At 42.8% G+C, this 144,179-nt stretch overlaps 2 protein-coding genes across 4 annotated transcripts; both read right to left on the bottom strand.

The window, feature by feature from the left end:
- Positions 1 to 32,269: 32,269 nt before the first annotated feature.
- On the bottom strand, positions 32,270 to 66,451 carry CHAF1B (chromatin assembly factor 1 subunit B). Of its 2 annotated transcripts, none has more exons than XM_075911669.1 (14): positions 66,310 to 66,451; positions 63,873 to 63,999; positions 63,384 to 63,516; positions 62,524 to 62,641; positions 60,761 to 60,864; positions 56,145 to 56,241; positions 45,523 to 45,601; positions 43,379 to 43,472; positions 42,574 to 42,643; positions 42,373 to 42,464; positions 39,955 to 40,117; positions 38,857 to 39,285; positions 35,491 to 35,585; positions 32,270 to 34,543 (listed from the first exon to the last, which is right to left on the bottom strand). In XM_075911669.1, the coding sequence occupies exons 2-14, from the start codon at positions 63,996 to 63,998 to the stop codon at positions 34,422 to 34,424; spliced, it is 1,722 nt and encodes a 573-aa protein (XP_075767784.1). In that variant the 5' UTR covers position 63,999; positions 66,310 to 66,451; the 3' UTR covers positions 32,270 to 34,421. The 2 variants fall into 2 exon arrangements, with proteins under 2 accessions (XP_075767784.1, XP_075767794.1); XM_075911679.1 differs by lacking the exon at positions 66,310 to 66,451 and adding an exon at positions 66,177 to 66,269.
- Positions 66,452 to 70,434: 3,983 nt separating this feature from the next.
- Positions 70,435 to 139,680, bottom strand: MORC3 (MORC family CW-type zinc finger 3). 2 transcript variants are annotated; one of them, XM_075911648.1, is made up of 17 exons: positions 139,522 to 139,680; positions 127,131 to 127,203; positions 122,336 to 122,468; positions 119,956 to 120,168; positions 119,547 to 119,696; positions 117,688 to 117,838; positions 116,079 to 116,210; positions 115,729 to 115,848; positions 104,357 to 104,454; positions 98,415 to 98,519; positions 98,133 to 98,255; positions 97,967 to 98,041; positions 97,021 to 97,063; positions 89,637 to 89,800; positions 87,615 to 88,446; positions 80,879 to 81,042; positions 70,435 to 72,634 (listed from the first exon to the last, which is right to left on the bottom strand). In XM_075911648.1, exons 1-17 carry the CDS (start codon positions 139,558 to 139,560, stop codon positions 72,481 to 72,483), a joined length of 2,769 nt encoding a protein of 922 aa, XP_075767763.1. In that variant the 5' UTR covers positions 139,561 to 139,680; the 3' UTR covers positions 70,435 to 72,480. The 2 variants fall into 2 exon arrangements, with proteins under 2 accessions (XP_075767763.1, XP_075767773.1); XM_075911658.1 differs by lacking the exon at positions 122,336 to 122,468 and having other exon boundaries at positions 139,522 to 139,591.
- Between the last annotated feature and the right edge of the window lie 4,499 nt (positions 139,681 to 144,179).

Here is a 144,179-nt window from a genome sequence, read left to right as displayed (position 1 = left end):
TCTTAATTCTCACTTACATCACTTATATCTCATTCCACTACCTGACATATTTCTCTCTACGAAGAAAACTACTTAGTCTGCAACATAGCAATTCCCATTGACAAACATCTGAATGGGGCATAAAGACTGCTAGAAAGAAAATATGCAAGACATAGTGACTGCCCTTATTTTTCCTTGAAAAAGTATTCCTCAAGAAGACCCGCTGGCAGTGGGGGTTGAGTTGTTGCTAACTTTATGTTCTTCTTTCAACTCATTTAAATATATCCCATGAAATCTCATGGGAGAGGAAATTGCTGGGACATATGGTCATTAAAACATAAAAAGAATTTTTGTGTACCCAGGTGTGCTGATTTGATCTGTTCAATATCTACATAGAGACATCATGACTCTATTGACCTTAGTGCCGACCACCCGCCTCAGTAGGTGGGAAACTTGAGGATGCCATCAGCAGCTGGGGCAGGCCCATCTGAATGAGAGAGGTGAACACACACTGAGGGGAATGTAAGGGTCCCCTTCCCTACAGATTCTCTAGCTATGCATTGGCTGACTTAGGCATGAAGGGAGCTGATTGGTCCCTTCCCCTCCCCTTTCATTAACTTAAACCCTTACCTGGCAAACATGGAGCCTCTTTTGGCTCCTTTCTAGTAGCCTCACCCTCCTCACTCAGTACTGGAGGCCTTAGAACTGTGTTTTGCCAATGCTGCTGTTTTGGGATCAGGAAGAAATTTATTCTTCTTACACCAGCCAAACTGGCAGAGGCCTGAAGAGTTTTTCACTTTTCTTGCAACCCTGGAAGTGCAGTTAAGTACAATAGGGATAGGATTAAATAATTATGGCAGCACTTGGTAAGGATGTTAGCGTGTTACAACTTGCAGCAAGTTTCAAATGTAGCTAAAAGGAATCATTCCCAGAATTAATAGACCTGGGTTTTTACTGATTGGTCTTGTGCTTGCGGGTCAGACCACCACTTTTGGCCTTTGTGGGCCAAGGTCCCCCTTGTAAGGGGATGCGTGAGTGACAGAACTTAGAAGAGCAATTTGAGTCCTAGAAGGTAGGCCAAGGAGAACCTACCCTGAGTATGTTTTATAAGGTAAGAGCCCAGTAACCCCCATCCTAGAACCACAGAAAATACTGCTAGGTGGGAGTCTGGGTGACTAACACGGTGATAGCATCCTCTTCCCTGTGTTAACATGTAATAAAGTTGCAGCCTATTGCCTAAAATCCATCCATGTGTGTCCTCATTTGCCACCATGACTACATTAATGGGGTCAGGATTTCACCCATAAGCTTGTTATCATCATCAATACTTCCAAGTCTACTGTACAGCATTTAATTAAAAGACTTCCACAGCATCAGTAAAATTAAGTCATGGTTGTTTTGTTTCTGTGGGGAAGACTGGAAGCTAAGGCTCAGTGTGAGCATTTAACTAACTATTTCATAGGGAGATGGACAGTCATTCCTCATGACATGGGAGTTCTCCTTTCCACTTCAGTCAAGGACAATCAATTTTATTTTAAAAGTGCCATAATCCTTGCTATTGATCAACAGTTGTTAATGGCAGTGCTTCGGCATCCATGTCTGGCTTGGGTTTGTGTTAGTATTACTTTGCTAGCATTTCATGCTCAATTAGGCTGGCTTGCTAATGCACGTCAGTTTCATTCAGTCTCTCTCATGCCCGCAGTGTGAGAAATGGGCAAGCTGACCAAATAATTCCACACTTTACCTACACTTTGCAGTAAACTGCCCATTTTTTTTCATCCATTCAAATTGTGAATGGCAAAGAGTTAGTCATATATAGGATACACAAGGACAAAAGTCAAGGTGGATTAATAAGCCTTGAAAAACAGAGCTATGAGGCAATTGCTAGTGCTTTAGAGCAATGGCTTTCAAAACTTTTTTCTTTAAGACAGACACACAGTTGTGGACTTGTATAAGTTGCCACTGGAACTGATAGGTAATGATGCCCCAGGTCACGTGAATGGAACCAGTAGGTGAAGGTCTCTTCCTGTTGTGGTGCCTGGAGGGAACCGCCAGCTGTTTTAAAACAGCTGGAGATTCTCTCTAGGTGCCAGGGGCAGGGAGATTTCACGTGCTTCCCCATGCCCAGGCCAATCAGGGTCTACGGGGGGAGGGAGGAGAGCGTGAGAAGTCTCCTGCCCCCCCCTTCTGGGGCAGCCCAGGGTCACTTCAGAAATTTAGGAAGTGGCCCCCCTTTTAAAAATTATTGCCCAACCCTGAGCTAACCACTTCTGGCCCGCATATTGGAGGTTCCTCACTGCTGTTACAAGACAACTCATTCTATAGTCCTGATCTCATACCTTCTATATGTCAACTAAATGATTTTTTAAATCCTATTAAAAGAGAAGCACTAAAAAGACAAGATGAAAATAAACTTGCCTAAACACAGTAAGAATGGTAGCTTAGCTACACACCTCTTCATTTTGTATCTGTGCTGTTTGTTTCCTCTAGCATTTTTCATTGCCAGGATGAAGTTTTTTAAGGACAAATGCAAAGTACTCCACTTACGAAGGAACAATCCATTTCACACATACAGAATGGGAAGTGACTGTCTAGGAAGGTGTACTGCTGAAAGGGATCTAGGGGTCATAGCGGACGACAAATTAAACATGAGTCAATAGTATGACACTGTTGCAAAAAAAGCAAACATGATTCTGGGATGCATTAATAGGAGTGTTGTGAGCAAGACACGAGAAGTCATTCTTCTACTCTACTCTGTGCTGATTAGGCTTCAGTTGGAGTTTGTGTCCAGTTCCAGGCACCACATCTCAAGAAAGATGTAGAGAAATTGGAGAAGGTCCAGAGAAGAGCAACAAAAATGATTAAATGTTTAGAAGACATGACCTATGAAGGAAGACTGAAAGATTGGGCTTGTTTAGTTTAGAAAAGAGAAGACTGAGAGGGGACATGATGGCGGTTTTCAAGTATCTAAAAGGGCGTGACAAGGAGGAGGGGGGAAAATTGTTCTTGGCCTCTGAGGATAGGACAAGAAGCAATGGGCATCAGTTGCAGCAAGAAAGGTTTAGGCTGGACATTAGGAAAAACTTCCTGCTTTTCAGGGTGGTTAAACACTGGAATACATTGCCTAGGGGATTGTGGAATCTCCATCATTGGTGATATTTGAAAGCAGGTTAGGTAGACACCTGTCCGGGATGATCTAGACAGTGCTTGGTCCTGCTGTGAGGGCAGGGGAGTGGACTCAATGTCCCCTCGAGGTCCCTTCCAGTTCTAGTGTTCTATGATTTTATGTATCAGAAGGGTAGCCGTGTTAGTCTGAATCCGCAAAAGCGGCGAGGAGTCCTGTGGCACCTTATAGACTAACTGAAGTGTTGGAGCATAAGCTTTCGTGGGCAAAGACCCATTTCAGATGCATGTAGTGGAAAATCATATGATTTTATGATTTCCTAGCACCAAAATGTGCCCCCTCCAGCTTTGATCTCTTCAGATTGGTTTACAGATTCATTGTGTCCTCCTTCACATTTGTTACTTTATACATTTGGACGTTGTCCAGAAATTTACATAAAATTGACTTTAAAGCAAAGAAACACCTGTCAAATAAGACCTGGAGCTACCAAAGTCATGCAAAAGAAAGAGAAAAGTTTGGGCTTTTAGCTGAGTTGGTCAGAAAAACATCTGAAGCAGCTACAACAATTGCAAGCCTCAGTTTGAAGACTGACAGATGGTAGAAACAACAGACTGCCTGGGAATGCCCTTTTTACCAGCAGTCTGAAACCTATATTCTGAGAACTGCTGGAGTGGAAGAAGTTGAATTTAGAAGATAGATGTCTGGGTTTTCATTGAAAACGGGGGAGAAAAAAAATTAAAAAAACATTTGGAAAATTTCCAAAAGCTATTTTTCATTAAAAAAAAAGTTGAAAGAAAATCTTCAACCAGCTGAACTTTTGATTTCAGTAGGATCAGGCCTACAGACATGCTGTACATTTTGCAGAGTAACTTTAATTTGAGCCTTATATGTATTCATAAACCAATTTGTGGATTGCATGTGCCATAACATTGTTACTCTCTGTGAATGGTTTGTATGTTATGGTTTTGAAAGTAACTAAAGCCTACAGCTGTAGAAAATGCAAATCCAGATGTTGTGTCTTTCCCCCTGGTTTGCTTCACCGGCATCACTGCTTTTTAGTATATTTCACCTTTAAAAGTTACATTACACAGCTATTTCACTATTTAAAAAATGAAAAGAAAATTCATAACTCAAGCAACACAATTGCCAATGCTGGGGTATATGCCAGAAAGTCTGAGGCTAATAACATACTTTAAACTTCACTGCAAGTGGTTATTAGCATAATAACTACACATATACATGTACCTGATGAAATACTTTACATTTAGGAATGTCACTGTAAATGTGGTCCACTTGTAAAAACATTCTTTTTTACAGTGAGTGTCAGCATTCTACAGTGGGGACAGAAGTCTCAGGTAATCCATTATAGATTAACTGAAAAGCTTTTAGAAAAAATTAGCAAACTATGGAAGAATCCAAATCAATAGGGCATTAAAATTCACCCCTCTTTAGACATCCAGCATTTCAGCCCACATTCTTACACTGGCTGCTCAAGTGTATGGAAAGTTTCTTATGTCCTACCCCAAAGGCACATCCACAGAATGGCCAGACACAATCAATCTTTTCTCAGAGGAACTGTGACTGAAATCATTGGGAGTTTCCCTGCATAACCACCTCAGAGTTTGGCCCAGTTTGAAAAGCTAAAGGGACACAAGCGTGGTCAGTGACTTCTAGTATTACAGGGAATTTCAGTAAGGACAGTAATAGCTTTCTTTCCAGAATCTACAAGAAGGGATTTTCAAAAGCACTCAGTTTCAGCCTGACTCTTGTCCTCACTGAAGTCAATGGTGTAACTCTCATGGATTTCAACAGGAGCAGAGTTAGGCCAGTATGCTGCACACATTTGAAAATCCCACCCGAAATGCACACTATCTTCAGCATGACTTCTATACATTGTGTAATGTTCTTGATAGACCTCATCAACACAAGGAAAGCTATCTGCTGCTCACTGCAAAGGAATAGTTCCCACAAAAACTACTGTAATCACCCAGCTCCTTTCCACAGTAAAGAAACCATATGACAATGTGTCTGTCGTGTATGCTTGCCAAGGACTAAAAATGAATGTACAGGACAAATAAAAGCTCAATGTGTACGTGGCAATGTATGGAATATTGCACACTTCTTTAAAGTAATTGTCAATGAGTGCATATTATGTAATGCATTTGGCTATGGTAATGTACACTCCTGGTTACTTAAAAGTCAAATATTTTTCTATGGGCATTACAAATTGAAATGTGGAGCTGCTTCTAGGCACTGTAAGTTGGGTATTATCTTTTCTGATACATTTTCATATGTATACTTCTTTGTGCAAGCTGGAATAATATACCATCTTTTAACAGCGTTGTGAAATCCCCCCCCCCTTTTTTTTTCAGAACTCCCTCTCCCTTACTAATCCCATAGAGTTTTTTGGGAGAGTTATCTGGTTTCACTGGAGTTTTCTGGAGGAGGGCAGGGATTTCATGCTTTTTCAGCTTTTGAACATCTACATCACTCTGGATTATTTATGTAATCATAACATATTTGAAAGTGTTTTGATACTGGAAACATCAGATTTGAATTTCAATCTGAGAATATATCTTTACACTAAAATGTTTAAAGAACAAACATTCTTCTTCATCTAGCCTGTCTTTTCATGCCCTGGCTGTGAGGCTGCAACAGAGCATGCATTTTTGAGAGATGTGCACCTCACCCAAGCATCAGATACAGGACCTGTGGCCTTCCAAAACGGGCATTGGGTCATGACACTTGTTGCATTTCTTAAATCCAGGTGAAATGGGCATTGTTTCAGTGGCTCTTCCTTTCTTTTTTTAAATGGGATTTGAGCCAGTGTTACCTTAGTGTTGTAAGGTCTCTTGATGAGGAGGCCATTTGAGGCCCAGTTCTGTTGCAGCATTTCCCAATGGGTTGAAGGGAAACTATTTACATTAAGAAACAAGTCTGCTTCTTTTTTACTTTTTTAAACTAAACCTAGAAACTATCTGTAACAGAAGGGATTTATAACTAACGAACTAATTAAATCTGATCTCGTTCACAGGAAAGGAAGCAGAGGAGATGGGTTGAGCTCTGTCTGAGACCAAGGGTGGTACAAAAGAACTGAGAAGAGCGGGCCATGCGTGCGATCTCCAAAGGCATGGAATGGCATGTGCCCCTGCCATGCGTGCACGGCCTGACCAGATACTGCTGGAAAAATCTCTGATCTGCGGCACTGGGATGAGCCAATCAACAACAGTGGAGCACCCATGGGGCCATCACTTGAAAACTGAGCAGGCTCCCAGAGTAAGTAAAAAGCGAAATAAGGAGGGAGTATGTGACGAGGAGGAGAAGCCAGAGGAGGAGGGAGAGAAGGGAGGGAGTAATTGGCTGAGGGGGAGTTGAGGGGAGGGGGGAGAGAGTTTGGAGAGTCTCATCTGCACAAGGCAAGAGAGGCAGAAACTCAGCACTTTCAAGCCTCCTGGAAGGGGAAGATAAGGATCTGACTGCATGGGGCTGGTGGGGGAAAGAGGGTGGGTGGATGCTGGTACTGTGGTAAGGTAAAGGCAGGGGGAGGAGGGGAGGGAAAGGAGAGTTTGTGCTGTGAGGTTGAGGGAGGTGTGGATAATTTGTTTGCGCTTTAACTGGGAGTTAGGACAGGATAGACTGCTGGTGCCTGCTAGTTTGAGAAGCAGGATTTTATCCCAGACTTCACATGGGCTGGTGGGAGCAGATTGCACAGGAGAAGGTGGGGATAAAGAGGTAGGAGGGTGCTGGCATCTGTGCAGTGTGGTGGAGGGGAGGAGTTTGTACTAGGAGTGATGCTAGTTGCTTTGTAGGATGAAACTTTACTTGCAAGCTCTTTGAAACATATGTTTATAAATCCTAAAGCCATGTGTTAATTTGTTCTGGGGCTTCCACTCTTTGGCTATGTCTACACTGATGGGTTGTTGCACCAGAGATATGCAAATGAGGCTAGGCATGGAATGAGCCACCATTTTTGTAGAAGAGGCTCTTGCGCTAGAAGGAGCTGTCTACACTGCCCCTTCTTGAGCAAGAAAAACCCTCTTGCACAATGCCGTTATTCCTGAAAATAATCAGTTTAGCAGCATTGAGCAGCTCCTTCTAGCACAAGAGCCTCTTCCGCAAAAATGGCGGTTCATTAGGTATGCAAATGAAGCTAGGCAATATTCCACGCTTAGCCTAATTTGCATATCTCTGGCACAACAACCCGCCAGTGAAGACATAGCCTGAGTTTTGTTAGTCTCTAACATGCTGCAGGACCATTCATTGTTTTTTCAGTTATAGACTAACATTGCTACCTCTCTGAGTCTTTGAGTTGGTGACATACATAAGGTGAAAGTTTCAAACCAGGAAAATCATGTTTTTACAACATGGATCCTAAACATTCCCCAGAGAAACTGTATAAGCTTTAGTGAATACCTTTTAGTTTCCTTTCCAATGTCAGTAAATATTGTATTAGTCGTGCTCTCCTTGCAAAAACAATTTCTAATTGACTCAGACTTGTTAAGCATCTTAAAGCTGAGCTATGTGTGAATAATATGCATTTAGGTGTGTTTACTAGCTTAGATTGTTAAAAAAGATAGTGATACATGTACCCCAAGGATAGTATTAAATTTCTTTTTTATTTTATTTCATATTAAATATTGTAAGCATTGCTCTTTGTTAACTATCCCTTGTATTAATATATTTTCTTCCACAAATATAGCCTGCTTAAAATATATATGTTTTTGTTTGTATTGGTGGTGCACATACATACGCTATCTCAGGGTTTCCCAACCAATGAGTTGGGACCCAAATATGGGTCGCTATGATATTTCAAAAGGGTCACCAAGTGTCTCCCCAGGTGGCTGTACTCCTCTTTCTCCCCCCATTTTTGAATTGCCTTGGGTCACCAAGTCTTCCTGAATTGTTAAAATGGATCCCCATCTGGAAAAGGCTGGGAACAGCTGCACTAACTCACTATTGGTGTTGCTCATAAGAAATTTCAACCCATTCAAGGATAGAAAATGTTAGAGGGAACACTGTCACCTAACCCTGGTAATATTTCACAGATGCATCTTCAGTCTGATGGGTACATTAATCTACTTTCAGTATCTCTAATAGTTTATGAAACCACTACTTATTTCCTATACATTGAGGAACCTATTCCCACTCTGCTGCAATAGTTAGGGAGCTGGTTGCCAGAAGCTGAAAAGGTTTGGCAATCTTTTGGCAAAGGTTTGGGGTCATTCCTTTCTCCATTTCCTCCAAGGAGTTCATTTGTTATATTGAGGATATAGTCCTATGTCAGTATAGGACATTTAAAAGTGATTTCAATGGCTTTTCAGAGATCCAGGCTTAAATTCATGACTCTGAGTATCTCTTCAGTTTTCATTAATTCATAAAAAAGCATACAGGAAACTGTATTACTGATGCTGTTCAGTCAGCTAATGCAGGGGAAACCTGACCACAGTTCTCAGAAGGTAAAGAGGAAAAATTGATTTTAAAATAGTTTTAGAATTTACTTTTGATTTTTAAAAATCTATCACATTTTATTTATATAGAATCTTAGGCAAATTTAATTAATTATATTTAAAAAAGGTATTTCTGCTTAGCTTTCCATACAAACTTCCTCAGGTTTATGGGAGACCCTTCCACACATTTACTCCTTTCTAACCTAATTACAGCATCCATACATTGTACATGGTTCAGCTGTAAGACTTGTAAATTCACCCCTAACATTCTAATCTATGGGAACAAACAGAAAATGTTTATAAAAATTAGGAAGGAAGAACATCTCTCTCTCCAGGAATTCCCAGTAAAGGCTTTCAAATGGAAAGAGATGAATGAATTTTCAGAGTGTGCTGGTAAATTTCGAATGAAATTTAATAGTAACATAGATGATGTGTAAAACAAGCCATGCTTCAAAGGACAGATATTCAAAGTGGCCTGCTGTTACTCCCAGTATTTGTTGCTTTATTTATGGATGATATTTGGATATCAAAGTATGAATGTGGAAAATATTCCACTTACAAGAAATTATGCAACACAACTCAGTTTATGCTTGTGTATTTTAAAACATTACCAAATATCAAACAATAAATTAATTAAAAAATAAAAGTGGATACAAAATAGGAATCAAAATGCAGCGGTTGCAACTGACACCTGCATGTCAGTCACCTTCCCTTTATAAGGTTTTCATTTTAAAGTTGAAGAATTGTCCTGTGTTGTAACATTTTGGGGCTGCCAATGTGCTGTTATCTGCATTTCCTTCATACCCTGACATCATTGGCCGACTGGAAATTTGTTGTCTTTGTTTCAAAGATGTACATTTCCATATTCAGAATAAAAAGTTGCTTTCTCTTCATGGGTCTAAGGACAGGACAAGTCATCACAGAGGCAGGCTGAAGATGGAACAGGTATCTATAATGTTTTAGAATAATACCATGATATAACACCTTGCTTATAAGCTATTGCATAGCAAAAATAAAAATCCCAGTAAAGTAGGTCAATGTGATGATAATGTATTACGATTTACTTATGATGTCATGGGCCTCTTAGTCTGGTCTTGAGTTCAATGTAATAAAAAGTTTCCATCAAAAGTTCTCCTATGTTAAATACATAGAAGCAAAGGCACAGGTTCGTGACACGTCACAATCCACCGTATTTGTTCTTTCTGTCCATCTAAACATTAATAGAATACTCATCACACCATGGTATAAGTGTCTCCAGCCCATCTAATATTGTAATTCAATGAATATAGGACACCTGTTCATTTCAGGGTCAAAAAAAAGGAAGCTTTTAGCAGGAGGTACTTACCATTTTTCTTTATCTCCTTTCCCTAGGGAGTTAGTTTGTCTCTCCCAGTGTCCTGTTGCTCTCCCTTGTTGTATCACTTGTGTAATTAGATGATAAGTTCTTTTGTGGAAGGGAATGCATTCCCCCCCCCCCCCCCCCGATCACTAGTAATACTACTATCTTTAAAAGCGACGAGGAGTCCTGTGGCACCTTATAGACTAACTGAAGTGTAGAAGCATAAGCTTTCGTGGGCAAAGACCCACTTCGTCAGATGCATGTAGTGGAAATTTCCAGAGGCAGGTATAAATATGCAGGCCAGGATCAGGCTGGAGATGACGAGGTGGATCCAATCAAGGAGGATGAAGACCACTTCTAGCAGCTGATCTGGAGCTGTGAATTCCAAGAGAGCAGAAGCTGCTTTCGTAGTTAGCGAGCCATTCACAGTCTTTGTTTAATCCAGAGTTGATTGTGTCAAACTTAAAGATGAACTGTAGCTCAGCAGTTTCTCTTTGAAGTCTGGCCCTGAAGTTATTTTGCTGCAGGATGGCTACTTTTAGATCTGCAATTGTGTGTCCAGGAAGATTGAAGTGTTCCCCTACAGGTTTTTGTATGTTGCCATTCCTAATATCAGATTTGTGTCCATTGATTCTTTTACGTAGGGACTGTCCAGTTTGGCCGATGTATATAGCAGTGGGGCATTGTTGGTACATGATGGCATATATTACGTTGTAGATGTGCAGGAGAATGTACCAGTGACAGTATGGCTGATCTGGTTAGGTCCTGTGATGGTGTTGCTGGTGTAGATACGTGGGCAGAGTTGGCACCGAGGTTTGTTGCAAGGATTGGACTCCTCCTGAGGGCCGAAATGACAGTCTGGACGTCTACATAGAATGCTTCCGCCGACGTGCACAGGCAGAAATTGTGGAAAAACAGCATCGCTTGCCTGGTAACCTCAGTCGTGCAGAACGCAATGCCATCCACAGCCTCCGGAACAACTCTGACATTATAATCAAAGAGGCTGACAAAGGAGGTGCTGTTGTCATCATGAACAGGTCTGACTACCTAAAGGAGGCTGCCAGCAACTCTCCAATACCAAATTCTACAGGCCTCTTTCCTCAGATCCCACTAAGGAATACACTAAGAAACTGCACCATCTGCTCAGGACACTCCCTAAACAAACACAGGAACAAATCGACACACCCTTAGAGCCCCGACCAGGGTTGTTCTATCTATTACCCAAGATCCACAAACCTGGAAATCCCGGACGCCTCATCATCTCGGGCATTGGCACTCTCACTGAAGGACTGTCTGGCTATGTGGACTCTCTGCTCAGACCCTACGCCACCAGCCCTCCCAGTTACCTTCGTGATACTACAGATTTCCTGAGAAAACTACAATGCATTGGTGATCTTCCAGAAAACACCATCCTAGCCACCATGGATGTAGAGGCTCTCTACACAAACATCCCACATGCAGATGGAGTACAAGCTGTCAGGAACAGTATTCCTGATGATTCCACAGCACAACTGGTGGCTGAACTCCGTGAATTTATCCTCACACACAACTATTTCAGATTTGGTGACAACATATACCTCCAGACCAGCGGCACTGCTATGGGCACCCGCATGGCCCCACAATACGCCAACATTTTTATGGCTGACCTGGAACAACGCTTCCTCAGCTCTCGTCCACTTATACCCCTTCTCTACCTACGCTATATCGATGACCTCTTCATCATCTGGACCCATGGGAAGGAGACTCTGGAAGAATTTCACCATGATTTCAACAGCTTCCACCCCACCATCAACCTCAGCATGGACCAATCTACACGGGAGGTCCATTTCCTGGACACCATGATACAAAGAAGTGACGGTCATATCAATACCACCCTATACCGAAAACCTACCGACCGCTATACTTACCTGCATGCCTCCAGTTTCCATCCCAGACACACCACACGATCCATTGTTTACAGCCAAGCACTGAGGTACAACCGCATATGCTCCAACCCCTCAGACAGAGACCTACACCTACAAGATCTTCAACAAGCATTCTGTAAACTGCGATACCCACATGAGGAAGTGAGGAGACAGATGGACAGAGCCAGATGTGTACCCAGAAGCCTCCTGCTACGGGACAAGCCCAAGAAAGAAACCAACAGAACACCACTGGCCATCACCTACAGTCCCCAGCTAAAACCTCTCCAACACATCATTAGTGATCTACAACCCATCCTGGACAATGATCCCTTGCTTTCACAGGCCTTGGGAGGTAGGCCGGTCCTTGCCCACAGACAACCCGCCAACCTGAAGCATATTCTCACCAGCAACTACACACCGCACCATAATAACTCGAACTCAGGAACCAATCCTTGCAACAAACCTCGGTGCCAACTCTGCCCACATATATACACCAGCAACACCATCACAGGACCTAACCAGATCAGCCATACTGTCACTGGTACATTCTCCTGCACATCTACCAACGTAATATATGCCATCATGTGCCAATAATGCCCCCCTGCTATATACATCGGCCAAACTGGATAGTTCCTACGTAAAAGAATCAATGGACACAAATCAGATATTAGGAATGGCAACATACAAAAACCTGTAGGGGAACACTTCAATCTTCCTGGACACACAATTGCAGATCTAAAAGTAGCCATCCTGCAGCAAAATAACTTCAGGACCAGACTTCAAAGAGAAACTGCTGAGCTACAGTTCATCTTTAAGTTTGACACAATCAACTCTGGATTAAACAAAGACTGTGAATGGCTCGCTAACTACAAAAGCAGCTTCTGCTCTCTTGGAATTCACACCTCCAGATCAGTTGCTAGAAGTGGGCCTCATCCTCCTTGATTGGATCCACCTCGTCATCTCCAGCCTGATCCTGGCCTGCATATTTATACCTGCCTCTGAAAATTTCCACTACATGCATCTGACGAAGTGGGTCTTTGCCCACGAAAGCTTATGCTCCTACGCTTCAGTTAGTCTATAAGGTGCCACAGGACTCCTCGTCGCTTTTGCAGATTCAGACTAACACGGCTACCCCTCTGATACTTGACTACTATCTTTGACATCTTAGCGTCCCATCACCTGCTTCCAATGCATCTTAATAGTGTAGGTATCATGTAAATGGACACCTTGGAAGAACAAATATCGTAAGTCTCCATAAGCATTTTAGTTTCTATGATTTTTAGAGACCTTTGCCAAAAATTACAGCATCAATAAACATATGGGGTGTGTCTAGACTACATGCCTCCTTCGACGGAGGCATGTAGATTAGCCAGATCGGAAGAGGGAAATGAAGCCGCGATTAAAATAAACGCGGCTTCATTTAAATTTAAATGGCTGCCCCGATCTGCCGATCAGCTGTTTGTCGGCAGATCGGGGCAGTCTGGACGCGATGCGCCGACAAAGAAGCCTTTCTTCATCGACACAGGTAAGCCTCGTGAAACCAGGTTTACCTGTGCCGATGAAGAAAGGCTTCTTTGTCGGCGCATCGCGTCCAGACTGCCCCGATCTGCCGACAAACAGCTGATCGGCAGATCGGGGCAGCCATTTAAATTTAAATGAAGCCGCGATTATTTTAATCGCGGCTTCATTTCCCTCTTCCGATCTGGCTAATCTACATGCCTCCGTCGAAGGAGGCATGTAGTCTAGACACACCCATGTTGACAGAATTATAGATTTGTGCCTTGATATTCTGTATAATGCATCCTTCCTGGCAGGAGACCTTCAGTCTCCTGTCTCCTCATCTTTTAATGAAGCATACTGTGGGAGGAGAGAAGGAAGAATTGTTCTCTATAGTTAGACTACTAAAATGGACTGCATGGCCAAATGTTAACAATGTCTGTCTTCAAATGTGCTGATTAGAATGATTAAGGTGTCTGATGGTCACTGATGTGAGAAGCATTTTAAATTGCAGCAAGGGATTTAAAAAAATGATGCAAATTTGGAGATTGAATGCATTAGTTGAAGAAAATTATTTTAGTCCTGATTTACAAGTAAATCTTAGGGCAGTCTTATCTGTGGAATCACTAGAGAAATCATGTGCACGTTTGTGAACTATATACAAACTTTTAAAATACACTTCTTTGGCAGATGAACACAGATTTTATGTAACAAGGTAGCTTAATATAACAATTTAAACTTATTTTTGCTCACATCCATAAAATAAAACTATTTTTTTCCTGAAAACTCAAAAAACTCCCGAGGCCTGTGTCCAAAGTCCACCATTACCGCACTCTTGCATCTGGATTTCTCTTTGAGCTTCTAAACACTCCTATTTACCATGAGACCTAAACTTTTCTAAACTGGTTCATCCCATCTTTCCTACAGTCATAAGCACAAATCTTGAAAGTCTGAGACCAAGACAAATCTGGCTTCCCAGTTTTGGTTGAGAACAAAATATGAATGCCCGTGATAAGAAATAAAGGGTGATTTTTAAAAACTAGATTAGCCCATTAATTCAACTATTTAACACATTTTTAAAATGAGTGAATGTATTCCCTGCCCAAGAACAGGTTCTAATATCCAATCTTGAGTGTGTATTATAATGCATTAATACCTACCCATATACTGGCTCCATTTGCATACAAACTCTGCACTAACAATATTTTAACATATAACTTTGTTAAATAATGAGATACCTGCAGTATGAAAGTTATAGTGTTCTGTGCTATCTACTAAAGTACATAAATGTACTGCATGCAATATCTGAGTGTCTCACAAATACGAATGTATTCAGCTTTGCAGCACTTTTGTGAGGTAGGGAAGCATTGCTATCCCTACTTTTTAAAGATGGGAAACGAATGAGATGCAGAGAGTAAATGAATTTCTGAGAGTTATGCAAGGCTGCTGGATCAATTGTCAGCAACAGGGATGGTGCACTGGATCACTGGTTTTAAAAGCATGAGCTTTAGATAAAAGACACAGGCCTGTTAACTCAAAGACAGTAGCATACTCAAACCTCTGTGTATGTCCCAGCCACTAGAAGGTAACAGAGTACCAACTGTGTAAGTATGGGTTACACCATGATCACCCAGCATACCTGTGGGTCAGGGATCTCCATAGTTATAAAAGTATACCTGCTCACTGCCAAACGCATAACAGTGTGCTTCAGCTCCTGCTAAGAAGGGAGATATTTAAATAAAAGATGAGTTAAATCATCTGATTTGCCTTAGTTAGGACTGAAGATTTTTAATGCAACATAAAATATGTCACATGTACATTCATATGGAGAAAGCACTAACATTTCCCTGTAGATTAATCTCAGAATCCCAAAGGATGTAGCCAGTAGTGCTTTTCCTATTTGAACGTAGCAGTTTCAGTCTGAATTGGATATTAACTACCTGCTGTGTTTGGCAGATTTCTTTTTGCTAAAATAAATAATTGTATGAGAAGCCATAAACTGCATATGGGCTTTTTCATTAAAAAAATCAAAGCAACGTCAGGATTGTAGCAGTCTTACTTATTGCAGAAAATCTGGCGTCTACAGCTGCTCATGTTGTACTGAACACTTCAGCCAACTGTAACTGCTGTCCAACATTTCCTTCTTAAAGTATCCTTTACCAAGGAGCAAAGCCAAGTGAATTCTGGACCGGATTAGTGTGTTAAAAATTATGAATGTGCTCTTATTAGAGTGGGTTGCATGTTTTACATTAAATATTCATTCAAATAATAATCTGGCAAAAAGTTTGTCAAGATGATAGTTACTTTGGCACAAGGGACACATTCTTTCCCAGCCTCCACCAAAAACTGCCTGTATTTATCACCTATATTATTTGTGGACATTAATGAGGATCTTACTTGAAATCAACTGTACTCTCATTGGTGCCAGGGCCTGTTCCATGTTATAGCTGAACTATTTCAGAAATTACTTAGTTCTCACTAGGGACAGCCCTTTGACAGGTTACACTCTAGCTTATAAAATGATAACTATTGCTTTTTCTCATCTGGCATGCTTAAATCCAGCTCAAGCACACAGGCTCTCTCCACTTTTTCTGATCACCAGGTAACATTATTTATTTTGGATCCAACTTCCCTTCCATTTTACACAAACCTAGTGTTCTCTCATTGTTTGTTACTGTCAATATTATTTTCGTTTCTGCCTCTGTCACTACCATCCCTCTGTTAACTGCTCTCTGCATTATTGCCTCTCACACTCTCAATGCTGAACCTTCTTACCAGCATACTTCTGCACCTGGGATGAGTTTCCCCCTTTCTGCACAGAAATGTCTTCTCTTGCTTCTTTTGGATTCCTTACCGAAGCCTGGATCTGTCATGAACTCTCCTTAACATTTCCATCACTGGTGGTGCCTCCTGCTATCTCTTATTTTTGAAAGATTATCTAAGTATTTTTGTCTAAATTTGTTCCTGCTCCTGAAACAAGCTCCAAGCAGGTGTAGAGGATCCCTCCATGCAGAGCAGGTTGCAGGACAAGTGCTTTAGGCTGCAAACTCTTTGGGGCAGGGAACATACGTAAAGCATTATGTGAAGGCATAGAATTTGATGATAACCCATCAGAAATAATGAACTATGAAATTTAGTTTCCAACAATCTTTAAAAACAATTCCTTCCTTTTATGCCTCTTTTATTAGTTTTGTTGTTACCCCTTTTGTGTCTGATAAATTATGCTATGCAATGTCACAAACTGAGGCATATAGCTCAAAGTCTTTCCCTTGAATTATGCATGTAAGGCTTGGTCACATACAAAATGTGCATCAAATACTGTATGTGAAATATAAACAACATAGATAGCCATGAAACAGATTTTCTGAAAACTACAGAGAGCTTAAGTATTAACATAGAATTTACATGTCATTTTCTTGAAACCAAAGCATACTGAGCAAACAAATTATTCGACTAATAAAAGTTAAAGATTAGCAATATTGCCATCATGTGGCTAGTAATAGTAATTGCTAAAGCATGAGTCTGCATTCATTAAGTATCAGGAAGCTAATTATTTCCTCAGAATGCTCCTATTAACACATAAAAGCAATATTTAAAGTTGTTTGATTTTAAAAAAAATAGTTTCTACAATTATGATATCATTAGTATCCCAACTCCCCCTTCATTACTGTAATTTATAGAGTAAAGGTGGATAAAATAGCTAAGAATGCAGGTCTTTCCTTTGCAAACCCTATTTTGTTGATTTATAGATCATATGTAAAAATTTAGTTCAGATTGAATCTTGACCATTTTGTTCAAAAGGATTTAATTTTACAAACTTGAAAATAGTACTTTTTGCTATTTTCAGTAAAGTTTCAGCAGCTTTTTTGTGATCCAAATGTTTTAAAGTGAAGTCCTGTGTTGCTTCAGGATGTGGACTAATAGCTTTGAATTATTATGAAAAATTAACAAACACAACTGAATTACTTTAATTTGTGAGGAGTTGGGTATGGGTTATTTTCAGCAAAAGTTTGTTATGATCTTTAAAATGGGATTTTGAGGACAATCTCAACAAATTCCTTTTTAAGGAGGACTTAGCTTAGATACTCTAATGCCACAATAATTATTCTTCTAGTTAGTCAATCATGTCAAAAATCTCTTTCCATTAATGTCACAAAAAGCAAGCCAAATAAAAAAGGTACTCACTTTATGCAGTAACAATGGTTCTTCGAGATGTGTGTCCCTGTGAGTGCTCCATTGAAGGTGTTGGGTGGTCCTGGTGCCAGAGATCAGATTTTTTTTCAGCAGTAGTTGGCTGGGCCGCGTTCGCAACTTAGCGTATCGCATGCATGGGCTGACACTCCTCTGTTTCTTTTCTCTCTGTGTTTAAGATGTATACTCCGAAGAAGAGGGGAGAACAGTGAGCTGTAGAGCACCCACAGGAACACACATCTCAAAGAACAATTGCTACTTCACAAGGTAACTACTACTTCGAGTGATGTCCTTGTGAGTGCTCCACTGTAGGACTAGGTCTAGACTAAGGGGCTTTATCGGAAAAAGCTACGCAAATTGTGCTCTGCAATTTGTGTAGCTTTTTCCAATCTTGTTTGCGGAAGAGGCTTTTCTGTCATTTGGCCGAGTCTAGACGGGGCCAAATGGTGGAAAAGCCTCCTCTTTCAATGGAGCCCGTAGGCCTCATAAAACAAGGTATACAGGACTCCCCAAAAGAGTGTGTTCACTTTTCCGTGGAAAAAAAAATGGAAGAGAAAATGTGTTCCTTGGACATGGCGGGGGTTTTGCAGGATACCTCTGGTATCCTGCAAAAACCCTGTAGTCTGGACATAGCCTGGGTGACTACCAAGCAGTACTTATCATGGAAGGTGGGATTCAGAGTCATAAGTTGAGAGTGGAGGATAAGACTTCTAGGCCAACTGCTGTGTCAGGAATTGCATAGTGTTTCATAAAAGTGTGTTCTGATATCCATATAGTTGCCCGACAGTCTTATAATGGAACATTGCATAAAAAGGCAATCAAGGTCACCCTGGCTCAGATGGAACGAGTTCTTAAGTTTGTGGGAAGTGGCTTGTTCCGGACAGTGTAGCATGTGTGTATGCATGTAAAGATCCACTTGGTCAACTGTTCTGTGGAAATCACTGTTCCCTTGGAGTATTCAGCTATGGAGACAAATAGACTGTTGTTATTTACAGAAGGACCTTGTTCTGTTTACATTGAATGCTACCATGTGTTGTGTGTCTAGGGTATACATGATCACTTCTTGTTGGTCCTTGTGAGGTTTAGGATAGAAAGTTGGTAAAGTAATCGTTTGGTTAATGAGGAAGGCAGTAGCCACTTTTCATAAAAAGGCTGGGTGTGAACGCATGATGATTCTTTCATGAATGTGATGTAAGATGTTTCAGTCATGATTGCCCTATTCTCTCTTATTCTCCTGGCTGAAGTGATAGCTTCATGGACAGGTTTATTAACGAACAAGTGGCTAGAGGCTTAAAGGGTGGATGGGCAAGGGTTTTTAGGACATGGATGAGATCCCATGTTGGCATGGATTGTTTGATTGGAGGATATACATTCTGAATGCCCTTTAGAAAGCATCTGATGGTTGGATGTGCAAAGATCATCCTGAACTTGGAATGTTGTAATGGCTGTCAGGTGGGCTCTCAGAAGGGTATGGCTAAGCCTGACTGTTCAACCCAAGTAAGCAATCCAAGATAAGAGGTAGTGGTGCCTCATGGGGATTAAGTTGTTTGCATATGCACCAGATAGAGAACTTTTTCCATTTCTGGAGAAATGGAAAAGCTCTTGTTGTAGATTGTCTACTGTTTAGAAGAATATGTTTTACTACTTCAGAATGGGTTCTCGCTGCATTTTGGAATCATCGAGGAACCATGCCTGGAGGCAAAATTTCTGTGGATGGGGATGCAGGATTCTGCCATTGTTCTGTGACAGGAGATTGGGACCTTGTGGAAGTGGTGGGGAAGAGACAGTGTGAGAGAACCATGTCTGCCAGGGTCACGTCAGGGAATAATGCATGTGTTGTCTGTGCAAATTTTTTGGATCACTTGGGGAATTGTTGGCACTAATGGGAACGCATAGAGTAGTGCTATACTCCATGGGATTAGGAAGGCATCCCCAAGAGATCTCGCAGCTAGTCCCACCCGAGAACAGAAAAGAAGGCATTTGTGGTTCTTGTGAGATGCAAACAGGTGTATGTGCATTTGACCCCATTTGTGGAAGATGATGGTGGAAAACTCAGAAGAAATGTTAATACCCTGTGCTACTGATTTGGACTCAGAAAGGATTGTGTCCCATGATCACAAATCTTTTGAATATCTTTAAGAAGTCGTTTAATGTTATCCCTCTCAACATCTAATGTAGCATTGTGTGCTTCAATTACAAAGTTTTGTGGATCATTTTTAGCAGCTTCATTCACATGGACGATATTAAAATGCATTCAGATTTGGATGCATACTTCTGAATTGACTTAAGCTCAGTTTGACCCTGTGCTGAGAGAGTAAGAGATGCAAGCTCATTTAAAGCTTCTCTCACAGAATCCAAATGCTGTGCAACTTGTTTAATGCCATCAATTTACGCTGACCATCTTGTTGACATGCCATGAAGGGAAATAGGCAGATGCTGCTTCAGAATTTCCTGCATTCAAGGACTGCTATTGAAGAGGTTGTATAATTGCTGAATTGTTCCAAAGTATGTGACTGTTTCTTTGCATGATTCAGCACAATCAGCGCAGACAAGATTTAGTTTGTGGTTGCCACAACTGGAGAAAATACAGTTTGGTTTTGCTCATGAAGGACTGCTTTTTCTCTGTTGTACTTCCCAGCCATATTGAATCCATTGTCATAAGCTTGGCCAATGCAGAGTTGAAAATTTAATTCCGTTGAAATTCTTCCAAGATTTCTAATACATGAGCGGCGATTTCTTTTCCAGTTTTTTTCATGAAATTATCAAACAAAATGAATCATTCTTCAATTGAAACCTTTGAACTTCCTGCAATTTTAGCATATTGAACAACCAAGGTCATCTGTTCTTTATGAGAACAGTCTGGAGTTGCATCAATAATAATTGAAAAATACTTTGCATGTCGTATCTCTTCAAGAATTGTTGTTTGCACAAATGTCCCACACAGCTCAATAAACTCATTTTGTATTCTGGTAGACATATAATGGACTTGAATGTGCTTTCCGCTCTCTTGTGATTCATGAACATGCTTAACATGTTCTGATAAAAGTGGGTCATACTTGCTAAGAAGTTCAAGTATACCAAGATAGTTTTCGTTTGTAGGGTCATGATAAGCAATGAATATTATGTAACAACTAGTCAATAGCCCATCATAAGACGGGATTTTGCAAGGAACCTGGAAATCATAAGACGGGCGTATCTTGGTGGGGATCGAGTGTCTCCCTGCCCCACCTCTTTGCCCTGTCCTGGGTCTCTCCTCCATGTCCTATTCCCTTTCTATCTCGGTCTTCTCTCTGGAGCCTCTGGTCTCTCGCTCCGTCTCTCTCCTCTTCCTCCTGCCTCCCCCCACACCAGCTCTCCCCTCCACCTGCTACCTCTCTCTTCGTCACTTTCTTTCTCTTCTCCCCCTCCTTCCTCTCACTCTCTTTCTTTTTCTCCTCCTCCTGCCTCTCACTTTCTCTCTCTGCTCTCCTTTCTGTCTCCCCCGCTCTCCTCTCTGTCTCCTCCACTTCCTTTCCTCCGCTCTTCTGTCTCCTCCAATCCTCTCTGTCTCCTCTGCTCTCCTCCGCCTCCTGTCTCCTCCGCTTTCCTCCTTCTGAATCTGGCACCCTTTCCTGATGTCAGAGAGGCATGCTCGTCCAGGCCCCACCCCCCTTCGCCTCCCGCCATGGCGCTCAGCTGACTTCTGCCCTGCTCAGCCGGGCTGCCGCGCGGAAGCAAGCAGTGCAAACGGCCGTTTGGGCTCCGCGGTCCCCATGCAGCACGGAGGTCGGCGCCACTTGAGTGCAGGGTGGATTGCCCTCGCCACCACGGGGCGATCCTGCCCCATCACACGGCGCTCAGTGCTCTGCTCCATCTACTGATCAATGCTGCATGCCGCTCAGAGGCAACAGAAAATGTTACAGCAGCATAGGTGCTGCTCAGAGGCAACAGAGAACATTACAGCGTTACAGAGGCATTACAGCACGACAGAGGCACAGACATTGGGCTTTTATATATATATATATATATATATATAATGGTTTAGGGATGTTATTTACTATGGCCTTTATAGCCTTATTTCAAAGTCTTGAAATTTCATCTGCTAAAATGTTCCCATTATTAAATTCCCCTAATAACTGGTGCATTATTATGAATATGAACACGGGGTGATTGCCAGATTAGATATAAAGTTATTAAACAACTAGATTTAAAAGTGTATCATCACAAAAAAGCCTTTAGAGACGAATCTAAAACTGGACAAAGAGGTAGCTTACAGCTGAGCCTGATATCGTTTTGTATACAAAGACACATAAGAAATACCAGAAATACGAAAATCTCCTATGCAGAAATAAATATCTAATTTAAAGGTGAAACTCACTCTCTGACCAAGCAAAGTTACTTTACAGTAACAGAATTAATTACAACGTTCAAAACCTCTAAACTATGCAAAGACTGTAAACAGCATTTCATAATGTAGAATCATGAATCACGAAAGCTACTCCAGTAACACAGGTGAAAACTCAGATGTGACCGAAAAATTGGCAAAGGCTCAAGATCCCACAAAGATTTAAATCAATTTTTCGCAGGTATATATAGCTTCTTTGGTTGTCCCTGTTATAACTGTAAGGTGTATAATAAATGGAAATGACTTGTTGGAAAAATGTCAAAATGTGAGGCCCCTTTGTCTCCTGAGGTCTGAGCCAAATGGCGCTCCTGGTCCCCCTCTGACAGGGCCTGGTGCTGAGACAGACAATCTGGCTCTTGCTGCTTGCAGTCTAGATGGGAGCAAGTTAAGACACCCCAAACAAACTCCCTTCTGTCCCCACCTCACCTACTTACTCCCTCCCTTCTCCTTATGTCCCCTTCCCTACCAGAATGCTAGTTGTCTGGAGCAGGGATTCTTCTGCTGCTGAGGGAGTGCCCCTCCCCAGCCAAAAAGTTCTCTGAGTGGCAGCCCTAAACCTCTGGGGAGGGCTCAATTAGCAGCTGTGAGACCGCCCTGCTGTGCAGCTGACAGGGACCTTAGTGCCTCAGCAATGTTGTCCCAGCATGTGTGTGTGCACGCATGCTATGAAGAGAGTCCCGTATTTTTGAAAGACAATGTTGGTAAACATACCTCACTATGCACTTTTCTAACTGCACTTCTTTATGAAGCCTGACTCTCTGATCGCTACCCTCCATGCTGAAACTATGCCCTGCCCCTTTCCTACAGTTCTCAAACTTCATTACATTGCAATCCTCTTCTGACAACAAAAATTACTACACTACTCCAAGGCGGGGGGAGGGAGGAAAGGGAGAGGACCAAAGCCTGAGCTCACTCAAGCCCTGCCACCCTGGATGGGGGGGGGGGGGGGCAAAGTCCAAGGGCTTTAGGTAGGGGTTTGTAATCTGAGCCCTGCCACCCTGAGCAGAGGGGCTCAAACTTCAGCCCTGGCACTCTATTAAAAGTGCCACTTTGGAGTCTCAACCCAGAATTTTGAGAACCACCACGGGAAGATCCAGTCTGCTATGTTCACATCTCCTGTTGTTGGGCAGGTGGACTCAGCCATGCCTGCCTGGTAGAATTCTTTGTTCTGTACTCAGAGCCAGAAGGGGCCATAGGGTGGGAGCTGCTCTTACGAGAATCTTTCTACTTGTCAGTGCAGCTGCCACCTCTCTGATCAGTGAAGAATGAGCGGAAAGGAGTGCTGAGTATGATGCTAACAAAGCTCAAATTCGCAAGATTACCTCCCTTCCTTCCACAGTGGGGTGAAAGTTGGAAGGGAGAAGCTGCATTGTTCTCCCTTTCATACACTGGAAAATAGTACAATACAGTCTATGAATGCATGTGAGTTAGTCAAACCCATGATTGGTAAGGTGCAATAGTAAGGAATGCTACATTTATGACAAATCTCAGAGGGATAGCTGTGTTAGTCTGTAACTAAAATAACGTAAACAATGAATGGTCCTGTAGTACCTTAGGCTACGCCTACACTGCAGAGCTATTTCGGGATACTGTAAGTATCCCAAAATAGCTATTCTGCGTCTTTAGAGCAAGCCCGTTATTTTTAAATGTAATAGGCTTGCTATTCTAACATTCTTGTAAACCTCGGTCCACAAGTAGTAAGGGACATTTGGGAATAGTGCTATTTTGAAATTAACTAGAAATAAGCTATGAAATTTTCAAGATGCCTTTTTATTCATTCTCTTAAATAATACAATTACATGAAATAAAATTCCTGAGCTACATATGACTTTTGTAAATACTTTCTCTTTACTGTGGGCCAAATTTTCAGCAGTGCTCAGCACTTTCATTTGGACCCAATTAAATTCTAAGCACTTTAAAAAATCTGGCCCTTTTGCATTAAATTTTGGAATGTCATATTTCTAACTTGATAACTAACTATAGTATTAATGTAGTTATGTAAGTTATGACAACCAATCCTATCACAAGTTTGCTATTGCCATATAACAACATTCCAGGGCATCTGAATAGTGACAGAAAAGTTCTTTATACATGGACTGTAATAAATGAGAGGAAAAGTGAATGGTGTGAAAAGCAGGAGTGGCTTAATACAGTAGAGTGTATTCTGTATGGTATAACTTAAAAAATACCCCCAAACTGCCTCTTATTAAATAGGACTATCCAACAAGCTGGGAACTCATAATGCCAATAAATCAAGTACAGCCATAGCATATAGTTACCATAAACCATTTTTTAAAGTGTGTGTCAGTAGATATTTTTGTTTAGGAGTATATACCTCTGGCGTTCAAGTGAAACATTCTAACGAGAAACCAAAGTCACTGGCAAATCAGGAATCCTTTATGTGCTGTCAGCCACAATCTGGAACTGTGAGGTTATATATTAATAAAACTGTTCAAAACATTAGAAATTTAATTTCTCCAAACAGAAAGGTATTGTCTTTTAAAGAGAGGGCTCATGTAGGCCACTGGCATTGCACACACCAGAGCTTCTAGCATTCCTCCATCAGTCTTGCCTCCCCAAAACTGTCTGTGTCATTTCCCCTCTATTTCAAGTATTCCCACTGTATACGCCATCTCAGGGTCTCTCTGTATCCACATTCCCTTATAATCCTTGCATGCTCCCTCCATTCTTATGTCCTTTCTGTCTGGAAGATAAATCATTTAGAGTGTCAATTTTTTAAAATGTATTGGAATGAATGGTACAGCTGAGATTGATGATAGCTATTTTTATGCTGGAAGGTGTTAACAGCTGCCCACAATCAATATTCTGAACTAGGAATCATTATGTGTTCCTTGCAGAGAACAAATTATGGTACATTAGTCTGATCAATAGCTCCAGTGCAGTGTGGGAAGCCCATTCTTTCAAAGCCAGCAATTATTTCAGAACTGTTTATGCCCACTCCCTTTTTGTAAACCACAGTTGTGATCACTTCACAAACTACCACTACCTCTGTCCCCACTACCAAGTAACTTGATAACACCAAACTGGTTAGTAACTAGCTTCCAGACAGCTGTAGCAAGCTGCTTCTGGATCAGCCTGGTATCCCCTCAGGCAAGCTGCTCACACTACTCTAGGACCTTCTGATTCCTCATAAGAAAGTTCTGGAACAATTGCAAGTCATCCCAGGTCTGCATGACAATGTGCTCCCCGCTAGTCTGTACTGGTGGCCCTGCTCCAGAAGTACAGTCTATATATAGTCAATTTGCAGCAATGGCAACTGACATGAACTGCATCAGGTGGTTTGCAGATGCCATGGCTATAGCCCCTTCTCAGAAGGGCCTTCAATAGGACAGATACCTCAGCTGAAATGTCCACTAGCCCTCCCACATCCGGGCCCAAGGTGCTTCAGCACCAGGAATATTCTGGACCCAGAGATGGGCTCCAGCAAAACTTGCCACCTGCCATGCCTTTTGTGCTTCCTAGTCCCTCTGCTGCCCTGTGCACTCTCTGCCCCCCTCCCCAGCAGCACAGCAGAGTTAGAGTAAGTTTCTGATACTCGTTTCCCACTGTTGGGAGCAGCACATTGAAATCCTGCCGCGGGGACACATATACTCGCAGTCACGGGGAGTGAGCAACAGGAAGTTGCTCTAACTCGGCTTCACTGCCAGTAGTGGCAATGGGGTCCCCAAGAGGTTTTAAGTTACTTGGGGGCAGCAGGCAGGGCTGGGGGATGCACTTACGGGGGAGTGTGGAATGGCTGCAGGCAGGTAGCAGTGCCCAGAGACTCCCATTCCCTAAGGAGCCAATGCCAGAGGGGGTGCACCCAGGTAAGTGTGGCACCTCCCACCCACTCTCCTCACACTCCCTTGTCCACCCCACTTCCTCAAGAGCCTGCATCCTCTCTCCCCGTCCAAGCTCCCTCCCAAAGCCTGCACCTAAGACCCCCACAGCCTCAGACCAGAGCCAGCGCCCATAGTGCATCCCAGAGCCTGCACCCCAGATCCCCACCTGCACCCACATTCCCTCCTAGTGCCTGTGCCCCTGACTCCCACCTACACCCAGTCCCAGCCAAACCTCACCTCTCTCCCCTCCTGCACACAAACTCCCTCCCAGAGCCTGCATCTCTCCTGCCTGCCAATCCCCTGCTGAAGCCCAGAGCCTGCATTCCTCCCCACCCAAACTCCCTCTCAGAGCCTTAGGCATGTGGTGGGGGAGCGGTGCAGGCTCTGGGCTGGGCACCACCATAATTTCTGCAAACCTGCTGCCCATGCACTTCACAGATGCTCTGCCTGATTTCTGAAACAGGAGTGAAAATGCAAACAAGAGGTGTTTCGTCAGTGCTGGATACATGCTATTGGCTCCAGTGGCAATGATGCACACCCAAAAATGGCTTGACTGCAGATTTGACAGGCCACAAACACTTCTGGTCAAGTGTTCTGGGTTGGACAAATTCTCCAAAAAAATGCCCTATAAACCAAGCCCTAGGGCAGCTACAGCTAACAAGGGCACTAAAAACTTAGGATATGCCCCTAGAAAAAAAGCATCTAGAAAGTGAAAGCTTGGAAAGAATGGGTTTGTGAGCACAAGTCACGTGGACCCAATGTAGAAATAACATCCCTACTAAACACACACCCTTATAGACCTGGTTGAAGCTTAAAATGCATTTACTTTTGTAACCACTGAAAACAGAGGAAGCAGAGCAAAGGTGCGGGGCATGTGGGGAGCTGCTGCCCTCCCCCACCCCCAGGCTGCTGCCTCTGTTTTAGAGGCAGCAGCATGGGGAGGGAGGCAGCTCCACAGGAACAGGCCTGCTTAGGGAACTGACTTAAAAACCAGCTCCCCAGGTGCACTAGCTCCCGCCTGCCCCCCATCCCTGCACTGTTGTCTCTGATTCAGAGGCAGCAGTGTGTGTAGGAGGATGCAGGTGCATGTAACCAGGAGGGTTAACCGATGAGCCTCAGCTCATCGGTTAACTGTATACATGAGTACATGTTCACACCCCTAGTTTTAACCAGATGCAAAGGGCTCCGTGTATCCATCATTTCTAACTCCCAGTTTTCAGCAAAATCACTGAAGAGATAAGTGTGAAGGCCACTGCATGCTCAAATGGTCAGAGAAGAGGCCAGAGACTCAGAAGCACCAAAAAATTATCAACTAAGTGAAAACACACTGAAGATGCAGACTACCATGGACATCAAATGACTGAGAACAACTTCTTCCCAATAAGCACGTCATAGGACGATTGATTGAAATGCTGAATGATTGATTAAGGCCTGAAAAGGCAAAATGCATAGATTTGCATGGAAGGAAAATCCTTTAAAGGATGGGGTGTCTTGTATGGTTCTTCGGGTTCTCATCCTGCTAAGACTATGGAGCATCAGTCCAGACTGACAAGAACCCGTCTCCTTCCTCACACCTGACCTATATGGCCAATAGGTTGGGCCGAGCAACAGAGTAGTAACTATTCCATCAGCAGGGCATGTGTGTGTGTGTAAATGCATACGCTACTTTGTTATAGTATCAATTAAATGCGGTGTGTTGCCTTATCTTCCTAAAAAAGACCCCCGTGTATTTCTTTTAGGCATAACACACTAGGGTTCCGACTACCAAGAACACTCCCTGACATTTTAGAATTAGTCAGCTATTTCATTTCAAAGTTATACAAAGAAATGCCATTGAGTTGAGAACAAGACCTCATTTCACTTGGCCCCTATAAAATCTTCATTAACACTATCAGGAATAGATTTTTTGTTCTAAAATGGAACAAAATCTATTGCCATGTTTTTTTGTTACTAGTTATACCCCCTCAGGACCTGACCAGTGCTGAACCAGAGAAATTGCCAAACCACGGGAGGTCAATATTGTCTAGCACCATTACCAACATTTAAACTTCTTACTGGGCTCCTATAAGGGGTAAATTAGAGATAAGTGGACATCTGGATAACTAAAATCATGCCAGACTATGGATGTCACTGAACCTGAGAGTGCTGGACCACAGAGGTTAAACTGTAGCAAGTTACACTTGGCTGGAAAAAGTCAAACCTTGAAAACTTGGTTTAGCAAAATGTGTGTACTTTCAGCCATAAAAGAGAAAAAAATATTAATTATGCTTATTTATTTCTGATAACATAAATGGATCTTGGTAGCCATCTATAATGTCAAGCTTTTCTTAGTACAGTTTTGTTCCATTTCTTATTTTACTTATTTATATTGATATAATGTATTGAGTTTGTCCCATATAACCTTACTTATGTCTTGGTATATAGAGTACTTAAGTGAAAGCCCTTTACATGATTCACTTGTTTCTCTAATAAAATTATTCTATTTTTTAAAACTATGTGTTAGTAGAGAGAGAATCCTTGTTCTGTGAGCTACATGAAAAGTTATTAATCAGAAAATAATCCTACCTCAAAACCCCCTCCCATATTTAACTGTAAGGAAGAAGCTCTTGTTGATAACATAATCAGTATTTTTGGAAGCAATTTAACCTGATATATATGTTTACTGTCCTACAAAAAAAATTAATCTTTTTTTGTTCTATTATTTTACACTACAAGTATCAATATATTTTCCACACAGCTCCCAACAGGTAGAAGAAGTATGTTAACACTCACTTTTTCTTTAGAAGTCTCATGCCTCATTTCTGGACACAGTTATTTGTTCATACTGTTATTAAATTATCTACAACTGAATGGTATTAAATAACCTAATGAAAAATATCCATCATCTTGTCAACAAAAAGCCAGTAGGCTTAATTGACGACTTGGACATAAGGAAGACCTCGTAAAAGGTCTATCACACACTGCAGACAAGGTAATACTTAAATATGAAACACATAAATCAGCCAGTCCAGTGGATATACATAATGAGGAATTGAAAGAATAGGCAAATGATCCTAACAACAATTTACTTTTGTAAAACAGATGTGGGAGGTATCTAAATATGAAAAGAAGTCATAGCAACATGGTACTGTGTTGAAAAATAAAAAGGAATGGCACTGATAATTATTTGCATGTATTTGTATTATTGCTGTTCAGATATGAGCAATAAAAATGATGTGACAACTGAATTTATGAAAAAAGATTAAGAGCTAAATATGTGTGGTTTTATTAAGCAAAGGGGAAGGAGACAGGAATCTATCGGTAACAAAAGCTTTGTCTACTCCTAAAAGTTTAAAGCGCAGCCACAACAGCCCTTTAAACTGAAAGTGTGGCCAGGGCACAAGCACTGGGAGAGAGATCACCCACTGCTCTAAGTAAACCAGGGACCACAAACTTCCGGCCCACAGGCCAGTCCCAGCCAAAGCAATAAGCATTCCAGCCTGGGACTCCCAGCAGGTTGGAAGGGGACTGTCCATTACCAGTCCCCAAGTCCCACCCCTTTCTGCCATGGCCCCGCCTTCTCCCCCCTTGGCACTCCATCCCGAGCACAAGGCTTTGGGGCTCACTAGGGATGGGAAGAGGTCTGGTATTGCACAGTGGAAGGGAAGTGCAATGGGCATGCACACTTGCTCTGCTTCCCCCATGCCACTTCAAGGGGGTACAATTACTACTGCCCCCTCCGCCCTTGATCCCCAAAGGGCGATGGCAGTAAGGATGTTAAGGACTAGTCAACTATCAGATAGCAAGGGGGGCGGGGCGGGAGGGGAAAGGTACTTCAAAGTGGTGTACCCCAGGCTCTATGCTTCACTGCCACTTTGAATTGCTGTGGCCAGAATTATACAAACAGAAAACACAAGGAAAAGTTTCCAGTCAGGATGTGGAACAGTTTTCAAAGAGAAGTGGTGGAACCCCTATTTCTTGGAACACTTACTATTAGCCTGGATAAAGCATTAACAATGAGCTGGCTGGCTAATCTATAATCAGTAACTCTTTTCCATATCTGGCTTCTATGGTTTTAAGTGTAATGGTTTTTGAGCATATATCTATTTCAAACTACAGCAAAAATGAGGATTAAGTGAGTAGTATTACTCATGACCTCTTACCAATCTTAAGCATTGAGGGTAGCCTACTTTATTTAAAATCACGTTTTATAAAACTCCAGAAAAAAATTTCTAACAACATTTAAAGATTTGAATTTAAACTGTTCCTTTACACAAACCAAATATTGCAGCACGATATTAGTCACCATATGCAGAAAACAGAAAGTGGAGATGACTAGTATTTTTGTGGCTGAAACTGAGCAAAAAATAAAATAGCATAAATGGCAAAGAGGACTTTAGAAGTAAATGTTTATCAGTCACCATCAGTAAACATCTTCAGAAACATTTTTACTCAATAGTGTAAACATTTGACCTAGTTTGGTAGCATCTTTTTCCATTTCTTTTAGGATGTTCAAAATGTGGATAAATCTAATAGAGCTTAGCCCCATCCTCTTCTCAAAAGCTTTGAGCAGAAATGCGATTAAGATGTTCTCTCCCCCCATACTCCATTTGTATTAGGGATGTAAAAAGTTAACTAATAGGGGCTGGAGCAGCTCCCTACCTGCCATGGGGCAGGAGGCTGCTCTAGCCCCACGGGGGCCCACCGCAGGAAGGGGCTGCTCCGGCCTGCTGACAGAGCCTCTCCCTCCCCTGGGAATGGAGCAAGCAGCCCCTGCTGGCCCCACTTCAGGGGAGGTAGCTTTGCTGCCACAGCAAAGCCTCCCCCCAGGAGCAGGGCTGGCGGCCCCACTTCCAGGGTGTCTTCGCTGCGAGCTCTGCAGTATAAAGCTTAGCCACAGCACGTGTAACTACTAAGATTTTTAGCAGTTACAGAGTTACCTTTTTTAAATGACTTTTTATATCCCTGATTTGTATACAGGCAGTCCCCGGGTTACGTACAAGATAGGGACTGTAGGTTTGTTCTCAAGTTGAATCTGTATGTAAGTCGGAACTGGCGTCCAGATTCAGCCGTTGCTGAAACTGACCGCCAGTTCTGACTTACATACAGAATCAACTTAAGAACCCCAGGCGTCCCCAAGTCAGCTGCTGCTGAAACTGATCAGCAGCTGATTCCAGGAAGCCCGGGGCAGAGCAACTCTGCCTCGGGCTTCCTGTAGTCAGCGCTGGTCATTTTCAGCAGAAGCTGACTTGGGGACGCCTGGGGCAGAGCAGCTGGGGTGCTGCTGGGTTGCTCCAGTAGTGCCGCTCCTCGGTGCTACTGGACCAACCCGGCAGCACCCCAGCTGCTCTGCCCCAGGCGTCCTGATTCAGCCGCTGCTGAAACTGACCAGCAGCGGCTGAATCAGGACCTGGGGCAGAGCAGCTGGGGTGCTGCCGGGTTGGTCCAGTAGTGCCCAGAGCGGTGCTGCAGGACCAATCGGCAGCGCCCCAGCTGCTCTGCCCCAGGGTCCAAAACAAAAACCTGGTCTGCTGGGGGGGGGGGGGGCACACTAGCTGCGCCCCCACCTCCCAGCAGACCAGGGACACGGGGAGCAGAGCCGCAGCGGCAGCGGGGTGCCGCGCCTCTGAGGCTTTGCTCTGGCAAAGTCTCAGAGGCGCGAGACACCGCCGTGGCTGCAGCTTCAGTCCCGGTGCCTGTGGTCTGCTGGGGACCGTCCCCAGCAGACCACAGGCACCCGGACTGAAGCGGCAGCAGCGGCGGGTTCCCGCGCTTCTGAGGCTGTGCTCTGGCAAAGCCTCAGAAGCGCGGGAACCCGCCTGGTGCCCCTGGTCTGCTGGAGACAGTCTCCAGCAGACCAGGGGCACCGGAGCAGCTTACGAACGGGGCTCTCTCGCCCCGGAGCTCGCAGGTAACAATCCACCACCTCGACCTCCGGGGCGAGAAAGCCCTGTTCGTAAATGCGGATCCGACGTAAGTCGGGAACTGCCTGTATATCAAATTTCAACAGAAATATTCAATAGACCCTGTAACAACAAAGAACTTTATCATCTGCCTAACACGGTCTCACTGACAAGCATTTATTAAGTAACATTTTTCTGTATGAATATTACTTTATTCAACTCATTTCTAATTGAGAAGTTTCATTTTACTTTGCTTCTTTTTGAATTACAGTAAACTTCTGATAATCTGGCACCTTTAGGACCCAGGGGGTGCTGGATTATCAAATATGTTGGACTATAGGAAGGGGGGGCTATGAGAGGTCTGGGGCTGGAGTGGGGGGGGGATGCGCCCCTCAGCGCTGTGGGACCAACCCGGCAGCACCCCAGCTGCTCTGCCCCAGACTTCCCCAAGTCAGCCGCTGCTGAAACTGACCAGCGGCTGAATCGGGGAAGCTGGGGGCAGAGCAGCTCCAATTGTCCGACTGCCCGGAGCACTTCCTGGTTCCAGATGGTGCCAGACCATCAGGAGTGCCGGACCACTGGAGTTTTACTGTAGTTGTTTCTCAGGCAGTCACAAGACAGGCAATAAGTAAATAACATTTAAAAAATATTAGTGAAACAACCAAAATGAGGGACCAGTATAAGTAGAAAAAAGTTTTAATATGAATTTGGAATTTTTGTAACTATGTACATTAACACTTCAAATGTTGAAAGTACAGACTTAATCATAAGAGATAAACTACCACTTAAACTCCTTTTTCAGATAAAGTCAATTGAAGGGCTCTTCACATATTTAATCACTTTCTTATAGCCTTACTATACTTTAAAATAGTTTTTCCTGTGGGACGACAGAGTGATGTCATCACATCTCTCTATGTCCCATGGGAACATGCCCCACCCACCCCCAGGGCGCACGTGGAAGGCTGGGGCTGCCTATGGCCTCAGTCCTCCTCTTCCTAGCAGTGGAGGGAAAGCTGGGTTTGGGATGGCATGGCTCAGCTTGGGCCTAGGCCCTGCGCACGCCGCCGCCAAGCCACTGGAGTTAGTTAGGCCGTGGTAGGGAGAAGGGGGAGGGACAAGGGGGCCCAGGCGGGAGAAATGGGCCCTAGTGTGTGAAGGGGAGGGGGAAAGGAGAAGGGGCCTAGACTGGTACGGTCACAGCCTGGCCCTTCCTGGTGGCTGGGGGCAGAGCTGGGGTTGACTTTATGGAGGCTTGGGTGGGGGGAAGTGGGAGCGTGTGGAAGCCGCATGACCTCTCTGGGACTTGGGTGAGGGATGTGGGAGCCACAGTGCCTTGGGTGGGAGGAGGGGGGCGTGCAGGACCCGTGCAGAATCCCTGAAGAGAAGGGGGGCACATGGGAACTGCATGGCCTTGCCCCTTGCCAGAGGCGGGGGAACAGAGCTACACCCCTTTCCCCCTCCCTGCCATAGGGAGAGGGCCAGGAGCTGTGCCCCACCCACCCACCAACAGAGGGAGAAAGCCTGGCCCACCTCAGTCCCGCCCAACATAACCTCCCCTCCCCCTGCAGCCGGAGGGAGCTGGGCCAGCTTCAGTTCGGTCCACCTCCAGAGGTCAGAGGGGGAAGAGCCAGACCAGCCTCTGTCTTGCCCAACCAAACAGCATCTGGAGGGAGGGAGCCAGAACAGCTTCGGCCCCTTCCTGGTGGCTGGACAGGGAAAGATGGACCAACCCGCGACCCCCGGTGTCTGGAGTGGGGAAAGCCAGGACAGGGCTGCTATACCTTGACCTGGCCCTCCCCAGTGGCCAGAGAGAGAGCTGGGGCTGCCTACCCCGAGAAGGGAGCTGGCGAGCGCAGTGAGCACTGCCCCCTAGTTATCTTTTAAACAGTGAAGCTGTGTTACACAAAGTACTCCCTGTCCCCACCCCTCTCTAGCCTCTACCACCAGGGCTAGGCATTCAAAGGGAGCTACACAAAGATGATTAAGTGCTAAAACAACCAATTAAAACAAACTTTTTTTTGTTAAGGGAGAAGGTATTGGACCAGGCTAGGAAAAAAACAGGAAAAGCTAGTAATTTCAATATATGTATTGCAATTCCTTGCTGTCCCCAGAAAATCTCATGCCTTCAATATTTTTTATACTGAGAATTAATTGATGAATCTGTTTCTATTGTTGAATGCCCATAACACATCTTTAAACAAAAATATTTTCACATCCTTGTACTTGAGTGTGTGACTTCTGTTTCAACTATATCAGTGATATCGCACTGCATTTTTAAATGTGGACCACAAACACTAAATATTCAATGAATGAAAGTTAAGAGTGTATATTTTGCAAATTGCTAAGCATAATTGTGCAATGTAGAAGTCAATTGCCTCAGAATCAGCTATTAGCCACATTAATACACTATGAAAACAGTCAAATCCTTAAAAATTGCACTCTTTGTAAGACACAGACTTGCTGGAAGAATTAGTACTTTAAAAAAATAATAAGATCATTATGAAGGAGACTCTTAGGTTGTCCTAACATTTCTATACCAATATTGCCTGAAAACACTATGCTTTATCATGTGGCTGACACTTTTTTGTTTAGAAAGTAGTCTTCAAAGGCTAATACAGCCATAATGAAAATAGTCAGAATTTAACTTTCCCACAGCTGCAATTTTTCAGAAACTGTCTTTTCTCTCCAGATACCTTTGTTCCACAGCACCTTATGTCAGGACACCTTAATACTCTATTTAGCTGCTGAAAATCTATCACTTGCAGACAGGAAATTTACATTCTGGTCTATTTGCATTGCCCCCAAACAGTGAGTTTTTTGAAATTTTGGACTTTAGTTGTTTGAATTACAGCTGGTTTGGTCTTCAGGCGATGCAGAGAAAGGAGTTTCATCAGTTCTGGGACGTTTCGATGCTGGGGGATTGTGCACAGGATCATCAGAGGGAGAAGGGATCTCTGAAAAATTGGGAAATAATGAAATCCACTTAGTTTCATTCCATGTTTATAATTTTTAATTGAAAAAAATGAAGACAGTCCTGGATACCAAAGTCCTTTATCCACTATACAGGTATCGTGCAGGAGCATCAGTGAAAGCTGGTCTATGCAACCCATCAGGATGATGTGGAGATTAATACCTCTATGCCAACTCATACTGGGATGTTGAGACTGACTGCCAGGATTCTAATTAACATCAACTGGGTTGCTGACAACTAATATGGACATCTATCCATTAGCAACTGGATTGAGAACAATAACTCAATTTACATTGTCCAAAGTATCAGGTAACAGTAGCTTCCAATCCTGTGAGTTGGAGATGCAGGATTCTGAATTTGTCATTAATCCCTCTATATTCATGTTTAAACTAAGACTTACCCATTTACCAAACTATGGATGTTTAAAAAAAACCTGATTAAAAATGTAACTGTAACCATTAAAAATCCTAACCGTTACATATGCTACAGGCTCTGCAGTATAAAGCTTTTATATAAAAAGTTTTATACTGCAGAGCCTGAAGTGCAGCAGGATCCTTGGGAGTGGAGCCGGCAGCTGGTGCACGCTGAGAGCGGGCTTATAAGCCAGCTCTCAGCTTGTATTAGCTCCTGGCTCTGCTTTCGGGGAGCCAGCTTTGCTGCAGATTCTGCGGTACAACTTTATACTGCAAAGCCCACAACGCAGGGTGACAGCCAGCTCCCCAGGAGTGAGAGCCGGAGTGTCACCATAATTGAAACCGATAAGCTTGTGCTTTTCAGTTAACTATTTAAATAGTTACACTTTTATATCCCTATACAAAACTAGACAAAGATCCATAGTGATGTGACAACAATCCATAATAATGTAATTTGGAACAGAATGGCTGGGCAGCAACGAATCTTATTATATGTTATGACCAGAAAATTGCTTACCATGTTGAATTGCTTCTGAGGAAGAATGTGTGGAGACTAGATTTGTATGTGTTGAGTTCGGAGTTTCTGTCTTCAGAGGAATCAAGTTTATTCTCCTTAAAAATAAACCAGAGATACAATTCAAGTGCCTTTGACGCCTCACTACCACAAATTATTCTTTAAAAGGTTCTGTATAATATAATTTAATTACTGATTTAATTAACTTCAGTTAACTAAAATCACATATACATTTTCCCTGGCTATCTATGATACAAGACTCTCAACAGAGTATTTTATTCTTAAAGACTGAAATATTTTAACAATGACTGGATTTACTTTCCTTGAATTAGAATGTGGATATAGAGCAACACAATGCTGGATTCTTGACTTCAAATCAAATTATATATATATGAAAGATAGAGAAATTTTTAAAATTAAAATTGGTGCTAAAACAAGGTTTCTACTCTGCCTCAAGAAAGTCTGAAGAATCTCTTATCTATACCTCTGCTGGACAGTTCTAACTTTGCCCAGTAATAGCACATGTCCTTCCAGAATCTGAGTTCAATAAAACTCAAACTTCAGAAAACCAGGAAATACAGAGTAAAGGTAAACACTTGTGTAACCTTAACTTTGCCCTGCTGGAACAACTTATAGCTACTGGTAATAATCCACATGCACTGCAGTTGCATTCATTGTGCAAGTACTGAATGGTGGAATGAGAAATGAGAGATGTCACTGGGTTTACCAATGGGTAAGGGAAAAGTGCAGATGGTATCCTTTAGTGGACTATCAGGCCTGGCCCTATACCCTTCTCACCCACCAACTAACTCTGTCCCTTCCTGTTTGGCTGTCCTCCCAGATAAGCCAAAGCACAATATTTTGTCCAGGTCCCTCTCCCCATCAACACCGTATGGGGGGGTGGAGACAATGTTTCAGATACAATCATGTGCCAGTGTACCCAGGTTTGCAACTGGACCTAGTCTCAGAATCCAAACTTTTTCCTAGGGTTGACCAGAGGATCCCTAGTTCTTCTGAGTCTCACCATAACTTTCAGAAAAGGAGCTGTATTCTGTGTACTGCGTGGGCTGTACACAGTACCTTCATGGTTCCAACCCACATAATCTCAGCAGATGCAGCACACAGCTCTATACATCAACCTGCAGCACAGCAAGCTCAAAGTAGGGATGTGAATGTGTAGCTATTGACACGATTAACTGATGAGCCTGGGCTCATTGGTCAAATCTAATGGTTACACGTAGCCCCCCTTGCTGGTCCTGTATCAGAGGCAGCAAGGGGTGGAGCAGGCGGAAACTGGTACACATGGGAAGCCAGCTTTAAAACTGCCCTCCCTCTCCCTGGCTGTTGCCTCCCGCAGAGGCAGCAGCAGTGGGGGGAGGAGGGGAGGAAGCAGACGGGAGTTGGTGTACGTGAGAAGCTGGGTTTTAAGACAGCTCTCTGCATGTACCAGCTCCTGCGACACCACCTGCCCCCCGCATCTGATACAGAGGGCCTTAAAAGCTGGTTCCCCAAGAGCACCGGCTGTCTCCTGCTCCCCTGTGTGTAAATGTGTAATAGCTGAAATTTACAGTGGTTACATATTTACAAAATTAAACATGTTTTAATATCCCTAGCTCAAAGTAGTATGAAGTGGCCCATTTAGCCCAGCACAATGATCTCACATGAATAAGTTACCCCAAGAATATGAATATCACTTGAACTGACAGCTCTGAGACGTGTGAACTGGTTTATTCATGTCAGTGGGTGTTTCCATCCTCCCTTCCCAGTGCTGCAGAGTTTCTAATGTGTGTCATCCCCAGCTCTTCAACCCAGTGTCAGCAGTGTGTTTAGTATTCTTGGTGCATGCCTGTTCAGAGTTCCCCACATTTTGGTTCGCAGAAAATGGGTAAGGAGAGGGCTCTGGCCACACCAGTAAAGCAAGCCTGCTCCAGACCATGGCTCCTATCAGGGGATCCCCAGAGATGGGAAGAGGTCCTGAGATAATGATACACACATGTGGAGCAGGGACCCTCAGATCCCAAATCACCTGACAAGGGGGACAGGGAGAATGGCTTAGAGTCCTTCGCCAGAAAGGCAATGCCCCCAGAATCTGATTCAACATGAGGGACATATGGAGAGGGTCAACCCCCCAAAACACAGGTAGGGGTTCCTCTGATTCTGCAGCACACACAGAAGACAGGAAGCAGGGCTCAGACACCCCACACCTACCCCCCCTCACATGAGGGTTAACAGAGAAAAGGGATTCCATACCCCTAAGGATCAGGGCTCCTCAGATCTTGATGCACTCAATGGGGTTCAGACACCATGGGAGGAAGGCCCCCTAGAAACCAGTTTCATAGGGGAGGATAAGGATCCTCCCAAGATCCTAGTACACATAATGATGTGGAGAATGTGGGGCTAACAGGCATCTCTGTCCGTTCTCACACTAGGCCCCTTACCATTCACTCCACGTATCCCTCATCAGCTACCCCAAATCTTTCACCTCCTCACCTTCCACTCCCATTTACCTCCCCCCTTCGTTGATGCAAACCTAAACTCTTCTCACCATTCTCCTCCATGCACTCTCCCCAGCAAGCATTTTCCACCCCAAAATAAAAAAACTCTCCAAAATGGGTTTTAGCAATATGCCACCCAATCTCTTCTAAATCTGTCCAAAGTAGGGATTCAAACTGAAATTGTGTGGGTGGGTCAAGTCCATACAACTACTGCTTTTTCCCTGGAGCTATCCAGATCGGATGAAACTTTGCAAGCTAATAACCTGTTTCCTCTGTTCATGTATGTTTGGCACAATCTATTAGTCAGACAGGTAGACTTGTGAGTTTTCGTGTGTCTAATTGAAGAAGTAAAATCTTTTACAACTTTTAAATTTCATTTTCCCCAATTGTCTGGTAGGCGCCATGTATTCTGTTGGGGTAACACTCGAACCGTTGGGATACAGAGCAATAATCCAAACCTTAGTTGCTAGAATCTGTCAATTTTAAGAATAGCTGGGGTGAGGGACTAGGAAAAGTAGCTGTATCTCAGAAACCCCTTAGCTAAATGGCCCCAAATTTGGATCACTAGCAGAATCCCACATCCCCATGAGGTACACCAAATTTCAAGCCAATCTGAGTAACTGTAGATGTTAGAACACTTTACAATCACGCTTTAAATAAAAATGTGTCTTAACTGTAATCACAGCACAGATTTGCTGTAATTAAGGTATAAAATTTAGGAACCAGAAGTCATTTTGACCTTTTACTTAAAACACAAACATAACGACAAATAGCTGTAGAATTTATTTTTAAACCTCCATACATCTAAAGTGGCACAAGAACAGTTTGTTTTGGCTTTCACATTTATCACAGGAAATGGCAATATATATCTTACCTTGGCGTCTTACTCCAACCTTGTAAAGCATTTAAAGTAATCCTCCTTGGTTGGTTTACTTTAGCACTCTGGCTGGCTGGCTGCATGGGTTTCTTCTCATCTGAGGATGAAACTGGAATATTTTTTATGCTAACAGGTGTTGAAGAAGAATCCTTGTTGGTTACTATTGCTGCTGGTGTTTTAGTCTGAAGAGTGAGATTACTCGGATCCATGGTCCTGTTCGGAGGGGTTCCATCAACTGACCTAGGCACTGGGGTGACAACCTTGTGTGACTGACTCTTCTTCATTTTCTTCTCTGCTGTAGTAGGGGTTGTGACACACAGCACAGGTTTCTCTTTCAATGGTACTCCAAGTTCATCTTCCTCAAATGTCACAAAAGAGCAGTATCCATCCGTGGAAGAAATAGCAAGAAATGATCCATCACTGGACCTGTTTGGGATTTTTTTTTTTTTAAGAGGGGGGGAAAAAAAATCTGAAAAACTGAGCTAGTCTTGACCATTCTTCCCAGAAAATATCCTAACCACACAACTTGTTCCACCACCAACTAAATGTGTAAATGTAAATAACCTGGAATGACCTAAAAGACACCTTCTAACTGAAACAATACTTCATGAAGTCCAGCCTTGACAACTGATTTAGATCCTCTAGCTTTGTTTGTATTACGGAATTACCTATTTACCAACATAAAACAGAAAATTGCATATGAAGCCCACAATAGTAAATTGATTGAGAACCTCTAGTACAGAACCTAGAGATGAAGAATAGTACAGTGTTTAGGGCCCAAGCCATGAGAGACCTAGGTCCAATTTCCAGATCAGCCCAGAGACTGTGAGAGATCTGAGGTAAGTCAGTCTTTTGGTGCCTCAGTTCCCTACTTGTAAAATTTGGATTATACCACTGCCCTATCTCACAGGGGTGTTGTGAGGAAAAATACACAATAAGAATGCAAGGTGCTCAGGCACCTACGGTAACAATACAAGTACAATTGACTGAACAATGTGTAAAGCAAGAAATAGGAGTATCCTCAGGCCTTCAGAAAAGATAAGAATGACAACCTACCCTACCATGACAAATTTAAAGGATTTGTCAGTTACCTACCATGAAATATCACTCAGAGTATGATAATGTATGTTGGATACATAACCAAAGGGAAAGGACTGCTGTGTATCATAGAAAAGTACAGAATCTTCTGAAGCAACAGCAAACACCAACCGATAGGGCAGATTTATTAAAGCAGGGACTGACTTCTGTGAAGCTGCATCTAAGAATATAAAGAACATAGCACTGAGAAAAAGCACACAGACCACCACTCCATTATAATGGTATTGCTTGTACTAAATTAAGAGTCTGAAGAAAGATTTTATCATTGAAGTGTATTATTCTGGCTGAGAAGATGGCAAATTAATTATATTAAGTGAGGTACTCAGTGTTGCTCGGGTCCTTAACTTTAATTTTTGTTTTTTGAAAAATGTACATGCATCATTTGAATCATTGCTCTGGGGTGGGGCTGTGGATGAGAGAGCGCTTCAGTATGGCAGGCTGCCCTGGGGAGAGGACTACCCCAGCCCTCTCTCACTACAGCAGCTTAGGTCAAGATGAGAAGCATCTCTCCCTGGGCGTTGCAGCTCCAGCAACAATAGCTGAGAGAAAGGTGTCCCCCTGCTGGGGCAGGTCCGGACTCATCTGCCTCCCTGCATTCCCCAGCCAGAGTGAAGAATGCAGCAAACTACACTTTCCCCTCACCCCCTGACAAAGGGGAACAATCAGAAATGTTCCCATATGAATTTGGAGAAGGGGGGAAAGTGTTAGCCCATCCACCCTCCATAAAAGGTGCCTGAAGGATGGAAAGCTTGGATAGGGGCAGTCCCAGACTGGGGAGGGGGAAAGAGAGGAAGGATGCCCCCAGCAAACTTCTTTCAGCTGCCTACTGATTCTGTCTCTTTTCTGTATGGTTTTATGAGAAGCAATCCCATTTTCTGGCACTTCCCATTTTCCTTGCACAACCAACCCCCTTACCTTGCTTTAAGTTATGATAAGAGGAAACTGTGTACCCAATTTGGTGGACCTAGCTCTTACCACTTAGGAGGAGTTCTTGCATGGACAGACAGATGGGCATGCTCTCAAATATATAGTATATAATCCTATTTTCAAGTACATACCATTTTCTGGACAAGCTACTTCTGGCACTTAAAGTTGTCCTACTTTGTCTCTGCCTAGAAGGGGAATGGTTGGGGGAAAAATTGGTCTTTTGAACCTTTTTTGAATTATTCAAATAGGACCTGAAATCTTCCAGTTATACTATTCAGAACCTTTTTTGGTACTTTAACTCAAGGTCTGAATAAGCAAAGAAAAATTCACTTTAAATCACAGTTTTACCAGGTTTATATAAAAAGTAACTTGCTATGCATTCTGTTTTCTTCCTAAATTTCATTGCTTTTTTGGAATTTTTAAGTTCAACTGTTGGCTACTATTCTGATTTAGGAGTTAGTTCTTTGTATATAGTTAGAGGACAGAGATACCTAAGTAAAATTTTCTAACTGGTGCTAAAAGGAAAGCACTCAATGGTCTTTATTTTCAGAGGTGCTGATCATATAGGGGTCCCACTGACTTCCACCTTTGAAAATCAGGCCACTTATTTAATTTTAGGCATCCAAGTTTGTACATTTTGGCCTTAGTCTGGATCTTTTGCTTTCATGAGTGTGTGTGAAAGCAGCAGCAGTAACATTTTTGCTTAATAAAGGGATGAGAGATGTAGTTCTTTTCCAACAGCAGCTTTGAAAGTTATGGTGGAAAATTTAGTACTAGGTAATAAGTTCCTGTAAGGGATACTATAAATTGTGAGTTATACATGTCAAAGGAGAGGGCCTTATTGTGCTCCAGTTAGAATTGAGGAAATCTGTGCCTTTTAGCAAGAATGTGAATAGTCTTGTTTAAAAACTCTAGGATAAAATCCTGGCCCCACTGACTTCAACAGGGTCAGGTTTTCACTCCCTGCCAGCCAGTGATTATGCAGTTTGTGTACAAATTTGCCCATCACAGCTCTTCCAGTGCACACCAGTCCTGACCAGCAACACTAGTGCTATTTCAGTCAGCTTCTCCTGAACAAGAATCTCATATTGTTGCAAACTATGGCAAATTTTGTAGTGGTTCTATAGTATGGGCAATCAGGACTAACAGAAAATATTTTACTAGGTGATTCCTTAATGATGAGCCAAGTTATTTATGATTATTCAGAACAGGCAGTTAAAACGTTGGAAGAACACACTAAGTAGTTCGTCTGCAGCATAAGAAGCCAACTGAGAACATTTATCCACTGTACCAAAAAAATCACTCAAAAGGCACTTAGTACATTTAAGGCCTTAGAATCAGCAAATAGTTTCTTAGATGTGGTACAGAAGTATCCTGAAAGAACGTTAAAAGGCTGCGACATAAAATAGTACAACCTGCAGCTACATAGTCAGATTTGCCTTCCAATAGATTTGCTGTAACACAACCTCCTCAAAGGATTTACGGTACCTTTATTATGTGCTTGTCTCAACTCAAAGTAGACCGGACAACAACGAACAGCTAGAGTTGCCTTTCCGGGACAGGGCAGGTGAGCTATGGGCCTATTAGGAAAAAGTAATGTTTTAGAAAATGGCATGTGAAATAGAGGTATATATTACACACACCTCTTTATATTTTTAATAAAGAAAATTTAGGTACATTAAACCCTACCTTTTAAGATTTTTTCTTGAAAAAACATACGTAGTGTTTGTTACATTCTCTCCTGATTCAACACAGCCAGCTGAGAAAATAAAAAAAAGCTTCAAAGCATTACTCAAATTCAAAGGTTCTAAGCACACAAACTTACATTTATGAACATTTTATTTCCCAAGGATTTGCCTTATGACAGAAGGCCAGGTTTTTGCGACATGAACCCAACTTGAACATTTATCCTAAATACTACTTTAAATTTATTTTAGTTTTCCTTATATACTGCTCCAAAATAAGCTTCTCTTTGCTTTCACAAATGACTGCAACATCAATGCCTCTGCAGATAAATAGACCCCACTTTGGAATGTTATTCTTATTAACAGAGCAGAATTCTTTTATGAACAAGGAAACAAATGAGTACAGTCAGAAGAAGTTCAAAAAGAAAATACTCTTTTTTTTCTGTTAGTTGATATCTCATGAATTTAATAAAGAATGTCTCATGCAAGTGTTTACACTGAATTGAAGGTCTGAGTTTCCTGCTGTTCATTTACAAAACATCAGATTGATCGCAAATTTATACACAGGGATATGCTGAATTTAGCTTACTTTGCAAAATAGGGAACCACAGAGGCTGCTAACACCACCATGACCACCACCAGAATGTAAATAGAACAAATTATTGTTGACCCCATTTGCTGCTATAGCACATGCCCATACTGTGCAACATGCCTATGTTTCTGACATTTCAAAAGTGATGTACCTGACATAAGGGCAAATGCCCCTCCAGGGCTACCCCACGCACCTAATACATCTTTCTTTCACATACCTGGAGTGAGAAGTAAAGAGCCATCAGGAGTAAAACTAAGCCTACGGAAGAATGATTTCATGCTGTCATCATGAAACATCCGATAGCTTCTTACCTGTAACATTTTGAAAGAATAAAAAAAATCTTTAAAATATCATTATCAAGCCACCATTAATTACAGTTAACACATTGTCGTAAAGTGAGACAATCAGATAGTTACGTGATCCAGTTTAATATGTCTTCAGTGGGTCTTAAAATACTTTTACGGTTTTGCTACCTCTAAATTGCTATTATAAACTGTTATTGTGTGGTTTAAATTCTCTAGGACTAATGGTAGTCTCCCTTATACCTTTTCAAATGCTGATTTGCATAATTCAAAGGCATAGACTCCACTATTCCTCTTGTTTCCCTCTTATGTTGTTATAGCTAGCTATTTACATTTAAGTAGTAACCAGTGAAGGAAACAGATGAAGATACATGTTATTTACAGAATAAAACTATTGCTTGCATAGAACACTTAAAACATAGAAAAATGCAACTCGACAGATCCAAGAATATCATATATAGGGAGAACCAAAAATAAAATAAAGACAATAGAATAAAGAGACATTTTAATAGTTGAGTTACAAAGAGCCTACCTCTTAGTTAATTCTACTTTAACTCTAATCCTAGAAATTTAAAGATAACTCCTCAGAACCATTTCAGACTTTCCCCCCGCCCCCCCAGGAAAACCAAACCATGCTTAAGGATACTTCTTACAGAAAAGAGATATGCATTCCTTTATGGACAATAATACCTCTATACAGACAACTCTAAAAAATTATTTTACTATCTATCATTCAGAGTTAATCTGGGATGAAAACTCTTTTGCTTTTCTCTCAGGATTTGAAATTTTTCACCGATATAAACACTTTGAGTGAAAATATAACACCTGCTGGGTGACTGCAAGCTACTGCATTAGTAATATATATATATATATATATATATATATATATATATATATATATATATATATATATATATATATATATATATATATATATAAAAAAATAAAAGTTTTTCCTGATGGATGACAGAATGTGCCTGCCAGGTGACAGAATGACATAATCACGTCATCAATGTCAACAGGCTCTCTCAGTGAAGCGAAAGCAGCTGGGAGGGAAGGGGGGTTAGCAAACGTAGTGATCAGGAAGCACAGCCCCCTAGTCACTATAAATAACTTTAAGAGCTGATGCCTAACAGATATCTTTGTAATTATTCTATGTAAAATAAATTCTCTGTGTACAGACTATTTTTTGCTGCTCTCCCCTGGAACTTTACACAAGGGCATTAGCACTGTCAATTTGCTAAGTTGTAGGAGCAGATGAACTTGCAGGAGGCAAGTTATTTGTGATAGTTACTTCCACAGTAGGAATGTTAGATAGCGGGTAATAGAATTGTTGACCAACTGCATGAATTCTTAGTGGTTAGTTGACTATTCTGACACTACGCGGGGGTGTCAGGTGGTAGCCAGTCTGCGAGGGGAGCCAGTTTAAAAACCAGTTCCCATCGCAGACTGGCTGCCTGCCTCCCTGTACTGTTGCCTCTGATACAGAGACAGCAGCACAGGGTGGCAGCAGCCCATGTCTGTGGGGAGGGGGGCTGAGCTCTCCACAGATAGAGGCTGCTGGGGTGTGAAGGGGATGGGGGAGCCTGCAGCAAAGCAGCCTCTGACCACGGTGGCCTGGGCTGGCTGTGGACAGGGACTGCTGCTGGGAACCAGCCTCTGTCTGCAGTGGGCCCAAGCTCAGAGCAGCCTCTGTCCATGGGGAGCTCAGACTCCAGCGGACAGGGCTATTGCAGAGGGAGGAATTAGGAGGCAATACGAGTAGTCGACTAGATTAACCAATAAATCTAGGCTTATTTGTTAATTGTGTAGTCAACTACTCATTGACATCCCTATTCCACAGCAAAGTCAGAGGAAAACAATAAGAAAAAATCCACACATTCATACAATAAATAAATGAAGAGACAAATGCAAAGATATCTGATGTAGAATTAAATTATTTCTAAAACTGAACAGTTCTTCCCAAATTTCACTTTCAGAGAAAGTAGCCCAGGTAAAAAAACCAACAACAACATATAAAGCATTAATCAACAACACTGTTAGTATTAGAACAGTTTACCTCCCCTTCAGCTCCTGATGGCATCTTGGTAACATTGAATGCTACACGTTTAGTCTGTGTACTGTACACTCGCATCACCCTATGTAATGGAGAATACTGTTAGCCACAAACAGGTATCTTACACACTGCAGGTGTGTCTATACTAAACCTTTAGCTCAAAATAAGCTACACAATTTGAGCTATGGAAATTGTGTAGCTTATTTTGAGTGTATTTCGAAATAGCTTATTTTGTAATTTGGCACTGTCTACACAGTGCTAAATTTCAAAATAAACCTCTATTCCGAAATGTCCCTTAAGCCTCATGGGATGAGATTTACAGGGACATTGGAATAGAGAGCCTGTTATTTCGAAAGATATTTCAAAATAATGGGCAAGCTGTAAAGACACGGAATAACTATTTTGGGATACCAGAAGTATTCTGAAATAGTGCCGCAATGTAGACGTACCCTGAGCAATATCCTTACCTATTTCAGAGTTATAACACCTTCATTTTCAATCAGAAATTTCTGGAGCCAGTTGACAGTTTTTTACAAAAGGACTTCCCACTAAAAGCAGTAGATTACTACTTAATACTATAGGACATTAACAAATAACTATCCTATACATTTTAGCTGCCACAAGCTATGTCAGTATAAAGCCACCACAATTATCACATTGCTTGTGAGTATGCATGCTTGGCTCCTTGCATCAGTGCTGCGCACGTTCACCAGAAATGCCTGTTTCAATGCAATGAGGAGCATCATGATGTACAACTTGTTACTGTCCAGTGCACTATCTTTTGGGAAGTTTTTGCAATGCGTGGTGAGCAGAAACAAGTTGTGCAGGAGTTGCTGGTACTGCAGGGTCAAGTTCCCATCATACAGCCTTCTTCAACCCTAAGCTCTTTCTAACCCATAATTTTCATTTCTTTTTTAAATATCTCTTTACCTACATGACCTTCTTTGTGGTCCACCATCTCTGACAGAAGCATGGAGTCTGCACAGCTCTGCACTAGCGCCATGAACGTTGGAAGCACACAATAAACAATCCTTCAGAATTTGCAGAGCCACAAGGCAGATGGACTTTTGTTGATTTATTCATAAAATTTTTTTGTGACATATGTATGTGCCCTTGAGGGAAAATCAAGGCTCAAAATGAAATGGAGAAGGCCTGAATAACTTCCTGAAACTTCCCTGGGGATTCCATGAGTTTCTACAGAACATAAACTGTCACTGAAAAAGTAAATTATATGTTTAGCTATTATTGTTGCAGTTTCCTTACTAAAGTGAATTGAAAGCAGAGCTGTGCAAGATTATTTTCCTAAATCTGCACAGAAGACTTAATTCATGTCTTTCAGGGTGTGATCTCTAAAGTATAAAAATAATTTAAATTAGGGATGTAAACCATGTACACATTTACAAATTAATCGATGAGCCTGGGTTGTAGGCAGCCCTCCCTCCTGCCCCAGTTGGAGAGGCGGCAGCAGGGGCGGAGGTGGGAGATGCTACACGCGGAGAGCTGGCTTTTAAGCCAGTTCCCCACATGTACCTGCAACCCCACTGCTACCTCTCATACAGAGGCAGCAGTGTGGCAGCGGGGGAAAGAGGCAGGAAAAGCCACCTGCTGGGAGTCTGCCCCCAACATGTGAATGTGTGAAATTTTCAGGAGTGACACGTTTACATGAATAAACACATTTTAACATCCCTAATTTAAGTGTTACTTTACTATTTCACAGCTCTTTTACAGAAACATTCAAATGTCATGTCTATCCCATGGAGATTAAAAAGGAATATTAGGTCTTTTTACTCATCCTCTCTGAGAGCCACTTGCAGGATTTTCTCCAAGTGGGATCAGTACTCTCTGTAATAGAACCCTCATCATTATGAAGACTTTTCAGGTATAAACAGACAGTTTTCTGTTTCTTAATTTCATTTTTTTATTCCTTGTTACACCTTATAAAAAAACAGTTACTTATCTCTGTAACTGTTACTCTTCGAGATGTGCTGCTCATATCCATTCCAATTAGGTGTACACGCACAAACTCTGGAGCTTTTTTTTTCCTTAGCAGTACCTGTTGGGCAAGCTCGGGAGCTCCCTGGAGTTGTACCGCTATATTGGCACATATGTATCCCTGCTGGCCCTTCACTGCTTCAGTTCCTTCTTGCCAGAATCCTCCAACGAAGGGGAGTGAGTAGGATTTGGAATGGACATGAGCAATACCTCTCGAAGAACAACAGTTACAGAGACAAGGAACCGTTTTTTCTTTGAGTGCTTGCTCATGTCCATTCCAATTAGGTGACTCCCTAGCAGTACCTAGGAGGTTGGCTCAGAGTCTATCAACACCTAATTTGCAATGGACTGCAGCACAGCCCTCCCAAAAGTCATATCTTCCTTGGTCTGCTGAGCAATTGCATAGTGACTGGAAAACGTGTACACAGAGGACCATGTAGCTACTCTACTAATGTCAAGAATGGGCACCTGTGCAACAAAAGCTGTGGATGACACCTGTGCCCTCGTGGAACGAGCCGTAGGAGGGGGTGCTGGCCTACCAGCAAGGTCGTAGCAAGCTCTAATGCAGGAAGTGATCCAGGTGGATAAGCACTGGGGCAATATCGGTGAGCCCTTCATCCTCTCTGTTATGGAAATAAAGAATTGTGGGGATCTACGGAACTCTCTTGTCCTTTCGATATAAAATGCTAGTGCTCGTCTAATGTCTGGAGAATGTAGCACCTGCTCCCTAGGCACAGAGTGGGGTTTCAGGAAGAAAACAGGTAGGTAAATGTCTTGGGACATACGGAAATGTGAAACTACCTTAGGGATGAAAGCTGGGTGGTGACATAGCCTAACCTCGTCCTTAAAGAAAACTGTGTAGGGGGTCACCAATATGAAGGCCCTCAACTCAGATACTCTCTTGGCTGAGGTAATCACAATCAAGAAACCCACCTTCCACGATAGTGGTGCTTCAGTGAGCAGGCTACCAAGGGTTCAAAGGAGGCCCTCATGAGACCCATCAGGACTAGATTCAGATCCAATAGGGTACAGGTAAGTTCATATAGGAGAACAACCTGTCCACCCCCTTCAGGAAGCACTTCACCATTACATTTGCGAACACTGTCCTACCTCCCTCCCCCAGATGAAAAGCCGCAATTGTGGCTAGGTGAACCCTTGGAAGACCCTGGTGTCTGATGTATAGGAAGTAATCCAAAATGAGAGGGAACAAGGCATCCATTAAGTCCGCCCCTGCTTGCTCCCCCCACGAGGCGAAGCATTTCTACGTGGCCTCATAAACCACCCTGGTTCTACTCCCCAGGAGGATCTTCTACACCTCCTCCAAGAGAGTCACTCTGCCCCCACTAACAACAAAGGTTCCATGCCGTGAGATGGTGGATGACAGGTTCTGGTGGCATAGCTTCTCCTCCCCTAGGTCCTAAGTAATCAGGTCTGGAACCAACTGCAATATCACTGGGTCTTCCACTGCCAGGTCTAGTAGAGAGGTAAACCAATGTTGCTGGAGCCATGCCAGCACCACCATAATGACCGTGGTCCCGAGCCTCATGATGAGTAGGACCATGTGTATCAGTGGGAACGGGGAGAAAACATACAATAGCTCCTGAGGCCCTTGACCCATGTACAAGCAATAGCTCTGGCACTGGGCATTCTCCCGTGTTGCAAACAGGTCCAGATGGGGATAGTCCCACCTCCAGAAGACCTCTGATATGATATCTGGTCTGAAGGACCTGCTGAGCTCATCCACCAGAACACTGCTGGTTCCTAGAAGGTAGGTTGCCTTGAGATGGATATTCTGGGCAATACACAGCTCCCACAGATGTAGGACTTCCTTGTAAAAGGGGAGAGGACCAAGGTCCACCCTGTTTGTTGATATAATAAATGGTCATAATGTTGTCCATCAATACTGAGACCACCCTGTTTCTCAGTTGAGGAAGGAAAGCCTGGCACGCAAATCTGACTGCCCCAAGCTCTTTGACGTTTATGTGCAGGGAACTCGGGAACTCTCCACAGGGAACCATATACCTTGAGTCCTGAGATTCCCCAGGTGGGCCCCCCAGTCCATATCAGACACATCTGCGAACAGTTGCACTGATGAGCTCTGTCTGACAAATGGGACTCCTGTGCAGACCATCCTCTCCTGCAGTCACCAGTCCAGCGAGCGGAGCACAGCTGCTGGCAGTGTGACCACCACGTCTAGTGGTGCTCATGTCGGATTGTGTACACTTAACAGCCACCCTTGTAGGGGTTAGAGCTTCAGTCTGTGGTACCTTACCACATATGTACATGCCACCATGTGACCCAGAGGCTTCATACATGTTCTCGCTGTTGTCATGGGAGACCTTTGGAGGTCCTTGATCATAGAACTCATAGTCAAGGCTCTGGCCCCAGGAAGAGACGCCCTTGCCACAGTGGAGTCTAGGTGAGCCCCCACGAATTCTCTTATCTGCATGGGGTTGAGTGTGGATTTCTCCTCGTTCATGAGGCCTTGGCTGAAGAACAATCTCTTGGTCAGGGCTATCTAGTCTAATACGTGTCTTGGTATGACCCCTTTATCAGCCAATTGTCCAGGTATGGAAAAACCTGGGTCCTGTGCCTCCTCAGGAAGGCCACTAAAACAGCCATGCATTTAGTGAAGACCTTTGGGGTTGTGGAGAGGCCGAACAGTAGAACCGCAAACTGGAAGCGTAAACCTCTGTAAACCTCAGAAATCTCCCAGGGGCAGGGATCACTGAAATGTGAAAGTATGCGTCCTTCAGATCAAGGGCAGTGTACCAGTCTCCTTTCTGGAGGGAAGGGATGATAGATGCTAAGGTGACCATCCGGAATTTTGCTTTCTTTACAAACAAGTTTATTTCTAGAATGGGATATGGTCCCCATTTGGACTTGGGGAAAAGGAAATAGCAGAAGTAAAATCCCTTCCCTCTGAACTCCTCTGGGCTTGACTGTCCCCAGCTGCAGAATCAAGGACACTTCCTGCTTCAACAGTTGCTCGTGAGAGGGGTCCCTGAAGAGAGACAAGCAAGGAGGGTGGGAGGGAAAGAAAAGGAATGACGTAACCTCTTCCCAGGCCTGGTAGAAAAGGTAAAGTTGGCAACCAAAAGGGAATAATGAGGCGGAGACTCTAATATTGTCCTTGAGCATACTCTCAAAATGAGCACTCAAGCCTTCTGGGCTCCTTAAAGTTGGACGTGGGCCCCAGATGTCGTTGGCACTCCTGCCCTGCAGCCTGCATCACCAATGAACCCGGAGGAGTGTGATTGAAGAGGTGCTCATGCCCCACTTGGGGGATGAAGTAGCGCCTCTCAACCCCCTTTTAGTGGGAGGAATAGAGGAAGGGGTCTGCAAAAAGGTTTTGAATATCTTATCCACCATTTTATTAAGTGGTAGCGCCACTTTAACTGGGGTGTTTGCCATGAGGATATCCAGCATTAGATCGGACTCTTCCTGGTCCTCATCTGCCTGCATCTACAAGTTGGCTGCTAGCCTTCTAAGCAGGTCTTGATGGTCCCTGGCATCCACAGATGGAAGCTGGAAGGCAGGATCTGCCAAGGCCTCGTCAGGAGACCAGGACAATGACACCCTGACCTCCAGCTGTTCCTCTGCCAGCTCTTCATGAGGTATGGCAGAAGGGGCATCTTGGCCTACCACGGACGTTGCTGTTGAAGGCATGGGGCCCTCCCCTTCCACTGGAGGTCTTGCCATGTCCTTACTGCAGGACTAGGTTGACTCCAAAGTGGGGGCTCTCAGGAGAGGAGTCTGAGGAGGCAGTATGTCGTCAAAGTGGAGTGCCCCTCCTTAGGGCGCACTTTGTGACTGCACCTCTCTAGAGATCCTCCCTGTGATCTCTCTCTCTCCTTGGAGCCGGGGACTGTGAGTGGTGCCTCAAGGACTTTGAAGAGGTGGCAGCCTGTCTGGTCGGTGCTGTCAAGCTCTCCCACACCGAGGCTGGTACACTTTGCACTGACTATGCTCACTCTGGTGCTGGTGGTTGCAAAGTGGACTCCATGAGAATGAGATTGAGCCTAGAGTCTCTTTCTCGCTTTGTGCTCAGCTTGAAGACCTTGCAAAAGTGACAACTGTCTGTTCGATGGCTCTCGCCCAGACACTTTAGGCAAGAGTCATGCAGGTCACTGCAGGGCCTGGCTTCAAGCACTTCACACACAAATTGAACCCCTGAGGGCCGGGCATTCCCTCCCCAGCAGGGAGTAAAACTCTCTTCTCTCATCTAAACTAATGACACTAACAACTAAATGACTTGAAAGACAAAAGAACAACTATGTACATGCACTAAGGGCTGGGACTAACGATGTAATCAGTGCTCCAGCTACCGTCACCGGCAGTAATAAAGAACTGAGGGAGGTGGAGGGCCAGCAGAGGTATTTATGCGCTGATATAGCAGCACCACTCCAGGGTGCTCCCTGGCTGGCCCAATGGGTACTAAGGGAAAAAAGTTCCGGAATCTATGCATGCGGTGCACACAACTAATTGGAATGGACATGAGCAAGTACTTGAAGAAGAATTGAAGCTAATAATCCAAAGGAGAGGAAGAGAGAGAGGAAACATAAACGGAAAGAGCCAATAAAGGGGAGGAGATTTATGAAAAGGGCAGGGCTCGACAAATAATGTAATCTACTCGCCCGTGGTGAGCAGATTACAACCCAGACGAGCTGGCGCAGAGCAATCTGCACATGCGCAGGGCTGGCGAGCCCTGGAAAAGGGCATCACTTTACACCACCAGCCCCTGGAGAGAACCAAACCAATAAAAGATGTAGGTTAACACACACCCATCTTTTTGTCTTCAGTACACAACAAAGACAAAGAGATAAACATAACTAATGGGGTAAGACATTGGTAATGGACAGGTACCTACAATCAATTAAACTAAAGCATTACCTAAACACCTATGTAGTTTCTGTAGTAGTTTATGAAGAGAGCCCATTGATATGCTACTTTTCTACACTTCTACATTACAGAGACTCAGAATGCTTTGGTATAAAAGAAATCTCAAATCTAGAATTACTCTCCCAGAGGTTTATTAGACAGTTTTGAAACCTATCAAAATAAGATGTATACCCCAAACAATTTATGGTGAACTGAAAGCTAATACAAAAAAAGATTTGTTTGCCAAATGACCATACTAACCAGACTGAAGAGGGTGGGGATATAGGGTGGTATGAAAAAGGTGACATTCAGCATAAAAAAAAAATAAACTTCTGATATCTTCAGCAAATTAAAAATGCCCAATGGAATATAATTTGTTTAAAAGTTAAATTAAATTTACTTCTTTGTTGAATGTTGCTTCTAAGGCTTTGGATGGCATACCAATTCCCATTCCACCTTTGCAGTTCCCTTAGAACAGGGGTGTCCAAACTTTTTTCAAAGAGGGCCAGATTTGATGAAGTAAACATGCGTGAGGGCCGACCATTTTGCCTGACATTCTTTGAACCATTAAAATTAAATGCAAATTAACTATTTTATGCAAAGTTTATTGCAAACGGCAAACGACATAACACCAACTATACATGTTGTGTCCAAATATATTTATAACTGATTTAGACCAACTGACATTAACTGAGATTTTACAATGTATTCATCTCAATTGAAAAAAAAACTTGCCTACACTAATGTGAAGGGTGAAACTGAGATCTGGACTGCAGTACATAGGCTAGGTCTGGTTCAAAGGCAGTGGTTTTGATGCGCAAAATGTCACGCAGGTGAGAGTCACTTAGTCTTGTCCTCACGCGGTTCTTGTTACAGTTCATAGCAGAGAATGTCTTCTCACACATATATGTTGAGCCAAACAAGCTCAGCATTTTCTTAGCCAATGTTCGAATCTCTTGAAACCGGCTCTTATCCAGTTGGCGGTAAAAGTTCACAAGAGAGAGCTGTTGGTGACGACTGCGTAACTCGCTGTCACAATGCAGCTCAATGAGCTCGAGCTGCAGCTGATCTGGAGCATCATCGGGGTCAACAGAGAATGGAGAGGAGAAAAGGCTGATCTCCTTTTCAATAGCTGCAAAGTCCTGAAAGCGCCGTTTAAACTCCCCAGCCAGAGATGCAATGTCTGCTGCATACCTGCTCGTTTGCGCACTGATATTGTCCTGTGGAAAACTGTTCATTATTTCCTGCAACGCTGAAAAATGTATGGTATTGGGCTGTGTTTGTGACAACTGCCTTATGAAAAGTTGCAGCTTTGTCCCAAAGGCTTTGAGGTGTGAATAAAGCTGGTTCACCGCTGCATCTTTCCCCTGAAGACTCGTGTTCAGTACATTCAGATGCTTTGTTATGTCAACTAGAAACCCCAAATCAGCCAGCCAAATAGGATCAGATAGTTCTCGCATTGGTTGTCCCTTTGTTTCCAAGAATTCTCCGATTTCCTTTCTGAGAGAGTAGAAACGCTGCAGTGCAGACCCCCGACTGAGCCATCTTACATCGTTGTGATATAAAACATCTTCGTATTCAGCCTGGATGTCCAGTAGAAACTGTTTAAACTGGCGGTGGCACAGGGCTTTAGAGCGAATAAAATTAATAGTCTTTAGCACCGGTTTCATAACATGATCATATTTGAGATGTTTAGCACAGAGAACTTGCTGATGAATGATACAATGGAGTTTAATAGCTTTGCCTCCTTCTTCGATCACCTTGTTACAGATTAGGGTTGATAATCCACTTCGTTCACCAACCATGGCAGGTGCCCCATCAGTAATAATCCCAGTAACTTTGTTCCAAGGCAGTTTCATGTCATCTATGGCGGAACTAACAGAAACAAATAAATCTTTTCCTCTTGTTTGGTCCGTAAGGCTCTGGAGGTCAAGTAGCTCTTCAGTCACATTCATTTCATCGTCCACCCCTCTCATAAAAATCAGCAACTGAGCTGTGTCAGATAGGTCCGTGCTTTCATCACAGGCTATTGAAAAGAAGTCAAAATCCACTCCTTTGGATGTCAACTGTCTCTTAATATCTGATGAAATCTCCTCAATTCTCCGTGCTACAGTGTTACGAGCCAGGCAAATGTTGGCAAACTCTTGCTTCTTCTCGGGACAGATATTCTCAACCATTTTCATAACGCATTCTTTGATAAAGTCACCCTCAGCAAAAGATTTGCAATTTTTAGCAATTAACGTTGCCACCTCATAGCTCGCCCTTGTGGCATTTTCATTTGACTCACGGGCTCTTATGAAAAATTTCTGTTGTGACATTAAAACAGCTTCAAGTTGCTTCAACTTTTCACTGCGGTCGTGCCCTGTAAGCTTATCGTATGTGCTATGTCTCGACTGGTAGTGTCTCTTGACATTAAATTCCTTATAAACAGCCACAGTCTCTTGGCATATCAGACAAACACAGTGATTCTCTATTTCAGTGAAGAAATATTCCACTTTCCACCTGTCCTGGAAGCGGCGGCCCTCACTGTCAACTTTCCTTCTCTTATTTACAGTCGCCATTTTTTAAAATTGACCAGAAGGGGAAGGGATCATGTGAGCGCAGTGCCAGAGGTTTAATACACTGCCCAAGTAATACACTGCACTAATACACTGCCCAACAAGAATTATCTTGCCTTTGTGGCTGTTTGTGGCGAAGTCTCTAATGATGAGCTCCACGTGCCTGAGCCCGCCAGGAAGCTGACAGTGCGCAGGGCCAATCGCAGATACTGAGCTTGAGCAGCTGCGGAGTCCGTCCCTGATCTCAGCAGCTGCGGAGTCCGTCCCTGCACTCTCAGCCCCAAGGTAGAGGGCTTGCAGGGTCAGAGGTGGGTGGAGAGCGCAGGGCACGCTGGCCTCACGGCGGCCCGGGGGCAGGGCGAACCCGTAGCCAAGCGGGGGAGCAGGGCTGTGGACGTGCCCTACATGGTGGACTTTAGGACCGCAGCGGCCGCCATGGACGGCGGCAGAGCGGCCGGAAGCGGCGTCAGTCAGAGGAGTGCCGGGGAGCCAGGAGAGGGGGAGGAAGCGGGGGCTGTCCCTGCACTCTCAGCCCCAAAGCGGAGTGCAGGGGCAGGGTTTGGGACCGTGGCAGCGGCGGCGGCGGCCCGAAGCGGCGCGCTGAGCGCGCCAGTTAGAAAAAGCACCGGGGAGCCAGGAGAAGCGGGGGGCCGTATTAAATCCGACCGCGGGCCGCATTTGGCCCGCGGGCCGGACTTTGGACATGCCTGCCTTAGAAGGATCTATGTGAACTAGGGATGAGATAGTATACACGGTTAACCGATGAGCCGGGGTTTATCAGTTAACCTCCATGGTTGCACAAAGCACCTCCATCGCTGCTGCCTCTGTATCAGAGGCAGCAGCACAGAGAGTGGGGGAATGGGGTAAGGAGGAACAGGTGGGAGCCAGTGCTCGGAGAGAGTCTGCTTAAAAGCTAGCTGCCCATGAACACTGGCTCCTGTCTGCAGTCCTGCAGAGAGGAACACTGTAAGAGTGAGGCAGGTGGCTGCACGGGAGCTACCATTCTCCCACTTGTAATTTTCAGTGGTTACACATTTACCTGGTAAATAAAATGCTTTTTAACATTCCTAATGTGAACAGCAATTAAACTTCATCTTTCTAAATATTGATAATTATGAAATGAAAAGCATTCTATTATTTTCTTAAATAGCATGCAACAAGCAACAGTAATAGGAAACACTTAAAATAACTCACCTATCACAGCTAAGAGTTGCAATGTACTGGCCTATAGGATCCCATGTTATTCCTTGTACATAACTCTTGTGTTCATTAAAAATTGAAACTTTTTGTCCTAAAAATAAAAATAGTTTCAATTTCTATTTCATAAATCACTTTTAATTTCAGAAATAAAACAAGGCCAAGTATTTCAGAATGTAAAGTATTATATATTTTTAATCTTAAATTTATAACTATCTTGTAAAGAGTCTTACAATGATGATAGGAATATTTGCTTTATTCACTAAGTTCACAAAGTCACAACTGAACCACGACCACTGAATTTAGGCATGTACATCTGAGCTTTATTCCTAGTCTGTCAGTTTCTGAGTACAAAAGTTACCTAAAACAGTAGAATTCAGGCTTCTCAATATACCTGCTTGATCTATAGAACTATGCAAAAAATTGTTGCTTGGGAAAGTAATGTTCCTACAGTAATACAAAAACCTTTTCTGTTGACATGAAATGTGTCTAAAGCAGGGGTTAGCAACCTATGGCATGTGAGCCGTAAGTGGCACGCAAACTGATTTTCACTGTTACACGAGCCTCTCCATCGGATCCATACGCCAACCATATGGGACTGTCTTGATTTTAGTTGCCATTGTTCCTCTCATGGTGCAGCAGCAGCCTCCTCCCCCTCACTACCATAGAGCGCACTCTAAACAGGCTTCCGGTGGTACGCATTTTTCTGGCCACTCCTCCACCCACTGCCCCATCACCATGTGCCGCACGGCCCTCTCCTTCCCCTCGTAGGACTGCATGTGGCACATGAGGTCCCCGGTCTGGACACGCCACCTCCTCCTCCAGGCCTCTTGTTGGTACCACAGCTATCGCCGTTGCTGCGGGGGAGAGGTGTGGGGGGTTCCAAGATAAAACCTGGCGGAACTGTCCCTGGACCTTTTCGCGTTGGAGTTGCCACCTCAGCCCCAGCAGGGGCGCTGCGGTGCGCGCTCAGCAGTTACGTTTCCACTCTCTGTCCTCCTGCCCCTCCCCGCCATGCTGGGGGAGCGGCAGTGAGCCAGGTCTGGCAGGGAAGGTCAGGGTTTCTCTTCCTCCCCCCACATGGAGAAGCTGAGCTCCTTCCCCCTACCCACCCTGCTGGGGGAATGGCAGTGCAGTGACATGCTGTCCAGAGGCTTTCCCCCCTGCAAGGGGGTGCAAAGCCAAGTAAGCGCCCCTCCTCATGGCCAGACCCTCCACATTCCAATTCCACTCATTCACTCCCCTCCCCCTGCCAAGACCCCACATACACAGCTTGCTCTGACACCATTCTTTGCTCCTGCATCCGCCCTCCTGGCCAGACACTCTCCCTTCTGGCCAGACACCCTATTGTGCTCCTGTACCCACCCTCCAGCCAGACATCTACCCCCATTCTGTTCCTGCATCCATCATTACTCCTGCACCCTTCCTCCTGGCCACACACTGTACCCACCCTTGTTCTTGCTGCCTCCTCCTGGAAAGACACCCTACTCTCAAGCTTGCTTCTGCACCCAACCTCCAACCCAGACCTCACAACTTCTCCCCATTCTGCACCACACCTCTCTCACAGATTCTGCAGCCCCATCCCTATCCCACTCACTGACAGCCCTGTCCTGCACACTGAACCCCTAATTTTTGTCCTCACCCCAGAGACTAAGGGGGTCCACAAAATTAATTAACTCTGGAACCCCCCAAAAATTAATCTGGCCTATAGGAAGCCCTGAATCTCAATCCTCCCTGTCCCTTTCCCTCACCCCATTGAGCTGGAGTGCCAGAGGAGTGAGGTGTCTCAGTTAGGGGTCACATCAGTGAGGGTTGAGTTCTTTTGCTTCTCGCTTGTGTGGTCCGCAACTGATTTTTCTGTGGATCATAGATGAATATTTTACTTTATTTAAAATGAAGTTCGATAAACTAACAAGAGAAAGTTAAAATGCTTAATCGTTTTAATAATTTAAATTAAACCATTCTCCCTAACTGCAGCTGGTTCAGCAAATATGATCACCATACCCAGCCTGCCTCAACCCTTCTCCCCAGGCACACAGATCCATAAATAGAAGTGAATACATTAAATCTCAGCATGTCACTTCTGAAAGGTTGCCAACCCCTGGTCTAGAGTATGGGATTATGTCAGCACAGCTATAGTCCCCATACAGTAGGCTTGGCGTGAATCTGAGCTATGTGGGACTATAACAGACTCAGCCTCTGTGAATACAGCACAGAGGACAACGCAATGCACACTAACTAGTGGGTTATAGATGTGCTGTGTTTAGTGGAACCATCTAATTCTGAAACTAGGAGCTCCAATGCTTCTCCCATGGCTTATCCCATCAAGGAAGTCATGGGCATGAACACTTCAATGCTACAGATGTCCCAAGGTACATGAATAAATCCCACAAATCTCAAAGAATCATGACTGGGAAATGAGATGGGAATGGGCTGATGCTTAATAGCTGGTACTGTTTTGGATATCAGTGTTAGTATAAATAAAAAGTTTATATTTTAATATTTCGTGGAATATAAACCTATGTAATTGTTCAAAATTTCTCACGTTTTTTACCACTATTTATGTAAGAAAGGGCATCCAAGAGATACCCAAATCAACCCATATCTGGCAACACCAAGATGGATAAAAATAATTTTAATTAAAAATTGGAATTTTTATGTAATTTGGATTTTTATAATCAATAAAATACGAAATTTCTCATTTAAAAACAACAGTTACAATTAAATCTTATCACAAACATGCTACTCCTACACTTAGTCTCATAAAAATGAATTAATATCTCTAGTCTGTCCAGCATAACAACCAGCTCTTGCTTCTTGAAAGTTCTGGGTTTTCAGTGTCTGCTTCTCACAAATGTGTGCAAAGACAGACACAGGCTGGATAGGATTATTTTTGTTTTGTGCTTATGTAGTGATAGACCTGTGCCAAGCACATCAGAGTTAGTTAAGATTTGCCTAGACAAACAGACAATATATAGGAACAAACAAAGGCAGTACAGAAATGAACAGAAAGTGAACTGGAAAGACAAAGGGAAGACATTCAGTACACGCACAACTTCCTATATTCCCCCATGCTTCTGCCACAGAAAACTATCATGGGTTCTGGGTAAGACACACTCTATCTGGGAATATTTTGAAGAAATGTATTCCCTGGGTAAAAAAGGAAAACGTGTCGAGCATAAGCAGTGCAAGAAGATGATGCAGGGCCTAGCTGCAAGAATGAAACATCATAATGAAAACTGCTTATTGGGAAAAAAATAACGTGGATGAAAATGTGGATATATCTAAGAACAATGTAGATCAACTTTGCATTATTCATCAAGACTCTCTATGCCCTTTAGTATAAATGTGATTTAACAAGTAAATTCCCAAGCTCTTTACTATTAGATGTTGCTAAAAAAAAGTTTAGCTTAGCTAATCCTTACGTTTAGAATCTATCATCCAAGTATACAGTACGGAAAACTGCAGTAAGTGAAATCTAGAGTTACTAGATGCCACTAAATGTCATTTTCTCTCTTAATATTACATAATACATGCCTCTTATTTTGGAACATCATGGTCACAGACCATAATGGTGATGCCATAAGTCTATTCCCTGTTTTACTTTGGTATAACTCAGCTTTCCCAAAGGAATCCTATCCTGTACTTGTTTTCAGTGAGGCTTATTCCAAAATTAAGTGCACCCTGAGCACAGTCCATCTTAGCTTTTATGGTAACATGGAATCAGATCCGTATCAAAATGACAGTGGGAGTGGGGGAAGATGAGAGCGAGTTGTAGAAGTTTTAAGGACACCGTACATTTATTGTTCTGAGAACTTGTTTGTTAGAGTTAATAAAATTTGAAAATTTAAATTAAAAAAAAAAGAGTGTAGCTAACTGCTGTCCTTAACTCAGGAGACTGCTGCAACTGCAAATGTGAAATATTTATGTAACATTTAAGATTTAATTTAATAAAATGTAAGTGTTGTGTTTGTGTGTAAGATTTAGTTCTTAGCATTCCTAATGTACTGCTGCTGCATCTGCAGCTTGATACAGGCAATGAATATTGCATACTATTTCCTAAATTAATAAAAGTCAAGTTATCTAAAAAAATTAGACAAACTACACCCTCTTAGATGTTGTAAAATGTTGTACTGAGCTGTAAACATGTTTTAGTGAACAGATTTGCACTGTTGTAAAGTTGTATCAGTGGGAAAATTAATTTAAATCAGTAGGGTTTTTTGTGATTTAAATCGCCTTGATTAAAATTAACACACCCTTAACAACACTGTTATCAAAATTTCCACCCACTAAACGACTTGGAGCTGGGAGGGCACAAGTACCCTCTGTCATGCTGCAAAAAGTAGCACCATGGAAATGATGATTCTGTACATTTCTATGAAACAAATAACTCCTTCCTGACTTTTGTGTCTCTAACTGGTCCACAAAATGAGATTTCACTACATCATTCTCCCAGATGAAGAGGTATTTTCACCCCACCTTCACAAATTCAGGAAATACTTTGACCATATTGCCATTAAAAAAAAAAAAGATGCTTTCAGTTATTTTCTTAAACATTAAGCAATTCTACTGATCTTAGGCTAGATACCACAAATTAGAAACTTTGCAATTACCTTTGTTGACATCCCACATTATAGCTGTGTTATCTACTGAGGCAGAGGCCATACAGTTTCCATCAGGGGTCCAACAAATATCATACACATCTTCTAAGTGGCCTCTGAAATCCAGATTAGTAGATCGTGATCATTAGTTATAGCAAGAACAAGAATTATAAACAAAGTCAGATTTCAAAAAAAACAAAACACGTTGAAAACCTATATAACCAAAGAGGTTACTACAATGAGAGCCAGCCACTGGTTTTTTTTAAAATATATACTCTTACTAGAAGTAAAACACGTATATCCCTGCTAACCTCTGTATAACACTGCATCTTTCAAAGAAATAAAAATCTTGAATTCACAAATGACACGAAATAATATATAAGGTATGAAAAATTAACATTCCCAGAACCGTGTGTAATGAGCACACTACTGTTCATGTAGCAATAAAATATATGAATACAAGAAAGGTCACGTTTTTAGAAAACTTTCCTATACAGATAATTTTTTTCCACAAGAAATGTTCAGTGAAAAAGATGCATATCAAAAGAAGTCATATCAAATCTAGGAATCTAAATTAGTTCATATTACATTTGAACCAATGTTTTCTGATATCAGGTTCACTTTAGCAAAATATCCACAAAAAATAAGTTTAAAAACGGTAAGAATCATTAGCATTATTTTGTAGCTTTCTGCATCAAAGTGACTATTTGAATGACAAAATATGCCACATTCCCATTTTTTAAAGAGATATTAATTTTAATTAATTTACTTTGGAAGCTGTTTCAGTCTTGTATGGAAATTATACAAGCACTTTTAAAGGCATATTTTGTACTTACATACTTTGTACCTACTCAGATTTATCATGTAGAAATACTAGGTTTATTTTTTTAAAGGAGTGTGAATTACTAATGAATATAATAATCACACAGAAAAACCAAAGTGCTCATTTTATCCACAGATGCTGCTCAAACAGAGGATAGCATTCCACATATTGTCCCATGAAGGAACAAAAGGTTAATTAGGTTTCCATAGCCTTTCATTTCTTTGCTTCTCCACAGAGAGTGACAACAGGATGCCATTCAGTTCTCACTGTGATAGTGGTGATCTGATGTCTTGCCTACTAGGAACTGGACTGAAACAACCACTCGTTTCAATTAAATTAACTATTTTAACTGTGAGTACACATACATTTTAATGAGTATCATGTACAATGTGAAATAAAGGCTATTTTGTATTACATATAATATAATTGTCGCTTTTCATAGTTTTTTTTAATTATTGTAATTTGAAAGTAATATTGCCAGTCAGCTGGAATAAAACTTTTCAACAACTCTCTAAACACTAGTTTAAAAAATGTGGCAAGGACTGATTGCTCTCGTTTTACTTAGCAAACAGACGTGATTTGTTTTATCTTTTGGCCCTTTGTTTAATATTCATGATTAAATTATATTAATTATAAATTCAGTAATAAAAATGTCTGTTTACTTAACATTTCCTCGTGTACAAAAACAGAGCTTTTGAAGTAAATAAGTAGGTGCAGAGAACTTTGCTAGAGAAAACTGGAGAAACAGACTGGTACAGAACACTGCTAGTGACAGATACTAAATGAGAACAGTAATTAGAATGAATAACAGGAATACACTTTGAAGCAAGTGAGTTTTCGGGGGGGGGGGGAGGGCCCCCGGTAAGAGATTTGCATAAGTTGAGTGGAAAGCCATTCCAGACAAAGAGCATCATGGAATGAAGAAAACTCTCCAAAAACCCAATTAAATTACCTTAATGTTTTAAATACTGTCCAATTTTCTTTGTTCAGCTGAGCTTCATCTTCATCTTGAAATGCTATTGGCTCTGGTTCTTTGTTATCATTCAATTTCCACAATAAAATCACAGCGTCTGTGGAATAATATGACTTGTTGATAAGAAATGTTTGGGCTTTGTTTATAATGAATTATTATATTGGTCTTATTGTGCTATTATGTTACATGTAATCTGAAAATCAACCAGCAAAAATATTTAGACTAGTCTTGGAGATTTGTTTTAGGGGACTGACCTAGAAATGTTTTTATCCCCGTTACCTTTATTATGTAGAAACAGGAGACAAATGTATAAGTTAGTTTTGCTTTATGTTGCTCTCCTGGACTTTTTAACTGTTGATTAAGAAGGAAATTTCCAAAGGTCCAAGTGAAAGTCAGGTTCCCAACTTCCAAAAGACTTTCAGAGGGTATATAATTGCCCTTTGTGCCTTTGGAAATCTTTCCCCAAAATGTTACACATTCCTGTCAAACACAAGAGAGCTAACCAGTCCCTTTGTCCTTAGAATAAACACTGGTCTGTGACTCTGGAGATGTATGTAATTTCCAAACTCTGCCAGAGTCCCTTTATGTTTATGATATTGGGAGAGCTGCTCAATACGCCAATTGTAAAATAGGAACAATTCTTTCATATCTGTAAAACAGAGAAAATATTTTGTATCTCAAAGGAGGCTCAACCAATAAATTCACCAGGGTATGTGAAACACTCATATATCACCATGATTGGGAAGTTAATGGATCATACAAACCCCAAATCGGAAATGTTCTGTGCTCTTTTTACATGACTTTCATCTATCTTTTTTATATTGTTTTTTGTTACTCACCGTCTCCTCCTGATGCTAAAACCTCACCATTGGGAGAGAAACGCACAACATTCACTGCTTTCGTATGGCGAGCTAGATTTGATAAGAATTCCACAATTGCTTTCCCATCTGGTCCTTTTTCCACTTTCCATATCTAGTTATAAAAGAATTACATATAGTAAATTGCCTGCTATATACCTGAAAATTGATTAATTTTTAATCTTGTGCACCATTTTCTTCAGTTCCGTTATTTATATATTTTGCAAGGAGGCAGAAGGAATGCAGATATTTCAAAAATCTTACCCAAACTTGATGAAATTAAGAAGCATTATTATTCAGAAAATTAAACTCAAGTTGACAAAACTCATGGCCCACTTTCTCATAACCTTTTATCTGAGTCACTCACTTGTGGGGCAGTAGGAAACTGGAAGAATGTGAGATTTTTAAGTAAAATTAAATGTCTTGTTAGATATTCTGCTCACACTAAAATCAGCGAAATTTGGAACTCACACGAACAGCAGTGTCTACTCCTGCTGAGGCCAGTCGATTGATTTTCCCTTCAGTTCCATGTTGGAAGTCTAAGCTATACACCGGCTCTTTGTTGTGCCATGCTATTTCACAAGTGATGACCTTCATTCTTTTTAAAGGAAAACATGGCAGATATCAGATATTTTGCATTTATTTTTACAAGAATTATAGTCAAAGTTAATAACAAACAGAGAAATTTTAAGAAAAACATTACAGTAAATTACAAAAGATTACTAAAAGTCTCGGAGGGGTAGCAGTATTAGTCTGTAACTAAAAAAAAGGGAAAAAAACAACAACATTGGTCCTGTAGCACCTTAGAGACTAACAAAATATATAAATATCATGAGCTTTCGTGGGCACAACCCACTTGGACAGATGTGAAAGCAAGGGGCCCAGTGTCTCAGTCTGCCCTGTGGCATGTCCCACTCGATCCACAGGCAGGGAGCAGCCCCAGAGCTCAGAGGGCTAGCTGTTCCATCTCTCTCTGGCTATGTCTAGACTGCAAGTTTCTTTCAAAAAAGAGCATCTAGACTACAATCAGTCTGGATGCTCTCTTTCGAAAAAGCACAGTTTGCATTACACAGCGCCTTTTTTTGCAAGAGCACTTTTGAAAAAAGGCGTTATTCCTCGTGAAATGAGGAGTGCCACCATTGAAAGAAAAGCCGTGTTCTTTCAATGTAATTTTGAAAGAACGAGGCTGTAGTCTAGATGCAGGTGAAGTTTTTTTCGAAAAAAGGCTACTTTTTTTCGAAAAAACCCTGCAGTTTAGACACAGCCTCTCTGTGGTCAGGAGGAAGGGGGAAGCTCTGTGCACTGTGAACCCTGTCCTTCACCCAAACACCCCCTAATAACCTCTCCTGCACCCAAATTCTCTACCTCAAGCTCCATTCTGCACCCATCCTCCATCTCAGACCTCCCATCCCCTCCATAGAAAAGTGTGGCCCTTGACCACTTACCAACATTTTGGAGTGGCCCCACCACATCAAAAATTATTGCTCACCCCTAGTTTATGATAACTGACATTTTCTGCAAGAGCAATAACCTTTTCAGAGAATAAGCCATAGCTCTCAACTCCATGACTGGAAATCTTATTATGATGACAGAGTTGTGCTGGAGCAGTGTTTAGGTACATTTCTTTGGACATAAATGTTTTCCGATCCCCAGATCTCAAAGTGGTTGCATTCTTCATGTTGCTCTGATCCCTCCACTGCCTGCTTTGACTGCAGCAAAAATAATTGCATAGGCTGGTTTTTGAGTCAGCAAGTGCAGCAAGAATAATGCTAGAAACACAGCAAGCAGGGAGAGATGGGTAAAAGAGGAATTCACTGTTCAGTGCAGCAGACCTCATGGACCATGAAAGTTAAGGTAAAATGAAGAGAAAAGATTTAGCATGCTGGAGAGGGAAGAGAGATGAACCTAGGAAAAGTGGGACTTGAGATGGATCAGAACAGAAATTCTTCCTCCTAAGAAAAGAGAAGAGCTGCTTACTAGTCACACAAAAGATGCTAAAAAAATAGTCTGGTAGCACTTTATAGACTAACAAAACATGTAGATGGTATCATGAGCTTTCGTGGGCACAGCCCACTTCTTCAGATGAGCGGAGTACAGCCGCTCCCCGAGTTATGAACAAGTTACGCACCAACACTTGGTCCGTAACTCGAAGTGTTCACAACTTGGATCCCATAGTGTTACATGGCGACGGCGCTGTTCGTAAGCATGGATCGCCGTTCGGAACTCGGATCCGCATTTCCGACTGCTTTGGTCCTAAGTGCGGATGGTCGTAAAAGTGGAGGTGGGCGTAACTCAGAGAGCGACTGTCGTGGATGGCCAGCATTGTGGCCATCTGAAGAAGTGGGCTGTGCCCACGAAAGCTCACGATCCCATCTCCATGTTTTGTTAGTCTATAAAGTGCTACCAGCCTATCTGTTGCTTTTTCAGTTGTTGCTGTTCCAGCCTGGCTACCCCTCGGAAGCGTTTGAACAAGAGAGGCCTCAGCAACAAGGGAGCAATGTTCGCTGACCCAGCGGCTCTCTTCCGGCTCTGCACATCGCCACCGCGCTGCCGACAGGGCGCAGGAGCGTCACACGCACAAACCCGCGGTTAAAAGGGCGAATCCCCCCGGAGCGACACAGGCAGAGGGGGGCGGAGCGGATACACCCGCAAACCAACCCCCCCCCCTTTCAAAATGCTCCAGCGCCCCCGCCCCCCAGAAAACACCGGCCCGGCAGCAGCGCGCCCCTGGGGCAGGGGGGAGGAAGCCGCAGCGACCCTGTAGCTGCTTCTCACCAAAGCCCAGCGCCGCGTCCCCAGCGTCACCCCCCCATCACCCTCCAATACTGGGGGGCGCACCGCGGTTACAGCGGGGTCACCGCCCCCGGCGCTCCCCCCTCCCCGCCCCGAGCCTTCGGTTGCCGGTTACCTGAGGCAGGCGCGCGCGGGGCAAAGGAGGCGGGTGCCGCCGGCCGGGTTCCTCTTTCCCGCGCACCACGGCTCGCCCGCACGAACCACGCATGCGCGCGCTGACACTTCCCGGGGGGGGGGGGGACTTGCAAGGATGCAGCGCCACCTGCTGGGCAGCGCCCGCGGAGCCCACAGCCAGGGCTGGGTAGGGCTGTAGGGTTGCCATGGCAACTCTCTAATAGCACGCTCTGTTCCCTTTGCCCCGCCCCCCATTCCACCCCCCTCCCAGCCTAGTGGGGCTGCGATGCTGGTGGGTTGCAGGGGGCACTTATCTAAGGTTGCTGCCTGGAACTCCCATAGTGGTGATTCCCAGCCAATGGCAGCTGCAGAGCCAGTACTCAGGGAGACGGGGCACACAGCTTCCTTGCCTCCCAGCCCCACATATGCCAGGGGAAAGCTGAAACATACCAGTAGCTTCAGCCCACCTTAGCCCCATCTTGCTACTGACTAGTCTTTTAACAGCATAGTCAACAGTCCTGACCAGAGCCCAGCATCCACTTTGTGTTAGGGAAGGGGAAGGCAGGGAGAGCTCCAACTGGTGGTGACAAGAACAGAAGGGGGGTATAAATAGGCAGAGCAGCAGCCATTCCCTCTTCTGAGTCACTATTTGAATCCAAGGACGTGGGCAGGCACAAGCCCAGTTCACTTCTAAAAGCCCCTCTCCGAGCCTTGCAGGAAGGTCCACTGGACCCAGGATTCCATTGATTATGGGGGACAAACAATGAATAAAGGGATCAGGAGTGCAGGTCATAGGTTCAAAACAACGGAGCCAGATGGAGACACCAAGCAGAGAACCTTAGACAGCACCCACTGCTCCTTGAAGCTATCCAGGGAGCAACTGGACACTGCCCAGAAGAACTCTGCCCCGATGTGAGTGTAGGAAGAAGCAGAAATAGGCCCCACAGTCACAGAACACCCCTTTGTTCAGCATCCTTCTCCTGGTGTGGTACATGTCAGCTTTCACTAGGGCCAGGAGGAGGTCGACAAGGTGTCTCAACTTTGTGGGGCCACAGATGCCTGGCTACCCCAGGATTTTATAGTGTGTCTTGGCAAAGGGGCAGATTGTTTTATGTAAGAATGCGGAGAAGAAAATCTATTGCACTGGATGGGGTGTGTATCAGATAAAGCCACATATTGTGTGGTAATTAATTAGCTACATGCTGTGATAAGGGAGCTTAACAAAATTTTGGAAACTGAACTGGCATTCCAGAAATAAAGTTGAGATTTGGTGCTGTACCCCTCTACCTCTTTGTAAAATAGGGACAATACTATTTTATATTAAGCAATTTTTCAGCAATAGTATGCTATGACACTTTTAAATTATGACTGATTTTGTAAGAAGTTTTTAAGTGATGTGTAACTTGGGAGTAAGCAAGACAGATCAGACTCCTCAAAGGGTTACAGTAGTCTGGAGAGGTTGAGAGGCACAGCTTTATAGCTCAAATAGTAATGCTCTGAGATACCCAACCTGATAGAGGCAAAGTTACACCTTGAAAAATGACAATTGTTTTCTACAAAAGCAAGTTAAATAAACTTAACATTCTGTCTTTTTTGGCACTTGAACAGCAAGAAATCTTCTGTTTGGGTAAAGAGGGAAAGTCTTCTATGCATTTTGCTAAACTAAACATTTGTAAAAATATAGCAAAGTTTATTAGCACAGTGTTTCTCAACCAGTGGTATGAGTACCCTTAGGGGTACTTGAGAGACGTCTGGGGGTACTTCAACAATAACATCTAGAGAACTGAATTTTTGTTTTAAGTTTTACAGTGCTGTTATTTTTGTAATTTTTACAGCCAAAAATTTCATTGCTCACCCAGCTACAATTAAGTTGTTTAAAAAAGTCACTTTTTTCTACCATTGCGTCTGAAAACTGTCGGTACGGGGGGTACTTCTAATTTTTTTTTTTTTAAAGGGGGTACTTTATAAAAAGAAGGTTGAGAAACACTGTATTAGCACATCCAAACAATGATTTCACATTGCAAAATAGTGTAACAAGTGCTTCAGGGCTCTTAAACTAGAATTATATGCAGGGCTCGACAATCTATGTGATCTACTTGCCCGTGGCAAGATGATTACAACCTGGAAGAGCTGGGTCTGGGTGATCTGCACATGCACAGAATGCCGGACAGCGTGGCTGGCGAGCAGGGCTCACCGCAGCTTGGCAAGCCCTGGTTCTATGTATATTTTCCCACCCCATGACAGTTATATTTCAGTGCACAGCAGAGACCTATTCCACTTCAGCACTCGTGGTGATACTGGTATTTGTGGGCAGGGAGATGAAGCATACTGGTATCCTTCATGTAGACCACCCCTTTCACCACGGCTATTCAACATGTGGCCCACAGCCCATTCATTTGCGGCCCATGGTGGGGTTTGGGTTTATGCACAGCATACAGCCCGCAGGTGGGATCCTTTGAACATGGCCTACACTGGGAACGACTTCCACAAGGGCAAGGTATCTCCCAGGAGGTGTGAGCATTGAAAGATGCAGATGGATGGGCTGGCTGAAACAGATGGGTACAGGGCATCAGCATTTCTAGCTCCCTTCCTCCTCACTCCCCCCCACCCCCGAAGGTGGTGTGGGAGTGCCAGGGCATTGTGGGAAGGGTTAGCCGCTCAGCCTTGTGGGCAGAGCCTGAGAGGTGCAGACTGGCTCAAACTGGCCACGTTTGTGTCCGGCGCTACGGCTTAAAACAATCTTTGTATTCATGCCCATCAGTGTGAAAAGCTATTTGCATGTATATGCAACCACACTTAAGTTGCAGCCCTCAGCATGCACTGTATCATTGTGGCTTCAGGGCTTCCAAAGTTGAGTAGCCCTGCCTTATAGGGAGGCATAGCACATTGCCCTTAGGTTACACAAGCTTTTGGGGGACAGCAGTGGAATGCTGGACATTGGGATCTTACATTTTCATTCCTGGGTTGGATCAGGTCTGTTTGCGGTATAGTAGTTATAGACAGGATAACCAAATGTACCTATAATAGATTGGGGAGTTTCCTGTGATACTCTGGATAAACATTAATTTTATGCATCAGTGGTAGCCTAAGGAACATATGCAATTCAATGTAGGATGGGAGATCACTGTCCTCCAGGAATTAAGAGGTGTTGAAGGGTGGAGTGGGGTTGGGCTAGGCAAATTCATTTCTGTTGTAACACTGTCAGTGCTAGCTCTCTGGAAGAGTCTTGCCTTTACTTGTGCAAACTGGACTCTCCAGGACACCTTCCTCCCCCAAAATGCGAGAACGTAAGTAGTTTGAGTTAAATTAATATGGGACCATCGTTCTGATCCAGCTAACAGGACATTCTATCCAAAATTAATATGGGACCATCGTTCTGATCCAGCTAACAGGACATTCTATCCAACCAGAGGGCCTCATTTCTCAGGAAAGTGTTGAAAGGACTTAAGACCAGAGACCTTTTGGGAGATGGGGTGTGATCTCTAGTAAGTTTAGTGTACATAAAACAATAAAAACCCTATGGTTTTTTCCTGTAATTCTTTTACCTTAAGAATAAACATGTTTGCTTAGAAAGAGCTGTGTGGTAACTTAATTGTGGTACATACACTGTTTACAGTTCTAGATGAGAAAAGCAAAAAAACAGGATTGTTTAGGCAGTCTGACTTGCTGGATAATTCACAGTACAGGCAATGAACTGTGCAGCCTGGAAATAACCTGGTCAGGAGGAAGAAAGCCCTGATAAGCTGAGGAGCTAGCTGGGATCTTAGAACAGGTACCCTTTGCTAGATTCATAGAGGGGGAAAATCAGATGCAGTTGCCTTGAACTGTGAAAGCACCAACACCACCCTTGTTTAGGGAATCGGATATTGAACCTGGGACTACTGGAGGCTTGATTTCATATTCAAAGACTGGAACTTAAAATAAATACAATTTAAAAAATCAGGTCTCATCATGGAAGTAGAGTCAAGCCATCTATATGTGGTCCCACCGCTAAAGAGTGACAACTACACTTTTAGCATGGATTACAGAAAAATCAATTTGACATTCTTCTGAAAGACTACATGGTAAAGTAGATGACATTTCTATAATGGTGAATGTTAAAATAAAGCCAGAGAGCACTATTAAGTATGTTATTTAAAACAAAATTATTTTTTATTGACCAGTTAAAAGTTTTGATCTGACAAAACCAGAACGTGCTTTTTACAAAAAATACATCTATTTACTTTAACAAGTAAACTTACTCTCATTTACCCGCTGTTCCTCAAAATTTAAATGTACAGTATAAATTTTTACTTTTCAATATAGACATTATATTTTACCAGTCATGTATAATAAATTCAACTACAGAAGTAACTGGACAAAACACTTAGAAAATAAATAATGATAGACAAAATGAAAAATTGCACACCAGTTTATCAAAAATGACTTAGGTATATGAACATTTTCATATTTCAGTTACGTATTCAAAATTAAACATTAAATGTATCCATTAGAAACACAATAATATTTCATTATCTCTAGTAGCATAATACTAGATCAGGTACTCAAGATACTCTTAGGCTAAAAAGACTAGCAACGAAGGGAATGCAACTTAATTTAAACAAGACAGTAAGGTTGCTTAAGCCAAAAAAAATATGTTGGTATTTTGATGTTTCACATTAATATGTTTCTAATATTAAAGGGGTGTATTCATGATTGTTTTAAAGATTTTAATTAAAACAGTTTTTGTTTTGATTAGTTGAATGAGAGAACACCTCTGCTGGCTGGGGAAAAAATATGGTTGGAAGGAACTTACCATCCCCATATTTCTCCTCAACACTTTAATTTACTATTTGTGGTTTTCAATTTTGCATATTTTTATGAGCAAAAAAACCAGGCTAGTCCTTTTATTTCTAGTCTTTTTCTGATTCTCATGCACAATTCTATTGTATCTGCAAAACAGGAGTATGTTTAAATTTGAGTTAAGTTTTCAGTTTTAATAAATTCATCGGTCATTAACACCATCAGGAAGGTTATTTGCTTTTGAAAGCATCTTTAGCTTAAATACCCTTTTAATTGCGTAATTCCTCCAACACCGAGTACACCCTATTGTACTCACAGCATGCTGCATTATTGGTATTTTCATGGGAAATGAAAGTAGGAGACAGATTACAGTAGTGTTATTTCAAAAAGTCTAGAACTGGGGTTTGTGTCCGCTGCAGTGGCCCCCTATGCGCCCCCGTATAAGTGGTTAACCAGTTGAACAATGTTTAACCAGTTAACTAATTAAACGTGATTTTTCATCCCTAATCAATATTGCACTACTTCAATTTCTGAGGATCGGTTGTTTGTTTTGAGGACATATCTGAAGTCCCTATTACATATTTGCCCACAGCATACAACCACTATACAATTTAGCACTATCAGTCTTTACTCAAAGGGGTAGTATTTCTGGTCAGCACTGAAGTGCATTGGCAGTCCTATGAATAAATTCACACAGCACATAACAAAACTATCTCGTAGTTAGTACTACAGCAGTATGAGCATCTGCCATTCTCACTAGATTAGCTGAGAATTACTGGTATTAGCACTTGTGAAGAACAGACCCTTATGGTACAAAAAACCCCATATTGCTACCAGGAACAATAGCACAGAAGTTTCACGTATCGTCTATATTTTATCATAAGTCAAGACAAACTCACAAAAAAATTCCTGTTTTACTGTTTGCAAGCAGAATACTGATTTTAAAATATTGCGATTTGTTCAAGGAGTGTGGGGGAAGAAGGGGATCAGAGAGGGTAAGTTTAGTTGCCTTTGTTTTGGGCAAACTATACATTTATGGATCACTGAGAATACAAAAATTAAAAGCAAAGTGAAAAGCTCTGTAAAAATTAAGAATCCAAAATAGAAAATATTTGCAAGTTTAATTACAAACATTTATATTTTAAAACAAATTTGTAATAAATTAGGTACATCCACAGCCTGTCAATGTTGACTGTTCCTTTAAGGAGGAAGTACGTGATAAAGTACCCACAGCATGTGTGACACCTGAATGCACCGTAGTATGTATTTCACACTGAATTTAAGATACTTTTTATATCCAAGTTACTCTAACATAAAAACAAAACCAGTCTTTACAATTTATAAACCATACAATACAGTGGAAGATTCTTAATGTCTTAAATAAAGGGTATTAAGTACTGGTGATTTCATGCATTTGTTCCACAACTTGTCCTAAAATTTCATCAACTACATCAACATCATAATTTACTTGCTGTAAATCTAGATCAGGCATAATTATACCCAGTAGCTGTCCAACGTTAACTCGGAGGGATCGCAGTTTCAGGCTGTAGGAAGATAACATTGATCACATTAGGAAAGATTTTAGATACAGTGCAGATAACTCTTGAGATAAAGGGGATTTTACATCCCTCGAGTCAGTTAACCAATTAAACATTAGGTTTAACCCTAAGCAGGCTCCTAGTCACTGTCTCCGCAGAGCTCTTGGCCAATCAGTTACACATTCACATCCCTAATACAGTCCATAACATTTTGTATTGAATTTTATGAACAATCTGACTAACACTCAGATGTGCAGAAACTTTAAGGCAAAGAAGAATATCAGCCAATATAAGATGAAATTTAAAGTTACCTATCAAGTAGCTCAAGACAAGGCCACAGCCAGACCAGTTTTTCCCCCAAAGTTTCAGCTCAAGAACTGTTGCTCAAGGATTACCTGCTCATTCCATTAAAAAAAATAACCACAACACTAAGGGCAGAACTTGGTTCCAGTTACATCACCACAAAAGAGGCTCTTTTGAAACAAGGTGAAAGACTGTTTATTTAGGCAGTACAAATCCAAGTACTGACCCAGATACCTCAGATATCCATTTTGGTTTCTCATGACAATTCCAAAGCATTAAAAATTGGAAGTACATGCCGAAACATGATAGGGCTAGGCACATGTGGCCCCTATGTGAGGTGCACACCAAAAGCCACCTCTACAGAAGGACAGAGGGGAAAATATACCAGCTAGAAAGAGGAATTTGTCCAAGAGTTACTTTAAAAATAAATTAGTGTGTAAAAATACACTTTAGCCATCTTTTACGCTACAGTTTCTTCCCTGCTTCTGCCTCTTTCTTACTTTCCTTCTGTTTATTTCCCCTTCATTCCTTCTCTTAGTTTTGCTTTCTTTTCTCTGTTCGTTTTTTCCACCCATTCCAACTTGCTGGTCAAAGTTAGTTCCAGCTCATTCTTTTTAGATCTCTCCTTTCTGCCTGCATTTTTTTTCAGATAGGAGCACGGACATCAGCTACTGCCGGTGTCCCAGATTAATGCAACAAATTAAAGTATTTGTAAATCCTTCCAGGGAGTAACAAGTATATTAAAGATGGATGTTAGGATCAAAGGAAATGCTGGTGGATGGAGGAGTGATCACAAATGATGCAGCAAGACAGAGCTACAGCTCAAACCTAACACTAGGGCCATATCTATACTTATCATGCCAGAGATTCATCACTATATCAAGCTTTGAGGGCACCAGTACCTCACGAGGAGTAAGGGAAGTCGACAGGAGCATTTGCTCCTGTCGACCTCCTGCTGTGGGGACGCACCTTCAGTGTCCCTGAAGACAGTAGGGGCTTCGGATGAGGCTAGAAGGCTGCACACAAAACAGCTCTGCCCAATCTAGTGTCAACTGCAGTGTCCTGTAAGAGGACATAGTGTCGTGCAGACGTGAGATTTTATGCTCATGTAGCTGCCTTGCATATGTCGACAAGGGTGAAAGCTGCACAGGAAGGCTGTAAACGTGGAAACTGAACATGTAGAATGCGCTCTGATAGAGACAGGAGGCTAGACTTGTTTGAGCTGGTAGCACAAGCGTATGCAGTTAGCTATCCATTTAGATCAGGGGTGGCCAACCCACGGCTCGCGAGCTGCACGCAGCTCTTCCCTCCTTAAAGTGCAGCTTGTGAAGCTGCCCCTGCACTCCTAGAAATGGTCCCCAGCTACCTGTGCTCACTGGGGTAGGGGAGCCGTCCAGTGCGGCAATTCAAAATGGTGTCACCAAGATGGCGGCAGCCAACAGGAGCCCGATGTGGCCAAAAAGTCTTGTCTTTTAAAGGGGCAGCATCCTTTTTTCCCCCCTCAACAACTCTGTGGGGCTGGTAGGGAGCTCTTCCTTTTTTTCCCCCTCAATAAAAATTGCTCAAAACAAAATTCTAATGCAGCTCTTCACATTTTTTCCACTGCTGTTTACGCTCTCTTCATTTAATGGATTGGCCACCACTGATATAGATCTCTGCTTGGAGATGGCATTTTCATGAGATCATGGGGACAAAAACCTTAGGAGTCCTTCTGAATGGTTTAATTCCATTTAAATAGAATTATAGTGCCCTGGCACGTCTGGTGTGTGCATGTCAGACTCAAAAGTATTGGCGTGTAGTTTCGGGAAGAATGTCGGTAAGTGAAGGGGTTCGTGTAGATGGAAGAAAGAATGTACTTGGGGTAGAAATTTAGGGAGCACGTGAAGCATGACTATCTTGAAAGAAGGTGGTATATGCCATGAGAGCTCCAAGTTCTCCCACCCTACTGGCAGAGATGACTGCAACCAGGAAAGCTGTTTTCACGGAGAGGTATAAGGAGAAAGCACGTGGTCAAAGGCTCAAAAAGTTTGTGCATGAGTGCATTAAAGAGAAGATGTAGATCCCAGGGACATGTTGGTGGTCTGGTATATGGGTATAATGCCTGGATGCCCTTCATAAGTCTTTTGGTGATTGGATGTGCAAAAACAGTGGCATTATTTACCTGTGTGTGCAATGTGGTGATGGCAGCGAGATGGACCTTAAAAGTGTTAGTAGAGGGGCCTGTGGATTTAAGTTCCAGTAAATAATCAAGGACTGAGTGGAGAGGTACGGAGGTTGGGGAGGTATGTTTTTGCATATACCAAGCAGCATACCTCCTTCCATTTTTGGAGGTAGGTAGTGCATGTGGTTAGTGTCCTGCTGTGCAGAAGGACTCCCTGTACTGGTTCATTAGCACACTTCATGAGAAAACCATTGAGTATCCAGACTCTGAGGTGGAGACAGTATGTTGGGGTAAAGAATCTGGCCGTTGCATTTGAGATAGGAGATTGGACTGAACTGGGAGGGGGATTGGTCGACATTCGTGTCAGGAAGAAATACCATAGTTGCCTGGGCAATGTCAGTGCTATTAAGATGACATGTGAATTGTCTGTTCTGATCTTCTGTATTACCCTGTTGAGTATGGGTACAGGTGGGAAGGCATAAAAAAACGTGTTGGTTCATGGTAGCGAAAAGGCATCCCTCCTGAAGTGGGATCCCAGATCTGCTCTGGAATAGAACTCTGAGCACTTTTTGTTCTGGGCTGTTGTGAATAGGTCAAGTTGGGGAAACCCCCAGCTTTGAAAAACGGCATGTAGAACGTAATTGTCCAACTCCCACTAGTGTTGTATGGGGAAGCAACAACTGAGTTTGTCCACAATGGTGTTTTGGATACCGGGTAGGTATGTGGCAGATATGGTGATGTGTTTGAAGCATCAAATTCCAGAGTTTGATGGCCTCTATGCGAATGGTGTGTATACGAGACTGCAGACTGCTCTGAATCTTTCCTCTGGCAGTGAGGCTTGACTAGTAATGGAGTTCAGAAAGGACTATTAAGTGGATTTTTTGCGCAGGTGACTTGTCTGTTTATTTGTAGGCCCAACTTTTGGAAGCACTGCATCATCACTGATGTTGCATGAAGAGCATGAGAATGGGTTGGAGACTTCAACAGGCAACCGTCAAGACATAAGATTATCAGGTTCTGATTCCTTAAATATGCTGTTACCACTGCCAGGAGCTTTGAAAGCACTCGTGGCACTTTGGTTTTCAGCTCTCAACTTCCAAGAGTTTTTTTTGTTACTATCCACCTGGCACAGACGCTTCCTCAGATTTACACTTGAGAATGACCACTATCAATACACTGTCCTTTACTTTGGAAAGACCAATCTCCCTGTGCCAGTGCTGGGATTACTGTGGAAAAAAGTGTCCATCCTGAATTTTTGTTTTTGTACATATTTGTTCAAACCCCAGAAGTCTAGAATAGGTCTCCATCTCACATTTTTCTTTTCTGTCAAGAAATAACGTGAATAAAACTTTCCCCCTGTGGTGAGTAGGCACTGGCTCCATGGCTCCAAGGTGGATAAGGCATTGCACCTCTGAATAGAGTAATAGCATGTGAGGGGTCCCTGAAGAGAGACGGGAGGAGGTGGTGGTTGAGGGGTGGGGTGGAGATATGAATGGGATGGTTCATCCCGACAATGATCTCCACAACCTAGCCATCTGAAGTGATAGCTTCCCAGTTATGGAAGAATGGTTGTAGATGGAAGGTGAAGGATGGGTTGGTCACTAGCAGCACTGGAGAGAGTAGATTGTTTTCAATGCTCTTGACTGATGCTTCAAAATTTGCTTATTGGAGGTGGTGGGTTGGGTCACCCCAGAAGGTGGCGGGTAATGAGTATCATATTGTCCATGCTGTGCTTGGTGTGAGTAATAAGGGTATTGTCATTGGAATGTCTGATACTTGTATTGTGTTTTCTTTGGCATAGGTGTTTGTATGCCTAAGGATCTCAGGGTTGCTCAAGAGTCCTTCACGGAGTGGAGGACCTCACTGGTGTTAGCAGCAAAGAGCTTGTGCCCATCAAATAGAAGATCCTCTATTGCAGTGTGGATTTTCCTTGGGAAGGAGGAAGATGAGAGCCAGGACGCATGACGCATGACGCCTGCTGTGGCTATGGACCTGGCAGCTGTGTCTGCAATATCTAGTGTGGCTTGAAGTGCTGTGCAGGATATTAGTTGGCCTTCAGAGACCAGTGCCTGCAATTGTTGTTTCCTGTCTTTAGGCATGTCATCAATACAAGTTTGTATTTTGGAGTAGTTTCGGTGGTCATATTTTGCTAATAGCGCCACATAATTGGCAACCCTGAATTGCAAGGTGGAGGAGGAGTATACTTTCTGCCCAAATGCCACCATCCTTCTATTATCTTTGATGGATGAAGTGGTCTCGAACTGTTGGTGTTGCTTGTTCTTCTGGTTAGCTGCTTCAACTATTACTGAGTTGGGAACAGGATGTGTGTAGAGGAATTCAGTGTCCTTAGAGTGAACAAAGTACTTCTGGTCCATGCGCTTGCTTGTGGGTGTGAAGGAGGCAGGAATCTGCCATATAGTTTGTGCAGGCTGCAGCATGGCTGCAATAATGGGGAGTGCTATTTTGGAGGTAGCAGTGACTTGCAATATATCTGTGAGCTCATGTTGGTTATCCAAGATTTCCTACAAAGCAGCCATTTCCAACCTTTTCCAGATGGGGACTCATTTTTACAATTCAGGAAGACTTGGTGACCCCAAGGCAATTAAAAAATGGGGGGGGAGGGAGAAGAGTGGGCAGAGCCACCCATGGAGACACTTGGTGACCCTTTTGAAATGTAATGGCGACCCAGAGGTTGGGAAACCCTGCTCCAAAGCAATACTGAGGTCCATCTACCACTCTTTTTAAGAGGTCCTGAAAGTGGAAAGAGTTCATCCATAGATGTGGTGGGCAGTTTGGCTTGTTGGGGTGAAGGGGGTGCCATAGGTGAATTATCCCCCGCAATGTCTGTTTGCATGTCCAGTAGGGATTCAACATTAGAGTCCACCTGTACTTGAAGGGTTGGTGGGGGAGGGTTGTGGACTTGCCTCCGTGTAGCAGGATGATTACTATGCCATGCTCTGTGGTGTTCCCAGTTACCCCAGTACAGCAGTAGCCAGGGAATGGTATTGGTGTCATCATCCAGGGGTGAACATATCACAGGTACTGTGTGGGAGGTGTATTTTGTCTGCGTGGGTCCCTATACTCAAGTGGGTAATAGAGTGGAGAAAGATCTATTTTCCAAATCTTCCTCCCCACTGGAAAGTTGGGGAGGGGTCGCAGGAGACTGGCAGCATTGTGCTTGTGGCTTTGGTGAAAAATCCCCCCTCCAGAAGAGGAGAGGACCACGTTATCAACTGCACTGTGAAACTGGTGCTAAACAGAGCCAAACTGCAGCGTGTTCTGGTGCAGAGAGACTGTGGTGCCGTGCTGAGGAGAGCAGATGATTGGACTGTGGAAGTTGTTGGTGCCGTTTGAGTCAGAGCAGTTTGTGCTGCACTGCTGAGCAGGCAGGCAGCCTCCCTAACTTAAAGCTCAAGCAGAGTGGCAGGATCAAAGGGAAGTGCCACTTCTGCTGTTTAAATAGGCTGCTGCACACTTAAGGTCAGCTCCAAGGTCACTGAGGAAACTGAGGGTGCATTCAGAGAGGCAGGCAACTGAAAGCCCTTTGCCTCAGCACCTTGTACAGTGGCTGGGGAACCAGAGGTGCCCGCAAAGACAAAAGTGCTCAGCGGCGGAGTGGCTAACACTGAAGAGACTGAAAGTCTGTGCTTCTTCCCTCTGCTTCGAGAAGCGCAGGAAGCAGGTCTTTTGCTGAGACTCTGCAGTGTTTTATCCAGGGTCCAATGCACAGCCTTTGAGCAAGTCCTGGAGCAGTGACAGCTTCAGACGCAGCTCTCTGTCCTTCTGAGTCTGCACTTTCAATTTGACAGTGAGTGCTTCCAGTGACATGGGACTTCCCCAAACATCTGACACACAGAGTGGCCAGACACAGGGATGGCTTCTTTACAAGAGGAACACCTCTTGAAACCAGGGGAGCCCGGCATGTTGAAATGGAGGGTTTTTTTTAAAAGCAGAAAGAAAGATAACTAACTGTATGTTAAATGAAACTAAGTAGCTATATAAGTATGTATAACAAACTATGTCTGAGGTGGGCAGTTTGACTGCTGTAAACTCCATCTCTGGCCAGGGACGGTAGAGAAAGAACTGAGGAGCCCGGACCGTGCACGTATTACTTATCTGACAGCTCATCAGGCAGACAAAGCGTGCAGACGGCCGGGGGGAGGGAGGGAGAGAGAAGAGACACTGCTGAGAAAATCTCCAATCAAAGGTGCAGGGAAGCACCTTGACCCTGAGTGGAGCACCCACAGGGACAGCTCTGGAAGGAGAACAGGTGATTCATGGCACTCCGAAGATGATGGGGAGGAGGAGAAGGAGCAGGGAAGGGCAGGGCTGGGCTCTGGTTCCCTAGTGCATGTGAGATGCATGGGGGAGGAGGCAGATAGAGTGCCTATGGGCTGCAGGTGGAACCTCACTGAGTGCTGCTGCAGCCCACTGAGGTGAAGGAGGGCCAATCATGTGGCCCACCCTCTGTTTATGTCTGCCTATCCCCAAGATCACTACCTGTGATCAGACAATGCTCTCAGCCCCAGCCATGCTGCCCTATGCAGGGACAGCCAGCAAAAGCCATCAGCCCCAGCCTGGGGCATGCTATTCACTAATTTCCAGCCCCGTCACCCCCATGCAGGGTGAATCACTGGCTGGCCATCATCAGCCCCAGCCCTGCCCTTCACCTATGGAGAGCCAGTGCCATCAGCCCCAAACCCACTGGCTGGCAAACAACCATGCGCCCTGCCCTCATGCTGGCTAGGCTAGTGTCATGGGGATCAAACCATCATCAGACCCAGCCCTGCCTCGACTAGCTGATTCCCATCAGCCCCAGAGCAGTTGGGCTCCCAGTCAGACCTGCAGAAGGGCTCATTGCTTGGGCTGTCAGCCCTGCACCAGTGATCCGCGTGGCTGGCAAGGCTCTGGCTGTCAGCTCCCTGAAAGACCCTCATTTAAAAATCAATGCAAGTGCACCTGGTGTAAAGATGTTGTTAATCATTTTAAATGTGAATTCTAGGATTAACTGGCCAACCTTGGAGCAGTCCCTCCCTTCCACCCCACACACTCCCAGCGTGGCACTGGGCCTGCTGTGCTGTAGGCTGCTATGGCCAGGCCAGGCTGAGCCCACAATGCCATGGGTGGGGGCTACGTAGGCCAGAGTGGAAAAGATCCCTGTGCACAGTGCACTTGGCCTCACCAGGCTGGAGCAACCTGTGGCACGACACGGATGGGGGACTGCTCCAGTCCAGCTAGGCCCACTGGTTAACCATTTACCCATAAGCATTACCCAATAAAGGTGATGCTTAGTAGGTAACTGGTTGACCTTTCACATCCCTAGACTGGTAAGGATGCATATCACTGGCACAAGGAGGGTTATTTAAACATGAACAGTCTATTTACTACAGTGGCTATAGGTCAACCTAACTCATGTTGATTTAATTTTGTAGTGCAAACATGTGCTAATATGCATATGAAGTAGCTCCTCAAAAAAGGACAATGCCAGTGTGCTGTGTAAATGGTAAGCAAGCTGTCAGCTGTAATAAAAAGCCATTGTTCTACTTGGATGAAGAGGAATATTGTTTACAGGTTTTCAGAGAAACCAGACATTTGGATTTAGCACTTGCAATCTGGACATATACATAAACTAATCTGAAATATTTCTGGAAGATAAAGGGTGAATATTAATGGGGAATGAAAGGGACAGTGAAGATTCAAAGACCCACAAAAGATTACACAATCTTATACAAACCCCATAGATTATTCCAGGAAAGTTTCTGGTCTAAAAGAAAGAAAAGCGATACCTTTCTTCATCAGAATAACTGACAGGATCTTCAATGTTACTTGTTGTAGAATTATTTGAACATGCAACAACTTGAGGAATTGTAGCTTTTAACTGCGCAACTTCTCTTTTAAGCTCTTCGCACTGAAAACCAATTTGAGCTTTTTCCATTTCCAGCAGTTCAATCTGAGATAGGTAAAAATCAAAGTAAGTTAATTGTATACTTCTGAAATCAAGGTGGAGTAATTTGGAAACAAGATGAGTTAAATCATTGTCTTCTATATAAATCAAGTGATTAGATTAAAAAGTACACTGAACCTTTAAAAAACTCATCTGACATTATAATTGTAATCTACTGCAGCAGAACTAAATTGTTTTTTAAAATGTTATTACTGGTTGGGTATCCTCTGTATTTTACAAAAATACTACAGGAAAATATTAAAAGTTAAAGCTCTGATCCTGCAAAAACTTAAGCAGGCACATAATTCTTCATATGAATATCAGATTTACATTAATGTGACTACTCATCTGCTTGAAACCAACATGACTGTACACAAATGTTTGCAGTCTCAGGGGTTAAAATTACAGTTAAAAGTTTTGTAAAAAATCTTTCAGTTCAAAACAAAACTACTTCAGTATTAACAATCACAAGTTAGATTTACGTATCAGTGAACATACTAAACATTTTGGCATCTGTAAAAGCCTGAAGTTAAGCACTTAAACCTAACTTAGACAAACAGTTGGATTTTCAAAACTTATTTAGGAGCACAAGTCCCTTTGACTTTACGCTGCAAACCCTGAAGATTGAGTGTTCACTGGCTAAATCATTTCAGCGTTTTTACTTGTGAAAGATCAAGATGTAAGAAAGTGGTATTGAATGGAAACATAGCATAGGAAATTTACTAATAATTCTGTATTTGAGCGTGTGTTCTCAGAGTAAGGCTGTTTATGAGGCTTGACCACTTTGTGTAGATGAGCATAAACATGCAAGGGAGCAATCTACAAAAAATCTGAAATTCTAGAACAATTAAGAGCTAAAGAAAAAATCCAATCACCACCCCCCACATTTATAGTATTAAACTGCTAGACAGAAAGTTAGTAACATTTAAAGAACTGATCTTTCATAAACTAATTTTTTATCCATCCCGTGAGAATTTTTAAAACATCAAATTTTTTAAGTTAGCAGTCACTTCCTTGGTTTTAGTTAATTCTTGCTGAGCAAAAAAAAAAAAAAAGTTGGCCAAGTATAGATACTCTCCTGTGAAAGCATTCTGAAGATGGAGACAAATTGCCAAATTCTATAGCACCTACAACATTAAATTCCATAACACCTAAAAAAACATTGAACTAGAGCAAGTTTGTGTACAATTTTTAAATTGTTCCTCTCCAAAACCAAATATTATTCCTCATATAAAATGCCAGATGGGGTGGATGAGGCTCAGAAGCTTTGGATGGCAGTTGATCAAGGCGGCAAAATTAATTAAAACCAAGTAGAGTGAGCATACTGGGGCAGCCATCATCAGTGGACAACTTAGCTCCTAGTTTCTTGGTGTGTTCTTTGAATGCAAATATTTAAAAACCATGTAAACTTGACACTTTTCTGGGGAACAGAGACAAATTGACAAAGTCCTGGGACTAGCAATCTGGAACATACATTCACGTAGGTGTAGGTCAAGAGAGGTGGTTGAGGCAATGGCTTGAAAGAAAAAAAATGCAATGTATCTGCAGGAAACTACAGAAGTATAATCTTAAAGTGTTTTGGTTTGCTGAGAAAAGACGATGAATGGGGTAGCTATTAGCAGCTCAGGTCACTGATGCTACAAGGAAAGTCAGAAGAGGAAAACAGCATGGTTGACAGCAGGATTATTTGATGTCCAACTGTGCTCCACAATCCAGATGACTTAGAGAAGAGCAGCTTTACAAATTAACTGGCATAGTTAGTGATTACGAATGAGCACAATGTCTTGTTAGTGACCGGCATTATATTTCTGAAGGGAACCCAATTGAAAGAGTGGGGGTTAAATTTGGATTTGGTAAAAGAAATAAGAGAACTGGGTTGAGTAGTGTTTAATGGGATTTCAGTGGTGAATAATATTTAGAAAAAAAATTCACTATATATATTATACTGGAAAAGCAAAGCCCAGGTAGACTATAATTTTACAAGAGAAGTATGAAAATGCTAAAGGAAAAGTTTGTTCTGCTACATATTCACTCCATATCACAAGTATTAATAGCTAAAAAATATACAGCCTAAGCAATAAGAAAAAAATAAAGATGAGAAAGAAATTTCACTGGGAGTTATGTAAAAGGGAGAAGAAAGAGTTTGCCCAACAGTAATGGAAGGCTTTCATGCTTTACCAAAGACAGTTAAGTGAGTGGAGAAAATATTAAACTTGCTTAAAGAGTATTTCATAAAGTGAAGGTAATATGGAAAATGGGGTGATTTTGGATAACTAGCCGGTGATGGAAGTCTGATGTACAAGAATAATTAAACAATTTAGCGAAAGCAGGTCATGATGAAAAGTAAATGCACACATAATAGGCAAAAAGGCAATTGCTAACATCAGAACGGAGACTGAAGAGGAATTACAGAAAACTCGAAGATGCTAAGAAACTGGTTTTTAGCTTGGCAAAAAGAGGAACAATGAAATGAGATCTTTCTGCATGAAGGATAGGAATTGTGTGATGTTTAGCTGTAAAGACGGAGTAGAGAGATGGAAAAAAAAATCAGCCTAGGCTTATCAGTTAATCATGTAGTCAACTACACATTGACATCTCTACAGTGATCAGTACCCTTTGAGGCTTATCCATAATTACTGAACATGCTTGAAGTTGCAATTCTCTTGTTTGATAGCATTTGGGTAGTCGAGTACATGATTAACTGATAAGCCTAGACTGGTTTTCAAACTGGCTCCCCTTGTGGACTGGCTCTCCCTGCCACTCCTTGCTGCTGCCTCTGATACACAGGCAGCAGCGCACAAGCACAGGGGCCTCGCTGGGAGCCGACTGTCTGCCAGCCCTTCCCCTGGGACTCTTCAATAGTCATGTAACCGCTAAGAGTTCATGCCGTTACACAACTATTCAATTATATAATACCTAGCATGCCTATTATACAGTAGGTAAAAAGCACTGAATAAGATGAAGAATGGTAAGAAGCTAATGAAGAGGAGATAACTGTTGCAAGTATCAACACAAATGAAGATACTGGCTTCTTAAATTACTGTGTGTTTGCTGGGATCCTCCTTAAAAGAATGGGGGATTTAGGGTTGCCAGGTGTCCGGTTTTGAACCAGACAGTCCAGTATTTGAGCTCTCTGTTCGGGAAACAAATTGAAAAAAATATAAATGAGAAAATATAAATGTCTTTCTAAATAAGATATAATGTAGATTGTGATGTCATGTTTAGTGTGTTCGGTATTTTTGCTGAAACCATCTGGCAACCGTAGGGGAAGTGCACACTGCTCAGGAAGGATAAGGGTGATGCAAACGGTCCAAACACCATTTGTCAAAGATGGAGGAAAATATTGGAGAGGAAGACAGGAACTTTAGGAATGGAAGAAATACTAGACATAAGTTTGAAAGATAAATGGAGGGTTAAGTGCTATGTAGCATTTATTCATCTTTATTCATCTTCTTATGACTTAATTCTGCATTAATTGCTTGACATTGAAATTGAAGTGCGAGACTTCAGAAATCAATGAGAGAAGCTGTATTGAGAGTCAAGAACTAAGATGCTAACAATAAATGGAATTTTGGAGAGTTCTGAAGAGACAGTGGGAGTCAGACAAAGTAACATACTGAGTCCACTTTTCTTCATCTTAGTTGTGAAGGAGTTAATAGGAGAACTGAACGCATAGACAGAGAAAAGTAATCTATGCTGATAAGCTGGCTCTTCTGGCTAACAGCAAAAACGAATGGTAAATACAGCATCAGAGTAGGCAGATGTGTTTGAAGATCATGATTTGAAGGTTAACAAAAAATACTGCAATTATGCAAGTAAGGAAGAGTGGCAGAAGAGCTGTTGACTGGAGTGTCTGGAGAGAAGCTGAATAGGAAAGAATCTGTATACTTGGGAAGCGTATTTCATGCCATTAGACCAAGATCTGGAGAACTCAAAAGAACTCCCCGGTGTGCATATATGGCAATGGAAAAAAAAAACAGTAGAAGTACTGGGGAAGTTGTAATTAAATTAAACCGAAAGGGAAAAAAACGTTCTCTGCATGACTCTCCTAGTCAGCTCTGATTTAAATGCTTATTGGATAGCGAGTCAACCAGTCACTTCCCCCCACCCCTTGCTGTCTCTATCAGAAAGAGTCAGCCTGAGGGGCGAGGGGAAGAGGAGAAGGAGTACTTCAAAGCAGCAGTGCCACATAGAGCTTGGGGCCAGTGGAAACACCGTGTGCAGCCCAGAGCCAACTGGTGTTTCCCCAGGCTGCACATGGCATTTCAAAGCAGCAGTGCCACATGGAGCCCAGGATCAGTGGGGACTGATCCTAGGCTCCCTGCAGCATTTCAAAGTGGCAATGCTACATGGATCCCAGTGTCAACAGGGGAGCCTCCACCTGACCCCAGGCTCCACACAGCTCTGCCGCTTTAAAACACCACGGGGAGCATGGGACTGATTTGCTGGCCCTGTGTTCCCACAGGGCTCTCTCCTTTCAAGTCTAGCAACAGTCCTAGGGTGCCCTATCGACTAATCGAACAGTCGATGCAAATTGCATCGACTATTCGATTAGTCAAAATTTAACATCCCTAATTTAAACAATGCATATGGACTGAACTAGGGGAAGATTAATCTAGGACTGTCAGTGACAGCAAGAAAGCATAGGTCAAAGAACAGCGAGAAAGGACATGGAAAGACTGTCGTCAAAAGACATTTGAATGAAAAAAGACTGAACTACATACAATCTTAACAAACCTATGCCATGGACTGGAAATAATGAATATTACAGGGTAACTTCTAACCACATGTATATGTGAAAAAAGTAGTAAAGAAGCCAAAGACACCATTATTTATTCACAAAAACAAATAACGAATTAACCAAAAGCAAATGAAGCCCTGTATAGGGATGTTAAATTTAGTGTAATCAACTAATTGACTAGTAGATGGATTTCCCATCAACTAGTCGATTAGTTAATAACCAGGAGAGCCACAGCAGGATTAGCTCCCAGCCCCGGGAACGAACTCTGCTGCAGTTCTGCCTTTTAAATATATTAAGGGCCATTAGGCTCTTAATATATTGAAAAGGCTGAGGTGCTGCGGAGGAAGGGTAGAGGGGAACACACTGCAAGTCAGGACAGCTGATTCCCAGCTTGTACTGTCTCTCCTCGGGGCACTTCAGCCTTTTTACACGTAAAGTGTGTGGGTGGGACCTAGAACAAGTTGGGACACCTGATCCCTAGATTACACCAGGGCATGCCCTTGCCCGCACTTCTGATTTTTAAATGTATTAAAAGCCAATAGTCTCTTACATTTAAAAAGCAGAGGTGCAGCATCTGGGACTGGACATGAGCCAGGAATTGGCTTCTTACAACCTGTATTAATTTACCTAATCACCCCACCTATTACTAGCTTCTGGAAGGCTGTTGTCTCCTGCCCCCATGAAATTATACCAATCTCTAGCTCACAATAACCTCTAAACTTAATACAGCAAGCCTAAACTTATTCCAATAATGTTTGTCCAGGTGACTTCAGGAAATTGCTGTATTTGTAAAGCTGGGAGCCTTTTCTCACTTTTGGGGCTGCACTGACTCCCTCCTTTTTCTTCTTCCTTCAGTTATGAACAACAGGCTATACATTCTACTACATTGTATATGCTTTGAAAGGACAGAACTAAAATCCAAAATGATTGGGACAAACTGGAGAAATGGTCTGAAAAACAGAATGAAATTGGACAAATGCAAAGTACTCCTCTTAGGAAGGAATAATTAGTTACACACATTCAAAATGTGCGTGAAATAAATGATTAGGAAAGCATACTGTAGTGGATCACAAGCTAAATGTTGTAGGGGAGCCTGGATGGTCCTGACCACAGTGCGGATCTCTAAAATGCAAAACCCAGACCTTTCTCAAGTCTAGTGCACATAAGCATGCATGCAAGCAAGAAAGACAGGACGGAGGGGGAGCAAATAGTTGCAGGACTAGTCGACTATCCAATAAGCTTTTGTTTTTCGAATAGTCAACTAGTGGCTTACATCCCTATTTCCGTACATTTGTCTATCGGGCTGCCTCAAACTTATTCCGGGGGCATCATTTCTAAAAAAAAGAAATTAAATCTATGCCAGTTCAATTCTTGGTACCTTTTCTGGCCGTTATTAGTTGTGCTACTTGAACACAATGCAGGATAAATTTACTTACTAGAATTGCTATGCTAATTTAACAATTTGACAAAATATTCATATTGGAATTTCTGGAATAGCAGTAACAGTATTCTAAAAATTAATGAAAAGGTATTCACAGACTTAGCAATTTACAGCAATCAAGATTTAGCTTGTGCACAGGAGATATCCATTAGTGAGATAATCCTAAATTGTTTACAACTAACTAATTTGCATCTGGATAATTATAATTTGTATTCGCAATCACATCCACAAATTTTGACCCTTAGTCTCTAGTGTATTCAATGGGCTACTTCCTTAGCTCATATGGAGCCCTACAGATGCCATAGGAAGCTGTCCAGATGAATTTTGTGATAGCTTTTTAAAAGAGTCCCCTGTATATTTGCTTCACATTGCAATAAGCCAAATTACTAAACATACCTCACTTTTATATTGGTCTCTCTCAGTTTTGCATTTGTCCAGTTGTCTGAAGACATCATCAAGTTGCACAGCAATTTCATCTACCTCATTTTTATTTTCATTGTTAGCACATCTGTTACATTCAGTTTTTAAGTTCTGCAGAATACTACACTGTTCCTTTAGCTTTTCTATTTCTTTTAAGGCTTGCTCATATAAAATAGCTACTTCTTCTGGACTTTTCTCTAGAACATTTTCAAGTCTGTCATCTGGGAACGTAATACTAGTCTCAGTTGACTGATGACACATTTCCTTTTTCACATATTTATCATTCATTTCTAGTATCTTCTGCTCTAGTATTTTCATCTGTTTGGCTAAGGTTTCACACTGTTTTTGGTAGTTTTCTTTTTCTGTGTTTGCTACTTGTAGTCGATTTCTTAGTTCATTTAATCTGATGCCAGAATCCACAGAAGACATCTCAGAGGCATTACTGATTTCTTGTTGACTTGTTTCCAAAGTTGACGTGGGTAACTGCATATCTATATGATCATCTTCTTCCTTTTTAACAACTAAACTTGGGATTTCAGTTTGGGTTGATGCAGTCCACTGCTCATATTTAGCTTCTGAACTAGCTGCACTACAAGGTTCTTTCTGCATGCTACCCTGTTCCACGTTAATATGTTCAGTTTTCACTATTGCAACATCACAGTCTGCTGCAGGCTTTGGAGTACTACTCTCCTCTAAGATGATGACATCCTCATCATCATCATCTGTGTGATTGTCAAATGAGTGGTTATTTAATCGTGGTGTTTTTAAAGTAATAGGTGTTGAACAACCAGAAGTCTTCCGTTTAAGGCTGTGGGTTGGGAGAGAAGAGAAAAAAAAATCAGCTATTGTAAACCACTTACATTATTCAAAATAATTTCTTTTTTCCCTAACTGTGAGAACAGTGGTTATGAAAATAAAAGTACACTTGCTAAACTGCACTGGTGATTCTAAATACCTGCACTTTTTAAATTTCTAAATTTTTAGGTCAACTATAGGAGTTTTAAATACTACATTTGAGTGCTCCTGAAAACTGGACATTGAGTGAATGGACACTACACACAGTGAATAAAAGAGTTAACATTAGGAGAGAATAGGTATCATGGCTGAACCAACTCAGAAGGATTCATCCAAGACTATTTGGGAAAATGGAAGTAACATCTTTAGTTATCTAATTCAGTATCAGAGTTTAGGAGAGACAGGCCAAGTCAAAAGAAAGGCGATACTGACATCTGTTCCATTCAGATACAAGGCATCTTCTGACTAGAAAAAATGTTAATGAAAAGCTACGCTAGTCAGGGTGCATATAAAATAAATGAATGTATAAGTCAACCATTTTTATAGTAACCTAGCAACTGACTTGTTTTCACACAATATTCTGAAACTTACTAAGCAGCTTTGGTCAAGGGTAACAACATTATAAAAAGTTGCCTGCAATGGATGCTTCTGGAGAAAATCATACTGGAAAGACAGGCTAACTCAAAGCAGTCTTTCCTCAATAAGGCTATGTCTAGACTACAACTTTTTTTTGGAAAAAGTTATGCAAAATGTGTTCTGCAATTTGCGTACCTTTTTCTTTTTGGGAAGAGGTTTTTCCAAGTCTGGCCCATCTACACTGGACCAAAATTTCAGAAAAAAAAAATCTCTGAAGATCCCACGGAATGAGGAAGACAGGGCTTCTGAAAGACCGCATTTGCTCTTCTGCTTTTTTTTTCCCCGGAAGAGCAGATGTGTTCTCTAGAAGCAGGGACTTACCCCTAGTCTAGACTTACCCTAAGAGAAATGGGTAATCAATCTTCCTTCTTGTTAGTGAAATGCTTCCTACATTTGCTTTCATTCTGCAAAATGCATAGTCTGAGAGCTATCGTAATACCACAGATAACAATCACTGTTAAGGCTGTGACAGCCTGCCAACTGACATACTACAAACACCATAATTTCTATTTGTAAATTATTTATTACTGAGATTAAAGGAAATCCACTTTGCACATATTCACAAACCTGTTTTCAGGATCCAAATGAGATGAAGATACTAATCTATTTGAAATGTTTACAGAAGTGTTTGAGGCATCTGTTAACTGTGCACCCTCCTTTCTGGTCACAGATGACAATGCATTTTTGATTGAAGAAACAGAAGGCGTTTTTAAATACATTTCATTATAAACCTGTAAAAAAGGAGTATTTTATTAGGCTAAGGACAGAAGTAATAGATGCCTTGAAGATAGGAAGGAATACTTGAAATGCAATTTTGACAACTCTGTACCTGTTACTGAAGATTATACTGTGTCCCATACCAGGACCATCCTCACATTTGAAACCTGCCTCATTTGGCAGGATGGTCATACTGAGCAGATTGAAACCCTGTGTCCCATTAGACCAGACAACTCCAAGGAGACTGTTGTAGCCCAATGACCAAAAAACTTATTCAAAGTGCCATCATATTCTGCTCTCAACATATATTATATTTATGGGTACTTGAGCTCTTTTGAATAGTGCAATGCCCATTCAAAGACACTATAAAACATCACACCATTGAAATCCTATCCAAAAGTTCTGTTTAACTGCTGTAAAATATATATATTAAGGGATTAAAACTATATGGTGACATTTCAGAAATGAAAAAGAGATTAAGATGGTCTAGACTGGTAAAGGTTCAAATGGTTTATGGTTAAGACAAGTTAAGGAAATATAAACAACTGAACATCTTTGCATGTGTCTTAAGTTTTACCAGTCTGCAATTACTGTAAAGAACTATGCTTATTAAAAGGTAAAATATTCTTAAATACTTAAAAGGACTTACTAGACAAAATATATGTATTAAAATACGTAAGACTGTTAAGAAGGAACAACGACAGAAAAACTTAATAGGATGGGCATGGAAACTAGACTATTTGAAATCCCTACATTGCTAACAAGATGCTGAGGAAACATGATCAAGCTCTTAAGCAATAGATATCAGAAAAGTAGTACAGTAAAACTCCAATGGTCCGGCACTCCTGATGGTCCGGCAGCATCTGGAACCCGAAAGTGCTCTGGGCAGCCAGACAACTGGAGCTGCTCTGCTCCTGGCTTCCCCGAGTCAGCCGCTGGTCAGTTTCAGGAGCAGCTGACTTGGGGTTGCCCGGGGCAGAGCAGCTGGAGTGCTGCCAGGTTGATCCCATAGCGCCAAGGGGCGCATGCCCCCACTCCACCCCAGATCCCTCATGGCCCCCCCTTCCGATAGTCCAGCATATCTGATAATCCGGCACCCCCTGGGTCCTAAAGGTGCCAGATCACTGGAAGTTTACTGTACAGGCAGTCCCCGAGTTACGCGGATCCGACTTATGTCGGATCCGCACTTACGAATGGGGCTCTCTCGCCCCGGAGCTCGCAGGCAGCAGGACCGCCCAGAGCGCAGCAGTCCCACCACCTCAACCTCCGGGGCGAGAAAAGCTGCTCCGAGTGCCCCTGGTCTGCTAGGGACTGTCTCCAGCAGACCAGGGACACCTGGAGCATAGCCGGAGAGACGGAGGGGTCCCGTGCCTCTGAGGCTTTGCCAGAGCAAAGCCTCAGAGGCGCGGGACTTGGCCGCCGCTGCCGCTTTGCTCCCGGTGCCTCTGGTCTGCTGGGGACCGTCTCCAGCAGACCAGGGACACCTAGAGCAAAGCCGGGAGGCGGAGGGGTCCCGTGCCTCTGAGGCACCCCGCCACCGCTGCGGCTTTGCTCCCCGTGTCTCTGGTCTGCTGGGGGGGGGGGCGCAGCTAGTGGCCCCCCCTTCCCCCCCAGCAGACCAGGGAGACGTGGAGCAAAGCCCCGGGCCTGTGGTAGAGCAGGTGGGGCGCTGCCGGTTGGTCCTGCATCACCGCTCCTTGGCGCTGCTGGACCAACTTGGCAGCACCCCAGCTGCTCTGCCCCAGGCGTCCCCAAGTCAGCCGCTGCTGAAACTGACCAGTGGCTGACTACAGGAAGCCCCTGCCCCAGGCTTCCTGGAATCAGCCGCTGATCAGTTTCAGCAGCAGCTGACTTGGGGATGCCTGGGGTTCTTAAGTTGAATCTGTATGTAAGTCAGAACTGGCGTCCAGATTCAGCCGCTGTTGAAACTAATCAGTTTCAGCAGCGGCTGAATCTGGATGCCAGTTCCGACTTACATACAGATTCAACTTAAGAACAAACCTACAGTCCCTATCTTGTACGTAACCCGGGGACTGCCTGTATAAGCGAAGCAAGTAACGCATTAATATACACAACCTTCTAATTGCTTTTAAGCAAATATGAAATTAAGTCAACGTGCGCTAAGAGCGTGTATTGGGGGGAATGTGCACTATACAAGTAAAAGCGGCCCTAAGTCATAAGGAGCAAGAAAACCTGCCCTCTTACCACAGACAAGCCAATGTTTGGTACAAGATACATAACAGTTGGTGTAATGTTTTTTAAAAAATTAAGGAACAATTCCCTGGATATAAATGTTAAACCACAAACTCGTATGGGGTGTGTGGTGGTGGTATTGGGGTGGGGGAGAGGAGAAGAGAGAGAATGTTTTCCTTCTACTGCAAGAGGAAATGCAATATCTGGAAAGCCCCCAACTTGTACTATTTTTTGCACCTGGGACACAATTATGTGCTGCTGCAATGTTAGAGTTGCCAGCATGTGAATTCATTTTGGGGTAATAGTCTCCAAATTGCATGGTATGGTTGAAACTTTGGTGCTAGTAAAGAAAAAAAGCTGTTCAATAACTACTGTGTAGTAGCTAAAAAACCATTTCTAGTATAAATGCAGGAAAAGTTACTGTAATTGGTTTATGTTCTGTTTCACCGTCTCAAGTCCAGGCAAGGTTGGGGAAGCTTTGAGAGGCAGGAACGTTTTGCAGAATAATGTAGATTAAGCACGGTATGGGAGACCACATCAAGAACACACAACAAGCAACCTTGTACTGGCATTTCTATTTCTGATAAGCAAAAATTACAGATGCAGTCATACAACTGTTAACTATGCACATAGTTTTTGCAACATCCTGAGTAGCAGGATGTCTACCAAAAAGGGTATTGGGCATTTTAGGTATCATATATAATACATAATAACTGGTAAATATTATCAGAATGACCTCTTTTCACTTCGGTATAAAATGGGCTTAGTAAGAAGAATCTTTGGGAGTGATGAGCAAGATTGACTCTCAGGTCCTGCTCCATGTAACTATAAGTAAATAGACCCTTCATACCGGCTACAGCAGTACATGGCATTCCGATGGGTAGGAATCAAAGGGACCACAACCTTCTGCCTGGTACTGTAGGTAGCATACCAGTGAAGTGTAAGTGAACTAGGCTTAATTATTGTATTATATCCTTCTATTAATTGCTTTTGCATTGCTTTGCACTGTATTAATTGCTTTAGAATTTATAGTATTTAATGTTTAAATTGTATAGTAATTGTTTAAGGCTTGTGAAATTTAAACCCCTATATTAACTGCTCAAAGCTTGCAATAAATAAGTGGTTAAGTCTTCCTGGAGTGTCCTGGTTTCCCTTCAATTTATTTTAGATCCAACCACACGACAAATAATCCTCAATGTTGTAAAAAAAGCAAGCATTTTGGGATGTATTAGCAGGAAGGTTCTAAGAGAAAGTATTTTTTCCATTCTATTCTGTGCCAATAAGACCTCAACTGAAGCATGATGTCCAGTTCCGGGCACCACATTTCTGGAAAAACTGGAGAATGCCCAAAGAAGAGAAAAGGTTATAAACTGGCTATCAATTTCAGGCTTGAAATTAAACAAAGGTCTCTACTCACAGCAGTGAAGTTCTTAACCTTCCGGGGGGGGGGGGGGGGGGAGTGGGGAATGAAGGGAGGGTCAGGAATGAGGGCAGAGGGAGAAATCCTTGACTGATTGATTTCAAAACTGAGTTTGATAAGTTTACAGAAGGGATGGTATGAGGAGACTGCCCACAATGGGCATGTAGCTATATGTAGTAAGAGAAGGGCCAGAAACATAAGCCCATGAATCACAGGCCTGGTGTGAGGCATAGGCCACAATGGTCAAGAGTTGCTAATATAAAGCTAAGCCAAGCTGTGAGCAAGAGGCATGTGCCCTGCTCACAGAATTTGGCATGAACAGGGATAATAGTGTAAAACACTAATTGGAAATAGGCACAGGTGTTAAACAGTACAGGCAGTCCCCGACTTACGCGGATCCGCACTTACGAATGGGGCTTTTCTCGCCCCGGAACTCACGGGCAGCTAGTCGCCACTTCTTCCCGTCTCCCTGGTCTGCTGGGGGTGGGGGGGTCCAGCAAAGCCGCTGGACCCCCCCAGCAGACCAGGGACACCCGAGCAGACCAGGGACATCTTGTATGTAACCCGGGGACTGCCTGTAATTCGTACTAGGTACCAGCTACAAAACAGTAATTGGTACTGGACACAGGTTGAAAGCACATCCAAGAATGAAGTTAACAGCTTGTTAAAAAGGACCTTAATAACCACTCTCTACAGAGAACAGGGACATACTGACCCAGGTTCAGGAAAGGGTCTAAAATGATAGCATGATGAATTGAGATGTTCTAATTGAACCACCAGATGCACGTTGATAGGTGGTATCTAGGTATTGTCAGACGGTAACAACCAGATACATCAGGAGTGATGTGTAACTTGTTTGTACCTATATATAAAGTCGTGACTTGGAAAGGCTGTCTTTTTCTGACCAAGGGGGCAATGGAATCTCCCACTGACTGAGCTAGTCCATTTTCAGGGGATACATACACAGAGTGGTTCAGTAGAGCCTGACAATTATCACTGTCTTATCACTGACAATAAGCCTGGCTGGGCACCTCTAATCCTTATCTGATTTTGTGGTCTTTGGAGACCCTCTGCATCTGCTGTGTTGACTACTTGTCAGAAATCAACACAACACAAGAGGAACAAACAGGCACGCGGCCAAACGGTTATCACTGTATATGGAGCAGGACACCACAGTGACTTATGACAGCAGCTGAAATTTGCTGCAAGCAGTCAGGTAACTTCAATGGCCGGTAATGGGACACTAGATGAAAAAGGCTCAGTTACTACAGAAAATTTTTTCCTAGGTGGGGGAGGGGAAGGAGGTCAGATTTGAGGCCTGTAATGTTCTGGTCAGACTGGAACAGAGTTTCTCAACCTTTTTTTACATAAAGTATCCCTTAAAAAAAATTACCCCCAGTATCTACAGTTCTCACACATTTTTCTATCTTTGCAATACATTTGTTTAAACAACTTAATCGTAGCAAAGCGGGTGGTGAAATTTTTGGGGTGTAAAAAGTACAAAAATAATAAAGCGCTGTAAAACTTAAAGATTCAGTTATCTACAAATTTCGGTTGTGTTGCCGTACCCTCCCCCCCCCTCCCCCCCAGAATTCGCTGAGTACCCCCTAAGGTTTCTCGTACCACTGGCTGAGAAACACTGGACTAGAAGATTGGTCATTCTGACCTTACAGTCAATGAGAACAACAAAAATGGATTACAGTCTAGAAAACATGACCTATGTGGGAAGATTGAAAAAGTTGGGTGTGTTTAGTCTGGAAAAGAGAAATGACTGTGAGAGTACATAATTTGCAAGTACTCAAAAGACTGTTACAAAGAGGGAGAAAAAATATTTTCCTTAACCCTGGAGGAAGGACAAGAAACAACAGGCTTAAATTGCAGTAAGACCATTTAGGTTAGACATTAGGAAAAGATTCCTGTCAGATTAGTTGAACGCTGAAATAAATTGCCTAGGGCACCTGTGGAATCTCCATCACTGGAAAGTTAGACAAACATCTGTCAGGGATAGTCTAGATCAGTGGTTCTCAAACTTTTGGGGCTCTGGAGCCCTTTACACGTGTAAAAACTTATGCAGAGCCCCAGCGGTCCACTGATTGTATGTGTTGTACCTATCTAAGTTTCCAGTTTGTCAACCTCACGGAGCCCCTGGAGATGTCTCACGGAGCCCACTTTGAGAAACACTAATCTAGATCAGTGTTTCTCAACCAGTGGTATGAGTACTCTTAGAGATACTGAAGAGAAGTCTGGGGGGTACATCAACTGAAATTTTTGTTTTAAGTTTTACAGCACTTTATTATTTTTCTACTTTTTACACCCAAAAATGTCACTACCTGCTTGGCAACGGTTGAGTTGTTTAAACAAATGTGTTGCAAAGGAATAAAAAGAAATGTTGTGTGTCTGAAAACTAAAAAAAAAAAACAAGCCCTCCAGTACCTAATTATTAAAGGGGGTACTTTTTTTTTATATAAAGGTTGAGAAACACTGGTCTAGATCGGGGCCATATATGCAGCTGTGTGTGTGGGCCGCAGCAATATACTTATTCTTTCCTCACACACCCCTATATGGCAGCAAGGATATCATCGGTCACATCTGTGCACTGAGACAGGCCATGAGATGAGAACCCCTGCTCTAGATAATATTTAATTCTACCTTGAGTGCAGAAGATTAGACCAGTACATCAAGAGGTCTTCATTTCAGTCCTATGCTTTTATGATCTGCCTATTAAGCATATTGTTATTTTAAGAAAGCTATGTTTGTTTTAATATATTCTCCAGTAACTTCAATATTTAAAACAGTTCTATTTACATTGGTAAAATTACTTTAGAAAGTATATTTTACTACTTTGCTACTTTACCACTGAACTTTGAATTCTGCTCCCAAAAGATGACTATGAAACTGGTATGTTTTTACTGAATGTATCTGCTCCTCATGTACCAGACTTTCAAAGAGTGACATGCATGCTATTTTAAGAACATGTCATAATATATGTACACCAACAGTGTTCTTGCACAAAAATGCATACCAAAATTTGTCACTAAAATAAAAAGATTATCTGGTATATATTACACACACACACACACACACACACACACACACACACACGTTTTCATATGTTTTTAGTTCTCATTGATTAAGGTTGTAGTTTACCATAGTTATGCCAAAGAGCCTTCATTTTTTCCACCTGTTAATATTTCAAGTTGATTAAGACTGAAATATAGGACAAATTCTGCAAATAGTTGTTATAGGTTAAAACTCCACTGAAAATAAGGTTGTCTATGCATAAAGACAGAATTTGGCCTACAGAGCCTTTATTGCTGATACATATCTAAGATTGAATTTTCAGGACTGACAATTTTTAAAAATTCTTACTTCTAACATATTAAATATAGCCTTTCACAAAACAAAAACTGTCTGGTGGAAAAAGTATCCTCTGAAGTGTCATACAGAGTTCTGAAATTACAGCTTTTCTTAATGTACATTAGAAGCTGCAGCGCAATATATTGTATACATATTCATGAATTGTAGAATTATACCCAGGGGGAAAAAAAAATATCATTCAGGTACATTTACAGTTGAAACTACCAAATTCAAGAGCAAATCAAGATAGAGAGAGACAGTTACCTGTTGGTTGTACTCCAGTCGCCTCCTTAGTTTTTCCCTGTCTCTTTATATATTAGGGGAAGAAAAAGTTTAAATCAAAATATAAATCACTGTAAAAAAAATAATCAACTTATTTCTACCTTAAAAAACAAATACAAAACTCCTCACCTTTCAAAGATGAAAAGAATGGACAATGGTTTTCACTAACATGCTGAATTATTGACTATAATGTAACCATGAAAACTATTGAGTTAAAATTAGTATAATCTCAATTACTTCTCAGATTTGACCTCTGAAAATAATCCTTTTTAAGATAACCCTTTCATCAGTACTCAAAACAGACTTCCTGAACTATCAATTAAGGTCCTGTTCATGCTCAAATTACTTGTGTAGGAGAGATGATTACAAAAAACTGCATTTACATAGCCTGCATCACATTGTAGTGTCTCATCTTCCCATTAATTGGGTAGCTCACCCTTCCCCCAACCCCCACTACAATTTTAATACCCGAGCCAATGCCAGTAATTGGTCCAATAATGTTACTCCGAGAACATTTACATGGAAAGCTAAATATGTATTAATTTAGCAAGAAGAAAGAGCATTATGTGATCAGCAGTCAAAACTAAAAATGACACCAGTAGTCCACACAGCAATTTGAGAATGTTATAAATGTCCACTATCTAGAATCTCTACTTTTGGCAAGGACTGACGCAGACAATGTAGTACCATTCCCTTACACTGGTTTTCAACTTGGTAATATCCCCAAAACATTAGGTAAATTAACACTTGTGTCTGTTTTACTTCTCATATTTCTATTCCCAGGGCTCGACAAATAATGCAATCTACTCGCCCGTGGCGAGTAGACTACAACCTGGAAGAGCCAGGTTCGGGCGATCTTGCCGCGGTTCGGCAAGCCCTGTCTATTCCATAATAGGTACATCTTTTTACACAAAAATGTGGTACTCACTTTTTCTTATATGTTTTCTCATACGTTGGATGTATTAGGTCATCATCTTCAGGCTCTTCTGGTACACTGCAATTCCTGATTAACAGTAGTGAGATAAATGGCACTCAATCCACTGAGATCAGTAAAACATGTAATAGCATCTATTTATCTCCAGATCCCACTTTACCTGAATTGTGGATCAGGATTCAGCGAACAGTACCACTTATCTGGCAAGCGATCTATCCCATCTGGAAGCTTCCGCCATTTCAAACAAGAATCACATTGAACCCATGTCTGATCAGGTCGTTTTCTGTAAAGAAACATCAAAACTTTCATATGAAAATGTCTCCCACCCCCCCATGCATGCTCCTCTGCAATATCAGGTAGGAGTAGAGAAACTGGGATATGCATGTTCTAATAGTAAGACCTTTAGACCTTTACATTATAGCTTCAGAGACATTTTACTTACTGTAGATCCTCTACTGGCAAATCTAGAGGATATTCTTCATTTTTCTTTGCCTTCATTTCATTCCAGTAATCATTAAGTTTTTCTCCCAATGCCGCTATTGTAAGTCTGACAAAGAAATAGTGCTTCATTAGAAACATTTTGTAAAGTATTTATTAGCAAGGAAAACATTTACAAATTGCATAGAAAAGTTAGTTTAATTTTAGCAGAAAATTGTTCAAATAAAAGATTTAATTTTAAACTAAAGCACTGGACTTGTGAAGCTTTGTGTGTCAATAACAGTGATACGTTTCTGGCTTTCATTTGGGCAAATTGCTGGTTCAAGTCTCTTGCAACAGTAATGAAATATGGGTTCCTCAAACCCAATTTACAAATGACTTTCAGAGAAGAAACAAAATGAACATTAAGTAACATGATGGTCTGTGGGAAGAAGGAGTCTGTTTAGGTATGAAGAATCTTGGGTAAACACAGTGGCTGTGAAAGTTTAGTCCAAATCATAATTATAGTCCATAGAAATAGCAGCAGTAGAAAAATTAGGCTTTGGTACAAAAGAATGGAGAAAGATAAGGCAACATAGCTATTAAAAATAATTTAAAGCAATCTATTTGGTGGTCTTGCTAGCACTTATTTGTGAATATTAGTGCTCTTAGTCCTTTTTGTATATTGATTCATTTACATATATAACTATTCTTTAGTATCTTTATGATAAAGTGCGTTTTGGGTTCTAAGGCCCAGAATACTGGTCCTTGACCTATAAGTAACCCTACTCATGAATTTTCTGCATTAGAATGCATCTAAATCTGTTAATTATGTGTCTATGCACTTCCAAATATTCACATTCTCTTGGAATTTACTTTAAAAGTTAATAATGCTTACATAAACATATAAAAATGGATTCATGAGGAGGAAGATTGTTACAGCAGAAGCTTCATATTGTGCAATCAACAGGGAACAATGCTTAACGGGGAAAAAGGATCCACTGGGATCTTTAAGAATGTTGGTCCTCTCAGCTGTAAAATACAGGCAGTCCCCGGGTAACATGGATCCGACTTACATCGGATCCCTACTTACAAATGGGGTGAGGCAACCCTGCACTAGCTGCTTCCCCCCCAGTAGACCAGGGAGACGCGAAGCTAGCGCCCCCACTCCCCAGCAGACCAGGGAGACGCGGAGCGGCTTCTCAGCAGACACTTCAGTTTGAGAATAAAGGACTGAGGGAAGTGAGAGGTGGGAGAATAAAACTGAGCTCTGGAGAAATGTTTGGCTAGAGTTTCCCCTACAATACGTACCAGTTCCAACTTACATACAAATTCAACTTAAGAACAAACCTACAGTCCCTATCTTGTACGTAACCCGGGGACTGCCTGTATTATGTTTTCATGCATAAACTAGGTAAACTAAGAAAATACACATATTAAAGAAAAATCCCATCAAGGTTCTGGGAAGACATTTTTGATAAAGAGGAGTCTGTATCTAAAATCCTATTCAGTAACTGAAGTTATGGAACTCAGGAGGCACAGTTTTATTCTTAAACTAACTACAGTGAAGAGAGACACTGTAGTTCTTTACCTTATGTGTAGGGTGGTCATGTATTTATTCTATTTTGTGTATTGCTGTACTAATCTATGATTAAGTAATTCCAAGTGATCCTGTTATTGGTCAATCATTAAGTTAGACATGCCACAATCCTCAGCAAGATCACAACTGAGAAATTTTGAGATTAGATCTTTAAATTCAAAGTCAGAAAAACAAGAGTAAATGAATGTTTCAAAAATAGTTTGAGACAAAACATGATGGCTACGTCTAGACTGGCATGATTTTCCGCAAACGCTTTTAAGGGAAAAGTTTTCCGTTAAAAGCATTTGCAGAAAAGAGCGTCTAGATTGGCACGGACGCTTTTCCGCAAAAGCACTTTTCGCGATCGGGGCTTTTTTGCGCAAAACAAATCTGAGCTATCTACACTGGCCCTTTTGTGTAAAAGCTTTGCTCAAAAAGGACTTTTGCCCGAACGGGAGCAGCACAGTATTTCCGCAAGAAGCACTGATTTCAGATACAGGCAGTCCCCGACTTACGCGGATCCGACTTATGTTGGATCCGCACTTACGAACGGGGCTTTCTCGCCCCGGAGGTCGAGGTAGCGGATTGCTACCTGCGAGCTCCGGGGCGAGAAAGCCCCGTTCGTAAGCTGCTCCGGTGCCCCATGTCTGCTGGAGACCGTCTCCAGCAGACCAGGGGCACCGGGCGGGTTCCCACGCTTCTGAGGCTTTGCCAGAGCAAAGCCTCAGAAGCGCGGGAACCCGCCGCTGCTGCCGCTTCAGTTGCGGTGCCTGTGGTCTGCTGGGGAGGTCCCCAGCAGACCACAGGCACCGCAACTGAAGCGGCAGCAGCAAAGTCTCAGAAGCAAAGTCTCAGCAGCCAGAGCAAAGTCTCAGAAGTGCGGGGAACCGCCGCTGCTGCCGCTTCAGTCCCCTGCCTGTGGTCTGCTGCGCCTCTGCTCCCGTATCCCTGGTCTGCTGGGGGGGGAGGAGGGGGGCGCGGCTAGTGTGCCCCCCCCCCCACAGCAGACCAGGCTTTTGTTTTGGACCCTGGAGCAGAGCAGCTGGGGCTGCCAATTGGTCCTGCAGCGCCTTCTGGGCACTACTGGACCAACCCGGCAGCACCCTAGCTGCTCTGCCCCAGGTCCTGATTCAGCCGCTGCTGGTCAGTTTCAGCAGTGGCTGAATCAGGACGCCTGGGGCAGAGCAGCTGGGGTGCTGCTGGGTTGGTCCAGTAGCGCCGAGGAGCGGTGCTACTGGAGCAACCCAGCAGTACCCCAGCTGCTCTGCCCCAGGCGTCCCCAAGTCAGCCGCTGCTGAAACTGACCAGCGCTGACTACAGGAAGCCCCAGGCAGAGTTGCTCTGCCCCACGCTTCCTGGAATCAGCTGCTGATCAGTTTCAGCAGCAGCTGACTTGGGGAAGCTTGGGGTTCTTAAATTGAATCTGTATGTAAGTCAGAACTGGCGGTCAGTTTCAGCAGCGGCTGAATCTGGACGCCAGTTCCGACTTACATACAGATACAACTTAAGAACAAACCTACAGTCCCTATCTTGTACGTAACCCGGGGACTGCCTGTAGTAGGAAGACAGTGTTCCTGCAGAAATTCAAGTGGCCAGTGTAGACAGCTAGCAAGTTTTTCCACTTTGCGGAAAAGCTTGCCAGTCTAGACACAGCCAAAGAGACAGCCACATCATGACAACAGGAAGGAGGGAAGGAAACTGGATGTCAGGAGTAAGCAGCACAGCAAAATACATAAAAAGCCAGTAAATAGAAGAGGCAAAGACAGAAGAATACACAAGGCAGAGCAAAAGTTACATGTTCATGAATTACGTAGGCTGGTTTTGGACCAAATGAACACAGAACTCTACAAGACCAAACATCATTTGTAGAAATGAAAATACTTGTCTAACAGAAAACACAGATGAGACTGATAGGAACAGTTATGAGTGTACAAGGAAGAGGCAGTATAAGGAGGAATAGAGTTGACATTGTACCAAAGTCAACAGAGCCCTTCCATGCAGACACAAAGGTCTTCCGGAACATATTCAGTTGCAGGGTTGAAGCCTAAGGGAGGACAAGGAAAGCAGTCTTCATAGGGTGATGGAGCAGATGCACAAGAGGTAGGTGTTTTTAGAAAGGGGTGGGATGGGTAAGATAACACTGAACATTCATACACAACTGAACAGTATTAAATGTATTGCAATATTTGTTAAATATTTACCTGTAAAGTTAATGGTATTATTTCTAAACTCCCCTCAAATGAGAGAATTTATATCCACAGTTTAAAAATGTGTAGCAAGCACAATTTCAGATAAAACTTGAGAAAGTTACTGTCATCATACATACACGGATACCTGAATCTGTTACCAATCTGAGAATTCAGATTCAATTCTCTCATGTATTAGGCCTTATGCCTTTACCTATCTTGCAATGTGTTAGTCAATATATATTGGAGATGACATCCAATTAACACATACACCACATAGTTTAATATAAAAACAGTTTATAAAATGATCACAACTTCCCATCATCATGCTTTCCCCCACATTTCTGTTCACAAGATCAGCTTTACAAAATGTTGTCATGTCAGTTTTATGACTAGAAAATAGGAAGCATGGTAAACTAAGATATAAAGAGTGGCAGGTCTAGCAGACGGCAATGAACCTCTACTCTCAACTGTACAGCGCTAGCCAAATCAGAAATAAAGGAAAGAATACAACAAAATAAGTTAAAGAATTGTTAAAAAGATGGATTGAATTTTAGGGATGTGTAAAAAGCTTTGCCACTTAAAAATTGTAGCACAAATATTACTAACTGATAAGCTATCCTAGAAGCACATTTTGTGTGCACGTGACACAAGATAATTGATTCCCAGAAAGACAGCAGAAGTGTCTCCTTTCTGTATTTTACTGCTTAGTCTTTACAAAATAAATTTGGATAATTTTGGTTATTTGGTCTAGTACATTTAAGAGCAAGACATGAGTGTAATCAAATGATAGTCTACTTTTTATCAACACGTGGAATTCTGTAATTCTACTTGAGACCAGTACTTAGTCAACAGATCCAACTGATTTCAGATATCTGTACTTCTTCCCTGAAGGTGACTTAAGCAGACCTAACTTCAGAAACCTTCAGAAAGATCCAGTGTCTTCATCTGGTTCCTCTAAATAACTACACTCCTCCTCTCAAGAGTGTCCTTTTTGAATTTTTGATCCCAGTGGTCAAAAGCCTGTGTGTGTCCTGGAATTGTCAAATACACACTTCAATAGTAATGAAACAAGTGGCTTATCTTGAGCTATTCTTTCCCTTCCTGCTTTTTAATCCACCCACCCCCACTTTAAACTAAGCCACTGTAGTCATACAAATCTCTCAATCAAGTCAACAGGCACTACCCTCAAATTACAGAGCAGCTCCAAATCCACCACAGTTGTCACAAACAGTGTTTCCTGAAAGCTGAATGCTTGGACAACCACCCAAATGACACTTAGCCTGATTAGCCGAGTACCCAGAGCCAACAGCATGTGCTTCTACTGGTGATACACATCCACTCATGACTTGGTACACATACCAAAATTTATTCTACATGTGGATTGAAAAAATTAGAGGGAATACTGGCCACAACTGTGCGCTGTTGAAAAAATTCTTAGCTGCTTATTTTTTTTGTTTATTTGCCAAAGCTCTCAAAAATTTAACACAAATTCCATTCTAATGACTTATTCAATTCCTTCTGTTACAGGTGATTATGATATTGCTCGCTCTGGTAGAGAAACAGGAAAGCTGTTTCAGAATTTTAAAAAGGGCCAGTCAACTTTTGTTTTTAAAGTAGACAAATTACTCATTTACAGCTTTAACTATGGCATTAATGTTAAGACTCAAATACATTCTTGAATAAGTCAATTATCTTTGCACATACAAAGAAAAAGGTAAGTAGCTTCAAATGTAGATGAAAATACATAAAAAAACTTCTTACAGATCTTACTATTCAAGAACATACAGTAGCTAATGGAAACTACCAATAATTGACCAATTAATTTCCCACCTTATGCCTCCCTCAAATACATATTCACCATTTTAAACATTCCGCTGGTTAGGATGTGCGTTCAGCTTTTCAGCCAGTTAAGTCCATCAACAGAAAGAAGCATTTAAAGAGGAAAGCATAAAGGTGTTGGTGTTTGAAAGATAAATATAATTATTTTTAAAAGTTACTTTATTTTCAATTTGGTAGCATTTACTGTCTAAAGTGATGGAAGTATTTCATTACAATGTTGGATTATAAGTACTTGCGCAAAACTGAGGGGACAACCCTGATATTTTATAGTTAAGAAAATAACATGCTATGAAAAGTATTTACTACACCCACTGTGAATCTATTTCATAATATCACTAGATAAAATACATAGATATTCACCTGTATTCATTGGTATAATCAAAATCTTGTTTGTTATGAGTTGGTTTTAGGAAGTTACATTCTATAACTCCAACTACGCCAACACCCATGTTGTTTGCCTGTAAAAGATTAATATAACAATTAGAAAATGATGCCAACTTTTATACTTATTCTTATAACATTCTAATTTACAAAGAGAAAAAACAGACAATTCTTAGTTTGGATTTTCCAAGCATTCAATTTAGCAACAAGTTTGGTGGGGGTGGAGGAAGAGCACCGTCAGCTGAAGATTCAAAATTTTATTTTGACATGTCGTTCCTCTCAAAACGAAATATGTGGTTTTTGTACCTAACGGGTAAAAAAACCCACAACCAACTATGGATAAGGGAGGGCTTCAAAATAGGTGCAAGGTATAAAACCCCACCACCACCTTGGCAGAAGGATAGATATTCAGGAGCATGGTGGAGAGGAGAAAAAAATTAAAATAGGATCACAGGAGCAATAAGAGGGATGTCAAGGTAGGGGCGGAGGGGGGGAAAATATACTCAACATCTCATGTTGATACACAAATACAAGGAGCAGGGATACTAAACAGTAAAGAAATATTAGTACATTAGCTAAATTATCTCAGACTTTGTTGGATAAATCTGACTGGAATATTGGTATGGGGGTCATAATTAGGTCAGGAGGACAAGTAGAAAAAGAGGAAGGTGGTGTTGTGTAAGACACACTTTGAGGTTTAAAAAAAAAGTCGGACACACAAGTTGGAAGCAGGGCTTTGGAGCGGAGCCTGGAGCTAGAGCACAGAGCAGTGGAGCTGCAGGTTTTTGCCCAGAGCTGGTGCGGAGCTGGAGCACAGAAAATCTTGACTGCTCCACTACTCCAGTTTTTTTTTTTCCTTCCTCCATTTTCAATCCAAAATGAATGATATTTTACCAAGAAAGTCCTAAAGGTGCCAAAATGTTTCAGATTGTATAACAACTGATATTAACATCTACTTTACCACTTTACGTAATATGTCACAATTATTCTCACTTCGGCTGAAATCAAGATTTAATGTACAGATACAAGATCACAAATTTTTTGGAGATATGTTTTATTAAAGAATCAGATAATTATCAGACATCTGGCAGCACTGCAAACTGCTCCCACCCTTGTGCCAAGGTTAGGCAAGTACATACTCGCGTAGATTAGTATGTGTTTATTTTCAACTTTGTAACGTGTAGCCTCGTTACTTCCCAACAATTAATGTTGTAGAACAGCGATAGCACATACCAAATTTCATTGATATATCTATGTTAAAGTGTTTGAGATATTAATTAAAAACTTGGAAAATATTTCAAATATTTTTACCACAAAATTTCAAAGAAAAGCTTGCAATTTATAAATAAAAATTATGTACATTAAAAATACTTCTTTCTTGATTAAAACTGCAAGAAACATGTTAAAATATTAAAATATACTTTAATAATAATTGTGTAAAAAGAAAATGCGATTTTTGTCCAGAAAATCCAAAATAAATTTGAAGTACCTTAAGTGGTTAAGATATCACAATTTAATCCTTTTGTTTATTGCTTTTCGAAGATCATAAGAAACATTTGGATGCGTTAGCAGCACAAGAAGATTTGGCCATGGCTTCAACAACAAAAACAAAATCAAATCTGCTCCCCAGGACTGATAGCCGATTTACGGAAAAGGATCAACAACAACATCTTTACTTTTGAATTTGAAAAGCCCAAATTTGGGCTTTTGAGAAAAGCAAAGAAGAAATCGGCAACATGCAAGGTGGAAGGGGAAGTGAATGACGAGCTCAAATTATTAGCTTCAAGACAAGTGAAGCAAGAGCCGTGAGAAGTTTCAAACTTTGGTGGCATGTAAAACGTAACCATCCTGAAAATTATGTGGCTCTGGTTACAAAAAGGACCAGGAAGATGAGGCAAAACAGAAAGCTGACGTGGCTAAATGATGTTCATCTGGCTCTTTGAAAACTCCTGGAGAAAATATTTTTTTATGGAGCTTCATCTGAAAAGAAACCCAAAATTGAGCAAACAAAACTTGACTCATATTTGAAGTCCTCAAAGGTTACAGTCACCATGGATGCCAATACTTTCCGTGTAAGGCTGATGGAAATGGCTTGCTTGAGTTCAAAACCACTCACTACCTTCAGGCTAAAGAACAAAGGATTCCAAAAAAACTGCAGGTGAAATGGGTCGGCAGTTTGGTGTTTTGACATGGCATGATGCGGTTCATCATTTAGTTGTCAGCACAGCTGAGTCTGGTGGCGAAGAGCTCAAGAAAGCTTTGGACTAAAAATTGTGCTACCTGAAAATGGATGTGACAACCCATGGAAACAGAAATTTCCTTGCAATCAATGCTCAGTACTACGAAGAAGGAAAAGATAAAGCTGTGGTAAAAACCTTGGACATAATCAACACTGAAAGGCGTCACAATTCTTCCTACATGAAGTGTCAAGTAAAAGCTATTTTAGAAAAATTTGGGATCAGTGAAATGCAAGTGCTGAGCATCTGCGCATTGACAATGTAGCAAACATGATGTGTGCCGTCAAAAATTTCAGCAAGGACAATGAAACCATTTCTACCTCTGAGAACAAGAATGTGGACAGAACCAAAGCTATTTTGCTTGATGAAGGAACTAAAGGAATGGATGAAATCGAACTCAACATGGATGCTGCTGCACAATGGATTAATGACCCTAACCTCATGCTTACAACACAACTTCATGAGGACGACTCAGAAGTCCAACTGATGAGCTGTGATATTCACACTCTTCAGAAGTTGGCAATCTGAGATGGACTGAACAAAACATGAAAAGAAACTTCTGGCAAAAATTCAACAAGTTGTCGTCAAACTACGAACCCCAAGTATTCAAAGTGTTCTGCTTGATCTACATGGGGATAACTCAATCATTGGATACTGTGACTCACTGGGGTTCAACATTTGCAATGATTGATCGGCTTCTCGTTTTTCAATCTTACTGTGAACAAGTGGCTGCTGTTGGAACAAGAGAACTCAAGTTAACAAAAGCTGAATGGGACGAAGTGAAGAACCTGCAAGACCTCTTGGCAAAGCCAAACCAAACAACCGTGAATCTTCAAGCTGTCAGTGTAACCCCGAGAGTTTTAAATGAAGGAATGGCGAAAACTGTCAAAATTCTTGCAAGAAAATGGTGGACAAATTGCAGAAGGAATTCTATCCTTCATGCAGAAACACGAAGAGAAGCTTTTAGACAATATTCATTTCCTTGCTGGAGTTTATGTTGATCCATGGTATCGGATTCTTCTTACCTCAAGGGAAATATCAAAGGCAAAGGAAGGGCTCCTTGATATTGCTCGACAACTTGAAAAACAAAATCTATTGCTACATTTGAACTCGGCGAAAGAGGTTGAGGAAAACGAAACAACAAAAGGAGTCATCAACAATCGAATTTGTGGTTTCGGAATGTTCACATCCTTCAGAAATAGCAGGCCGTTCTCAAACTTCCTTCTCCATTCTGAACTTGTTCGAGTGTCCATCCCTGAGATGTCTTCAACCATCACAGGAAAATGAAGATAATTCAAGCACCAATTCTTCAGATGACGACGACTTTGAAAACGAATTGGATAAACAAAACAGACACCGGCAAGTTTCTGTGATAGATAATTGTAATGAAGCATTATTCGAGAGAAACTTTTGGGAAGATCGTGTGGCAACGGAGTCTATTGGTAGGCTAAAAGTTAAGTCTGTTTTTGATGCCATTCACAGCTACCCACACCGCATTCAGGCTGCCTGTAGACTTGCTTCGAGCATGCGAACAACTCACGCTAGTGTAGAGTGACTGTTTTCAGCTTTAAAGTTACAGTAGACTTCTGATAATCGGGCACCTTTTGGACCCATGTGGTGCCGGATTATCAGATTTGCCGGAGAATCAGGAGGTCCGGTACAGCTGCATGGCTTAACAGCTGGCCAGGACACAATTTCCCTCCCTCTCCCCTCCCCTCTTCATGTCTCCTCTGTGCTGTAAGCTGATCCTCCTCCCTCTCCCCTCCCCTTTCCTGAAGCAAAACGCTCTTCTCCATACTGTAACACGATCCCCCTCCCCCTCCCCCAACCTTATGCTCCCTCTGGTTACAGCCAGCACATGTACTGAGCAGCAGGCTTTTTAATCAGCTGGTCAGGAGAGCTTGGCATTTCGATGCCGGAGTATCCGGAGTGCTGAATAGTTGGATGCCGGACTATCCGAGTTTTACTGTAATTTTAAATGATCTGCGGCAGGCTATGAAAAACGACTTGATTGCTGTAATAATTTACAGACTGAATTATGAATTCTAGTGTGTATCATTGTTGATGACATTTAAATTGTTTCAAAACTCTGAAAAAAATAATGCTTTTCAAAGTTACAGTATGCACTTTTTTATTTAGTTAAAAATTAATTTGAGGCGGAGCGTGAAGCAGAGCTGGAGCAGTCACTATTGGTGCCGGAGCGGAGCTGGAGCGGAGCAATTCAAAAATATGATTGCTCCAAATCCCTGGTTGGAAGTTTATCAAAGATAACAGAGGAAAAATCAGGGCAACATCATGGCATGCATATATTCTAGACCAGTGTTTCAAGGGAAGTGCCACCAGTACGTACAGTATTCAAAAACACAACATTTTTTCTACCATTGCAACACATTTGTTTTAAGAACTTAATCGTAGCAGGGTTGAGCGAAGAAATTCTGGGGTGTAAAAAGTACAAAAATAAAGCGCTATAAAACAAACAAAAATTCAGTTCTCTCCAAATTTCAGTTGTGTTGATGGCTCTCGAGTACCCCTAAAGGTACTTATACCACTGGTTAAGAAACACTGTTCTAGATCAAATCAGGAGGAAAAAGTGGATGAGATACAAAGGAAAGACAAAGAATAGTATGAGGCCAATAACTCTCCAGCATGAGCTCTTCAATGACAAGAAAATCAAAAAGGAATCCTACAGAAAGTGGAAACATTGTCAAATTGATATGGACCACCAAAGATTGGCATAAGTATGTGCAAACAAAAGACAGAAGAGGTAAGGCACAAAGTAACTAACTCCTGGCAAGGCACATGAAAGGGAATAAGAGGCAGTTTGTTAAATACATTAAGACCAAGAGAAAGATGAAAAAGTGTAGGTCCTCTACTTAGCAGAGAAGGGGAGCTAATAACTGACAAAGAAAGCTGAGGTGCTTCCCTAAAAAGATTAAGGACCACCGATACCATATACAATCATGGGCGGCAAGTTGTATGGGCTTGTGGTGCCCAGGCTCCACCAATTTTTGGAGTTGGAGCAGGCCCCATCCTCCTACGTGCATCCCTCCCACCTCGGCCCCAGAGTGTCACCTGCCCGTCCCTGCTGTGCACAACCTCCATCGAGCTCCCCTGTGACAGGGGCCTGCGACCCTGCACTGGATCCCCCGTGGGAAGCGCCCTGCTGGGGCTGCGGGGGAACCCTTGCCAGCCGTGCGCCGGGGCCGCAGCTCAACTGGCAGCCTCCAACGCAGCAGCTAGGAGGGATGCGGAGGAGATGGCCCCATGCTTCGGAGGCAGGCAGGGGCGGAGCTACCCCGGTGATGTCCAGGCTGCGCCCCGCCCGGCACTGGAAGCGGCGGGTGATTTAAACGCCGCCCAGCTAGAAGGGAGGATGCGGAATGCCAAAGCAGGAGGGAGCTCAGGGAGGTTCCCCCGAATGGCGTGTGGGGCCACAGCTGAGGCAAGCGGGATCCAGACTTTCGCCCGCCCCCCCCCATGAAATAATGGGAGGGAAAGGGCTGCTTGAGCGGCTGGAGGGACGGACCCCGCGGAGGCAAGCAGGACACGAACCCCAACTGAGGTGACTGGAAGGGGAGGAGAGCCCAGGGCAGGGCTGTGATTAAGGCCCGTGGGTTGGTGAGTTTAGGCGGGCAGCCCCGCCAGCCGGACTCAGACCACAATGTGGTCCGATTCCTTAGGGCCCTGGGCTGGGGCCCGTGAGTGAGGGCGGCGCCCAGGCCCCCCTCTCCTCTCTCACTCGTGTCGAGGACTGATGGAGGAAGACTCCGGCCAGAGCCAACTGACGAAGCCAGCAACAGAGAGACTGATCTGCAGGCAAAGGAGGGCGATACTCCCAGAACTAGAAAGCTGGGACCTGGGACACCGGGCTGACCCGGACATGCACGGTCACATCCCTCTGGCTAGCTGCTGCTGCCATGCACAGCGTGCTCAAACCGGTGGGAGGAGACACACCTGGGCATGATGTAACGTCACGGCCCGGGATTTTAAAACTGCTGCGCGTGGTGTTGTGCCATGCAGCTGAATTGAGGGTCTGGAGTCCGGGGACAGAGTGCAGACTCCGGCCCCGCAAACTGGAAGGCAGAAGGTAGGGGAAGGGCTGGGAGAGGAAGGGGCGTATGCAGCAGGGGAGGGGAGAGGGGAAAGAGAGGAAGGCACCAAAGGGACAGGGTAGAGGAGAGACAAATGCCAGGGGGCCAAGTGCAGACAATAAGGAAAAAGGCAGGAGGGAAGGTGTCAGTGGAAGGGGGACAGGGTGATGCTGGGAGGGGAAAGGGTAAGGGCGTTGGGGGCTGGAGGAGGTGGTGGTGCTGGGAGAAGGCTTGAAAGAAGGGGTGGGCATGAGGAAGGCCGGGATGGAGCAAGTCATGTGTGACAGCACAGAGGCATGAGGGAAGTGGGGGTAGAGGATGGTGAAGGGGTGGGCATTGGGGAAAAAGAGGGCAAAGGGGGACGAGGGAGGCACCAGGAGGGTGCAGGAGTAAGGGAAGGTGCAGGTTTCAGGGGATTCTGGGGGTGAAGCAGAAGGGGAGACACCTGCAGGGGAGGGACCACCACCAGAGGAGAGAGGCAGGGCAGGTTTGTAGAGGGAGGTGGTAGAAGAGGGGATGAGGAGGGGTAGCTCACATGATCAGAGTGGGTCTACTGGAGGAGTGGGCACGGGGGAGGGGGAGGAGAGAAGGGCTGGTGGAGGGGAGCAGGTCTCAGGAGGGCTGAGAGCAGTGAGAAGAGGAGTCAGGACAGCAGGGGAGGGTGAGGAGTTGGGGAGGGGGGGGCAGCAGGCACCAGGGGAGCTGTTGGAACAAGGGGAGGAGACTTGGCAGCAGAGAGAAAAGGTAAAGGTTTAAAAATATGTATTAATAACTTGGATGCCACAGTGGCACATCCAAACAAGCCACATGAACTCAATACTGGTGTGAGTTCATTTTGTTCATGGGGGGGAAAAACTCTTAGGCTATGTCTACACTGGCGGCTTCTTGCGCAAGAAGTCTTGCACAAGAACACGTCCATACTGCCACATGCGAGCTGTGCTTTTGCACAAGAGCATCTATGACACTCTTGCCCAACAAAGCTCTGATGGCCATTTTAGCCAGAGAGGTTTATTGAGCAAGAAATCCACACTGCCCTCTTGCGCAAGAGAGCTTACACCTGTTAGAAACTTACTGTAAGTAAGTTTCATGCCTTACTGTAAGTTTCCTTGCGCAAGAGCAGGCAGGCAGTGTGGATGCTCTGTGGGTTCCTGCGCAAGAATGGCTGTACTTGCACAAGAAGCCACAGGTGTAGACGTAGTCTTAGAGGGAACACTTCCCCCAGCCTCTCTCCCCTGAGTTATTGTCACACACATTGGCTGCGTCTAGATTGGCATGATTTTCTGGAAATGTTTTTAACGGAAAAGTTTTCCGTTAAAGCATTTTCGGAACAGAGCGTCTAGATTGGCACAGACGCTTTTCCGCAACAGCACTTTTTGCGGAAAAGCGTCGTGGCCAATCTAGACGTGCTTTTCCGCAAACAAGACCCAATCGCCATTTTCGCCATCGGGGCTTGATTGCGGAAAACAAATCTGAGCTGTCTACACTAGCCCTTTTACGCAAATGCTTTGCGCAAAAGGGACTTTTGCCTGAACGGGAGCAGAACAGTATTTCCGCAAGAAGCACTGATTTCTTACAGTAGGAAGTCAGTGCTTTTGCAGAAATTCAAGCGGCCAGTGTAGACAGCTGGCAAGTTTTTCCGGAAAAGCGGCTAATTTTCCAGAAAAACTGGCCAGTCTAGACACAACCATTGGGTTAATGTAACTGCAGGATAGTTGCATGAGGAGCGTTTGGTGGGGGCTAAACTAATCCCGGTTGGTAGGAGGGTGGTGGGAAAAGCCCTTTGAGAGGGGTGACATGAGACCATTTACTTCTGGTCATGTGTCCATCTTGCCCCAAGCAAGTTACCTCCAGAGGCGTGGCTAACAGGAGGGGGGTGTGTGGCTAATGGGGCACCACCAAAAAGTTATACAAACCTGCTGGCCATGCTAATACTGGCATCCAGGGGGAAGTAATGAAAGCCAAAATAGGAAGAGAACAGGTTAATGAATATTTAGATAAGCTAGATGTATTTAAAGTTAAAAGGGCCTGTTAAATTCATGCAAGAGTGCTTAAGAAGCCAGCTAAAGCCACATCTGAACTATTATCTTTGAGAGCTCCTGTAGGACCAGAGATACCAGAAGAATCAAGGACAAAAGTAATGCCCATTTTTAAATAAGGAGAAACCAAAGAGGATGAGACATTATAGACCTGTTAGCATAACTTCAGTATCTATAAAGACAATGGAGAAAATTATTAAACAATTTGTAAGCATATGAAGGAGATTAATGTTATAAGGAACAGTTTGCTTGGATTTAATAAAGAATAAATCATGCTAACCCAAATTAGTTTCCTTCTATAGGATTACTGAATTAGTGGATAGTAAGACACAAGAGGCATGATATACCTTGATTTCAGTGAAGCTTTTGACAGTCCTTATGAAAATATGTGGAAAAGAAGTGAAATATGGACTAAATGAAGTTACTGTAAGGTAGATTCAAAACTTGTTGAAAGATTGCACCCAAAAGTTATTAATTTGCTGCCAAATGAGGAGGATTTCTCTAGTGGGAACCCAAAGGTGTCAGTCCTGGATTAGGTATTATTTTTCTTTATTAAAATTTAACTTGGATAATACAGAGTACGCTCACAAAAAAAAAAAAAATCTATGGCTGAGATCTAGCTGGGAAGGGTTTTAAGCACTTCAATTTTAAAATTCAAAATGGGTTTAAAAAATTGGAGAATTGATCTGAATTCAACTATATGAACTTCAACTTAGAGAAATGCAATGTACTGCACCTAGAAAAACACAAAATCACAACTACAAAATGGAGAAGATGTCTACAAAATCACAACTACAAAATGTCTAGGTAGTAGTTCTGCTAAAAAAAGATCATGGTTACAGTGCACCACACACTTAGTGAGCTGGCAATGCAACGCAGCTGCAGAAAAGGTTAATACGATTCTAAGGCAGGGTTGCTAACCAACAGTAAATTTACTGACATTCTGTAAAAAATTATCTGAAATTGGACATGTCCGTAAAAAAATTTAGGTGTCCATAAATTTCATAAAAGTGCAATAAAATTTCAAAAAAATAGCAATTAAATTTCTCTGTGCTGCTTCATCCATTTTACTGCAGAGCAGCGGAAATTGGATGTTTTAGTTGTTTATTTAGCTCAATGGTTGAGAGGACGTAACGTGAAACAGGTGATCCACTAACTAAATTACAGTGAGTTAAATAACATTGTTCTTGTGATGTATGAATGACAACAATTACTTTTCACTTTTGGCCATTTATGTTGTCTTAATATAGCATAAAAATTATGTCAGTAAAAAAATTTGTCTGTCCGTAAATTTTTCCCATTTGTCCATACATGAAATTTCTGTGGGTTGGCAACTCTGTTCTGGTGTGTTAACAAGATTGTTGCACGCAAAACACGGGAGGTAAATATCCCTTTACTTGGTACCCATGAAGCCCTAACTGGAGTAGGGTGTGTGAGGCCAGGTCTACACTAAAACATGTAGCTGGAGTCCGCTTACCTTAAGTCGAGCTTGGCGCTATCTTCACAGTGGGAGGCCAACATGAGCAAATGCTCTTGTTGGCTTCCTGTACTCATGACAAGTAAGGGAGGTTTAGGTTGGACATTAAGAAAACACTGTCAGGGTGGAATAAAATTATCTAGAGAGGTAGGTAATCTCCATCACTGGAGATTAAGAGTAGGTTAGACAAACACCTGACAGAGTGGTTCAGATAATATTAAATCCTGCTATGAATGCAGGGATCTTGACTAGATGATCTCTCAAGGTTCCTTCCAGTTCTATAATTCTATGATCATTGAAAGCTTTTGGAAAAAAGTTGGACAAACACCTGTCAGGTTTATATGGTCCTGCCACAGCCCACTGGGCTGACGTGAAGACTTTAAGGAGCCTTCCAGCACTATACTTCCATGATTCTATACTGACAAAAAGACTTCCCCAAAAAAAAAAAAAAAAAGATTTTAACATACTTTGAGTACTGGTAGATAAGATGCCCCAGCAAGAAAATCTAAGGGCGAAAAAAGTACTGGTAATGCTCAAAGATACAACATTAAAAGGCACAGCTTGAAGCGATCCTGATGTGAGAGGAAAATGGGCACGATAGTAAGCATCAAAACAGCTCTATAATCACCTGAAAAAAATAAAAAAAGAATCCTACAAAAAATGGAAGCTTTAAGTACAAAAGAATACCATAAGCATATAGGGACAAAATTAGAAAGGCTGACACACCAAATTAATTATACTGTCGGATATAACAGCAGTGCTATAAATACCCCTCTACTTGGCACTGGGGAAACCTCACATGGAGTAGTATAATTCTAGATGTTACATTTTACAGAAGATGGACAAATTGGAAAGAGAAACCAAAAATATATTAAAGATTTAGAAAATATGATCTGTAAGGGAAAGGTTTAAAAACAACAACAACCACGTTTCTTAAGAAGATAGAGGGGAAGACCTGAGATGTCTCTGGGTATGTTAAAGGCTATTATAAAGATCAGTCATCAAGTATTACATCCACTGAAGGCAGGACAAGATGTAGTGGGCTTGAACTAAAGCCAGGGAATTGGAGGTTAATTACAAAAATATTGTCTACAAAGGTAGTTAAACCTCTTGTACAGGCAAGGTTGTGAATCCCCATTACTCAAGATTTAACAACAGATTGGATTACTTGCCTATCTCTAACTTTGGCTTGACTCAGTATCAGCAGCTGGACTGACTCCTTACAGGTCCCTTCCAGCCCTACATTTCTATGGTTCTCCAGTCCCTTTTTTCTAAAGGACACATTCATGCCTAAACCCTGTAAATCAAGTTTAGCACTACATCAAACATTTATCATTAACTGCTTAGTAAAACTTTCTGTATTAAACTGATGCACTGACATTACAGAAAAAGGATTTAATAAAATCCGCATTAAAATATAATCTATCCATAAAACAAGTTAGAAACTAGTTTACTTCAAAACAGTTTACCTAATACACATACTAATATATTTTCAAGGTTAAATTCTTACCTTTAATTGACAGCCAACCCTTTCATAAGCTTTGATGAGTCTGTTTCTGTGATACATCATTATTCCATAATGGTCTTTGTTTCTGCAGTTAAACCCAAAGGTGATTCTTACAGTTTTAGCCTTGTTTTAAGATGTTAAGGATAATTTGATCACGCAAAAGCTTCTTCACACTGAAATGTTCATTCAAAACTGGGCAAATTATTCATTTTGGAATAATTCCATCAGCCTCCAGATGTAGTATTGATTTTAGCATGACTATTTGCAACGAAACACTGTCACAGAATTGACATCCTAATTACATTACGTCTTCACATTTCACATGCAATGATGTACATATCAGTAAAGGATACCGCCAAAAATTTTGGTCTATAAATATCGCGTTCAATGTATGCAAGACTTTTGGAAATCAGCTGTGTTTTTACTTTTTGTCCTCTGATAATGATTTGCATTCTTGGCTTCAAATACAAAATACTGCTGTAAGCCTGCAAGAAACATGGTAATTTCTATTAACCAAACCAAACCAACATGAATGTTTTAATACATTCTCTCAGTATACAGGTTGAACCTCTCTTGTCCAGCAACATCTGTGGTCTGGCATGATTTCAGTTAGCTGAATGTCCACTTATGGCTGTGGCCAAGTTACACATGGTCCCATAACATTTATTTATAGCACCAGTCCTGGCTCTGTGCTGTTATTTAGCTCTAGTTTACCCCTAAATTTCTACGAAGAGCCCAGTAAGAAGAGGAAGCATTGGTAATACTACTAACCAACTCCGACCTCCTGTGATTCGGCACCAGGCAGCTCCTGAGCATGCCAGACTAGAGAGGTTCAACCTCTATAGCAGCATCTAATCTCACAACCACCGTCAACTATTTCCTGTTCAACATTTTGCCTGAACCTAAAACCATCTCACTGACTGAAACTGGTCTTGATATTGGCAAGAGGCTTGCCACTTACTGACTTTGACTGCATCTTCACAGGCTCCCAGCACCACCATTCTGCATGCAAGTGCAGGCAGGTTTGCAAGGCTGCAGTTAGGGATAGAAGTGCTAGGATGTGTGGCACCCAAGGCAGGCTGCATGCAAAGGGGCTGCTGCCTTGATGCTGGAGGATGCATGATGCCTCTCCTCCTCCTCTCCAGGAGACATCCTGCCCTTGCAGCAGCAGCCTAGCTTTAGCACTTCCACCACCCCCGCTTCTCTTGGCCACAGACAGGTTAGCTAGTGGTGGCAAGGAGACAAGGTGATAGTGTGACTTACTTCATGAGAAAAGGATCACCACCAGGCTTGGCTGCAAAATAGTGAAAGGTTTTGGGATTGCCTTTAGAAAGGCATTAAGTCAGTCTTCATTCTAGATTAAATAATTTAAGCTGAAGTTCTAAATATAATACATTAGGATTTTATAGGTAACCATTTGTTTCCAATACTTCTACTCGCTATCACTTGAATCTTTCAATTGTTAAGTAAACTTTTGATTGTTCTTGCTAAAACCCTAAGTCCTGAGAGTTAAACAGCGCAGCGATCTGAAGTACAAATTGGAAGCTGCAGCGTACTGCTTCTCTAAGAGGACTGAATAATGCTGAGAGTTTCCAATGGAACAGTGGCACTCCAGGAACACACTCAAGGATGGAGTTTGTACCATGCCTATTACTAACCTGCAGAGAAGACAGTGGAGCCAGCCTAAGCTGAGAGGGGAGTACTTGTGTTGTCCATGACTTATGGAGCTGACCCACAGCAGGCACAAAACAAAGCGTCCTCAAACTAACCAAGTTGTAGTTAGGTGCCTCACTATCCTGAGGTACCCAAGGAAGCACCACAGACAAGCTTCAAAGGCAAATGAATGAGCTTTAAAATATACTATGGCCAATGCTGCTGTAATATAATATTTCTAATTGAAAATAAATATTTTAACTTGCCTTCCCAATTTGTCAGTGATTTTTAAGTAAACTGCATACCTACCCGTAGTGAATAGTCACTTTCAGGCACAATCTGGTCCATTCTCTCTTGTTTTTTATACCCTCTTTTCCCTGTTGCTTCATCTAAATCTTCTGGAATTCTGATGTCATATTTATCTTTATCAAAATCGAGCTCTGTTTCTCCATCTTTATCTCTGTGGAAAGAAGTCCAAAATACAAATTTTAAAAAAATACCTCAATTAAAAATAACCCAATATTGCTGCTGAAGAAAGCAGGGCATCAAGATGGTGTGGAAAAAAATATTTTAAGCAGGCAAGCTTATTTTAGCTACAGATTCTAAGTATCATTTCCCCAAAGAGATGTTCTTTTTTAATAGAAGTTCTCTAATTTTTACCAGTTAACACAGTAAAGATATTCATTTGTTCTAAATGAATCATAGCAATACTACTACAAAAATATATCCTAGAATACTCAGAGCCGAAGACATAGGAGACATTAGCTATTATCTTTGAAAATTCACAGAGGATGGGAGAGATTCTGAACCATTGGAAGAAGGCAAATACAGTGCGCCTAACTATAAAAAGGGAAGTAAGCAACCCAGGAAATTACAGACTCAGATCACAGAGAAGCTCGATGAGCATTTTAAGTGAGGTCCCACACGAATAAATCCTGGGTCCAATTAAGTTCAATATCTCCATACATTCTTTAGATACGGCATAGAGAAAACAAAGTTTTTAGAGGATATTAAGCTGGGAGGTTTGAGATTGCTGTGGAGGATAGGACTAAAATTCAAAATGTTCTGGATAAATTGGAGAAATGATCTGAAAAACCAGAAGAAAATTCAATGAGGACAAATGCATAGTATTCCACTTACAGTCGGAGGATAGGCAAAACAGCGGTGGGCTTAAATTAAAGCAAGGGTAGTTTAAATTGGACATTAAGAAAAGCTTCCTCTGTGCGCGCGCGTACACACACACACACACACACACACACACACACACACACACACACACACACACACACACACACACACACACACACACACACACACACCTATTACTTAGTCCCGCCTTGAGTGCAGGGGACTAGACTAGTTAAGATAACATACTGAGGTTCCTTTGAACACTACATTTCAATGATTCGGTGGGTTTAATGCTGCAGAGGCAGAAGGATGGAGAATCTGACCTAACAAACTTGTTCATTTTCTACTGATGCTGAGAATGTGACTAATTCAGCCTTTTATTCAGCTATGGTAACTGTGCGGAAAAATTCTGGATTAGATACTGTAAGCATCAAAACTAGAATTAAACTTAAAAAGTTTCAGGCATTTTAAATAGTAGGCTAAAAGGAAGCTTAGTTAAGGAATTGCATGGTGTGTGTCAGCCATTAAAATATAAAACCAGATGGATTTTGCAAGCTGTCACATTTTAAAGCTAGTTTACAACTGCAAAAGCTCTGCTGGTATAGCAACAACTAATCTCTAGTGGAGATCCAACTTATTCCAGCAAAAGGATTTTTTTCCTGGCACAGTTAAACGACCTCCCCAAAGGACATAAGCTACACCAACAAAAGACTTTTGCCTCTATTGACTGTCAACAAGGGGTTTATGCTGACAAACTTGACAGTTACAAAGTCATTCATCCACCACAAACTATTATGAAAGAGCAAGTAAAATAGCCAGAAGCAAAGGGTCTAAAGCTGGGCCTACACTCTGATGTTCTGCTGGCATAGCTCTGTAAGTTATCACTCTGATCCCACATGTTCCCACTAAGTTACAGCCAACTTATGCTCATTAGCTGTTCTACCAACACTTCTAAAGTCTAGTTATTTACTGTCAAGTTCACACATACTGACCACTTATTTTAAAATTCACAAGTTACCAGCCATTGGACTTTATCTTACCGTCTAAGGTTCCAAATAATGATTCTTGTTCCTTTTTTCCCCATGATAGCATCAAGCTCGGCCAGTAACTTTTCCTCAGTAGAGAACAAAGAATGTGTCTGGATGGCCTTTAGACTGGCTTTGCATTCTACCGGATTGATTATTTGACGTAAGAACCAAGTTAAAGACTTTAACATTTCATAAATATATACACATTTCTCTCCCCTCAGACAAGTGTTTTGTTGCTAGTTTAGTGCTTTTATACAACCCTATAATCCTCCTCCTTTTTTATACACAAACAGGACATTAACACAACTGCAATTTCTAACTCAAGAGGGCAAGAAGAATTCCTCAGAGGCCTCTAATACCCTATTTTTACACATACAAATGCAACATTTTTTTGTACTTGAAAACAGCCAAAAGGATATGTTGCCTGTTAAATGATACTATAGGAACAATGACATGTTCTGCCTTTGTAGCTTCAAGGAAGGTCTGAGATAACAGGCCAACATTCATGGTGTCTCCATTTTTGGTGAAAACAATTGCATCTTTTCCCAAGCGCATAGACCCTGATTTAAATCCATTTCCATACAGTCCCACTGGAACACGACCATTTATTGTAACTTTGTCACTGAAGCCAAAGCTGAAACACATTGTAAAGAACATTTTACAAAAAGTGTTAATCCACAAAAGATCATCAAAACAAGTTTAAACAGACTGAATTCCTCTACTTTTTAGATCACTGACTACAGCACAGCTAAAAAGTATATTTGCTCAATAACTAGAAAAAGGCTGTCATATTGATGCTTAACCGCTCGCTTGTGTCATCTATTGCCCTCTTTAAATAGATCTAAGGAATATCATCTCTAGGGTATTATGCAAAAAACAGTCTAATAGTTAAATATTTTAAAAGACTGACCTTGACCTTTTCCACTTCACTTAATTGCTTTTCCAATGTGTAACAAAAAAAAAATCAACTTTGCACTAGGAAATGAGGCAGAGGCATTTCATTAAAAGCGATGATCTGCAGTTGTGCAATAAATTTAGCATGTAAACCCTTAACTCACAAGAAATTACTTAGTGAAAAATGTAAAAAAAAATTAGAACTCTTCATTACAGTTATTCATCATCCCTTTAGCTTTGTGACAATCACTTTCAATTTTGAACTGTGTTCAAGATCTGAAGTCTATTGCACTTCATTTACAACCTAAGTTCTTACTAATAGTGAGGGAGATGTCTCTCCTCAAACCTGCTGCAGCCACCAAAACCACCCCTCACCTACAGCCCCAGTACAAAACTACCAGGGGTAGCGGGGAGGCAACACTACCAGCAGTGAAACAGCCAGTACAGTAGGTCCAATTCCTAGGCAGAGGGAAGTAGTGGGGGAAAGAGGAGACATCATGGGGCTCTCTACACTGCCCCAAGAACCAGACCTGCTGGCCGCTTTGGGGCAGAGCACAGTGCTCCAGGACAGGCAGGCACCAGAAAGACTGCCTTAGTGCCACTGCCTTCCCTCCCAACCCAGTCACCTCCTGCACCCCAAAATCCTCATCCCTTGCCCTACCCTGAAGCACACACTCCCAGTTCAGAGCCTCCTAACCCATAGTCCCTCCACAAGCCTAGAACCACTTTGCCATCCTAAGCCCCTCATCCCAGGCTCCACCCCAGAGCTCTCACCCCTTCCTGTATCCCAATCCCCTACCTCAAACTGCAGCCTTCTCCTATAATCTGAACCTCCTCGGCCCCACCTCCAGCCTGGAGCCCCCTTCTGCACCTCAAACCCCTCATGCTCACAGGGTTTGTATCATAACCGTGTCCCAGCCCTGAATCCCTCAGCCACAGCCTAGAGCCCATACTTCCAGCCAAAGCCCTAACACCCCTGCCCCACAACTCTCCTCCCGAGGCCTGAGCCCCCTCCTACACTCAGATTCCTTGCACCACTTCCACCATATGAATTTTGTTGTGTGCACCAATATGAAGTCAATGTGTCGTGTATAGGTTATGCTTTGGTGTGCATAACAAAATTCATTTCGCTCAGGGGATGGGAAAAATTGAAAGGAACACAACTTGCAACCCACCAAGTCAAAGGAGCAACTGAACAACATTTGTAATTAACAGTATCGAGTTACCACCTTTCAACTTCGGCTACCTTGGTATAATTCAGACAAACCTGAGCTTAAGCAGGTATTTCCTCTTCTTCTCCTCTCTTATTTCACTTATGAGCATTACAAAACCACATTCCTATATAACTGCTAACTCAAAATAGGCTCAGGAACAGATAAATGGAGATGGGTGATTCAGGAACAAAACACACCACAGATCTTGATGAACACTTGATTAGAATCTGCCTATCCTTTGGATCTAGCTATCACAGGTTGGACTTTCCAAAGCCAGGATTCCCTCAACCATCATCATCTGAGGCTGGACCAGGAAGTATTGGCTGGGAGTCCCAGTGGTAAGAGGGCTAGTGGCTTGGGAGCTGGCAGGGCTGGTGCTGGGACAGGTGCAAGAGCTCCCGTAGTCCAAAAGGGATCGCAGCAGCCCAGATAGTGCAGGTGGCAGGGGCTGGCAGTAGGGAGGAAAGGTGGTCTGGGGAGCCAGTAAGAGGGGACCTCCTCTGGTCTGGAAAATTCCCTAGTTCGGGACTGGTCAGGTCCCAAGAATGCTGTATCAGAGAGGTCCAGCCTGTATCTTACTCTTATTTTCATAAGCATTAAAATCACTTGCCGTTTTGATATATAGGGAAGAACAGAATTAAAATCTGAAAATGGAAATTGGAACAACATAGGGAGACCATAAAAGTTACCCACCTTAGCATTTTGTGCAATTTCTCTGAAGTCATACCATTCCCATTATCAGTAAAGGTCAAACATATATTGCCATTTATTACTGTTTTGTCTATCCATATCTGTTTAGCATTTACATCTGGATCATAGGCATTGTCTTAAAAAAAAAATCAGCCAAGTGTGAATTTAACATAAGCACAAATTCAAATATTCAAAAATACATAATTTTGGTGAAAGATTGAATATCCCAAAACCCTCTATGAAAATATTATTTGCCAGCAAATTGGAGTCAGCATGTCCCCTAAAACATTTTATTCCATACACTTTCCCCTCCACAGCTTCCTTTTTAATAAATTAAAGTTTAATGTTAAAAGTTAAATATTGTACAAGATCTACAAAATGGCTTATAGTTATGGTCTATTGTCAAATCAAACTTGAAGTCTAGTCCCCACACCAATTTTTATAATCTCTTATATGGATAGTGACCATATTATCTGGGCTGTTTGCGGATGACTTTCTTTCACTAATCGCTCAAAGATGTAGGGTTAAAGTAACTATCAGTGCTGTGGCACCTTGTAGACTAACAGATATATTGGAGCATAAGCTTTCATGGGCAAAGACCCACTTCATCAGATGTCATGCATCTTATGAAGTGGATCTTTGCCCATGAAAGCTTATGCTCCAATATATCTGTTAGTCAGAAGGTGCCACAGGACTTCCCCTTGTACTTGCAGATTCAGATGAACACAGCTAACCCTGATACTTCTCAGTGCTGATTGACAAGTATCCTTCAAATAAAAGGCCTTTCCAAAGGCTAGTGAGAATCTGCAATTTAGGAACCACTTGAACTACTTCAGGCAGTGCTGATTAGCAGCTACTGAAGTGTGCCTACCCCCTGAATTAAATGTAAACTGTGTAGAATTTTAGTAATTTGCATGAAGATCCATTCTGAATTTGAGTGAAAAAGCATGTAAAGCAAAGGTGCACAACAAAGATGTTCTTTATCGATTTAGTCAGTTTTAATTATGCACGTTTCTTCACAGTGTAAACATACAGTAGTACAGTGAAAGTGGTGTTCTCCTCAGCTCATGGGGAATGCCAGTTACCAGTATCAATACTCAAGCAAAGAAGCAGCTCAACGCAGACTGATGAGGAAGGAAGCCTCTGCTGCTGATGTCAGCCAGCAGTGCAGTAATGCTGGTTAATAACATTTTCTGGTTAAAGTGCCAGATAAAGCTTTCCCTGTACTTTCCAAAATTAAATTGTAGTAATACCATACCTCAATTTCTGCTACACTTTGAGGTGAAAAAAATATTTTCCTTGTGATTAGTGCACATACAGTTTTGCAAAGCACTAAATGAGATTTCGCTACTTTACAAAATAGCATAGACCCCAGAAGCAAAAACCATATATTGAATATGTAATCAATTATGTCAACTGCAAAGCTAGAAATTCATTTTAGTTTTATTTGCATCTCTGATGACTTTATCAGCTCATGTGTGGAAAAAGCATGTTAAGCAGCATGTATTTCACTAATCAAATAGTCGATGTATTTTTGCATTGAATATTCGATTAGGGTGGCGCTGCTGCTTTGAAATGACACCTAGAACCCAGGCTTGCTGCGGTGCTGCCGCTTTGAAGTACTCCTCCCTTCCCCCCGCCCCTCCTTGCTGCCTCTATCTGGTAGAGGCAGCAAGGGGGAGCAGGCGGGGGAAGTGACTAGTCCTTCATATCCCTAATGAGAAATATGTAAAAGTTGATTAATAGCCCTTCCCCAACAAATTGACTAAATTTTAAAATAAAAGATCGACACCACCCCAATCCCTTGCAGAAATATCAGCCATTAGACTTGGATGAACTATGGTTTTAAACATGTGCAATAGCCCAATGCATCTGGTCAGAAAAAGAAAGAGAAAGAAGAGTTGTGTTAACTCGCAGTGACCCTTCAATATCCTAGTGTCATATTATATACTAGCAGAAATACCCGGTGAAATATAGTAAAAGGGGTGATGAATGAACTACATCAATTACATTAACTTAAAGAATTTCCAATAAAATATGCTAAGTAATATATCAGATAAAAGTAATTAACATAACTTAGTTCGTAGGCAGAGGGAAAGGATCTCGTAGTTGCAGTTTATGTGACACGCTTAACAGAAGAGCCCAGCAAATGCCTATGATCAGGTGCTAGTAAAAGCAAATTATCAGTGGGCCCAATTGGAGCTCTGGGGGAACTGATTTTGAGATATAACCAATTCAGTTATTTAATTAGGAAATCAGTAGTATCCATGTAAAGTTTTGTGTTTCTAGCTCTGACCATTTCGGAGATCTTTTGGGACATACAAAAAAAACAAATAAACATCTGGAAATGTTTATATGATTTCTATTTCAGCACAAACCTTAAAGCCTTGCTCCTTGGGTACTAGGTGTAGTAAATAACTGGCTACATAAGTTTGTTTAATGTATTATAAAAAACTGCTTCAGCCTTAGCTAAGGTCCAATACTTGGCAGTGCCATCACTAATTCGTTAAAGGGTATAAAAAAGTAAATTAATTATTCGTGACTAACAACTAACTAAATAACTAACAAATAATTAACTCAATTAATTATTCGTGCCTATTCCCCTGACAAGTTGGAGCCAAACAATGAGTCAAAATCCCCTGTAAACTCATATAAAATGCTCTTAAGTGTTTGGATTAAGTTAAAAAGTCTAAACATAGAATAGACACCTCCAGAGCAATTGCAGAAATATTATTTGGCCACCAAACGTAATAAAAAAATTTATGATTTAATTGGTGTCATGGTAGTAACCTATATTAATTCCAATACACAGCTCCAAAACAATTCCCTCTACATTATTGTCCCTATTTATAGTTCAAGATGTGAAATTTTACATTTGATTTCATCATAAAAGCAAAAGGAAAAATTATTTTCAGTACCTTGTACAAACATTACTAATTTGATGCCTATTTTTAAAAATCCAAACTGCAATGACTGATCTTCACACAAGACCAGATATTAAAAATTAAGATTGTCAAACTACAGGTTGAACCTCCCAAATCTGGGACACTCTGGTCCAGCAACATCCTTGATCTAGCAAGGCCACAGATGTTGCTGGACCAAAGAGCCCCAGGAGCAGGAGACTGCCAGGAGAACGTGGGATCCTGGCTGAGCCAGCAGTGGCTAGGCAGGGAACCCCCAGTGTAAGCAGGGGCCAGCAGCATCAGGGAGCCTCCGCCCCTGCCAGGAAACCCCCCACCCAGCCCACATTAGTGGTGTCAGGTGGCCAGAGAGCTCCTAGAATTGGGACGCAGCCGGTCGGGGAATCTTGGGAACCACCTCCCCCTTCTCCTGGCAGCAGCAGAACTGTGATGGCTGGGCAGCCCTGACTGGGAAACCCCGGGGGGCAGCAGGGCCACGCAGCGGCCTGGAACTCTGGCAATGGACCAGGTGGCAGCAGAGGAACCCCTTCCACCCCAGCCGGGGAGCTCCGGGAAATCCCTGTGGCAGCTGGGCTCATCCAGAAGTGGGGCCAGGAAACCAGGAGGAATCCCTGGAGGTAGCAGGGCTGGGAGAAGCAGGGTGGCTCTGGCTGGAGAACTCCTGGGAACCCCTAGCAGCAGCAGAGACAGTAGGGTGGAGAGCCACAGCCTTGAGAGCCCTAGGGAGAGGAGGCGGCAGTGGGGCAGCCATCAGGGGAGCATTAACCTCCTCTGGTCCAGCAAAATCCCTGGTCTGGAACGGCAAGTCCTGAGGGTACTGGACCAGGAGGTCCAACCTGTACCACTGAATGGCAATAGGAATGAGCAAGCTAAGCTCTCTCAGTCACCTACTCCATTCTTTAGTCCCTCTCAACCAGCCATGCTCCTAACTAGGGATGTCAGTGTGTCACCATTTAAGCACCATCTCTTGGGGAGCCAAATGCCACACTGCGCTGCTGCCTCTGGTACAGGCAGCAGCGCAAGGCAGCAGGCATTGGCCAGTACATGTGGGGAACTGGCTTAAAAGCCAGTCCACACCATTAGGGCCAGCAGCCAGGAGTGCGCTGGCTGCCAGCCCCACTCCTAGGGAGACAGCATGTAGCCATGTGACTGCTAAAAATTTTAGTGGCTACACAGTTACAGCAACCACCATTTTTAAACATCCCTTCTCATAACTAAACTGAATGACAGCATGTAGTTCCTTTTCCTGAACTAACAAAGAAGACTATAAAATTTTCTTTTTGGGCAGCCACATATGAGAAACTCTCAGGAAAGAATTACCATTTTTAAGGTACATACAACACAAATTTCTAGCTTTCACAGAATTAGAAACTTTCAACAAAGATAAAAACAAAGTACAGTCTGGCTTATTGGGAAATACCAGCTATCAAATAGACAAGCCCAACATTTAGTTACTGAAATAAATAACTTGTTACTTGAAGTTGAACAGAAACCTACAACATTGTTATGATTTTAAATTAGGAAAAAAGTCTTAAATTTGAGTAATTCCTTAGCCATGTTCAAAACTTCAGTTATACCACTGTGCTATTAAAAATGAACCTTACAGATCTACTTTCAAACAAAATAAGCCAAATAGCATACATGGCAAAAACCATTTTTAAAATTGCAATACACAGTATTAACACATAAGGAAGTTTTAAATATGATTAACTTGAAACTTTTGATTCTATGGAAAACAGAGCAATCAAATTTAAAACCTTATCACTCCTCTACTTTCAATTACAATAATTATTTAGTTGAATTTAACTTATGTCAAAGCCACCACACTATGTAAACAAACAAAGAGGTTAAGTATTCAATAAATGAAACACTGATACCTATAAGTTCTGCAACTGCACTGAAAGGCCAAGTGTGACTGGTAGAATTTGTATGCAAGAACTTTGGACAAAGCTGAAACAAAACAAAAAAAGGTTAGTGTTAACTCAGATTATTTAACAGATATTGTCTTTCACTCTATATTGTGGAGGAAAACAGTGACATTTCCTGCAATTATTTCATACAAGTGAGCAAAAAATCACCACACTTAAATGGTGGAAGTATTCTTCAGTTTTTTTATCTTTAATATTCTTCAAGAAAGTGACAAGATTAGGAAGATATAGCCCTGGTTGCTATACTGTGTTTTGTCTAGAGTCCTTAAGGTGATCCTATGAAGTTGATTTCTCTTTTTGATATAATCTTACTTGCAAACTACAACTCTCTGCCCACTGACACTAGAGGTCATCAGAGGAACGGAAACTCAGCTCTCCAGCACAAACATCAACCACTTCAGCATAGAGTAAATCTTTAGTTTTAAGTAGTAAAAAAAAGCTTATTCTTATGGGGTAAACCACCCAAGGGAGCAATACACTGACTTAGGCTTTGTCTATACAGGTTACACCTCCCAAAACTAGGACACTCATCAGCAAAATCTGTGGTCCATCCATGGGGCAAGGGCCTCAGCAGCCTTGCAGCAGTAGTGGGGCCACGGCAGTGGCAACCCAGCTGGGGCCAGGGCTGCGTGGCCCGGCAGCAAGGGCAGAGCTGCAGCAGCCTGGCTAGCAGTAAGGTCAGGCTGTGGCAGCCTAGCAGGGAAAATCCGTTAGGGGCCACAGCAACTTAGCTGGGCCCACTGCAGGCTGGCAGTTCAATTGGGGAAGTGTGCCAGCTGGCAGTGGGGCTGGTGCTGCTGTGGCAACCCAGCTTGAACAGGGCAACTCAGTTAGGGCCAGTGCTGCATGTTTCCATGCTGGCACTAGAGCTGCAGCTCTGGCAATGGTGCCAGGGCAGCATTTTGCCGGGCTGGAAGTGGGGCTGAAGGAACAGGTGGCAAAGGGAGCAAGAGGCTGAGGGGGCCGGTGGCAAGGGATCTTCCCTGGTCTGGCAAATTCCCTCATCCGGGAATATTCAGGTCCCAAAGGTGCCGGACCAGCGAGGGCCAACCTGTACTACAAATGCTTTGCCAGTACAGCTACACCAGGAGAGCCCCCTAGTACAAACATTGTATATGGTGACAGATGAGTTTTTTCCATCTTCAGGTTATCATCACCTTTCCACATATTATCTACACTGACAGAAGCACTCCTGTCAGCATAGATGCATCTACCCTGGAGTTTTTGCTAGTGGTGGCTATGTTGACATGGCTATGTTTTTTTCCCCACACTCCTGAGGAACACCTCTCCCAACAAAACACTGCAGTACAGACCGGTCCTTAATATGTGCAATCATGTCTGTCTCTAATAAGTAGGGCTGTTTAATCAAGGCTAATTTACCTCTAAATAAGCTCTTTTAATTCAAGCAGTGCTGACTCATGGTTTGGATAGTCAAGTTCTTAGTTGCCATCCCTACAGATGACCAGAACTACTATACCAGGAAATCCTTTCTAATGCAGACAAGGCTTAAGTAAACCTGACTCAGTCACTGTGTCCATTATCCTGATAAATATAATGCTACTGATCTTTTTGCCAAACAGCAGAAATCAGCACTTTGTAGGTCAGTTTCCTGTTTGGAGCAGAAAGCAGGTGTTCTCTTCAGAAAACTTGCTTACAAAACACATGCCACCAAACCTGTTTTCCTAACACAGGGGTTTTAAATGGCACACAAGCAACTCTTGCAGAAACTTCAAGTATTTCTGCCTGTTTCCAGACCTCTCTCAAATCTAACTGCTTAACAAATTCTAAGAATCTTTTTCATCATACACTGCTTCACTTCTACACAAGGACATGTCTACACTACAAACTTGCAGTGGTACAGCTGCACCAATGCAACTACTCTGCAGTAACACTTCTGATCCAGATGTGCTAAGCTAAAGGTGGGCAATAATTTGGGGGGGGCGCACTTAATGAATTTTGGTACATGGTCCCAAGCCGACATCACCCCCAGAAGGATCAGAGCCTGGGACTAGCCTCCCTCCAGAGTTGTCTGAGGCTGAAGGCTTTGAAATAAAAACACAGCAAAGGGCTCGGGGATCTTGGCCACACAGATACTGTATTGCCTGGAAGCCACTTGGAGGGTTCTCAGCTCTGGCCCCTGCCGGGATAGCACTGTGACCTTGAGCCATTTAATTAGGATCCTGCTGCCTGAGCCATTGCCTGGAAATTTGGCGGCAGAGACAGCAGGATATAAATTGAAAGTGGCCAGATGCAGCCCACAGGCTGGATCAAAATGTTTAAGCAGGCCACATCTTGCCCAGCCCCACGATAAGCCAACAAGAGCAAACACACTCATCAGCTTAATAACTCCACATCCTCAAGAGGTGGTAGCTGGTAAACGAAGGTCTCTCTTACCAATATAGTACTGTCTACACCAGCACTTAGGTCGGTATACCTACATTATTCGCACTAGGGATGTTCAAAAGCAGTGTCTGAGGAAGTGGGTCTGGCCCACGAAAGCTCATCATCTAATAAACCATCTTGTTAGTCTTTAAAGTGCTACATTGTCCTGCATTTTGCTTCAGCTACCCCAGACTAACACGGCTACATTTCTATCACTATTAAGTAATCATGTAACTGCTGAAAATCAGAAGTTACGTGCGGCAGGGTCTGAAATATAAAGTTTATACTATAAAGCCTGCAGTGCAGCTGATTCCCTCGGAGTGGGGCCAGCAGTCAGTGTGTGCTGGGAACCAGCTCCTGGCCCCACTCCCGGAGAGGCAGCTGCGCTGTGGGCTCTGCAGTATAAGCTTTATTTTTCACGACAGTGTGTAATAGTAATGTAAGCAACTAACCGACTAGTCAACTATCCGATAAGCAAAAGCTTATTGGACAGTCAACATTAGTCAGCTAGTTGCTTCCCGCCTTCCTGCTGCCTCTACCACAAAGAGGCAGTAATGGGGTGGGAGGGGAAGGAGGAGAAGAGGAGTGGGTGCTAGGGGGAGCTGGGTTAAGTGCACAGCAGGGGATCTTATGCATTTCAAAGAATGAAACGCCAGGTGGAGCCCAGGGTATCTTGTACATTTCAAAGGCGGAACATGCACTAGTCCTGATCGACTAATCGAATAGTCGACAGAAATCTCATCAACTATTTGATTAGTTAATTAAACATCCCTAGCGTATAACCAATAACTCTTTCAGTGGGGATGTTAGCGACTCCCCAGCTAACTGTTTAATCCAGGCATGTCCAAAGTCCGGCCCGCGGGCCAATTGCGGCCTGCGGTCGGATTTAATACGGCCCCCGCTTCTCCCGGCTCCCCGGTGCTCCTTTCAACTGGTGCGCATAGCGCACCGCTTCGGGCCGCGCTGCAGTCCTAGACCCTGCCCTGTAGGGCACGTCCGCAGCCTCGCTCCCCCGCTTGACTGCGGGTTCGCCCTGCCCCCGGGCTGCCATGAGGCCAGCGTGCCCTGCGCTCTCCGACCCCGCGGGCCCTCCGCTATGGGCTGAGAGTGCGGGGACAGCCCCCGCTTCCTCCCCCTCTCCTGGCTCCCCGGTGCTTGTCTGAACTGGCGCGCGCAGCGCGCCGCTTCCAGCCGCACCGCCGCCGTCCATGGCGGCCGCTGCGGTCCTAAAGCCTGCCATGTAGGGCACGTCCGCAGCCCCGCTCACCCCGCTTGGCTGCGGGTTCGCCCTGGCCCCGTGCCGCCGTGAGGCCAGCGTGCCCTGCGCTCTCCTGTGCTGCAGTCCAGATCTCAGTTTCACCCTTCACATTAGTTTAGGCAAGTTTTTTTTTCAATTGAGATGAATACATTGCAAAATCTCAGTTAATGTCAGTTGGTCTAAATCAGTTATAAATATATTTGGACACAACATGTATAGTTGGTGTTATGTTCCTGTTCATATTTTTTGAACTTAAAAGTTGATAATATGTAATGTACTTTACAATGTTCCTGACATATATTTCAGCTTCCTGGATTTTTTTTTCATCTGGCCTTCAGATATGAAAGGCAGAGTGATTTAACACCTGTTTAGATTTGTCATCCATGTGACGAAATGAAAAGTATGCCGTTTGCAATAAACTTTACATAAAATAGTTAATTTGCATTTAATTTTAATGGTTCAAAGAATGTCAGGCAAAATGGTCGGCCCTCACGCATGTTCACTTCTTCAAATCTGGCCCTCTTTGAAAAAAGTTTGGACACCCCTGGTTTAATCAATAAGCAATTGCTTATTGGTTGACTGTCCCAGTTAACCACAACAAGCCTCTTCTCCTTCCCCTCCCACATGCTCTGCATTTAAAAAACTCAAACTGGTGGGCTGACAGTCCCAGACCGCTGTTCCAAGTTTTAAATAAAGAGCATGCGGTGGAGCTGCCTGCCACACTGCACTGCTGTCTCTGGATGCTGGAGCAGCCTCTGTCTGCAGGGAGCTTGGCTCCCTCCACAGACAGGGGCTGCTGCCACAAAGCAGCCTTTGTCCGCAGCAGGCCCAGGCTTACTGCAGATAGAGGCTGCTCCGTGGGCTGCTGGAGCAGCCTCTCTCAGCGGGGAGCTCAGACACACACACCCCAGACATTGGCTATCACCCCACACTGCCACCTCTGATACAGGCTCCTCGGGGTGAGTATTTTAGTAACCGTGTAACTGCTAAGAAAACTTGCAGTTACACAATTATTGAAACGAACAATTTCTAACCTCTCTAATTTTCAGCAGTTACATGGCTACCTAATAAACTGCTTTTTAACATCCCTAGTGTACTATGACATCCCTATTTACTACTGGGGCAGAAGACGTTCTACTATTACTGTAGGTAAGCCACATCCTCAAAAAGTAGTAGCTATGTCAATAGAAAAATTCTTCCATTGACCTTACACCATCTAGAATAGGGGTTAGGTCAGCAACAACTCTCAGGGATGTGGATTTCTTACACTTTGAGAAATGCAGCTTTGCTGATGTAACTTTTCAGTGCAGACCATCTTTTACAGACATTAAGTCATGCTTTCCCATTGCTGCTTAGATCTGTACTTAAATTGTGATAGCTTAAGGGTGTGGTTCAGTGTTCACTGTAGGCTGTGCGCTTGTGCGGGGCTCAGGAGAAATTCCAATGCCGCCCAGCTGATTAAGGGAGCACTCACAGCTAGGTCTGCATTTCTCATGTGGTGCATATTCACATGTGCCTCGGTGAACAATCAAATTTATTCCACACATATAGATGGAAAAGATGAGAGAGAACATTGGTGTAATTATTTACATTAGCAAAATAATCCTTCATACTGGTACATCTTATTTGGCTCAGAACCTGGCATAAAAAAATTAGTATAGTAAAAGGTTTTTTTTGGGGGGGGGGTATAAAATGTATCTACACTAAGACAGTCTGCTGGTAAACCTTTTAAGCATAAATAAGGCCTCAGGCTGCCTGTATTTCATAACAAAGTGGCAGCATCTTTGAGGATTTTACTATTTTGGGAAATTTTAAATTAATCACTTATCACACACAAACCAAGCCATGAACGCAATGAATAACCTCTGAACACCTTGCCTGTTTCTTAAGGCAACAAATGACTGCTAAACAGTTTGAAGAAAATCAACATGCAAAAGTACCCACACACCAGCATTTGAGACAGATTTTTTTAAAGTTCATAAAAACTGTTTAAGTTTATCATTGACCAGATTAAATTGTAATTCCCTGTCCAGAATTTATATGAAATTCTGCTGACAGACATTTAAATATGAACAGTCAAAAAAGGTAATCCAAATACAACAAGCTACCATATATGTTTGCTGTTGGACAAAAAAAATCCAGAATACCTAATGTTGTTGTTTTAGTTAAATAAAACAATTTAAATGTCCCCTAATACAGCATGGCAAGAAAATCCTCCAATTAATGATTAACCAGTTGAATTGGAGACAGTTTACCTCCCAATGACTTCATAAATATCTGCTTCAATTACTTTTTGTAAATGAAATAGCCTATCATTCATTTTCTGTTATAATTGTAAAATTAATCTGAAAAGTTTAACATAAATCACTGTTTAAAAGTGTAGTGTGTACCTTCTAAAAATGAAACCTAGCTGAAGAATATGTATAAGGTTATAATAACCAACAAGAATGCATTTGTATGTAGAAAACCATGATTAAATCAAGTTTTCCTGACTAGTGACTTAAATCACACACACACACTGGTCAATATGCTACTAATCTGGAACACGCTCTTGCAACAGTTACCTTTTCCGCTCTATTCCTAATTTAATTAATTTTGCTCATCTTTATATTCCTTATTTATGACAGACTGAAAATTCCACAGATTCCATTCTATTATCACACACACCTCATAAGCTTTTTCTAGACGTGTACATAACATTCCAGATGAAAATAAACTGTGGAGATATCTGCACTGATGGTACCTAGCACATAGTGCATATTTAGCAAACCTCAGCAGAACGTATATCTTGCTTTTGACAGATTCTGCCTATACAAAGACCAGAAATAATTTAAATACTAGTGAATTTCTACAATAAAGCTGAGCATGAGAATGAAGGATTCTGGGATATTTTAACTTGTTCAATGCACTGACTGTGCCTGAGACTATAAATGTTTGTCTTCCTTCATCCACTCAGTTCCATACACAGATACGTTTCTGAACCTTCATTTTCCTAATTATTTCATAATCAGCAGTAACTTTAGCAAAATTTCCATTCTAAAAGATTCAGAGCAACTAAAGATTTTATTAAATTCCTTATGTAAACAACTAGTAGAGCTGATTATTGTAAATAGAATTTATTTTGATCAGCTTGTATATTGTATCTGAACTAAATTTAATTGTGAATTAAGTTTTAGAAACACTTTTCTTTTGGAGCGATCTAAAAATTAACCATCAAGAATATTCCTTGCCATTTTTAAACATCCAGAACTTCAAAGTGATTTGATCAACTGTGGCTACAACCACAGCCATGGGCAATGCTAGTTGACACTATCACTGTTAGCTGTGCCATTTAACCCTTCACTGGTTGATCTAAATTTACTTCTCAGGAATCCTGCTAGTCTCACACTCAGGCTACGTCTAGACTGCAAGCCTCTTTCGAAAGAGGCTTTTTCGAAAGATACTGCTTGCAGTCTAGACGCTCTTTTTCTAAAGTACTTTCGAAAAAGCAAGCCGCTTTTTCGAAAGAAAACACCCAGTCTGGATGCTCTTTCGAAAAAGCCCTGTTTGTATTCAAGAACGCCTTTTTTCGAAAGAGCACTTTCGAAAAAAAGGCGTTCTTCCTCGTGAAATGAGGTTTTCCGCCGTCGAAAGAAAAGCCGCATTTTCGATTTAATTTCGAAAGAACTCGGCTGTAGTCTAGACGCAGGTGAAGTTCTCTCGAAAAAAGGCTACTTTTTTCGAAAAAACCCTTGAGTCTGGACACAGCCTCATAGAATGGGCCCCTAGAGGACAGTAGCTTGCATATTTTCTGTGCTTATCCAACAGAGCTAACTAGTTTGGTAGCTACTGTCATTCCTTTGGGAATCTGTGACCAACGGATTATAGTGACTCCAAAAGAGTACTCTTAACCTGATAGTGGGAGCATAGCATAAGAGAAAAAAGATTTTTAAAAACAGAAGATCTACAATCCTATCTTATCTATATACAAACTCTATTAGTGAGAGACACCCTTTACAGGTACACAGAGCTCTTTTTCAGATCTGGGAAAGGTACTGAACCCTAACCTCCACTAGGAACTAGAAATGTTAGAATTAGGGATGTTAAAATACATTTTTTGTGGGTAAGAATGCAACTGCTGAATTTTCCAGCTGCTACATGTTTACACGGGGGGGGGGGGGGGGGGGAGAAGGGGAGAGAAGGCAGCTCTGGTAAACTGGCTTAAAAGCCAGCTACTGCCTGCCCCCGCTGATAGAGGCAGTACTGTGAGGTGGGGAGAAAATGTAGGTCCACAGGAGTTGGCTTGTAACCTGTGCAGGCCGGCTCCCAACTGTAGCCATCCCTGCCCCCACTGCTTCTGTATTAGAGGCAGCAGAGAGGGGGAGCAGGCAGTTCCCTGGGAGCCTACTTAATAAGTCAGCTCCCTGTGGGCACCAACTCACACTTATTTCCCCCCCACCCATGCTGCTGCTTCTGATAGTGGCAGCAGCAGGGGGAGGCAGGGAGCGGGATGCCTGTAACTGTGACAGTTAATTGATGAGCTCAGGCTTACCACTAGTACACTATAACAGTGGTTCCCAAACTTTTCAGTATCATGCCCCCTTTTTGATTTTTGAGAAACCTTTATGCCCCCCCCCCCCATCCCCCCATAAAATTTGTTTAGGGAAAAAAAAAAAAAAAAAAAAGAAAAGAAGAACTGACCAGGACCGAAAAACAAAAATAGCAGCAAAACTTGTGGGGAGGCGGGTTGCCTCCTGCCTTCCTGGAATTTCTTCATGCCCCCCAGTTTGGGAACCCATGCACTATAACATCCCAACTAGGAACTTATGGTTATAACTTCCTTACTCAGCCCTAGTCTACACTAGTGATAGAAATATAGCCGTGTTAGTCTGGTGTAGCTGAAACAAAAAACAGGACTATGTAGCACTTTAAAGACTAATACGATGGTTTATTAGGTGATGAGCTTTCGTGGGCCAGACCCACTTCCTCAGATCAAATAGTGGAAGAAAATTGGCACAACCATATATACCAAATTTTACATACATACACACACATATATATATATATATATATATATATATATATATATATATATATATATATATATATATACACACACACACACATGTATGTATATGTATATGTATATGTAAAATTTGGTATATATGGTTGTGCCAATTTTCTTCCACTATTTGATCTGAGGAAGTGGGTCTGGCCCACGAAAGCTCATCACCTAATAAACCATCTTGTTAGTCTTTAAAGTGCTACATAGTCCTGTTTCTAGTCTACACTAGGGAGTTATTTCAAAATAACTCCCCTTATTTCGAAACAAGCGGAGCATCCACACAACCAAGCCCATTATTTCAAAATAAGGGGCTAGTTATTTCAAAATAACTCATGCTTTCCACAAGGAATAATGATTTCAAATGATCATTTCAAAACAGCTGTAGTGTGGGCGCTCCATTGCTGCTATTTCAAAATAACTACTCCCCAGTGTTTCCTGGGGCTCTAAATCAAGGTAAAATGTCCACATTAAGGGAGCTTACCTCAGATTAATTTTTAAGGCTTCCATGTAGTGTGGGCACACTTCTCTGAAATAACTTTTCAAAATAACTCCAAAAATAATTATTTCAAAATAGTTTTCCAGTGTAGACATGCCCTCAGCAATTTAGTTACAGTGTCTCAAAGGGCCCAGCCCCTCAAGTTACTCTGCCTCAGAGGCATTAGCCAAAGAGCAGACACACTCAGACTAGTGTCACTGCTAAATACAAGATCACATTGTTTAACATAAATTGTTAGCAAAGGTCCATTAACAACCTTTAGTCATTTGAAAAAGTGTAGAATTCTGGACTAATTTAGCTATAACTACACAAGAGAGATCTTGGAGTCATTGTGGATAGTTCTCTGAAAACATTCACTCAATGTGCAGCAGCAGTCATAAAAGCAAACAACGTTAGGAATAATTAAAAAAAGGGATAGAGAATAAGACAGAAAATATCTTACTGCTTCTATATAAAACTATGGTACACCCACAATTTGAATATTGTGTACAGATGTGGTGACCTCATCTCAACAAAAGTCATATTGGCAGTGGAAAAGGTTCAGAAAAAGGCAACAAAAATTATTAGGGGTTTGGAGTGGGTCCCATATGAAGAAAAATTAAAGAGACTGGGACTCTTCATCTTAGAAAAGAGAAGATTAAGGAGGGATACATAGAGGTCTATGAAATCATGACTGGTGTGAAAAAAGTGAATGAAGTTATTTACTTGTTTCCATTATATAAGAACTAGGGTTCACCAAATAAAATTAGTATGTAGCAGGTTTAAAATAAACAAAAGGAAGTTTTTCTTCACACAACGCATAAACAACCTGTGGTACTCCTAGCCAGAGGAGGTTGTGAAGACCAGGACTTTAACAGGGTTTAAGAAAGAACTGGATAAACTCATGAAGGCTAGTCCATCAATGGCTATTAGCAAGGATGGGTAGGAATGGTGTCCTTAGCCTCTGTCAGAGGCTGGGAATCAGTGATGGGAGAGGGATTGCTTGAAGAGTCCCTGTTCTGTTCACTCCTCCTTGGGCATCTGGCATTAGTCACTGTTGGAAAACAGGATATTGGGCTAGATGGGGCTTCCAAAACAAGGGTTTTTTTTCCTGACATTTGGCCCAGTCTAGACAGGCCAAATATTGGAAAAACCTCTTCCTACAGAAGAATCAGGGGGAAAAGCAGCAGTGTAGCCATACCCTGAGAGCATATAAGGGTCAGGGATAGCAAGTGATGGGGAGGAGGAGAACAGAGAGGGCGGGGCTTCAAGGAAGGGGTGGAGTCTTGGGGGAAGAATGGAGTAGATCTTGGCTTGTTCTGAAATTTAAAAAGCGATCTTGGGCATAAAAAGGTTGGAGACCACTGGTCTAGACAGTAGTGGGTCCTGCCATGAGGGCATGGGACTGGACTTGATGACCTCGTGAGGTGCCTTCCAAGCCTAGTATTCTATGATTCTATGGACCTTTGGTCTGACCCAGTATGGCTGTTCTTACGTGTGGGTTAGATTACTGTAATGAGCCAAAAAAGTCAATGCCTTTCTTAAAATCATATTTAGCATCTAGCAAAATTATGAAGGTAAGTTCCCATCCATCTTTTGGATGTGTTGTGCTAATTTCCTTTGAGGATAAGGACTGATAAGTCAAAAGTAATCACTTGATGAAAAGTGTTCAGCACAGATGATATGCCATTTTTGTTCTACAGAAGTTGGCCCAATAAAAGATATTACTGTACCCTCCTCCTATGGATATAATAGTATAGTCTATTAACCAATATGCAAAATGCTTATAAGTTAATGCTATACTACACGCATTCCTCACCTTCCCCCCCCCCCCCCCCCCCCCAGTAAATTTTTAGCAAGCTGGCTAGCAGCCCTGCTCAGTCTTGGCTTAGCTGGATCTGGGACCTACCCCTGCTGTGGCTCTGCATATCAGCTATGTCTACATTGGCATGATCTTGTGCAAATACTCTTTTGCTCAAGACCAGTTGCGTAAGAGGGCTTATTCCTGAGCAGGAGCATCATAGTTCTTGCACAAGCAGCACTGATTTCATACATTAGAACGTCAGTGTTCTTGCGTAAGAACTCCCCGCCAGTGTAGACAGACAGCATGTTTTTGCGCAAAAGCAACTGCTTTGGCGCAAGAGCGCACCAATGTAGACACAGCCTTAAAGATGGGGGCTGTCAGCCTCGCTCAGTTCCACCTCATGCTGGATCCCAAAGCTCAGATCCCCCCACCTCCCTTCCAGACAGGGGCTTCTGCCACTCTGCCCTGCTCCCATTTGGCACCCCATGCTGCTGCCCCTGATACAGAGACAGCAGTGTGGAGTAGCAGGATGCTCCTTGGGAGTGGAGCCAGGGTGCACCAGCTGCCAGTCCCACCTCTGGGGATGACAGAATAGTCAAGTAACCAAGAATAATTCACATTGTTAATCCTACCACTCAGCTACAATACTACAAATGATCTAAACCCTTCCATCACCAGAGGGACCTCCCCGTTTCTAAAACCTGCAAGTGTGTGTCAATACTATGCCCTGAAGAGATGCTGGACACCACCTACTCCAAAGAATAAACACATTTTAAAATCTATCTGGCAATCTGGGGCTTCCTGCCCAAACCTGCCCTGTGTCCTCCACAGGCAGGGCCAGAGCATCAAACCAAGGCCTCTTTGCATCGTTTCTTGGTAAACCACCCCGCCCCTCTCCCAACACTTGAGACACGCCTCATCTCAACTCACTGCCTGGCCTGTTGCTAAACAAACCCGGTGGCGCCGCCCCCAATAGCCACGCGCTGACCATCCCCACAGCCGGACCGGGGCCGGGGCCTCTCCCCGCCACCTTCAGCGGCAGCCCGCACGCTCCCCCACAGGAGGGCGGGGAAGCCCCTCAGCGCCCGCCCGGGCTCCGTTGCTGCGCCGCGCCTCCGCCGGGCGTTTCGGTTTCCCTGCCGGGGCCAGGTCTGGGCCCGCCCCCTCGCGCTCGCCCCCCCGCGCCGCAGACCTGGGCTGGGGGCGGCTGGAGCCGCAGCGGCGGCCTGAGCCAAAGCCCAGGGACCCGACCCGGGCGCAGGCATCGGGGGGCGGGGGGGGAGCGAGACTCTCGCCGCCTCCGGGCTGGACCCCAGGGAAGGGGACCCCCCCCCCCCCGCCCCGCCCCGCCCCGTAATCCCCCGGCCGCCCGCTCACCGCGCTGAGGCGAATCCCGCCCTGCGTCTGCGCCGCCATCTTAGCTCCGGGGCTGAACGAGCGCAGCAGCCGCAGCGGAGCCGCCCGCTCGATTCCCGTCCCGACTCGCGCCCGTCTCCACCCCGGCACTTCCGAGGCGGGGCCGCGCACTTCCGGCCCGAGCGGGGGGCGGTGCTGGGCGCCGAGGAAGAGCCGCCAGCTCCGCCCCCTTCTGCGTGTACGTGGGCTCGGTGGGGGGGAGGGGACGGGGGAAGAACTCCCGGCTCGTGCGGGCGGCGTCACTAACCTGCACAGTAACACCTGACAGCGGGAGAGTGGCTCGCGGACATCCCCAGCTCGGCTGGCCCCGCCCCCGAAACCTGACCCCGCCCCCTTGTCCTGCGTACTCACCTGCACCCGCGCTGCCTCCATCCCTCTGTGTGGGTCCCTGCGTGACTCTGTGTCTGTCTGTCTGTCCCTCCCCAGAACTAAAACTCACCAAATGATGTTAATAGGTAGCAGGTTTAAAACAAACAAAAGGGAGTGTTTCTTCACACAGCACACAATCAACCTGTGGAACTCCTTGCCAGAGGATGCTGTGAGGACCAGGACTTTAACAGGGTTCAAAAAAGAACTAGGAAAATTCATGGAGGTAATGTCTAGCAATGGCTGTTAGCCTAGATGGATAGGAATGGTGGTAGCCTAGATGGATAGGAATGGTGGCCACTGTTTTTCAGAGGCTAGAAATGGATAACAGGAGAGGGATCAGGTAATGATTACCTGTTCTGTTCACTCTGTTTGGGACATCTGGCATTGGCCACTGTCGGAAGACAGGACTAGGCTAGATGGGCCTTTGGTCTGACCAAGTATGGCCGTTTTTATGTTTTTATCCTGCAAACACATTTCCTTCTGCACACACCCATCTACACACACACCCTGTATGCATAAGAGTATAAGAGGATATGTGTAACGTCCACCTATGCACAGCCTCTGCAAATACCTACCCTAGATACACCCATATACCCAGCATAAACACATCGGCTACGTCTACACTGGCCCCTTTTCCGGAAGGGGCATGTTAATTTCAGCTATCGTAATAGGGAAATGCGCGGGGGATTTAAATATTCCCCGCGGCATTTAAATAAAAATGTCCGCCGCTTTTTTCCGGCTTTTAGAAAAGCCGGAAAAGAGCGTCTACACTGGCCCCGATCCTCCGGAAAAAAAGCCCTTTTCCGGAGGATCTTATTCTACTTTGAAGTAGGATCTACTTTGAAGTAGGAATAAGATCCTCCGGAAAAGGGCTTTTTTTCTGGAGGATCGGGGCCAGTGTAGACGCTCTTTTCCGGCTTTTCTAAAAGCCGGAAAAAAGCGGCGGACATTTTTATTTAAATGCCGCGGGGGATATTTAAATCCCCCGCGCATTTCCCTATTACGATAGCTGAAATTAACATGCCCCTTCCGGAAAAGGGGCCAGTGTAGACGTAGCCATCATGTGCACACCCACCCACACAATCCTTGCAGGCATGCACCCATACATCCCCTGCACACACAGTCTTTGTGCAGTCTTACATCCTAGTCCTACATCCCTTGCAAGCAAACACCCATTACTTACACACGCATTCATGTGTGCACACACGCATTCACTCTCAGGCACATTGCTTAAATGTTGCCATGTCCACTGTTTTCCTGTAGAATTGGGCTACTTATGAAAGCCACTGTGGTATTTTTTGAGCAGCCATGGGTTGCAGTATTTTGTGCAAATTTGCTTATAGTCTGCTACATTGACTGATTAAATTTAATTAGATAACTATTAGAGAGCAAGAGAGACAGAGAGTTGTATTTTTAAAAAATGAATTGCAAGAATTGGGGGCAGAATCTGCAAGAATTGGGGGCAGAAATCCTGCACTTGTTGATGACGGTTTCCAGTGGGGGTGGGAGTGTTGCTGTCAGCAATATTGTGTCCATGTTTCTCCTTATGGTATCTTGCTGCCCACTGGCTTTCGTTGACTAAGGCAAGATTTCCAGCCGTAGGGTGAGCCACGAGCTGTGGCCCTGGGGAGTACAGGCTGCACTTATAGGATGTAGTAAAATGAGGGCCTAAACATAAGGCACATGCCTGATAGTAATAGGAGGCATAAAGCCTGGCTAACAATGATAACGATTTTGCTAACATAAAGCAAAATAAAGTTGTGAGCGAGCAGCAGGCCCCCTGCTCACAAAACTTGGCACAAACAGTGCAGAAATACTAATTTGTACTAGGCACGAGCTGTAACGCACATTCCAGAGAGATGGTAACACCACCTCATTAAGAAAATCTTGGTAGCAACCTACTCCCAACAGATAACGGGGACATACCAAACCAGGTTCAGGATAGGATCTAAAATAACAGTATGTTTTGATCAAGCGACAAAGTGCAAGGTAATGGATGATATCTAGGTAATGTCAGAGGGTAGCAACCTGATTGGTCAGGAGTAACGTGTAACTTGTTTGCACCTGCCTATAAAGATGGGGGCGCTGTCCTTGTCCGGCCTAGAAGGCAATAGGACCTCCCACAGAGTTTATTATCAGGGGCAATGTTCCCTGTGAACTGAGCACTTGGGTGGCCACCCAAGATTCAGGTGCTGTCCAGCTGATCGGCAGAGTGCCCACAGCTGGTGCACATCTGCACATGTCTAGCTACACAACATTTATTCTGCACATGGATGAAAAAAATTAGAGGGAACATTTGTCAGAGAGTACATATGCGTAGTGGTTCAGTAGAAACTGCTGACTATTACTGTACTTTGACAATAAACGTGGCGTGGTGCTTTACATGTACATCCCCAGGGCCGAACTCTGGCACTCAGCCCCAATGGATAAATGTGGAGACAAGAGGATGAAGACTGTTCTGCTCTTCTCTTTGCTTTTGGTGGCCTTTGCTACAAGTGGAGGACTTTTGGGTTCTTCTTATACCTCATTTTATCTCACGATCTCAGACCTACGTCTACTCTGGTAGCTTCTTGCGCAAGAACCCTTTTGCAGAAGAGTTCTTGTGCAAAAACTCTTCCAGAAGAGAGCGTCTACACTGGCATGTGCCTTTGCACAAAAGATGTGCTTTTGCGCAAGAACATCTATGCCAGTGTGGATGCTCTCTTGCGCAAGAAAGCTCTGATGGCCATTTTAACCATAGGGCTTTCTTGCGCAAAAAATTCATGTTGCCTGTCTACACTGGCCTCTTCTGGAAGAGCTCTTGTGCAAGAGGGCTTATTTCTGAGGGGGACCATCATAGTTCTTGCACAAGAAGCCCTGATTTTATACTGCAGAATGTCAGTTTACTTGTGCAAGAACACACGGCCAGTGTAGACAGGCAGCAAGTTTTTGCGCAAGAGCGGCCGCTTTGGCACAAGATTGCACCAGTGTAGACACAGCTAAGAGTGTTTTATAGACACTACATTTATCCTAATGTATATACAGGCCCCAGGACAGAACAGTCAATGGGCACCTACACATGCACAAGCCATGCCTCCATGGATGTGGTCTGCCTGACATTTGGACAGTGCTGCACCTGTGCTGGCTGGTGTCCAGCAAGCTGCTGGCACAGCCAGGGCTTATGGCCACCTGGTAAGGTTGCCAACTGTCTAACTGCACAAATCCAGAGACCCTTGCCCCTCTCCTGAGTCCCCACCCCACTGCTCGCTTCAAAGTACCTACTTCAAAGTAGGAATAAGACCCTCCGGAAAAGGGCACTTTTTCCGGAGGATCGGGGCTAGTGTAGACGCTCTTTTCCGGCTTTTTTAAAAGCCGGAAAAAAGCGGCGGACATTTTTATTTAAATGCCGCGGGGATATTTAAATCCCCCGCGGATTTCCCTACGACGACTGGTGAAATTTACATGCCCCTTCCGGAAAAGGGGCCAGTGTAGACGTAGCCAATGAGTCACCATTTTTCCACAAGGGGCTTTTGTGCAAGAAGGAGCAGTCTATACTGCTCCTTCTTGCACAAAACCCCCCTCTTGTGCGAGAGCCATTCTGCTGCTTATTTTCAGGTCCCAGTGTAGACTACTTCTGCTTGCAGAAAAGCCCCTTGCGCAAAAATGGCAGCTAATTAGGTATGCAAATGAGGCACAGCAATATTCATCTGCACGACTCATTTGTATATTTTCTTGCTCAAGAAGGCACAATGTAGACGTAGCCCTCAATTTTTGAGGAAGAAGGGGTTTTGCACAAAAGGGGAGTTTTGAGCAAAAAGGCGCCATCTAGGCAGGGCTTTTTTGCGCAAAAACCTCTTCCGCAAAAAGAATCGGCAGAAGATATGCAAATGAGCTCACCATTTGCATATCTTCTTCCGGAAAAGCTCGGCAGTGTAGCCGTAGCCTTAGTTTTTTTTAAATAATATTCACGTTTTCGACAGAGTATTTCTGAATTTTCCAAGTTCAAGTTTTCCAAGTTCCAAGCAGAAATACCCTTTAAACAAAGCAGAAATACCCATTTCACAGGTCTTTTAAAAGGGTATTTCTGCTTTGCCTAATGTCCATAATGGTATCTCCAGCAAGATAGAAACTGAATATATAGGCACTGTATACATGAAACTACTTATACACAAAGAACAGTCCAATGCATGTGAACTGAAAAAGAAAAAAGAGAAACGTTGTTAACTTTTTCCAGTTATAAAATCTTATGTGTTATAAACAACTCTAATGTT

This window comes from Pelodiscus sinensis, chromosome 1 (genome assembly GCF_049634645.1).
Source record: "Pelodiscus sinensis isolate JC-2024 chromosome 1, ASM4963464v1, whole genome shotgun sequence".
NCBI lineage: Eukaryota > Metazoa > Chordata > Testudines > Trionychidae > Pelodiscus > Pelodiscus sinensis.
Note: the sequence above shows the minus strand (reverse complement) of the source record. Positions and strands in the feature narration are given on the sequence as shown.

Coding starts and splice junctions, on each gene's coding strand:
- MORC3 (XM_075911648.1), bottom strand. CDS start 139,560: ATGGCGGCGCAGACGCAGGGCGGGATTCGCCTCAGCGCG. Junction 127,204..139,521: donor GCGGGATTCGCCTCAGCGCG/GTGAGCGGGCGG, acceptor GTTTTGTTTCAG/CTTTGTCCAAAGTTCTTGCA. Junction 97,064..97,966: donor GAGAAAACATATAAGAAAAA/GTGAGTACCACA, acceptor TAATATATAAAG/AGACAGGGAAAAACTAAGGA.
- CHAF1B (XM_075911669.1), bottom strand. CDS start 63,998: ATGAAGGTCATCACTTGTGAAATAGCATGGCACAACAAAGAGCCGGTG. Junction 60,865..62,523: donor ACAGTATTTAAAACATTAAG/GTAATTTAATTG, acceptor TCTGGATTTCAG/AGGCCACTTAGAAGATGTGT. Junction 42,644..43,378: donor CTCTTTACTTCTCACTCCAG/GTATGTGAAAGA, acceptor TTATTTTCTCAG/CTGGCTGTGTTGAATCAGGA.